This window comes from Neltuma alba, unplaced genomic scaffold (genome assembly GCF_004799145.2).
Source record: "Neltuma alba isolate B1F8T4 unplaced genomic scaffold, ASM479914v2 tig00012145_pilon, whole genome shotgun sequence".
Taxonomy (NCBI): domain Eukaryota; kingdom Viridiplantae; phylum Streptophyta; class Magnoliopsida; order Fabales; family Fabaceae; genus Neltuma; species Neltuma alba.
The window spans coordinates 39,797-155,166 of NW_021636694.1; the positions used below are offsets into that span (position 1 = coordinate 39,797).

General features: G+C 37.1%; 11 protein-coding genes and 1 pseudogene across 24 annotated transcripts; 10 read left to right on the forward strand and 2 right to left on the reverse strand.

The window, feature by feature from the left end:
* The first annotated feature begins 10,766 nt into the window (after positions 1–10,766).
* Positions 10,767–15,085, forward strand: LOC114723560 (tetratricopeptide repeat protein 4 homolog). 2 transcript variants are annotated; one of them, XM_028909758.1, is made up of 8 exons: positions 10,767–10,993; positions 11,786–11,998; positions 12,106–12,297; positions 12,378–12,578; positions 12,665–12,742; positions 13,251–13,383; positions 14,491–14,577; positions 14,672–15,085. In XM_028909758.1, exons 1-8 carry the CDS (start codon positions 10,889–10,891, stop codon positions 14,746–14,748), a joined length of 1,086 nt encoding a protein of 361 aa, XP_028765591.1. In that variant the 5' UTR covers positions 10,767–10,888; the 3' UTR covers positions 14,749–15,085. The 2 variants fall into 2 exon arrangements, with proteins under 2 accessions (XP_028765591.1, XP_028765593.1); XM_028909760.1 differs by having other exon boundaries at positions 10,947–11,015.
* A 2,850-nt stretch (positions 15,086–17,935) lies between these two features.
* LOC114723571 (ammonium transporter 1 member 4-like) lies at positions 17,936–19,854 on the forward strand. The gene has a single exon (XM_028909770.1). It carries the CDS (start codon positions 18,046–18,048, stop codon positions 19,537–19,539), a length of 1,494 nt encoding a protein of 497 aa, XP_028765603.1. The 5' UTR covers positions 17,936–18,045; the 3' UTR covers positions 19,540–19,854.
* Positions 19,855–20,509: 655 nt separating this feature from the next.
* Positions 20,510–23,864, reverse strand: LOC114723570 (alcohol dehydrogenase class-3). Its single transcript, XM_028909768.1, has 9 exons — positions 23,738–23,864; positions 23,481–23,617; positions 22,939–22,985; positions 22,528–22,853; positions 21,981–22,063; positions 21,821–21,896; positions 21,272–21,429; positions 21,016–21,177; positions 20,510–20,911 (listed from the first exon to the last, which is right to left on the reverse strand). The coding sequence occupies exons 1-9, from the start codon at positions 23,769–23,771 to the stop codon at positions 20,795–20,797; spliced, it is 1,140 nt and encodes a 379-aa protein (XP_028765601.1). The 5' UTR covers positions 23,772–23,864; the 3' UTR covers positions 20,510–20,794.
* A 1,308-nt stretch (positions 23,865–25,172) lies between these two features.
* LOC114723573 (uncharacterized) lies at positions 25,173–25,891 on the forward strand. Its single transcript, XM_028909772.1, has 2 exons — positions 25,173–25,474; positions 25,587–25,891. The coding sequence occupies exons 1-2, from the start codon at positions 25,377–25,379 to the stop codon at positions 25,807–25,809; spliced, it is 321 nt and encodes a 106-aa protein (XP_028765605.1). The 5' UTR covers positions 25,173–25,376; the 3' UTR covers positions 25,810–25,891.
* Positions 25,892–26,710: 819 nt separating this feature from the next.
* Positions 26,711–33,566, reverse strand: LOC114723534 (uncharacterized; annotated as a pseudogene).
* LOC114723535 (receptor-like serine/threonine-protein kinase ALE2) lies at positions 30,710–41,193 on the forward strand. 5 transcript variants are annotated; one of them, XM_028909715.1, is made up of 9 exons: positions 34,269–35,075; positions 36,555–36,635; positions 36,761–36,862; positions 36,936–37,033; positions 37,693–38,028; positions 38,127–38,408; positions 39,034–39,423; positions 39,528–39,765; positions 40,245–41,193. In XM_028909715.1, the coding sequence occupies exons 5-9, from the start codon at positions 37,764–37,766 to the stop codon at positions 40,954–40,956; spliced, it is 1,887 nt and encodes a 628-aa protein (XP_028765548.1). In that variant the 5' UTR covers positions 34,269–35,075; positions 36,555–36,635; positions 36,761–36,862; positions 36,936–37,033; positions 37,693–37,763; the 3' UTR covers positions 40,957–41,193. The 5 variants fall into 5 exon arrangements, with proteins under 5 accessions (XP_028765549.1, XP_028765548.1, XP_028765546.1 ...); XM_028909713.1 differs by having other exon boundaries at positions 34,270–35,075; positions 37,693–38,064; positions 38,148–38,408; XM_028909714.1 differs by having other exon boundaries at positions 34,271–35,075; positions 37,693–38,061; positions 38,148–38,408.
* A 1,010-nt stretch (positions 41,194–42,203) lies between these two features.
* Positions 42,204–47,421, forward strand: LOC114723536 (ribokinase). Of its 4 annotated transcripts, none has more exons than XM_028909721.1 (13): positions 42,204–42,387; positions 42,527–42,587; positions 42,734–42,823; positions 43,977–44,054; positions 44,203–44,277; positions 44,421–44,473; positions 44,876–45,026; positions 45,397–45,507; positions 45,975–46,101; positions 46,184–46,281; positions 46,425–46,563; positions 46,836–46,888; positions 47,029–47,421. In XM_028909721.1, the coding sequence occupies exons 2-13, from the start codon at positions 42,543–42,545 to the stop codon at positions 47,104–47,106; spliced, it is 1,098 nt and encodes a 365-aa protein (XP_028765554.1). In that variant the 5' UTR covers positions 42,204–42,387; positions 42,527–42,542; the 3' UTR covers positions 47,107–47,421. The 4 variants fall into 4 exon arrangements, with proteins under 4 accessions (XP_028765554.1, XP_028765555.1, XP_028765552.1 ...); XM_028909720.1 differs by having other exon boundaries at positions 42,206–42,286; XM_028909722.1 differs by having other exon boundaries at positions 42,204–42,587; positions 42,696–42,823.
* A 490-nt stretch (positions 47,422–47,911) lies between these two features.
* Positions 47,912–53,303, forward strand: LOC114723548 (ribokinase). Of its 2 annotated transcripts, XM_028909738.1 has the most exons (13): positions 47,916–48,114; positions 48,228–48,299; positions 48,397–48,486; positions 48,770–48,847; positions 49,005–49,079; positions 49,177–49,229; positions 49,822–49,972; positions 50,354–50,464; positions 50,965–51,091; positions 51,292–51,389; positions 52,241–52,379; positions 52,778–52,830; positions 52,910–53,303. In XM_028909738.1, exons 1-13 carry the CDS (start codon positions 47,956–47,958, stop codon positions 52,991–52,993), a joined length of 1,290 nt encoding a protein of 429 aa, XP_028765571.1. In that variant the 5' UTR covers positions 47,916–47,955; the 3' UTR covers positions 52,994–53,303. The 2 variants fall into 2 exon arrangements, with proteins under 2 accessions (XP_028765572.1, XP_028765571.1); XM_028909739.1 differs by lacking the exons at positions 52,778–52,830; positions 52,910–53,303 and having other exon boundaries at positions 47,912–48,114; positions 52,191–52,327.
* Positions 53,304–54,124: 821 nt separating this feature from the next.
* LOC114723550 (ribokinase) lies at positions 54,125–64,684 on the forward strand. The gene is made up of 13 exons (XM_028909744.1): positions 54,125–54,324; positions 54,472–54,549; positions 54,629–54,718; positions 55,002–55,079; positions 55,185–55,259; positions 55,433–55,485; positions 62,099–62,249; positions 62,556–62,666; positions 63,106–63,232; positions 63,353–63,450; positions 63,569–63,707; positions 64,242–64,294; positions 64,440–64,684. Exons 1-13 carry the CDS (start codon positions 54,286–54,288, stop codon positions 64,521–64,523), a joined length of 1,176 nt encoding a protein of 391 aa, XP_028765577.1. The 5' UTR covers positions 54,125–54,285; the 3' UTR covers positions 64,524–64,684.
* A 592-nt stretch (positions 64,685–65,276) lies between these two features.
* LOC114723549 (probable mitochondrial import inner membrane translocase subunit TIM21) lies at positions 65,277–69,592 on the forward strand. 5 transcript variants are annotated; one of them, XR_003738255.1, is made up of 9 exons: positions 65,277–65,411; positions 65,579–65,742; positions 66,618–66,636; positions 66,962–67,125; positions 67,246–67,424; positions 67,539–67,587; positions 68,086–68,205; positions 68,397–68,618; positions 69,162–69,592. XR_003738255.1 is itself a non-coding variant. In XM_028909742.1 (9 exons), the coding sequence occupies exons 1-8, from the start codon at positions 65,408–65,410 to the stop codon at positions 68,553–68,555; spliced, it is 858 nt and encodes a 285-aa protein (XP_028765575.1). In that variant the 5' UTR covers positions 65,277–65,407; the 3' UTR covers positions 68,556–68,585; positions 69,162–69,592. The 5 variants fall into 5 exon arrangements, 3 of the variants coding, with proteins under 3 accessions (XP_028765575.1, XP_028765574.1, XP_028765573.1); XR_003738254.1 differs by having other exon boundaries at positions 69,175–69,592; XM_028909742.1 differs by having other exon boundaries at positions 68,397–68,585.
* Positions 69,593–73,596: 4,004 nt separating this feature from the next.
* On the forward strand, positions 73,597–89,040 carry LOC114723551 (myosin-6). The gene is made up of 39 exons (XM_028909745.1): positions 73,597–73,940; positions 75,320–75,448; positions 75,530–75,673; positions 75,819–75,964; positions 76,039–76,195; positions 76,361–76,419; positions 76,521–76,680; positions 77,375–77,524; positions 77,621–77,757; positions 77,863–78,009; positions 78,170–78,271; positions 78,934–78,991; positions 79,134–79,235; positions 79,668–79,705; positions 79,848–79,974; positions 80,217–80,387; positions 80,477–80,608; positions 80,713–80,822; positions 80,907–80,967; positions 81,223–81,400; positions 81,481–81,686; positions 81,896–82,015; positions 82,765–82,863; positions 83,161–83,373; positions 83,532–83,671; positions 83,803–83,920; positions 84,006–84,050; positions 84,163–84,249; positions 84,340–84,510; positions 85,242–85,397; positions 85,472–85,660; positions 85,867–85,992; positions 86,110–86,180; positions 86,285–86,384; positions 87,038–87,094; positions 87,965–88,021; positions 88,187–88,267; positions 88,365–88,447; positions 88,655–89,040. Exons 1-39 carry the CDS (start codon positions 73,938–73,940, stop codon positions 88,767–88,769), a joined length of 4,545 nt encoding a protein of 1,514 aa, XP_028765578.1. The 5' UTR covers positions 73,597–73,937; the 3' UTR covers positions 88,770–89,040.
* Positions 89,041–105,557: 16,517 nt separating this feature from the next.
* Positions 105,558–107,308, forward strand: LOC114723574 (probable indole-3-pyruvate monooxygenase YUCCA5). The gene is made up of 3 exons (XM_028909773.1): positions 105,558–106,217; positions 106,342–106,713; positions 106,836–107,308. The coding sequence occupies exons 1-3, from the start codon at positions 105,558–105,560 to the stop codon at positions 107,070–107,072; spliced, it is 1,269 nt and encodes a 422-aa protein (XP_028765606.1). The 3' UTR covers positions 107,073–107,308.
* The last annotated feature ends 8,062 nt before the right edge of the window (positions 107,309–115,370 follow it).

Sequence of the window (115,370 nt, forward strand, 5' to 3'; positions counted from 1 at the left end):
TACGAGAGCAATAAAACTGACGCCGATTAATACAATTATAATTATAAATGAATTAAAACTTGAAGAATTAAACTTCGGGGGGAAAGAAAAAAATGGGTTTGATGTTTATATTCAAATTTTACAACGTATTTAGAACGCACAGAGCCACAGACGGATTAACACTTTTCTTTAATTTAAAGTCACATTTTTCAGTTTTATTTATGTTTAATGTATTCGTATCTCCACTTTATATAATTATTGCCGAAATTAATAAATGAAAAAACTGATCAAACCTACACCGGCAGATTTTCACGGTAAAAAAAAAAAAAAAAACACTGCGCCAACCCTAGATTTGATAAGAGAAGAGGTAAGTTTGAAGAAAACTATAAAGAACTTGAACATGGAAGTTATCAATTAAATAGAGATTTTGAGGTTCCATCTAAACATCGGTGGATAAATGTATTTTTATTCTGCCATGGAGTTTTTATCTGCCGAATCCTGAGCACAAAAGCGACAGACGCTTACCTACTGAACTGGAAGGGGGAATAAAGAGGGCAATATTAGCCTATCTTGCGTAGTCGGTGCAGTGGAAGACGGAGCCATGAAATGAGGAGAAGAACGAATCGCGTAGAAGGGGAAGGATGACTTGGAGAACACGCAGAGGAGAAATCCACCAGTCTGCTGGCAATGGACGGCAAAACCGACGGCCGACTTTGGTTTGGTCTCGACTTCTTTTCTCTCTCGACGTCTGATTCGTGTAGAAAATGAACACCGACGTTGGTTTGAGCTCGACTTCTCTTCTCTCTCGACGTCTGGTTCGCGTAGAAAATGAACAAAGGATGAAGGCATGAGAACCCAAGAGGAGCTCCGGTCTGCAAATGAGGAGGAGAACATGAAGGGACGCCTGGGCTAAAGAAAACCGGGAGAGTTTACTTAAATGCTGCTAGCAGAATAAGGGTTAATGCCAACTAAAATTAAAGTGATATGAGCTGTATTATTAAAATTTTACCGAGATAATAAAATAAATTCAGTAAATGCCAGTTAAAATTACAATGATGTGAGCTGTATAATTGAAGCTTTATTGAGGTAATGGGATAAATTAAGTAAATGCCAGCTAAGATTAAAATGAGATGAACTGTGTTATTGAAATTTTACTGAGGTAATAGACTCTATTAAGGAAATGCCAGCTAATATTTTCCTGAGATAATACCACTGCTAACTAACATTAATGGGGCGTCCTGAGATAATACTACTGCTAATTGACATTAATAGCATGTGTGCTTCTGGGTTGCTTGTATGACCAGCAATAGCTCGAAGAAGGAAACTGAATCATATAGTGGGTCCCACTGCGAAATCTTGTCGTGATCTCTGAAAAGCAGGGGGAGGGGAAAAAAAAAAACAAAAGGGTACTGGGATAATGGGATTATTCACTACAAGAAATTATAGAAGTAGCAGCGGAACCTTTCTAGCGGTTAAACAAAACCGCTAGAAATTTCAGATATTTCTAGCGGTTCCTACAAAAACCGCTGCAAAATACAGACGGTTTGACCATTAAACGCACATTTCTAGCGGTTACCCCCTAACCGCTAGAAAATTAGAGCTAGAACACTCCCCGGGCTTTGGCGGGAACTTGGCGCCAAATTTGTAGCGTTTACTTTCTAGCGGTTCAGGCTAATAAACCGCTAGACACCGAAAAATTCTAGCGGTTGATGCATGAAGTGCTAGAAATTTTTTTCATTCCCCGAGGAGTTTAGAAATTTCTAGCGGTTCGGTCCTTAACCGCTAGAGATTTCTAGCGGTTCGGCCGTGAACCGCTAGAAAGTCTGGCGGTTCGGGCCTGAACCGCCAGAGATTTCTAGCGGTTCTAGGCCTGAACCGCTAGAGATTTCTAGCGGTTCGGCCGTGAACCGCTAGAAATTCCCAACGGTCATATGACCGTTGGGAATTTCTAGCGGTTAGGCACAAAACCGCTAGAAATTTCTAGCGGTTTTGTGCCTAACCGCTAGAAAGTGTCGGTCTATATATACCCCCCCCACACTCTCACTTCTTCAATCGTTCTGGAAGCGAAGCTCTGCTGAATTTTCTTCACAAACATATTTGAGTTCTGATTCAGTTGCAGATCCTTATTTTCAGGTAAAAATAGTAATTTATTGATAAATAATTTTATTTTATGTTTTATTTTATTAATTTTATTATGTTATAGCTTATAAATTAATTTTTTTTATTTCATTTATAAATAATTACTATTTGTTGTTATTAGGATGCCTCGTCGACATGGGAAAGACCCAGTTGATCCTGAGAGAGCTGGACCCAGTGAGGTTCATCATGATGCTGATGAGCCATTTCCCAGCATTCATGACTACGATCTAAGCGAGGAGGATATCCTCAGTTTTATGGAGCAGGATGGTATTGAGCGGACTGAGGAGGCTCATTTTACTGGGGATGAGCAACCCCATGCTGATGCTGCTGACGAGGAGGAGGAGGAGGAGGAGGAGCAGGATCAGGGGAATGAGTATCCCCAGGCTGCACAGCGTCCTGCTCCGAGACGTCAGGCTAGTTATGAGGTGGAATTTGTCGGTAAGTATTTATTTTAACTTTTTAAAGTTTTGATCAGTATTTAATTTATATAGAAATTATATTAATTTATTGATATATAATTTATTTCTTAATTAAATTTTGTAGACACTGAGGGGAACAGGTCCTATCGGAGGCTGACAGCCAGAGAGCTGTCTATGATGACGGGCGGACGAGTGGTTGTGCCGCTCAATGAGTTGGGCCAACCGACGAAGAAAGGTGGCCAGTTGTACAACAAGTACGTGCGCCTCCTTGGTCAGCAGTGGACGCTGTTCCCCATCTACGTGCAGGACTGGAAGAAGATCACCTCAGACAAGAAGCAGCAAGGCTGGGAAATAATGAAGGTAATATAAAATTGTTATTTATAATTTTTTTTAATTTAAATAAATGATTATATATTTTGTTTTCAAATAATTTAATTGTTTGATTATAATTTTTTATTTATTTAATTTGTTTGTTATTTATAATATTTTTAAAAGTAGTTAAATGAATATATATTTTTAATTTAAATTATTTAAAAGTAGTTAAATGAAAATAATTTGTTATTGATTTCATTAATTTATTACTTATAATAATTTTAAATTTAGTTGAGTAAAAATATTTTTTTATTTAAATTACTTAATTGTTTAATTATTATTAAACTTTGATTAATTTATATTTTATTTATAATATTGTTAAATTAGTTAAAAACTAATTATTTGTTTTTAATTATTGAAATTGCTTAATTATTTGTTTATAATTTGTTATTTAGTTAATTTATTATTTTAATCATAGAGTAAATTTATTCTGGGGGAGGAGTTGAGGGCTGACACGATCAAGAGGCTGGGGATGGCATGGAAGAACAGGAGGGCCGACCTGTGGAGGGAGAAGAAAGGTGACGGGACGAGGCCCCTCCAGGAGATACTGGCAGATGTACCTGGTGGAGTCCCGGACCAAGACTGGTCCACTTACGTCTATTTTAGGATGACGGCTGACCAGATGGTATGATAATATTGTATTAATTATAATTTCTTTATTTTTTATCCGACTTGACTCATTTAATTTAATTTTTTTACATTTTGCTTCAGGCTCTTTCTAGGAGAAATGCTAGGAGCGTCAGGCATCAGACGATACGTCATAGGGCTGGATCCAGGAGCTTTGCGATCACTTATGACGAGATTGTGAGTACTTGAAATAAATTTATTAAATATGTAGATGTATTTAATTTGTAACTAATTATTTCTTTGATTTCATTTACAGATAGAAAAGACGCAGCAGGAGCGGGGATACACGCCCACTTATGGCGAGATGTGGCCGATGGTGTATAGACCCCGAGACGGGCGTGCGTCGGATGAGGTTGAGGAGATAGCGGTAAGTAATAAATTAAATATTAATATAATATCACAGTGTAGATATCATTATATTATAATTAACTTCTTTATATTAATTTTGGTAGGCACGGATGACTCAGGTCGATTCCGAGTTGCGTGAGTCTCAGGGGTCTGCCTTGGATCCCACCGCCTCACTTTTAGCGGGTCTTGGCCGGCCGCAGCACCCTGGTCGAGTTAGCGGGCTTGGACTTGGACCTACACCGACTAGGCTGCCCCGCTCAAGTGGCGCTGGCCCTTCATATACTGCTGGGAGCTCTCATGCGAGTGCGAAGCGGCCGGGTTCCTCATCTTCAGAGGAATTGCGAGAGGAGCTCAGACAAGAGTTCGAGGCCAGGATCGTGGAGCGTGATCGTCAGTTCCAGGAGCGTGATCGTCAGCTCCAGACGCAGCTTGACCAGCTCTTGGCAGCTGCTACGGCTCTGCGTCATGTGGTGGTCAGTATAGCTCCAAACATCTCGGTTCCTGACATCCCCGACCTACACATGCCACCAGTCCCGCCCCTACCCCGCCATCCGCCAGTCCAGTCCCAGCAGGTTGAGCGGCCTGCCCACCGTCAGCCGGAGGATTCAGCAGAGGATGATCCCGATGATGCTGCTTCTGCCCCCCACCCATGATTTGCTTTCATTGTATCGGATTTTATTAGAATCTTCATTTTACGGTTTTATATATTATTTAGATATTTATCTAAATTTTATATTTATTTGTTTCCTTATTGATTTATTTCTATAATTTTATTTATGTCAAGTACTAATTAATATTGAAATATTTATTTATTTATTACAACATCAACATTACAATTTATTAAACACGTTAAACATATTAATTACTCGAAATAATTCTATAATCATTTATTAATTTAATAAATATTTTTAAAACTGTAGAATTTTCTAGCGGTTCTCAAGAACCGCTAGAAAAGTGTAGAATTTTCTAGCGGTTCACGTGAACCGCTAGAAAATTCTACACTTTTCTAGCGGTTCTTGAGAACCGCTAGAAAATTGTGAACTTTGACCGAATTTTCTAGTGGTTATAAAACCGCTAGAAAATTTAAAACAGATGGAGAGAAAATTCCCGTTAAACCGCTAGAAATTTCTATCGGTTTGTAACCGATATTTAGAATTTCTAGCGGTTAATAACCGCTGGAAATTGAAATTTTCCGTTAAAAACCGCTACAAATTTGTAGCGGTTTTGTAACCGCTACAAAAAAATGACCGTTCCTCCACCCTCCTTTATAAGCTGAAGCACTTCAACTGAATTTCATTTTAACTTCTCTTTGAGCTCTGTGGCATATTTTCACGAATTTTGAGCATTATTAGTCATGGATAGGTCGTGGATCAACTTGCACCGGTCGACTCCGCAATACTTGGCTGGTCTAAACTATTTCTTGGATTTTGCTTTCGCCAATGCTGCCGTAAATGGTAAGATTCAGTGTCCCTGTCCTAAATGTAATTTCAAAAAGTGGCATCCCAAAGATATTGTTAGGGAACATTTAATCTTTAAGCCTTTTCCGCGAGAGTACGTATTTTGGCAACTACACTTCCATTGGCCTTGAAAAACACACTTCCTTCTGATGTATCGGTGGTTTTGGTAGAATTATGTTCATTTTTCAAGAAGTTGTGTGCGAAGGTCTTGGTAGCGGAAGAGCTTGATCAGCTGCAAAATAAAATTATTCTTACACTTTGTCACTTGGAGATGATATTTCCTCCATCATTCTTTACTGTTATGGTTCACTTGACTGTCCACCTTGTTCGAGAAGCAAAGGTTGCTGGCCCAGTTCACTATCGATGGATGTACCCTATAGAGAGGTACTAGATTATCTTTTATTCCCGCCTCTTTAAATTTCACATTGTTCTTTCATTTACTCGTAATTATTAATGCAATTTTAACTTACAGGTACTTGGGAAAATTAAAATCATATGTTAGGAATAAGGCATGGCCTGAGGGGTCAATAGCAGAAGGTTATTCCGGAGATGAGGTCCTAACTTTCTGTTCGAGGTACTTTGATGACATGGAGACATCTTTTAACCGCCCGCGTCGCGTAGATGATTCTCCTCCCGGTCCTTCCACGTCAACTTTATTTCCTCCTGTTGGGAAACCAGTTGGAGGATATGAATTCTTCAGACTCACTCCTACAGAGAAACTCCAGGCACACAGACACGTTTTGATAAATTGCAGCCAAGTTGAACCCTTCATGCAGTAAGTATATATATCATATAAGCTCACTAGCTTTTACACTTTATATTTGTTTCTTACTGACTCTTCTAACAAATTACACTTTACTATAGTGAGTTTAGGAGTTATCTCAGGCGTCAGCTACGGGGCCGTGCGCGTTCTGCTGACATTGATAAAAGAGTCCACAAAGAGTTTCCCAGTTGGTTTACACGTCGAATACGTAATGACAACAGCCCATACACAGATGAATTCAGAGCTCTTTCTCTCGGTCCGTTAGACCATGCACGGAGGTTTACCGCGTACAATGTCAACGGCTTCAAGTTCTGTACGGTTGCACGTGATCAGGGATTGCTCACACAAAACTCTGGAGTTTGCGAGACATTCGGAACGAGATGTTATGCTAGCAGTAGTGATGGCGATATGCGCTTTGGAGGCGTCACTTACTATGGAAAGCTAATTGACATTATTGAGTTGACTTACCAGCTTTTCACCGTGACACTGTTCAAATGCTCCTGGGCAAATACGACAACTTCACGGGGACTCGCTACTGACCATTTGGGCATCACCTCAGTCAATTTCTCAAGACTTATTCATACGGGGGCATCTGAAGATGATGAGCCATATATCCTTGCTTCTGAGGCACACCAAATTTACTATGTCGAGGACGAGAAATATAAAGACTGGAATATGGTCGTTCACCTCAAGCCACGGGATCTTTACGATATGGGTGATGGTGACATTATTTACGACAGTGAACCCTTCCAACCCTCGAATTTTGAAGACTTCTTTCCTCAAGGAGATGATAATTTGCCACTTATCAGGTACACGTCTTTTCTTAAATTATTTAAATAATTAACTACTAATTACTAATTTTTTCCAAATACAACATAAATTTAACAAATTTTTTTAAAATATGTCCTTTCAGGCCGGATGATGATGGAGAGTAGCAACATCCAAAATAAATTATTTAACAAATTTTTCGTCCATAAATACATATGTATAAATTAAAATTCGTAAAATTTTTTTAAAAATAAAAAAATTTTCATTTGTAGCGGTTCATAACCGCTACAAATTTTTTCACGAAATTGTAATTTGTAGCGGTTCATAACCGCTACAAATTACAATTTCGTGAAAAAATTTGTAGCGGTTATGAACCGCTACAAAATACATACCTGTAAATTATAATTCGTTCAGATTTTAAAAATAAAAAATACTAAATTTCTAGCGGTTAATAACCGCTACATATGTAACCGCTACTAATTACTAGCGCTTTTATATACGCTACAAAATGAATAACAGCTACAAAAAGTTATAAAACGCTACAAAAACACCGCTACAAATGTGTCGCTGATCTCTATAAATACCATATCTTCTCTACATTCATTTACTCCATCTCTTTTCCTTCCTCTCCTATTCTTCTTCATAATTCTCTCTTTTTTTCTTACTATCTCATATTGTGGTTTTTCTCTCTTTACTCTATGGTAAGTGAATTTTATTTTATAATTCGTTGTATCTTTTATTTGTTTTTATTTAAAATTTACTAACATATTTATTTCTCCTTTCCTTTCAGATTTTTCTTCTCCACATTTGTCATGCCCTCCTCAACTGATTCAAATACTCATCAACTTAATACTATAGGTTCAATATTCCAAAATATATCATCTTTAATTCAACTATCTTATTAAATATTCAATTAAATTATCTTATTAGATTAAATTCACTTCTTTTAACACATTCATAATGTAATTACATATTTTTTATTACAAAATTTGAATATATAAAATGTAACATATAACTAATTATACAAATTAACAAAAATTCTTCAAAATAATTTATTTAATGGTTTTTAAAATTATAATATGAAAAACCATAAATTTTTTTTTCTGGCACGGTAAACATTTCTAGCGGTTCAGAACCGCTAGAAATATTTCGTCAAATTTAAATTTCGCGCCAAACTTTCTAGCGGTTAAGAACCGCTAGAAAAGTTTCCCGCCATTCTAAAAATTCAATTGGTGTGAAAATTTAATTTCCCAAACATTTCTAGCGGTTCTATAACCGCTAGTAATTTTCGCGCGCTACTGAAATTATTTAATTCCCGTTTAGCAGGTTTCTAGCGGTTACAAAACCGCTAGGAATGTGTCTCCTTCAGATAATTTCTAGCGGTTCCTAACCGCTAGAAATGTTCTATCGTTTTGACCATGATGTGTAGCGGTTGAGATAACCGCTAGAAATTTTTTCTAACACCTGTTTTTCTAGCGGTTTCGTTAACCGCTACAAATGTTATTTGTTGCGGTTAAAACCGCTAGAAATGTAACACCATAACCGCTAGAATTAACATATTTTTTTGTAGTGATTATGGAAATTAATACTCCTAATATAGTGTCCTTTCAAATATACTTGACCGTTGAACAATAGAGGAAATGATTAACAAATATTTCCTTTTACGTCGATCTTTTTTCTTTTTTAAACTTTTGATGATATGTCCATCAATTTCACTAGTGAGCACAAACATCTGTTTTTCACATATTTGCATATCTATGTAAGATTTACGTAAATAAACTGGGCACTCGGTTTTTGTAAGATTTTGTTTGTGAGGGGAAAAAAATAAATACTGTATATAAATGAGGCCAATTTCTCTGGAGACCCGTGAGAAAATTCCAAATCACTGTGCAATAATTCGTGGATCTGTCAAAGAGGAAGCAAAAATTAATCTTGAAAGCGATTGCCGAATAATACAATTTCAAATGAATTACAGCTTTAAGTCTTAAAAATCCTGGGGAAGAAAAAATGGATTTAATTTTTTTATTCAAATTTTGCAACGTATTTAGACCGCATAAACGGATTAATAACTCTTCCTTTCTTTGATCTAATCTAAACTCACATTTCCCCCTTTATTTCTCTATAATTAAATATATTCCTCGGCTGGCAAAAAATTATATCAGATATATTCCTTTAATTAAGCAGTCGTATGTCCGCTTTATATAATTATTATTGAAATTATTAACTGAAAAAGCTGATGAAAAATTAATTAAAAACTATAAAAGATGTATCGAGTTCAGAAATTAATCTTCACCTTAATCAACAAAATTTACAGAATTTTACGTACAAAACACACTGCACCGGCAAACTCCTTAACAGAACTTGAACCAACCCTTGATTTGGATTAAGAGGAGGTAAGTTCGAAGAAATTTGGAAAGAGCTTGGATACAGACTTTATCAATTGAATAGAGAATTAGAGGTTTTACCTAGACATTGGTGGATAAATTTGATTTTAAACTCAAACGAGACAAACACTTACCTACTGAACTGAAAGGAAGCATATAGAGGATATTTCTAGCCTATATTGCGTAGCCGGAAGACGGAGATATGGTGGAGACGAACGAATCGCGTCGAAGGAGAAGGACGACTTGGAGAACACTTACGAGAAAATCAACCAGTCATCTACGTGAACGACGGCGAAAGCGACGGCCGACGTTGGTTTCATCTCGACTTCTCTTCTCTCGACGTTTGGTCCGTGAAGATATTGAACAAGTGATGAAGGCATAAGAGCCCTAGGGAGCTGCATTCGCAGACGAGGGAGCTATGAAGAGACGCTCAGGCATGGAGAATTTACTTAAATAGTAGAGTGACAGTGAGTGCCAGCTAAGACGTGAGTTATTATAATTTACTAAGATACTATATCCGGTCCTAGTTACAAAAACTAGTTAACTAATTTGAGAAAATTAAAAAAATAAATTAAATTATTTATTTATAATAAATATGTATTACTTTTCTTATAATGTTTTTATTAATCAAGTGTGTTGATTAAAACTGTAATTATTAGAAGGACTATCTTGAAAAAAATTGTATAAATATGAGAAACAAAGTGAATTGGGATCTTATATTTAAGACTAAAATAAAAATTAAACAAGATTTTATATTAAAGATCAGAGGTAGATGCTACAGTAAATACTAGTTAAAATTAAAATGATATGAGCTGTTATTAAAATTTTACTGAAATAAAGAGTTAATCAAGCAAATGCCACCTAGAATTTAAAAGATGTGAGTTGTATTATTGATGTTTCACTGAGATAATAAAATAAATTAAGTGAAGGCCAGTTAAAACTAAAAGGATATGAGCTGTGTTATTGACATAATAGAGTGAACTGGATGAATATCATATAAGATTAAAAGACTGTTTGACAACTCTTAAAAGTATTTCTAAAAAATATTTTTTTGTAAAATAAGATAAACTTTTATATATATATATTTTGTAAAAATATTTTTACAATCATAATTTGATTTCTATTTAAATACTTTTCAAAATGACGTGAGCCGTTATTGGAATTTTACTGAGACAATTTTACAGAGACACAATAGAGTAAGGGGGTGTTTGGATAGAAACCAAACCATGGTTTCAGAAGTGCTTTTACGATTTACGAAGTAAATATGTGAAGGAATTTGCCTCGTTTTACGAAAAAGTGCTTCTGAAACCATGGTTTTCATATTGCCAAATACTCCCTGAAGCTTGCATGCAAACAATAACCTCCAAAAAGGAAAATGATGGCCATAGCGGGTCCCTCTGTATCGAGGTCTGTTTTTTTTGCCATATATGTGTGTGTGTATAGAAGGGCCGTAAATTACAAAAAATTCGGTCAATTCGTAAAAACAACCTCGGGTGGTGGCGCGGGTTTTTTCTGCGAGCGCCTTTCTGAAGTGCCAACGAAGTCTCGTTTCGAAGCTGAGTTTCTAGTAGTTTCTCAAGCTCCCAGTCGCAGTGAGGGACAGTGTAACTTGGCGAACCCTGCAAAGCAAGGATGGCGCTATGGATGGAAAAGGGTTCTGAGCCCTTGACCGAAAGAGAGAAAGCAGACCTTGATGCTATTGCTGCTCTGAAAGAGTCCGCTGCTATCGAACTCAAGGTTTCTCTTTCGCACTTCAACTGTATTGTCTCTCATCCTGTGTCTATAGATTTTTTTTTTTGGTTGGTTCTCCATTATTGCCAGTGGCCCCTTACATTCCTTTAGAGATTAATTCGAGAAGATTATAATTTTTTCTTCATTTGATGATTGATGACGAGTGGCGCCATAGATACTCGAGTTAGCTGTGTAAGGCTGCTTACTTTGTTGAGACGCATAAAAGTTTGAATCTTGTTTTGCAGTTTCCATGTATGTTAGGACTGGGTGTGTCAAACTGTCAAATCTTCTTTAATTTCATTAGAGTTGTGCTTGTTGAAGATTTTCCTTGCATCAACTGTCCAATTAAATTTCGAGATATTGAATTATGGATTTATTTATGCACAGGAAACGATGTCGTGACCTTGGATGCATAATATTCTTATATTTTATTGTCATTTTTTTTTTTTGGTTTCCTGATGAGATTGGTTTAAACTTTAGAAGGGAGCATGATTTTATCACAGACGACATGTTGTCAATAGATGAAAAATTTATTGTTTCTTTGGAGATTAGTTTTCATGCAATGTCAATAAAGATGACAATAATTTGAGGTTTTGTAAAGTTCCAGATAGACATTAGACTAGATGGGATGGTCTTGCTTAGCCTGTTGCCTTGTTCATAAAGAAAATGGTACAATCTTGCTTCAAGTTGTTCTGAGTAACCTTCGGAATGCTGACAGCGTTGTTTTGCCTTTTCTGTTTTCAATCTTCACTCTAGCTTTCTAGTTTTCACAATGTTACCCTTCTATTCACTTTTCAGGAAAAGGGCAATCAATATGTCAAAATGGGTAAAAAACATTATTCTGATGCTATTGATTGTTACACAAGGGCAATAAATCAGCAAGTCTTGAGCGACTCAGAGAACTCAGTTCTTTTGGCAAATAGAGCACATGTAAATTTGCTGCTAGGAAATTATAGACGTGCTCTAACGGATGCGGAGGAGGCAATTAAGTCGTGCCCCTCAAATATAAAGGTATTGTGCTTTTATTTGCAACACTGCCTTCTGAAAAGCTTTGTAAGGTTATATTGGGTCCCTGTACTTCTGAACCAAAGTCTTAAAGCAATACCAACCGTTTACAGGCAATTTATAGAGCTGCCAAAGCATCTCTTTCATTAAATTTGTTGGCTGAAGCTCAATCTCACTGTCGAAACGGCCTTCAGTTGGACCCAAATAATGAAGAATTGAAGAAGCTTGGCGAACAGGTTGATCTAAAGAAAGCAGAAGAGGACAAGCGTGAAGCTGAAGTCTCCAAAGCTGTTGCAGGGGCAAAGGTTATATAATCTTGTCTGCAGTGCTTGACCTTTGGTTTATTTATTGAAGTTTTATATTTTTTGTTTACAAAACTTTGCAGGAACTTGTGTCGGCAATAGAAAGTAGAAGCTTGAAGATTGGGAAGGCAATGTTTCAAGAGCTTACCGGACTTAAAAAACCGGTATTAGACAAAAATAATATTCTTCATTGGCCTGTTCTTCTCCTGTATGCAGAGGTTATGTCTAGTGACTTCATTGAAGATTTCTGTGAGACTGACATGTTTTCAGCTCATCTTGATATGATATCCTTTTCTTTAAATTGCTTTGTATGATTTATATCTTAATGAGTTTTATGTATGTAAGCTTGTTGCACCCTTAACCATCAAACATGTTTGCAGAAGATCAGCCTTTGCCATGGGATGATCAAAACAATTACAAACGTGAATTCATTGAATTATACTATGAGGTAGGCTCTCATTTTAAACTTTCTACATGATGAGTTTGATTTCTTTCTGGACTTGTACCTTTGTTTGAAAGACTTATTGATTCATGACTCATGAGTATGTAGCGTTCTTTGGTATGTTGAACTCCACATGTAGAAAGACCATATCAGGAATGCCTTCTCAATTGTAAAAGTTTAAAATTTGGTTCATTAAAACTAAGGATATATGGCTTCAAATTAAATGTTACTTTAGTGTGCATATGTTAGTACTCAAATATACCAGCTGTTTTGATTGCTGAGATAGGTAAGTTGGTACTTAATCTAGCAAGGATAATTGCAGTTTTGTGAGCAATATGTAGTTAATACTTATGACTGTAAACTGCTACTCACCTTGGCTGCAAACTAAATTCACTTAATGCCAAAGGCAACGTTCACCGTGTTTGACCCTTTTTTCGAGGAAGAACATATGTGTGACATTTTTAATCAAAAGTTATTCACCTTTTTCCCCATCTTTTGGACCTGGTAACATCAGGCTGGTTCTGGAGTTTGTCTCTCAAAGGCAAAACTTCTTCATTGTTTATTAGAGGGAACTGCAGCATCTCAGCATGAAAGTTTCGGCGATGAAGAGAAAGATGCAGCTCATGGTACTAACCATGTCAACACAGGTATGTTGCTTTTGGAGTTGCTGCCCTCTTTCGAAACTGATGTCATGGTTTTGCTGTGTATCCCATTGCCCTGCCCTGCAGTAGTGGTTTATGCTGCCCTAGGGTTGTATTGCTTGGTTTCTAAGGATGTGAAAAGAGAGGGAAAGCATATATTGCTCTAGATTTATGTTGAACCAGTTTTTTTTAACCTACAATCAAATGATTTTCCTTGTCTTCGTCCTTATGCTTCATATTAACCTTAATGTCCTCAAAGAACTCCTTATTTGGCCTAAATTCTGCTCTTACGCGATGATGAGAAGTCATAAGTTGCTTAGAGATGTTGAGTTAATTTTGATTACAAATTTTATTCAGTTCTTGTGGCTATATGTATTTAAGGACTTGTTTGTGTGGACTCAGTTCCTGTTAGATCAACCATATTGGTTCCTTCTTGCTAGAAATGGGATCAAAAAAATAATTCTTGTAATTATAATTGTGATTGGAAAGCAATGATGGGTATAAGTTGCTTAGAGATGCTGAGTTAGATTGAGTTAATTTTGATTACAAATTTTATTCAGTTCTTGTGGCTATATGTATTTAAGGACTTGTTTGCGTGGACTCAGTTCCTGTTAGATCAACCATATTGGTTCCTCCTTGCTAGAAATGGGATCAAAAAAATAATTCTTGTAATTATAATTGTGATTGGAAAGCAATGATGGGTAATTACTTTGGATGCAATTCCTGAAACTGAAATTAGAATCACTTTTGACATGCCACTTTGGTCCTTTTTAATTGTCACTTGTAGTAGTTTCTCACATGCCAAGGAGATCATTAAACAAATAAAATCTTTTACTTTTACCCATATTAAATAGCTAGTATATATTTTTCCACTTATTCCCTCTCTCTTCATCTTTACATTTGTCTCCCTTAATTAATAGGGATATAATTGGAAACGAAGCATTAAAAAGGTACAAGTGACAAATTAAAAAGGCCCAAAATCCCTTCCTATAAGTGATAATTAAAAAGGATCAGAGTGGTATAGCACTGCTCTTTCAAGAAGTTGCCTAATGAATGGCCTTGTTTTCTCTGTGACAAGAAACTAAAGTTTATGTGATCTCTGATTTTGATCAGGCGCTCCTAAATGGGTCAAAGTAAATGAAATGACGACGCTCCATGATGTTCTGAAGGACCCCAATTTTATTATCCCTGGCATCCCAGGTGTCATATAATTCACTTAAAAGGCTTTTTCTTTTTGGTCCGTCTCCCAATTATTCTGTTTAGAATTTCGTCTAATTACACCGTGCATTTGCAGTATTCTATGTTGTTTCAAAGCGATCCAGCTTTTATGGCAAGTTCAAAGCTGGAAAATGGGCTCCCCCAAGCGTATGAAGAGACGGCAACAAGCGTTTATTGGAGAAAGCGAATGTCTCTAGAGACTCTAGTTGAGTCTAACTAAGCTCCCATATTTGTCGATGTTGTTATTGTCCTCTCACATCTGACACAATTGGTTGCATCCCACCTTTGAAGGCACACAAGGTAGTTGCTCATGAAGTCACCAGCTAATATTACACAGTGCTTTGGAAAAAAGGACTGAAATTTGCGCCTGTTTTGTGAGTGAGGATTTTAGGCCATCTTAGTAACATAAAATCTGGGACAGACCACCAGTTTCAGTGTATCATATTCTTTACTCTTTCTATGACAATTTATCAGTCGATTTACTAGCTAATAGCTACGGACACCCCCAATCCCCCAATTAAGAAAAAAAAAAAAAGGGGGAACAACCTCCACTTGAGTCAGTTTTAATATCGCACTAGGTCGGCGTCCCTCCCCCGGAGGCCCAAGGGGGTGCCACTTGTTAAAAAAAGGGTATGAAGTTGAGCTCTGCCCGCGTGCTTCCCCCCCCCCCCCCCCCAAAAAAAAACTTTTTAACTGGAAATGAGTTTGTGCTCGACGGCTGGACGCTGTGTTTTCTTTAAAAAATAATAATAATAATAATAATGTAACCGCGGCTTACGTTGATCGTCTTTGTTCTCAAATACTATATAAAAAAAAAAGGCAACATTACTTTTGCATGTGTAGTGCTTTTTTATTTTTGGGGCGAAACACGTATTTTCTTGTTAGGGATGATCTTGTTCTGCTAAGCACATTAGAAAGACTCGGATTTTGACTAACTTCTTCTACGATATTTGTGGTATTGTTGATAACTTGGACCAGAGCTGGATCGCAGACATGTCTATACTGAGATCAATTTGAATAAAACTTAAACGGAATGAGGCTGGGAGTTGGATTGGACGTTACTATATTTTGTGATTTGATTAAAATAAAGAAGGTTAAAGCATATATTTTGTTCTTTAACTTTGAATAAGGTTTTAATTTCGTCTATTAATTTAAAAAAGTATATTTTTAGTCTTTTAATCTTAAATTTTTTTAAAAAAATAATGACATTAAGATTTTAAGTGTTGATAAAATATTTTTAAATGCTAACATATTAAGTTTAATTTTCAAAATATTCATGATTGTTATAAAAAATCATCAGTAAAGCCTAATGAATTTACGGTTAAAGGACTAAATATATGTCATAAAAAAAACTAAATATATACTTTTTAAAGTCAGAAGGCTAAATATATATTTTAGCTAATAAAAAATGAGAGAAAACGGAGATAATGCGTACAGTAAAGGGACAGAGTGAGGGGGAGAACAAATGAATAATGGTTTGGGGTGGGGGACAAATGGGGGGGCGTGAGGCCTAGAAATCGAGTAGTGAATCCCATGAGTTGGCCACTTCCGTATGGGTGGAAGCAACCACGAGGACCACGGAATGGTGATGGATTTTCTGCTTTGAATCTTGCAATGTCCATGCGTTTCTCTCACTACGAGACAAGTCTTCACAAAATATAAACAAATGAACGAATGAACCACCTTGGCCTGGGTTTTGGACCTCATATTGAACCCTAGATTCTAGATTCATTCCCCTAGACATGTTCATTGATCTTGAGTTGTCCTTGCAATTGCTGAAGAGAGATGGGATTCTTCTTATTTTCCCAAAACTTCGTTAATTATGGAATTAAAAACTGCTAAATATTAAAAAGGAAAATGAAAATCCACTTTGCTTGTTTGGCTCCTCCTAAAAGAACACATTTCTATTTTACTAAACAAAAACTTTTTTTTGACATATTTACTTCATACTATTTCCGGTCTTAATTATAAGATCTCATTTGTAAACTAAAAATGAAATCTTATAATTAGAATCGGAGATAGTACAATAAAAAATAACTTAAAATAAACTAAACCAAACACTCTTCTGTTTCAACCATGAAATGTCCATGCAATTGTAGAGAGATTAAATTATACTTCTTTTTTCCCCAGGAAATATGTTAATTATTATATTTCATGTAATGGAATAAAAGTGCTAAATATTGAAAAAAAAATCAACTTATTTGATCTGCCTCCTTATTAGCCAAAATATTAAATATTGTTTAATTTTCACCCCTAAGAATTTTTTTTTTTTTTGGGGAGTAATTTGAGGAAGGCATTTCGAGATATTCGTTTAGATAATACGAGTATAATTCAAATGTTGGGATGTTTTTGAATAAACAAAACAATCTAACAACTTTTCCTAATTTATGCAAACAAATATCTAAAACACCTTATATAAAGCAGAGTATATAATAATACAATTTTTTATTCTTAGTATAAGAGCTAGTTGATTAATTTAAGTAAATTGAAATAATTAGTTAAGTCAGTTATTTATAATAAATAGGTATTGTTTTTCCTAAAACATCTTTACTAATCAAATATCATTTGATGAAATATTTAGCATGTACAACTACTATAAGAATTATCTTGAAAAAATAGACAAATATAATAGATAAAATAAATTAAAATCTTATATTTAGAATCAAATTAAAAACTAAACAAACACTTATATTAACTATCGAACTTTAACCGTGCATAAAATGATTCAAATTTAACATGTTGACAGCTCAATCTCTACCTGCCAAATACAAAATGACGCTGTGTAATTAATGTTACTCCTCCGGTCCTTATTATAAGACCCAATTTGACTTTTTATTTGGTCCTAATTATAAGACCCAATCCATTTTGTCTCTTATATTTATGTATTTTTTTCCAAGATAATCCTTCTAATAATGATAGTTTTAGCCAATATACTTAATTAGCAAGGATATTTTAGGAATGACAACACTTATTTATTACAAATAACCAACTTAACTTACTTCCTTAATCTCCTCAAATAAGTCAATTGGGTCTTATAATTAGGATCGGAGGAGTAAATCAAAATAAATAAGGAAAGTATTTATGGGTTTGGATTTCAAAGGGCGATCCTTCCCCATTTTCTGATATTGACGTGGACCAGGTTTCATGGCAGTTATGATACAGTCCCCCCCAATCTCGCTCCTATTAATAGATCCCATCGATCTCAAAGATTCCATACCGCGTCCTTGTTAGCCATTGAAATTCATTTATACTCTTGCTGCTTCTTCCTCTTCTTCTTCTTCGGTGAATCATTTCAAAGAAATATTCTCTCTCTCTCTCTCTCTAGAATCTTTGCTTAGGACTCGCTCTCTTCACTAACAACAAAAATACTAAAATAGTCGTCTTCCCCACGAACATTCTCGGCCCTTTCTTCTACACGCACCCACAAGCTTTTTCCATACTCTCTCAGCCATGACTGCTCTCACATGTTCCGCCGCTGATCTCCACTCTCTTCTTGCTGAAACAGCCAATTCTTCTGCCGCCGCCGATTACATTTGTAAACGTTTCGAAGATATTTCCAACGAGTTTGTTGCTACCGCCTATGCCGTCGATAACACCTACCTTCTCTTTTCCGCCTACCTTGTATTTGCGATGCAGCTTGGCTTCGCTATGCTCTGTGCTGGCTCTGTGCGAGCCAAGAACACCATGAATATTATGCTCACGAATGTGCTTGACGCTTCGACTGGTGGCATTTTCTATTACCTTTTCGGATTCGCCTTGTCTTATGGTTCACCATCAAATGGGTTCATTGGGCAACACTTTTTCGGCCTCGAAAAGTTCCCTTCGCCATCTTTTGATTACGGGTATTTTCTCTACCAATGGGCGTTTGCCATCGCCGCCGCTGGAATCACCAGCGGTTCCATTGCGGAGAGAACCCAGTTCGTCGCCTATTTGATTTATTCATCATTCTTAACAGGATTGGTCTATCCCATAGTCTCTCACTGGTTCTGGTCTGCGGATGGTTGGGGCAGCCCTTCTCGCTCTCACAATCTCTTATTTGGATCCGGGGTCATCGATTTCGCAGGCTCCGGCGTCGTCCACTTGGTGGGCGCCGTCGCCGGCTTCTGGGGTGCCTTTATCGAAGGCCCACGTATAGGCAGATTCGATCACGAAGGAAAACCTGTGGCCATGCGAGGGCACAGCGGAACCTTGGTTGTCCTTGGCACATTCTTGTTATGGTTTGGATGGTACGGATTCAACCCAGGATCCTTCCTCACAATCACGAAGACCTATAACGCTTCAGGTTCATACTACGGGCAATGGAGTGCGATCGGTAGAACAGCCGTGACCACAACACTGGCCGGTTGCGCGGCGGCGCTGACCACCCTGTTCGGCAAACGCCTTCTGAGTGGACACTGGAATGTGACAGACGTGTGCAATGGACTCCTGGGAGGATTCGCAGCCATAACCTCAGGTTGCTCCGTGGTTGACCCATGGGCAGCAATCTTGTGCGGGTTTGTGGCGGCTTGGGTGCTCATTGGCTTCAACGTTGTAGCAGAAAAGTTGAAGTACGATGATCCATTGGAGGCTGCACAGCTTCATGGAGGTTGTGGGGCATGGGGCATAATCTTCACAGCACTATTTGCAAGAAAAGAGTATGTGAACGAGGTATATCCAGGGGTTCCTGGTAGGCCATATGGTTTGTTGATGGGAGGAGGAGGGAAGCTATTGGGAGCACACGTTGTTCAGATTTTGGTGATCCTGGCTTGGGTTAGTGTTACTATGGGAACGCTCTTCTTCTTGCTTCATAAATTGAAGCTTTTGAGGATCTCACCCGATGAGGAAATGGCTGGATTGGATGTTACTAGCCATGGTGGATTGGCTTATGTGTATAATAACGAGGAGATGGAGCTTGCTCAAAAAAGCGCATTTGGGGCCATGAGGATGGGATCTTCCGCCGTTTAATCTTTTTATTTGGAAAACGTCTTTTACTTCGTTTCTCAAAATTGGCATAGTTTGTGACCATAAGATACTAGGCTACCACTTTCCGTCTTTCTCTTTTTTAGGTCATGCGACTTTCTTTGATGTTACATTGTACAAGCTTGATGATGGCTCTTGGTGTCATGATTCTGTTTTGAGCCTAAGATCTGACGGTTCTTCTTTACGCCACCATATGTTTGGCTAGAACAAATCCGCTAATGCCATGTCTGGCTGGTGTGAATTTTTCCCGGACACTTGGGAATCCAACGAGGATTTCTATCCAAATATATGGGGTTGGACGGACTTTTGCGTTTTGGATTCCATTTCCATGGCAATCCTTATTCCCATGGCTGACGCACTGTTGATTCCCTCCAAAATGTGATGGGGTCAGGGCTCATCGTCTTTTACTATTAAATCTAGTTCCAATGATAAGGAACCCCCGCTGCCACTTGTCCGGTCATGAAGTTGCTTGATATTGCATTATTCAGAGGATGTTTGAATAACCCAAAAAAAATACTTTATAAAAATACTTTATTCTTAAATCAAGATAAACTTCCCTACATATTTACTTTATACACTGTAAAAATACTTTCAAAGTCATACATATTTTTATTTCTACCCGAACAGCTCAATAAATGCACGGGTTTGAAGGTTGCTTGTGTCATGATTACCATTTGTTTAGGCCCAAGACCTGATGGTCCACTTTAGACGATCATATGCTTGGTTGGAACTAGAATGAGATGTAGGCCCCCCGTCCCCCTTCTTAATTTTACATGAGAATAAGGGTCGACCCTGCCAGCTTCATTCACCCCATCATGTGAATCCGCTTTTCACATTCACGTTCATAATAAAATAGCGTTTTGTTGTATTGCATTGAAAACGTGCCAAACATGCATTAACACGAATTCGCTTCAAAAATATATGCTTCATCGCTTAGCGCCAACTCCTCCACTGCTAAGTAAACTTGGGCACGTAAAAATTATGGAGGAAACGAAATCACAGGAACCAGGTCAGGATGCCAGTCAACTCAAAATGATCCTCACACATAGCATGATTCAGTAGAAGCTCAATACCCGCTAGTTTATCACGCAACATAGGACAATGCCGATACAAGACACAATACTTTTCTGGGCCACATATAAGACACAACACAAAAGGTTATTTATTTTCCTTCAACCATCACGCGAGAAAGAAAAGGCAGCTTAACATTTGAAACTTGGAAAGGCTCGTCAAGATCACCTCATACATGCACCGCAAGCACACATCGGAGGCACCCACCTTCATGCATGAGATCAAAAGCTTTGTTGATCTCCGGAAGAGTTAAACTGTGGGTAATGTACTCATCGATCTTGATTTCCTGTGAAAACAAATGAAGCAGACAACACAGCACTCATGAGTCATGAATACTATGGTCTATGGCTAACGTGTCCATGCATAGGAACAAGAATGGAGATCCATTACCTTCTTCATGTACTTGTCTACAAGCATAGGAACTTGTGACCGGCTTTTGAAGCCACCGAAAGCAGTTCCCTTCCAGACACGACCAGTCACCAACTGGAAAGGGCGAGTTGATATTTCTTGTCCTGATCCTGCAACACCCACAATAACTGATGTCCCCCAGCCCTGATTTGACACGTAAACACACATCAATATTTGCAAGAACCATATCATAACATTTGAGCTGTAAAGCTGACCATGAGACAGCAGCGGCCCTCACCTTATGACAGCATTCCAAAGCAGACCTCATCACTGCGACATTTCCAATGCACTCAAAACTGTAATCAACTCCACCATCTGTGTGATCAACTATGACCTGCTGTATTGGTTTCTCGTGATCTTTTGGATTTAAAAATTCAGTTACGCCAAAGTTCTTTGCTGCAAGGAATTGTAGCGAAGAAGACGCATTTAAACACTTTTTAAATTTTTAAAGGCCACATATAACATGAAGTACCTCTTCTTTAGTATCACCTAGTTCCATAGTCAATTGAACAAATGAACAGGAAATATCACATACGACAAGATTAATAAAAGTACTGTGACAGAAGAAAACCAACAAACCACTAGATATATGGAATAGAATTACAGAGTGATATTATTCTGCTCGCGAGGGCAAATATCTTTAAAAGAAAATAGCATTTATCTTCTTCCTTTATCAAATGGCTCAGTCAAAAAATTGATTTTCAGTTATCAGACTCCTGGTGATGAGTCTCTATGTTGACAAATGCACAGAATCAGACGCATAAAATCAAGCAAGCTCATGATGTACCTATATCAAACTTTTTGCTGTCAATGTCTATGCCAATAATCCGTGATGCACCAGCAGTTTTTGCACCCTCTGCAACCTGTTAAGTGTAACCATGTATTACAACAGCAGTTCAGAACCAGGCAAAAATACAAATATGTGCTTTGCTTTTGTAGAAGCTTACAGCAAGCCCAACAGTGCCAAGGCCAAAAATAGCTACAATTGAACCTGGCTCAACCTTTGCAGTGTTCCAGACAGCTCCAAGACCTAAACAAATCTAAATTAGTTTCTGCCCATACTTTCTGAAATGTGTTAACATTAAGATAAATAATTAGACAAAACAATAACAAAAAACTGGCAATGGACTAAGGGTTCTAGCAATCAAATCAAGAAGACACTCATAACATCATTCCCTGTTTGAAACGTCAATTAAGAGAGCTCAACACAATAACACCAATCGTAGTTATGACAAAAAACGTGACTCCCACGTCATTAAAATCCAATAACAATTATCTTTTATCGCTGCATAGTCTAATACTTAATCAAGAGCAAATCAGCAACAGACTTTATGGCACATGAGGACTATACCTTTCCATCATGTTGTTCCACACATCTTTGAACATATCTGAAACATCCTGAACTACACTGCTGACTTATTTCAAACCATAAACTATTTCTAGATATTTGGTCAGCCTCAAATTTTTTTCTACTAGCAAAGCTAAAATACTTACCAGTTGGGACACCACATCCAAGAAGACAAACCTTCTCTAGAGGGGCTTTTGGATCGATCTTGGCCACACTAACATCATGAACAACAGTGTATTGACTAAAAGTTGAGGTTCCCATAAAATGATAGATGGGCTTTCCATTAATAGAGAAACGACTCTTGCGGTCGCTCAGCATGACCCCAGCTCCAGTGGCAGAACGGACTTTGCCACAAAGGTTTGTTTTGCCAGATTTGCAAAACTTGCATTCTTTACATTCAGCCTGGTAACAGGGTATGACATGATCTCCAGGTTGAACTTCAGTAACACCTTCTCCAACACTTTCCACAATCCTGCGCCAAAATGTAAATTCCAACGCCGTCAGGTCTGCTGATGCATATGTCTATAGGTTGTAGCTTAAACTTATCTGTCATTTACCCGGCAGCTTCATGACCAAGAATACACGGGAAGAGACCTTCTGGATCCTGTATATCAATTTAAACAAATTTCATACAAGAGACAATTTCATATGCTAATAACATGCGTTATAATATTCTTGCAGTACAAATGGAAGGGAGATATCTAGAAGTTGTTCTAAACTTATCACATGTTAAAGTATCTCAGACTATCTGCATGAATTGAATGGCCAGATATTCCAAACCGAAGTATAGAGAAGAATATGCAATAGTCTAGCCACACAGAAAAAAAAAAAAGTGATGAATAAAGTTGGGTAACTAAACCTACCGGGCATCGCTCCTTCGGTAAGGCCACCGGATATCCCAAGGCTAAAGCTAAATCCGACCAAAAATTATTTCATTTCGAATATCTAATTTTAATATCAGGCCTCTACCCAAAATCCGGCATTGATCATGCATTGGGTATTCATTTGTTAGAAAACACCCTTCCAAATTGCCGTCCATTTTACTGATTGGACGGCGCGGAAAATCAAAATCAGGAAGTGGGAATCAAAATGCATATACCTGGCCGCTCCAAGTGTAAGCATCAGTGTGACAGAGAGCAGTGTAAAGAATCTTGATTCGAACCTCGCCAGCCTGCGGTGGGGCCACCTGAACATCTTCAATAGTCAATGGCTTCTTGGGTTCCCAGGCCACCGCAGCTTTAGCAAGAGATTAACCCCAACACCATAAACAGTGCAACCCGGTTAGGGACCCCCTAGTTCAGGGGAAACAAAATGCATCTGCAAGCCGAATAGAATGAGGGAAGAATGAGAAAATACCTTTGCAGGTAATGACTTGACCTTGAGTAGCCATGAAGGCGATCGGAACCACACAGAATGGGCACAAGATCAGACAGGGACAGTGAGCTTGCTAGGTAATATCAATAATTCAATATCAGATAAAAGATAGACGCGAAAAGAAGTCCATTATATATGGCCTGTACTGGGCCCGCCCCGAGTTCATGGCGATAATAGCTTGGACGTGACCCGAACGGGTTTGTATTCCGGGCTTAGAGTTGGACAGGAAGTTAGGGCCGGATCTCTAAGCGGTCCACGGACTCAACAGTTAAATTAAAATGGTTAAATGGGTTGCTCATTTTCACAGTAGGAACTTTTCTAAAATTAATTTTTTATATGCAAAAAAAAAACTCATTTTTTGGTAAAAATGAGTTTTTTTTAGATATAAGGATAGTGAGATCATTCTAAGTAGAAACTTAATACCAAAAAAATTCCTAAGAATTGCATTGAAAATACAGCATTTTGTGATCTCAATATGATATTCACATATTTCACGAGAATTCTCGTCTTGGTTTTTTAATCTGGCCTCAGATGATGTCAAAATATTACTTCTCTTATCCCTTGTTTGCATGAGGTATTATGTATATAAAATAAAAATAAAATTTAAAAATTGTTAAATTTTAAACGAGAATTAATAAAATTTAAGATTTTTTATTGTTTACGTGAAATAGGTTAGAAGTAACATTTAAATAGGATGAGAGGTGTATTACGCATGTATCTGCTTTGATCGAAATAACCAAAAAAGAGAGTCAAACTCCCTCGAGTCGCTTTTCCCACTTTTTTTTCTTTAATTTATCATGGAGGCATTGGTTTCCAGCAACCGTAGGACTGCCGTCGTGAGGTTGTGAGATGTGATGTACGAGTCTTTTAATTAAAATATCTTTGGTTGTTAAGAAAAAAAATAAAATTAAGAGACTTTTTTGAACGAATGCCACCGACAAGATATCATAATCTGTGAGAGCCCTCATATAGTCACATGGCTTTCACAAAACAGCAATGGCATCGGTATTCGGTGCCATTTATATTTTTAAATGCAAACAAAAGTTCAGGAAATTATAGGAAATGACGAGGTCAAGCTGAGAACCCTCGTATATAAATTTTGTGCCATTGAGAATAAATATGTCGTTTATTAAAATTCTTCAAAAGCAAATAACAAGTCAATATGTAAAAAATGCTATACTAGTATTTGCGTATAATGTGTGGCAGTTGGAGTCTTGTGCGATGCTAAGAAATTAATCTCAAGAGGAATCAGCGTACTCGGAGAGGGCAACCTTGTAACCTACACACGATGAAAAAGAAAACGAAAAAAAAAACTAAACTGAACTAAAATTTGGCTTCCACGATGGGGTTGGACATGGGACAGTTGGGTCTCATATCCACAAGAGGTCAAAGGGTCATTAAATGAATTTGTTGAAAAAATGCAGAGCGGACATGAAGTGGATAGGTGAATAAGGAGTATTTATTTTAACATATTTTCAATGTCTCTTATCCTCTTCTTCTAACACTGCCAAAAGATTCCTTCCTTTTCCTTTCCAGAAGTCCCACACTGCATGAACCCAAAGATCTTTCCTCATACTCGTTTTCTGTCTCTGCCTTTTTTACCCCATCATTCTCTCCCTTCATGGCCGCAGCAGAATCCAATTCAAACCTCAGAATCATCATTGAGAGAAACCCTCCAGAGTCTCGCCTGGCTGAGCTGAACATCAACTGCTGGCCCAAGTATGTCCTTCTTCTCCCTTGCTCCGTGTGGGTTCTGACTTGTGAATCGAAATATGACTTGTTTCTTTTTGGTGGTGGGGATGGGTGTGTTTATCTGGGGACAAAATAAAAGATGGGGTTGCTCTCCAGGAAAGTACCAGTTGAAGTTTGATGCAGAGGAGACATGTTATCTGTTGAAAGGGAAGGTGAAAGCATACCCGAAAGGGTCGTCGGACTTTGTGGAGTTTGGTGCCGGCGATCTTGTTATCATCCCTAAAGGTCTCAGTTGCACTTGGGATGTCTCTCTAGCCGTCGATAAATACTATAAATTTGAGTCACCTTCTTCTTCTTCTTAGCGGACTGTATCAATTTCTCAGTTGTAGATTTTCATTCATCAATCTATTCTTTTTCATATTCGTTCGTTCACAATTTTGGTAACTTGCGGTGGCTCGGTTTTTTCCTCGATTCCGTTTGGTCGAGAATCGCCCCGGTGCGAGGGTAGTTTTAGTCAAAGGAGAAATCAATCAGTCAATGCAAATGTCCTGTTCAAATCAATCTTATTTCCGTGTTAACGATGCAGCTTTTAATTCTCCTTTGACCGGGTCAGCCCCATTAGATTTTTTTTTTAGTAAAGAATGTGAATTAAAAATTTAAAATCATGGGGCCATTTATCAATCTTTTTTTAAAAAAAAATTATAAAATCATGGGTTCACCTCTCATCATCCGCCGATCTAAAAGGATAGAAGTTTATTCAATGAGACTATCTTTTACGTTGTAGATTGGGTTAGAAAAAAGGACCTCACATGATTCAGGACGGTGACTGTGGTCATCTTCATTAGATCATCTCTCTACCTCTCGCCGAAGACTTCCATTCACCACTAGGCATCCCGGGTCCCCGCTACTCAACTGGAAAATTGCCAAGGTTTGCGGCGCCCTTGCATATCATTCGGAAGCTACAAATTGGTTTGAAGCCCTGGTTTAAGTTATCTTCCATGTCTTTATAGCGAGCAGTCTAAAACCTCGTCCCAGAATATACGAACCATACAAACTAGATTTATGAAAGAATAGATCACAGGAGCCACTAAAACGCTCTGTTGGCCCAAAAAAAAAAGGAGCCGGCAAAACGATCAGTTGGAGGCATCATGCTACTGACTGTTATTGTAAGAATTACAAGTTGTCATTTATTACCTTGTAACTGATCATTGCAAACTACTCATATTATCACTTAAACGTTTTAGCAATTATATTTCTCACGTGGAATTTCAATGCAATTGTCCCATTGTTATTTTAGTTCAAGGGTAGTATAGCTCGTTTGTTAATTGCAACGCCATATGCAGCCACGTAAAGCCGCTGGGCTTGCGCTTCACGAGCTTGGGAACTTTACTAACTTCAACTTGAGAGAAAACACATGCTTTCTAACTTACTTCCCCCTTTTTTCCAATTACTGAATTTGTTACATTAGATCCAAAAGTGACTTTTTGGTTGGAGAAAAGAGGGGATACTAACAAGTTAGCAAGGGGCCATATTAATGCATAAACATACAAAACTATGTCATATACATTTGCTTGTGCTGGAGGGAAGCTCTAGCGTTCTATTCCCAGTGCTCAGCAACGGGTAAGGAGTTAGGTTAGTGTAGATGATCATCAGCAGAGACAGCCGTCAGCTGCAAGGAAATGAGAAACAAATGAAAAAACTCTTACCCAGGAAATGCAATTTTTGAAACAAATCTTGAAAGATCGAGCGAAGTATGGTCTACATCTTACACCACAAATGCAACCAAACCGAGAGCTAGGGGGTTCGGAGTCTTCTACCTACCATCTTGGCAGAGGAAAAGGTGGTGCCAGGTGATGCTGAACTACTGAACGATAAACCCCCATCATCTGTCCCAACCTACAATCGGACAATTACTTGGTAAGGATAAATATGTAACATGTCAATTGTTGGGACCTCAGTACAAATCAATCAAAAGGAGTTGCCACTAGTCACAAAATAGTAATAAGATGATGATACACGTGATCCACTCTGATTCATGAAAATGAGAATCAAGACCTAATGAACGTCAGTTTAGCATCTTATGATAGAAAATCAAGCATTTTGCTCCCACCAAATGCACCATATCATTGCAAAAATATCATACTTAATGGACGAAACCCACATTACACTAGAAATGCCAGCAGTATACCATTTATCGACCCCAGAAGGAAGAAAAAACCACACCAAATACACATATCATTTGCTGCTCTCCAATAAAATTAGGAAATCCAAAATAAATAACATAGAACCTTGCTCATTGATTGGGTTCAACTTTGCTCTCTACCGAGGATGGTAACTTAGTCAAGTGCCATTCACAGAATGAGCACCATCACACTGTAGCACCCTAAGCTTTCCTTCCTACAACCAAAAACTATAGATTATTAATTGAAGAATGCTTAAAAAATAGTAATCTTTTGATCACAAACAAAGTAATACCTTTGTTCCATAAACAATCCCTCCCCCAGCAAAAGGATGAAAGCAAGCAACATTGACCTCGTCCTCTGCACTAGGAAGAACATTGACAAGTTCCATATCTGATACTCTATACACCTGGAACATAAAAGCATACTCAGGGACCTGAAGTTCAGCTTTAAACGCTTCTAAGTACTAAAAGGCATATATGCAATACCAACTGAAAATAATCAACAAACGGCCATGCAGGACTACAAAGAAAAGCTTGTGACCACCCAAAATGACAATATAAGTTTTAAGTCATGGAAAATGTGTTAATTTCATAAATATTATAGATATAGACTACAATAGGAGGGGCAAGACTGTTATTTCACAATGATGAGCAAGTAAGATCTAAGATGAGAAAACGATTTTAAGATCAAAAGGCATTTACCTCTAACACTGTATAAAAAGGCAGGGTTGTTTCCCCATCAATGGCAATGCATTTTAGAAGAGAGGCATGACGTCGACCATATGCAAGCAGTATGTGCTCAGATGTGGGCGAGAACTACACATAAAACAACAGTTGCCCAATTTTTAACATTTATCAAAACAAACAGAAGTACGCTAGCTACTAGTAAAACTTTGAACTGGTAATGCAAACGACTTTATTTTGTAAAGTCCAAATTGGAATGGCATGGAAGGGAAAAAAGACAGTTATGTCTCTGTGTGTGTGAGAGAGAGACAGAGAGTTCTGCTCCAGCGATAAAACTAAGCAGTCTCAAGTTATACAATCCAGATAATTATTAAAACCATATTTTAATACGATGTTAATAAAGAAAAAGCATAATGTAAGCAGAGCAGCAGACAACAGAAATCCAGAAGGCAAAATTTGAGTGGAATGAGAAATAAGTGCGCAGTGCAGCAAGAATACGAGATTGCCAAAAATATATTTATGAAAAATCGAAATTTACTCCAGCAACACGATGAAGCAAGAAAATTAACAGTAGAAGTATTGAACTACCTGGATAGAAGTTAAACAATGTGCTGCCCTGATTGCCCGAGACGCAAGCACTGATCCAAACCTGTTCAGAAAACATGAACTATGCAATTATCTAAAACCAGATGACTTCACTTATACAAAAAGTGGGTGGAAGTGAGAAAATTGAAGAATGCTTAGAAACAATGGTTGAAGGAATTCTTCAGGGTGGATAAAAGGTAAAGGAAGTAAGCCCTACGTTGCCTTCTCCAGGGAGTATATCCGAAGCTCATACATGACTTGGTGTGCTGAGATTGGATGTCGAGTTGGTGAAGTTGCACCTGCATCGTCCTGGTGTACCAGTGCTTGTAACCCTGAATCAGCTTCAGTATGAGGAACCATACATGCGACACAAGCAGCTAAAAACCTACCACATGGTGAGAAATGTGTCCCCATTTCACTGCAAAGACAATTGCAAATTGCAAATGAAATTACAAAAAACAACAATTGCATTGGAATAACTTGATCAAATCACTCAATATTTATGAAAATTTTTTAGGGAAAAATTTCCCGCAAAGCAATCTGATTCACAACTTTCAGGGGAAAAAACTCATTGAAAAAAATAAGCAAATTTTTTCGGAGGTACATTATTGAGCAATAATACAAATTACAATTACAATTATACCTGCAGAGGACAGCATGCGGTATGCTAAGACGGCGACTGTCACCACTAAGGGGGGCACAAGGATTTTGTATATCATACGACCAAACTCTTAGCTTCACAGTGCAAGGCAACTCTGCAGAAGCAGCAGCTGCCATTGATGTAGCAAGTTCTGACTGTATCCGACTTGCAACGGTTTGGATATCAGTCCCATCATGCAGCTTATTAACTGAAGCAACATAGTTCCCATATTCAGATTCTGGTACATGGGAATGTGGGAAATGATTCTGTAAACCTGATCTTTCAGAAGCTCTGGCTATCGTGATGCCCCCTGGCATTGCTTCCTCTACTTTACTAAGGGACAAATTAAATGGCAGAATGGTAGAACTAATCTGTTGAGCTAGACCGTCACCACTACCACCCATGCGAGAAAGCGTAGAGGGAGCACCAACTAGGCTTTGACCCATTAACCATCCTTGAAGAAAAGGTAGCTCCCACCCATCTGAGTCTCTTGAAGGGACAAACTGGAGAAATTGACTTAATTCCGAAAGAGCATCTTGATTTTCAGCATGTCTAGTTAGTCCATGCAGTCCACCACTAAAGAATGGACGTTAGTAGAGTTTTCATGTTGTCTTCCTTCAGATGGTTCTGTTTCATCAATAGCCATACCATCCATTTTGACGTTAGTGATGCCAAATCCCATTCTATTAGGGAAAGTGTTATGTGCAGTATACCCTGTATTAGTTTGAGAACCAGATGGAATTTCAGAGGATGTATCCATGGGAGACACTGCAGCATCATTTTGTTTTGTTGCATTTGTGTCTGCTTGAAGCTGCACTGAAGCAGAAGACTCAACTCCAGAGACACGATTATCCCGCTGTAGTTCTCTTCTTGAGTCATCCATAGTATATGAAGGCATAAAGAAGAATGATGACATGAGGGGTAGTTCACTAGAGAAATTAACATGTTCCCTAGAATGAACACCTGTCACAAAAACGGCAGGCGGAGGATATTGTAAATAACCAAGGGACGTCGCCTTTGTCATGATGGAATCTGAAGTGTCAATATCATTGACCTGCACATCAATTAAAACAATATTAATCTAAAATATTCCAACTTCATCATATTTTAAATATCATGAGTAGATAATCAATATAGTTCATTTACCTCGGCAGTTAAAAGAAATGGTGCAGCATGTGGGTGGAAATGAACAGCCCGAAGTGAGCGCCTTGTCTTCAGCACCAGCGTTGGGGAGGATTCTTCACCTCTCTTGTTGTAGGGCCACATGTACAACTGATAAAATATTTTTAAAAAAAATGTCAGAGGATCCGCAAAAAATGCCACCAGAAATGAATTAGGTTAAATATTTAAAGAAGACAGGTTCTTAGCAAAATTAGTACCTTATGGCCTGATGCAACAGCAAGTATTTCCCCATTGGCATGGAAAGCAATGGATGCAATGGGGCGATCTGCAACAACATACCCAATAGATTCAATTAAGAGTAATAATACAGGAGGCAAAGAACCATAAATAAATTCAGTGGCGGGGGGAAAAGTAATTCAGTATAAAAGGATGGGAAATAAAATTACAGAAACGGTAAAAGAACAGGCACTTCGATGTCTCAACATCCCATAAGCAAACTTCCTGATCCAAGCTCCCACTAGCAAGTATTTGTGGATGTAGTGGATGGAACCTAACCTGCAGCCCATTGTCACAATTAGAATAGCAAAATATGAAGAGGCAACCTGTTCTGACCAGAGTGTCCAGTTTGATAGTACAAAATAAGTTCCTCCAATATAAACATACCAGCAGAGTGAGATAGTAAAGAATACAAAAGTCAGACCGAACAACCAGCATATTAAAACAATATATAAGCACCTCACAAAGAATTAATATGCACAACTAGCATCAACTCATATCCATAATATCAAAATTGAAGAGAAGGCCTCACTTATTGGATTAAAGTTTTGTCTGCCACATATGATCATACAAAAACTATCTAAATAACCAAGAAATCCTGATTAAGTCATAAGTCACAAATACAGTGGTAAGCAACATTAAGCATTACCCATGTGTCAAAGTTCTACGGGTAAAAGCATTTCATCTTTGAGTAGATGTTTATTAATGCTTCATTATACTTTCAATAACAACAACAAGCCTTATTTCATTAAATAGGATCAGCTAATACTTCATTATACTTTGTTGCACGAAAATTCAGTCATCTCAGGCCCTTGGCATGTTACAGATTTAATATAAACATAAACACCAAGAAGCAAGCGTATAAATACAATCAACTTCTTAAACCAAAGATCGGGTGGAACACAGAAACCCAAGCCTGAGGTAACACTAGTACCAGGAGAATTAAGGGTAGAAGGCAGAGTACCAACCAATTAAATAATCCCTAATTCACGAATAATTAACCTTTCCTATCCTATTCCCAAACTCCATAACATGGTGTGGGCATTGTGGGATAAAAAGATAATTTTATTTACTCGATTTCTTGGAAATTGTCACCTTCTCAGAGAGCCGGAGTTTGTCTGATCGAACTGAAGGACCATATCATCAACATTACAAGTAAAACGATCAGAAATCAGTGAAAAACTGAAGAATTCAAGCTTACCACCCAAGGTGTCCTCCTATGGCCCATCAACACCTTTAAGCACCTTCCAGTTTCACAATCAATTATCTTTACAGTGTGGTCACCGCTGCATAAGACAGCAAGAACCAAAACTCAGGCCCACAAGGTGGTCCTTAGGTCACATGAAGAAAAGGCAGGAGGAGAATCAAGTCACAACTTACTGTGTTGATGCAAGAACTTTTCCATCTGAACTAAATGCTGCAGCTATAGTAGAGCGTGGGGGAGGCACTAAAGAGCAGTACTTAGCAGAAAAGCACCGTAATGACTCTGCCTCAACCCTGAAAATCACATGTAGAAGTGTTTCTCAGCAATATTTTCCTCTGAACAAAGAGAATATCTGCATTCTCAAGAAGCTATCTCTTTCTAAACATAAATTTGTCACTTGCGTAGTACCATGAGACGAGACCAAGTCTTGCATCTCTCACTACTTCATCTTTAGGACGAGAGAAAGAGCTAGACTTTGGCCTAGACATTTCTCCCCAGTGACGTTTTGGCACATGTTTTGTCCTGGGTGAAATCTCTCTCCGTGCTAACAAACTAACTACATTTCTACCCCTGAAAAAAAAATTCAACGAACTGATTGAGTGAAAGCACCGCGAGAACTATAGATATACAAGTTCAGCATACAGGTGAAAAAGTACAAAAATTTTGTAGGTGTTAAAAACATGTGAATTATCAGCTTCCACTTCCAAGGCCAATCACTGTGGCAAGCATAGTTGTGCGCAGGAGAAATATTCAAGCGGCATGCATGGGATCAATCCCCACCATGTCTCCTATTCCTAATCCCTACTCCGCATGTAATGTAACTCTTATGTAAGACACATATGCACACCTTAAAACAAACAAGCAGGCAAAAAACAGAACTAGCATAATGCGTCGGAGTTTACAAACGGCCGTTAAGTATGTTCCCTGAATTGAAGTTTCCTGCATGTATTCTTCGTTTCTTCCATAATGAAACAAATGGGAACTTAAAGTCCAGATTGCACAAAATGCTCAAATACCACCAATAATTAAAAAAGAAAAAAAAATCAAAACAATGAAAATATAATGGATTATCGGGTCCGATCATTCTGACCTGCCGTTGGAGTTGCGGGAAGATGAGGATGCGAGCAAGTTCTGATCATGAGACCGATGAAAATCCATCATTTCTGTCGATTTCATTGAGCTTAACAATACAAATGGAATCCGAGAAAGTTACTGGAGGGGAGGGGGATGTTAATTCTTAGATCCTAATCTCTGAAAGCGCGGTTCATCTAGAAGAGACTAGCCTCTCCTCTCCCTCTATCTCTCTCTCCCCCCTCCTCCAGAGGGTGCTTAGATCGCACAATTCACTCTGTGTTTGATTCCGGAGCGGTCACCGTGGCAGCGCTTGTCCCAGGGGTGTCAAGGCTTGATCTGCTTTGGGAAGAAATGTAATAATGCGGAGTTCTGGGGAAAATAAGGGATAACACCTGTTCTTAAGGGTTGGCCAAGAAAAATTTCTAAAGGCCCAGCATTCCGGCCCGGTTTTGACCAGAGAGAATCTCGGCTGACGCCTTATCCAGATTAATTTACGAGTCGGGTTTAATATTCTGGACCTTTTTTTTGGGGTCAAAAGGATGGGTGTTTTAATTAGTTAAAACAGACCTTTACATTCTGGTCAAAGAGAAAAAGACAGACCTTTACCTTGTAAACCAATAAATTTTTCCAGTCAAGAGAAACGATTTTTCTGTAAGTTACCATCTACTCCTTGCTTATAAAGAAGGGGACTAGGGAAGGTTGCATGGAGTTACCTAAAAGTTTTTAATTAATTTGTTTACTTTCTTCTATATTTTTTATATTGCAAATTTATTTCTTAATCTAGCTCAAACAGTGAACGCCATGAAAACAAGATTTAAAAATTAAACCAGATTACATATCTTAAAATAAAAATCTATAAAATTTACTAAACAAATTAAAAACAATATTACTAAAATTCCATGCAAAATATAAAAAACGCACGCTCACACACATATGCAGTTCATGGAATCGACACCAATATAAAAGATGAATTTATATTGCAAGGTTTACCTTTAGGAAAAAAGAACAGCACTTTCCAGACATTTCATGTCAAAAGGAAATAACTCCAAATTTATTTAGCAAACAAACAAGTCCCACCACTTGCCATTGTTTCCAGGAAACCCTCGTTTCATTGGATCGCGCACTTTCTTGCTTGCGTTCCAAAACGGCCGTAGAGGAAAAAGAACGTTCCCCAATATCGACATTAAACGGCCCCAAATTTGTCGTTTCATGGATCCGTTTCTCTCACGCTCGCCCACCTTGCGTGTACTAGACATCACTCATCATCAATACCCCAAAACTGTATGCATAATACTGACTGTATCAACTCTCCCGCATTAAAGTCCCTCACCACCCTCTCTCTACTTTTCCTTTCTTCCTCATTCACACTCTCTACCCCTCCGTTTCCGCACTTCGTTATCTTTCCTTTTGGCCTTCATTTTCGTTCTTACCTTAAACCTCACTTTCTGTGTTTCTCCTACTACAGACGTACTTGTTCGTTGGTGTATATGTGCATCTCTTTGCTTGCCTAGATCTTCTCCCGCGTTCCATGGATCTAGAATCCGAGCCGCCCACATTGTTGCATCTATCTTCTTCTCTGCATTCTCTCTCCTAGGGTTTATGCATCGTTTTTACTTCCAACTAAACTTTACAGCTATGACATATCCTCCTCCTGGCTCGCAATGGTACCACGAAGAGGCTGATTGCTGGAGACTGCTTTGCTGGGATTTTAGAAGTTGCCGGGTGTACACGGCATGCTTAGCTAGCTCGAAGTTGCTTGTTTCTGAAAATGGTTCTCTTTGAATCCTGGTTCGGCGATAGAAAATGCCAACTTCGATCGTCTTCCTGCTTGTTCTTCTTAACCTGCTTATCTCTTGCTCAGGTATGCGTTTTTCGTTTTCCTTTATACTGCTGCAGTATATACTAGGATACTGTGAATGCCGCATGTTGTTTGGCTTTCTTACAGTCCGGAAACGAGGCTTTGGATCAAGTTATATGTAGTATATGCTGGCTACTATGACACAATTTCGGTCCGAGTTTTTTGGATTCAAGTTTCTTCAGATAAAGAGCGTTTTCGTTTTCAAAATATATGTGACAAACATCGATTTGATTACTACCAGTGCTTCAAAAATTTATACTTCATTGCAATGTATATTTCTCTTTTTGCTTCCTCTACTGTTTCGTTAGGAGCTTGATCTTCAGTGAGTTGTAATTAAAAGACGCGGCGCTTCTACATATGCATTGAATGAAAATATTTTTTGACGTCAGTTCTGTAGCTTGGTAGTACGTAAATTATAGAAAGAGATAATTTGGGTGGATTGGTCCATTGCCTTTTTTAAGAAGGCAAGGTATCAAGTGTTAGCATTAAAATGGACTTAGTATAATTGGTTGCATACTCAAATTCATTTTTTGTTAACTTGTTAATGATTTTGTTAAACAGATGTTTTATTGTTTGTCAATAATAGTTCACCTTGGTCAATGCTGTCAGTATGCATGGTGCATCATTTAGCCTTTTCGTTGATCTCTTACATGAGTTCGAAATGCGCCAAAACCCAATTATTTTGGGCAGTATGTATAAATTTTTCACCTACAGATTACCTTAGATGCGAGAATACTGAGCAATTTAGTATTAGCCCCTTATCTTCACTATTTTTTTTTTTATATAGTAATTTCATCATATTTGAATTGAATCTGGCAATTAGATCCTACTACTCTCATGCCATCTCTCATCCCTATGTTTTCTGCATTATCTACTCAACTGAGCACAGAGCCATTAAATAACATATTTTGCCTGCCTGTTGAAGAGTAACTTACAATGAAATCACTGTCAGAGTAACTTACAATGAAATCACTGTTTACAGCTTGTAAGACGCTCAATTCTACTAATATATATGCTTGAAACTTGATCAAAGTTCACTTCCTGTTTCAGAATAGATCGAATAGATAATTAGAACTCATGTCTCCTCTTTCTATCGGTCAATGCACTGCTGTTTTCTAAAAACTGAATTGGTATATCTATTTCTCTGAGAAACTTAATTGTTTTAAGGAAAAATCCCTGTCATCAAGTGTGAGAGTTTTTTATTTTAAGTAGTTCTTGCATCATGATGCCAGTTGACATCAAATCTTAAAGATCTAGGCATCTTGTGTAAATGCTCTTGTAATTATTCTAGAAATATGAATTTGCTTTTCCGACACTTGATTTGCTTTCCCTTACTTTTTGAGCAAAAAGGTCCAGTTTCATGTATATTATGTTTGTGTTTGCGGTAAGATCTTGATTAATGTGCTTAATGTAAGTTGATTGGGAGGATGTTTGCCATTGTCAATACTAATTTTGAGATGCTCAACACCCATTGTATTTCAGGTTATTTCTCTTTGACAATACTCATGCCTCCTCCAAAATCATACCAGCGATTTTCTGTCAGGGAAATGTTATTTAAGCAGGGTATGGTGGCTGATTTCATCATTGGTTCTGCATCATCTGATATGTGCTGTTTGATAATTCATTTGAAAAGGGTGATAAATAACTGCGCCATGGCACCATGCATGACACTGTTTCATTTCATGCAGTAAAGTCAGTTTCTACTAGCCTATCATTTGCTTCACCGGAACCTGCTAAACCTTGGTTGGTTAAGCCTTCGTTGGCACCTGTACCGTCTCCATTTGGCCAAGGTATATTATTGGAAGTTTCAATAACATGCTATTACATCCTATGTCTCCATTTAACTTAGCCAAGTTCTCTTAGGTCCCAGCGTGAATCCTAGACCAAGACATCATCACCATCTTCATCATCACCGTGGTGTGAGACCTCATGTAGTAGCTCCATCCCCTTTAAAGATCAAGGTAATATCCTCTTTCCCATCCTGTGCTTCCTTGCGGAAGAGGGGGTTTAAATATAATGTCTCAATAACTCATGGTTTTACAATTGGTATTGTATTCCCTATATATATGCATGTGCATGACGGTGCATGTTTTTCTTTACTTTCTTCGTGTCTATTTAGTCATGTAAATGGGTCTCAGAGATGATGGTTTTTATTCTTTGTAACCAAATGAAATGAACTTTATGATTTTACTACCTTCTCAACAGACTCTGTTTTTAAGCTTATAATGTTCGCTAGTTATGGTGATAAGGAGACAAATTGACATCAAGTAAAAACCAGACTCATGTTGAAGAAAGTTTTATATTTAAATTTTGATTCTTCATATAAAAAAAGTGTGGAAATACAAATGAATTCATTTTAAATCATATTTCTTTCCTAATGTTAAGTTGCCATTGCCAGCTTAAAAGTGTTTCTTGCTTCTCTAACTTTTGGTAGGGTGTAAGTGTAATGGTTTGAACTAATGCAATGGTCCTAAATTTTCATGTTTGTGGCAAAATTGAAGCTTTGATTGCTGTCGGATAATGACTTTACCTGCTTGGATTGCATGATTTTTTGCAGTCTATTTTCATTTTCCTCTTAATATAATGTATATATACTCATTTAACATGAAGTCTCTCGCAGGTTGTGACCAAATATGTATTGATCCGCTCACTGCTACCCCATTTGGTTCACCTTGTGGCTGTGTCTTTCCCATGAAAGTCAAACTTGTTTTGGATGTCGCACCTTATGCAATTTTCCCCTTAATGAATCAGTTAGAGATTGAGGTTGCATCAGGCACATATTTGGAACAGAGCCAGGTGAAGATTATGGGTGCAAGTGCTGACAGTCAAAATCAGGGAAGAACTGTAGTTGATATGAACTTGGTTCCATTGGGAGAGAAGTTTGACAACACCACTGCGGTTCTGATATTTGAGAGGTTTTGGCATAAGAAAGTTCCTCTAGATAAGAACCTTTTTGGTGATTATGCAGTCCTGTCCATTAGTTATCCAGGTAGTTGTATTGTTTCTCCTATCTACATCTTACTTTACTTCACTTTTGTCATGGTGTCAGTTAAGAATTGAAGCAGTTGATATCAGGGATCCCATCATCACCACCATATGGAAGCTATGTTGGAAGTGGTCCTAGCGGGAGTGCTGGTGGTCTTCCAATCACTGCCAACTTTGTCAACAAGAGCCAGAAAATGAATCTTAGAACCATATTCATCATTGCTCTATCTGCCTTTGTGCTCATGTTGGTTTTGATTGGAGCATTTTCCATCGTGTTGAAATGGAGGAAGATAAGGAACCCATCAAGTGCCGTTGGTCCTGCATTTACTTCATCTATAAACAAGCGATTTGGTAAAATTTGCAAATTTTTTGGGCGTTTTGACTTATATGCTGAAACAGGAAATGAAGTAAATGTTGAAAAGCATTTTATTGTCAACAGTGCTCAACTTGGCATCATCTAAAATATTAGTTAATTCTGAACTTGTTGGTGGCTCTTTTCACAGTTTATTTCCAATATTGAAGCATGCTGTCCTCGTTATAGTAGATGATTGTTTGTTTATTGTTCTTTTCTTGGGCAAGTAAATTAATAAGAGCTTTGTGCTTTTATAACCTTGTAATTCATTGAAGTTTGGACTTTGCAGGTTTGCATTCTTTAATTGGCATTAGTTTTGTGATGCATTTTAATTAGGTTCCCTAATTTACACCTGTGTGCCTCAAGATTCATGCTCTTGACTGTTGTGACAACTACTAAGCATGCTTAAAAAGAATCTATTAGAGAATCGTGACTTCTTCTATCTTTGGTGATCATTGATATGAAGACATTTGAACTAATCTGTTTTGATGAGTGAGATGCGTGTACTGGTGGTATTTATCCTTGTTAATTGTTATAGAAACTTCATCGTATTGTGGTTTTTTTATTAAATTTTCAACTGCGTCATAGTTGAGCGAAGTGTAAAGAGTAATGTTTGTAATTCAGGCATGGGGTCTATGTTGTCAAGCAGCATTACAAGCTCAACATCAGTGTCCCTTATGTCTACCATGGCTACTTCTGTTCTCTCTGTTAGAACATTTTCACTTTCTGAGCTTGAGAAAGCAACAGATAAGTTCAGTTCAAAGAGAGTACTAGGAGAAGGGGGATTTGGCCGTGTTTATAGTGGGATTTTGGACGATGGAACTGAAGTTGCAGTTAAGTTGCTAACGAAAGATAATCAGAATGGAGACCGTGAGTTTATTGCAGAAGTTGAGATGCTAAGCCGTTTGCATCACCGGAATCTTGTGAAGCTCATTGGTATCTGCATTGAAGGGCGTAGACGGTGCTTGGTGTATGAGCTAGTTCACAATGGCAGTGTTGAGTCACATTTGCACTGTAACATGTCTAACTCAGTAATAGATATACACTACCTGATTAGTTTACATTTTAGTGTCATCTTTTCAATTAAATCTCTTTGGTCTTCCCATTGTATTCACCAGGCGTTGACAAGAAGGGACCTCTTGATTGGGAAGCAAGGATGAAAATTGCTCTTGGAGCAGCAAGAGGGCTGGCCTATCTTCATGAGGACTCTAATCCTCGTGTAATTCATCGAGATTTCAAAGCCAGTAATGTGTTACTAGAAGATGATTTCACCCCCAAGGTTTCTGATTTTGGCTTGGCAAGAGAAGCAACTGAAGGTAGTCATCATATTTCTACTCGTGTCATGGGAACTTTTGGGTATGTTAAATATCCTTCACTCTTTTAAAGTTCTTCAGTATATTTTTTCTATTTTGGTTTTATAAAGCTTGTTTGGTGCCATTACTATATAGTTTCACTGCAAATGAGCACTTCTGTGCTTTATGAGATAAAACTACTCTTATATGTGTACCTCATCCAGCGCAAAATGACTTAAAATAAGTGAAATCAAACACTCACCAGGTCCTGGATCATGTTTAACTTTCTAAATCTGCAGGTTCACTCTCAATATTGCTTAGTAGTTTCAATATTTTGCTCGACTTGCTGCTCATAGCACATACTACCCATCATTTATTTTCTTTCTTAAGCTCTTTCTCTCATTTATGGTAGCAAATACAAACTGTTCTGCTGCATGATTTATGACTCAGACCGACATGTCCAACAAAATCATGTCTGGGTGCAGCCTGCATTCCTCATGCCATAATTCCACGCCTTTAGTTTGATTCTGTTTCATTTTGCAGGTATGTTGCCCCAGAATATGCAATGACAGGCCATTTACTCGTTAAGAGTGATGTTTATAGTTATGGGGTAGTCCTGCTTGAACTTCTTACTGGGAGAAAACCGGTGGACATGTCTCAACCTCCTGGACAGGAGAATCTAGTGACATGGGCAAGGCCACTCTTGACGAGTAGGGAAGGTTTGGAACAGCTAGTGGATCCATCTTTAGCTGGAAGTTATGATTTTGATGACATAGCAAAGGTGGCCGCCATTGCCTCCATGTGTGTCCACCCTGAGGTCACTCAGAGACCTTTTATGGGTGAAGTTGTGCAGGCTCTGAAATTGATATACAATGACACAGACGAGACTTGCGGGGATTGCTGTAGTCACAAGGAGTCTTCTGCTCAGGAGTCTGACATTAGAGCCGATCTTGCTCATTCAGAAGGCAGTTGGTGGAATGCGGGAGGGGTGACCCCAAGGTTAACTTACGGCCAAGCATCTTCTTTCATCACGATGGAATACAGTTCTGGTCCACTTGAAGAAATGGAAAACAGACCGTTTTCAACTTCAAGCTTATTGGGAGACGAGATATCTTCACCGATTAGGCATGGGAACAGATCGGGGCCCTTGAGATCAGTCCGAAGCAAGCTATCTTTGTATAGATTTACCGGAAGTCGGAGTGAACATGGGGGACTTCCTTCCAAGCGTGGTTCAAACGATGGTTACTGGGTTTAAGAATTGAGGTTTCTCGGTTGTTTCTGTAAATGTACAGTTCTACAAGGATATGAGCCATTGATTGGGTGACTGATATAGTTTAGGCGTCTCAAATTCCTGCGTTTTTCATGTTAACATTGGGGAGAGACAAAATATTGACTTCTAATTTTGAAACACTGATTCATTACTCAATGATGAATTGAAATGTAACTTAAGCGATGTAATGTAAATGCCCTCAAATTATATTTGGTTCCAGCATGCGTTTATGTATGTCAAAAAATTAAATGAACCTCTTTGAAGATCAATCCTAATCTTCTGCCACGGCGCATCTTTAATCCTTTTTTCGGCACTCAAGTAAAAAAACACAGGGAAAATAATTACAAGATCCTGAGGAATAAAGAGGACCAGTTGTCATCTCTTATATAAAAGAAAATGCCATTTGTTATGCAATTCTTTTTAGTGATTATATCTCTTTCTGAGACATTTTTCCAAGAATATAACTCACGATATCATCATTATTTTCGCTCACGAGATTTTTAAAAATAACCATTTTAGAATGAGCCTTCAGACCGTGTATTCTACCCTCAGACCGTTCAGTATATATTGATGATATACGCCTACATACCATTGCTTTCGCGAAACGTGTGTACACGGTTCTGAAAGATTCTTGTGACGGTATTGCCAAAATTCAACAGGTTGGTATGGGGTCACACGTCTTATTCTGTGTCCACTTTGTCAGGGTAATTTATATGACTGGGTCAAGACCCATCCTTCACGTCGAACTTCTCATTCGGTATGTCTTCGGATTGCTGTCCTCCAAATCCGTGAAAATGGCGGAATTCCCTTCACCTTCAATTTCTTCCTATTTCACTTTTTAATAGCTTAGTCGATCCTTTCCCAAGACTTTCTAATTTTGAATTTTATGTTGTATTCTAATTGTGATGTAATGCCATGATTTTGCATTGAATTTAATTAATTTAAACTTTAAATTGAATTCAGTCCTTAGCAATAAATTTAATTTTCATATGATTTAAATTAAATAAAATATAGTTTAAAATGATTCCATAGTTAAATGAAGATAAGCATGAGGAAAAAAAATCTGACGTCCCTGGAGGGCAAAATTGAACTTGACGAGTCAACTACCACAGCACAATGATTAACAGAATAATTACGGGCGAGACCAAGCACTGTACGCGGAGCTCTTCTATCCCTGCCCGCCCATGCAAGAGATTTTTGGATAGCTATTTCTCTCGTTCTCGTTGCTGTTGCCTATCCTTGCCGACGAAAAAAACTACTTGCTCGATTCAGTCCATTACCTTGGTTCAGGACCGTTCTTCTTTGTCATAAAAAGGTTTGGTACTTTTGGATGTGATGTGCGGTAATTTTAGAGATTTAACTCCGATTCCATGTTGATCTGAAAATCGGACTGGCGCTGCTACTCAGATAATCATTGTTCGCTCCTCCATTTCCGTTTTCATTTGCCTTCCTGTCAATTCGAATATTTGTTTCTTTCTCTAGCTTTTTTTTTTTTTGCCCAACTTCCTGCGATCAACGGCTTGTATGAAATTCAGATGATTGATTATTTTGGCAGAAACTTTAGAGTCAAAATGTCTTCCGATTCCGCTGTTCCTTTCCCTAAAGGTCCTCTCATAGTGAGTTCTCTCTCTCGTTATCCCTACCGCCTCCGGCCTACCTATTCTTCCTTTCTCATTGTCATTTTCGCCTTCCTGTTGGTAAAACACGCTTTCGTTGGCGTGTAGCTAGACTAAGACTCACGGAAACGGAGGCCTATTTTCAGGTGGGATTTGGCGGTGCTGCCGTGGATTTCTTGGCAGTAGTGGCGGGTTTTCCTAAGCCTGACGACAATATCAGAAGCACGAACATGAAGGTTTGCACTAGTTTTCTTTTTAACCAATCAAACTGCTTAGAAATAATTGTATCTTTTGGTCAACGAAATAATTGAAGTTTGCACTGGGCGCATAAGACATGTTCTGTTGAAATTCTATTATATTTTAACTTTTCAATTGCGTATTTTATTTTTAATTGATATGTTAATTAAAATATCTTTTTATAAACCTGAATGTTACATTAGATACTTTTCTTAAACTGATTTTTATTTATCAATCACTCAATTTAAATATATTCATATATAAAAAGATGATAATTTGAAAGTCATATTTCTCTACTATGTATTTTGATTTACTCATGATCAGTTTTTCCTAATTAGAATTTTTTAACCTTTTTATCTGCTTAGTTAGACCTATTTATCAATAAAATCATTTTTTTAGTGAGTATAATTTTGATTTCAATTATTGAATGTTTTATAAAAATATTTATTTGAGTTATCGTAAGATACTTATACTTAATTAAAAAAAGAATTGAACTAAAAATAATACAATATAATTTCTGGTCAAGAGAAGAGAGTTCCAACACCTCTAAGTATTTTCTTAATTACATCTAACGTTCTGAAATATTTTATAGTATATCTGGCATTTTGAAACATTTTTTTAGATGCGTCTAATATTTTCAAGTATTTTTTTACTTTAGTGTTAGATATACAAAAAAAATATTTTTGGATACTGAACCTATTTAAAAAAAATACTTGGAGGTGTTCAATGGAGCTAAAAATACTTTATGATATTAGACGTATTAAAAAAATATTTTAAAATATTAGATATAGTACAAGATATTTTAGAATGATGTGCCAGCAAAATACTACGGGTTGCACCTTAACCTTTTTATTTTTTTAAAATCCACTTTGGTTTACTCATTCATTCAAAGAGAAAATCCGCTTCGGTTGTTTTGTGAGAAAGGAAGAAACAATGGTCTACTTTTCTTAATTAATGTAAAAAAAAAAAAATGACGTAGTGACTCAATCACGCGATTCATATTTGGGCTTTGGTTCCCTTGGTTTTGTTTGCCGCAGCTCTCTAAATTGAAATCATTTCTGTGGTAAATGTTTCTAGAGTCGAGCCCGTTAGTCTGCTCGCTACCATGATCGTTCGGAAATGTGATCAATGTTAAATTCTCTGGTTTGATAGGTTCAAGGCGGCGGAAACGCGGGAAATGCTTTAACTTGTGCCGCACGTTTGGGCTTAAAGCCAAGAATCATTTCAAAGGTTTTTTGGCATTGAATTTTTAAGGTTTATTTTTCGAATTTTACAGTATTGTTAAACATGCTGCTTCTGTATTTTGTATGGTATCGGATTACTGTATCCCTCCTGACGGTTAATTGCGCTTGGTTCTGATGCAATTTAAAATCACTAGATCGCAAATGATCTTCAGGGCAGAGCTGTTTTAGAAGAGCTAGAAGCTGATGGAGTGGATACATCATTTTTCGTGGTATGCCCATGTCAAAGCCAGATTTTACTTCTTAACTCCGTAGTTGCTACTTCGCTATTTTGCCGAGGCAACCACAGCTGTAATCCAGGCACCATTTTCGTGGTATGTCCATTGTGCTCTGTTGACTTTTTTCGTGTTTTCAGGTATCCAAGGGGGGATGTTCACCATTTACCTATGTCATCATCGACAGCCATACGTATGTTTTTTTTCCCCTAAAAAAAAAAGATTTTTTCGCGCAATCTGTGTTGATTTTGTCATGATTGCTCTTGATGAATGTTGGATATGAAAAGTCGAAAATGTGAGTTACTGAAGTTGATTTAGATGCAAGACTAAGATCTAATAACATTCGCAAGGTTTTGCGTTATAGTCCTCATGAATAAAGACATGATTCACGGATGAAAGTTGATCTAAATCTGTTAAAATGAATAACATTGAAGGATAGTTATTAATGTGATATGTTTTCCTCGTACGAATTCCTCCCATGTAAGCTGCCATGCCTAAATTAGATAATTGTAATGAATGACTGCTTGAAACATGAAATGCAGCTGTTAGAAATGTATAATGCAAGTCAATTGATCATAGGAATTTGAACCTTCAGGAGAACACGCACGTGCATATTCACCGCAGGATACCCTCCTATGATACCGGACGATCTTTCAAGAGACAGTTTATTATCTGCACTGGATGGAGCAAAATTGGTTTATTTTGATGGGAGGATGCATGAAACTGCTCTGTTCATTGCTCGAGAGGTAATTGCATAGGTAGTTTGCTGATGGAAAGTCATTCCATAGTAATTGAACTGCAAGATTTAATGATTCCCACGGTCGAGTCATGTTAAATATCCTAAAAGAAGAGTACCATCTCACCATTGCAATGATTGAATGAAAGGAAGCACAAGCCTCATATTTTAAGAAGAAAATTTTGAACCTGTTCAATCTTCGAAGTAATGTTACTTCATTGTGGCGTATGGATGAGTTAAATCCTACATATCAAATTTTAGTTCTTTGTTACTCGTGCTTTTCTAGTCAGGATTTGTTGGCTTTTCATTGTGACAAGACATAATATTAATATTACTGTGAGAACCATCTGATGAGATGTAGTGTGTGTACACGGCTGCAGGCATTTTGCAAGAATATATCTATCTTAGTTGATGCCGAAAGACCAAGGGAAGGATTAGATGAGCTCCTGACTATGACTGATTATCTTGTATGCTCGGAAAGATTCCCACAGGCAAGTAACTCGTATGAGCATGAATTGCAATGTCATGAGAAACTTGGATCTGTAACTCCTGGCATGTAGATACTGCTATTTTCGTACTTATCATCAGGGGATCCTTGGATTTGCCCCTTAAACTCAAAACACTGGCCTAGCCTTGTAGCCAGAAGAATGGACTCTAAACTTATTGCAGCCTCGTCCTGCGCCATGAACATGTGCAATTATCAATCTTTAAGTTCGAGTGAATGTATTATGCATCCATTAAGGTGGAAAATTTGGGGGTGGGGAGTTATGCTTTCCGTTTTCTCACTTTCCCTGTGGGTTGCTGTCAACTGTTGGTATTTATATTCTATAATGTTTCTATAAAGTTGGGCAGTCCCCTTTCATCTGTGACCGAACTGCATTCTTTTGGGATAATTTGTTGGCGTGCCTGATAAACATTCATACTGCTCCTTGAGAACTGTAGTTTTGTAATTTGACAGGCCTGGACTAAGGCGGCTTCCATTCCAAGAGCACTGATTTCAATTCTGTTGAAACTGCCAAATCTCAAATTTGTGATTGCAACTTTGGGGGGAAATGGCTCCATAATGCTGGAGCAATGCGTGGATGGTGAACATACTTCTTGTGGACATCCTGCTTTCCTGTATTTCATTGTCTTTTAAAGGGTAAGTTACAATGTACTCTCTGGCAGACGGTCGGCAGATAGAAGAAAAGGATGTAGACAGCTCCCTCGAATCCTTAGCAAGGCAAAAGGAGGACGGCATCGCCAGGCCAACCTGCATAGCATCGGTAATAACTATTGAAACATGAAGATATCTTCTTTCCTGTTGTGATAATGCTGAAGTGAACCCTGATGTGTGTGAAATGATGATTGAAAGGGTAGAATTATTAACTATTTCACTTAAATTCATTTCCCCCCTTAATCATCGCAGTCTGTGACAAAATTTAGAGCAGAAGGGATCGGAAGTGTGTGTGGGAGGTTATATGTTGGCACAGCCGAGAAAATTCCTCCGTCAAAGCTCATTGATACAACTGGTGCTGGGGATGCATTCGTTGGAGCTGTTATGTACGGTATGTGCGACCTATCTTCTCATGTCATTATCATCATGCCTTTTACTTTTACAGGGGAACTTAAATTATATTTTAATATCATTTGAATTGACTTTGGCATCAACTGTATACGCAAACAACCTCTTAAGGCAAACTTATCGATCTGGCAGGGTTTAGTCATCAGTAACTACAATTCCATTTCTGATCTTTATGACTTGGAAACTTGCGGACCACCTTTTTCTCAATGATTTGTTTGATCAATTTATTGATTAACCACCTTGTTGGTTTTGCAGCAATCTGTAACAACTTTTCACCGGAGAAAATGTTGCCATTTGCTTCTTGCGTGGTAAGATAATCCAACTAATCATGAACAAAGACCCCCCACCCCAAAAAACAAAGAAAAAGTGACGAGTTTCTTGAGAAAAGAATAAACATGCAAATTATTGGGTAATTGGAACTTGTTCTCTTGTTTTGCTCCAAGCACAGGCAGCTGCAAAATGTAAGGCCTTGGGAGCTCGAAGTGGTCTTCCTTATCGCGGCGACCCATGCCTTGCGTCCTTTTGACTATAGAGATCCTATCGGCGACGACGTCAGAATTGTATGCAAGCAACAAGGCTTCAGCATCCAACCGATGTAATCCATAGTTAAAATTTGATTTCTGAGGTGTGGTAATGTCAAGAAAGATGTAGATGCAATAGGGTCTCCCATTCAGTGGGTAAAAAATAAATTTCTCCGTACATAAGAAAGAATATTAACTCTTAAAATTGGAATCTTCATTTGAAAACTAGATGCAACTGAAGTTTTGGCTCCCAATATTGTTGCCAACCTGATGCATCATTTGCTATACTAGATGAATGGATAATTATTTTATCGCGGCAAGAAGATCCGCGCCTAACTAAAATTATTGAACAAAATGAGCCAATAAGTCATCAGGCATGTTCATATGCTTGGAATTTATTTTACTATTAATGTTGCCTTAAACTTTTAAAATTAGTGAAGATAAAAGCATAATTGAAAGACCAATAATCAACGTTATCTCGAAATTTTAAAATAACAACAAAAATTAAAAAGAAAGGGAAGGAAGACTGCAAAATTTATTAAATTAAATTGAGTGTAAATTTTATTGCACTAAAATAATAGCTCTTCGCCTCACTGCCAATAAATCCCAATGCTTGTGGCATATATCAAGATATATAAAATTAAAATCCCAAGCTACAGTTTTCTTAATAAAAAGTATACGTGAATTATCAAATCTATAATGAAATGTGCAATAGTTTTCCGCTCTAAAGCATCTTTTTTTTTTTTTGGCCAAAAAAATTCCGCTCTAAAGTATCACTTTTATGGTTTTATCCACTTTAAAAAACAAAAAGCAGTTCAATCTGGCGCCAGCCACACACCCAGACGCCAGCGAACATGTCGAACCTCTCCACTCTATGCAATGCTGCTCTTTTGAACTACTCGCTTAGCCCTTCTCTCTCTTCTTCTCTTTCTTGTTCTAGCCTCACATTCGCGCCCAACCTAAACCTTCAAGCACAAGGTTGCCTAGGTCTCCTACGTCACAGTTTCCATAATGTGAGCCCCCTCCCTCCCTTTGTAAATCTTCAATAATTTACAGCTTTAAAGTTGGAGTTTTTGTATTAAATTTATTCAGTCTGTTTCGTTTTTCATAATTATTATTCCCACAGTCAACGAGGTCTCTCGGCAAAAAATTCAGGATCAAGATGTCCTCCGATCCCCTTCCTCAAACCTCCATTGTTGTACGTCCCGCTCTTTCTGTCTCTCTATCTTTACGCTTTCTGCTTAGTTTGTTTACTTCTATTCCGTTTGCCGCGAGATGGAGCTTTATGTGTGCAGGTGGGATGCGGGTCGGTTTCAGTGGATTTCTTGGCAACTGTTGCCGCTTATCCTAAGCCAGACGACAAAATTAGAAGCAGCAGCTTGAAGGTACTTCTTCTTTTCCGGACTTTCTTAGCTGACTAATTGTTATTCGACGTAGATTTACCGTTTTAGGGTGGATTTTAGATGAGAAACTGTTAATCCCCTCTATCATAGTGGGAGACGATCTTTCTTTTGTTAAATAAAGTATTGATGGATTCGAGCAATTGTTATTGTTTCCTATAGAAATGCCTCTGAAGGCTAGGTGTAGTGGGTGCCGCTAAATGCCCAGAAAGCTACAAGCAAGAGTTTCTTTTTCCCTTAACCACTTCGCTGTGTATTGATTTATCAGGTTCAAGGAGGTGGCAATGCTGGTAATGCTTTAACTTGCGTTGCTCGCTTGGGCTTAAAACCTAGGCTGATATCCAAGGTTTTTGTCACTCTCTGCCTTCTCTAGGGGAAAAAAAGGGACTATGCTTTCTATTTTCCAAAAGTCTGTTTTTTGACGCATGGAACTTAGCATACATAACCATTTAAACCTGATTCAATAATGTGTATGTGTTATAAACATGTTTGACGCCTGTTAGGTTGCAGATGACACTCAAGGCAGGGGCATTTTAGATGAGCTGAAGGTTGATGGTGTAGATACCTCTTTTATGGTGGTAATCCTCGGGCATTCGTTCACTCTTCATATGACTCTCGTTTATATTTTTGTATGTTTTCTTAATCTTCTCTGGTTGCATGCCCTATTATCTGCAGGTTTCTGAGGAGGGCACTTCACCATTCACCTATATAATTGTGGACAACCAAACGTAATTGTCATTGGCTTATTGCTTTTTTAATTTGTATATTCTCTTCCCGGCACTCCTGACCTCGAAGGAGGGAGGGAGGGGGGGGGGAATAAACATGGTGACCATGCATTCAATTATAAATCATAATACAATATCCCTTAAGATGACATCTCTTCTTTGCCAGTTTCATGGGAGCTCTTTTTGTTGTTACTTTAACTTCTATTTACTTTTCATGCTATTTGATTAATAATGCGAGTTCTTTACATTTTCACTCAGTTTAGGCAACTGTAACTGTTTAACTTACACCATCTTGACTTCTATCAATTAGTACTGTAATGACCAAATATAGAGAGTTACATGAATTAGGTGCATCATCTAAGATTATGATCGCTCTCAACTGCATGATTTTGAATTTAAAATAGCATATAGGGTAGTATCTATACCATCCAAACAGAAAGTCTCACCTCTCTCTGTCCCTCAGTTTTTCCATTTTCTTGTGTTCTGACCGGAGAAAAATTATGCATTGTCTATAAGAATAGAATGACAACTAGTTGCTATGATTTTATGATAAATCTTAAGATCCTCAAACACTTAACACAGTGTCATTTTACAGGAAGACCCGTACTTGTATACATACCCCAGGACATCCTCCAATGATCCCTGAAGAACTTTCTGAGTCGAGTTTGTTAGCTGCACTGGATGGAGCAAGAATTGTTTATTTTGATGGGAGATTGCATGAAACTGCCCTAGTTGTTGCGCATGAGGTTATCACTTATTTTATTTGCTCATTGTTCTGATGCCCAACTTTAGATACCCTAATCATTTTAGAAGTCGAAGCAAGCAAAGCTTTAGTGAAGAAGTAAAAATATTTTGTACTCTATTTAATGGAAAGTCAATTATTGTCACCACTAATAACCTCATTATATATTGTAACAACTCATTATGACAATGGTTCGAGGTGAGAATCTCAAGGGGAAATGTGTAAAGGTGACAATGCAAGAAATATAAGATGCAAGAAACTTATACGGAATTTAGTTCTTTTTATGCCTGCCTTTGTTTTCTTTGGATGGTAGAGGAGATCAAGGATGAAAAGAGGGGGCCTCATCTGATGGAAAGTAAACAAAATCTTATATTTTCCAGTACAGGCAGTTCGGAAGGATGTACCCATCTTAATCGATGCAGAAAGACTGAGGGAAGGGCTAGATGATCTCCTGAAATTAACTGATTATATAGTATGCTCAGCAAACTTTCCACAGGTAACTGCATTATTTTTTTTCAGAAGTGCTAGTGTTTTTAGAAGTGAATGATAGTGATCCTCATCATTGTTGTTTTTTCACGGATAAATGTGGGACTTAGTTTAATGACTCGCTTTTTTATTCTATTCTATCAGTCACTTAGTGATTTTTGTTTTTCAGCTGAAGAAACTAGCTCAATGATAGCTACAGAAGAAAAAGGCTACAAATTTTTTTTTTTTATTGGAATTATGTCCTCTTTTAGTTGTATACTTGTTCTTTCAATTATGCATAAGCAGAGTAGTTTAGTCACATTTCGTTTATGACAAAAAAATTATTTTCCTTTTCTAATATTGATGATACATATTAGTTTCCTTTCTTTTTCGTATTTTTCGTAGTTACATCTACATATTGCTTTTCTGAAGCTTTGTTTCTAGTTTCTCTTTGTACTCTGTTTAGTGGGGTTTATATTTTTGTCATAGGAATCATTAAGCATGAATGACATACCTTTCTCTGAATGATAGGCATGGACAGAGGCATCAACTCTTCCAAGGGCACTTGTTTCTATGCTTTTACGGTTGCCCAACATCAAATTTGTGATTGTAACTTTGGGAAAAGATGGTTGCATAATGCTTGAGAGAAGTAATGATGGTAGGGATGCTCTCCTATTCCTTCTAATGTATTTTCTTTGTTGGGTTTGGGGAAAGGTGGCTTGTGGTATTGTTGTTGTGATGAAGAGTTTGATACTGTGCATGCAAATTGTAAGACTTGTGTTTGTGTTGCGTAATCCTTGTATGTTTCATTTCCTTCTAAAGCAAACACGTTTTCATGTAATATTTTTCTCCTTGCAGAGGGACAATCCTCTGAAGAAGTAGATGTAGACAGCTTACTGGAATCACTGGAGAACAGAAAGAATGATAGCATACCCGTCCCAAACTGTATAGCATCGGTAATAATAATGAAACTTTGAAATCTAGACCCTCTTTGCTCTGTCCTCGCATTACAGTATTCCTGAAGAGTTCCCCAGTTTTGTGAAATTAACACAGCAAATGCTTTAGATCATGCTTGAAGTGAAGTTTGGTGTCAATTATTTGAACTTTGGACATGCATGAATCATGAGGTTCATATTGGTGTCTTTCCCTACTGAACTGGCGTTGATCATGTGGATTATATTGCCCATCACAGTATTTATTTTAAATTTCAACACTGGAGTAAGGCAGTTTTCTCAATGGTGTTCCTAACTAAAAAAATGGAAGAAACATTTGAGAATTATTGTTTAAGAAGTATGAGATAGATGATGTAGGCATCTAGCAATATTACGATGACATTATGTGGAAATGAGTTCATCTCTGCCGGAAACATGACCACATGTAGAAGCCCTGCAAACCTTTGCCAATGTGTGACTTGGAAGATACTAGGTCTGAAAGGTTCATCAATATCAACTTAAAGCATCCAATATCCTTAAGCTATCTTTGAAGTTGGGACAACTTTTATTTGTTATTACCTGCTGTCTTACATTGTAGTTTATTAGTTTGTCTGAACCTCAACCGTTTGATTTAGCCGAACTTATTAATTATTTTTCAGCCAAATAGTCAAGTCTAAAATTTAAATCTGCCTTAACTGATGGCATGTGTTATAGATCAGAAACTTTTTCTAGTTATACAAAGGACATAAGAATGTGCCTGATTCTTTGTGTTTTAAAAGCTAAAGAAGTGAGATTGTAACTAAAAATTACTGCATGTTTATTCAGGCTTTTGTAAATGGTTGCTTAGATCTATCTTTTCCCTTTGATCCACTCAGCCAGTGACAAAATTGAAGGCGGAAGGGATAGGAACAATTTGTGGAAGGATTTATGTTGGTACAGCTGAGAAAATACCATCACCAGAGCTTGTTGATACGACTGGTGCTGGAGATGCATTCATTGGAGCTGTTCTCTTTGGTAATTTAATTCTTTTTCCCCGTAGGCCATGTTAGATCTTTATGGGTTGCCTACTATTTTTACTTTAATCGGCCTTGCATGATTAAGGTTGTCTGACGCTTGTTGATATAGCTGTAGATGGGTTGGTATTGAAAAACCATGCATTCCTCTTTGGCATGGTGACGTGTTTATTTCTCCAAAGTTACCGCATTGTGGAGACATCTCACTATGAATTCCTTATAACTCCTGCCAGGAGTAGGGTTTCGGCCTTACCACCTCTATTTTACGTCAAAATCCTGTGGTTCAAAGAGGAGAAAAATGACGTTGACAATGCCCATTTTCAGACAACAAGTATAACAAAACAAATGCTTGGCATTTTTAACATTTACTTACTATATTATTACTTTCCCGGCTTTCAGCTATCTGTGCCAACTTTTCCCCGGAGAAAATGCTATCCTTCGCTGCTACAGTGGTAAGTGGTTTTGTACTCCTGTACTCAATTTACAAATGGTAATGGAAAAGGTTTATATGCGTTTTGGCGTCCATTGCAGGCAGCTGCCAAGTGCAGAGCCATAGGAGCAAGAAGTGGTCTTCCATACCGTGCAGACCCACGTCTGGCATCATTTTTGCAGTAAATATAAGCTTTGATCTTGCCTTCAGCTGATGCATGAGATGTGATCAGTAGGCTATTCGATTTTCTATTTGTATGGGTTAATAATAACCTAGCATGACTAGCATATTTAGTCTTCATGTTGAGGTGAAGAAAGTATTTGCCTTGTTCCGAGTTCAAATGTTAGTAAAAAGCCGAAGGAGAAGAATAATAGCCTTGTATGGCTAGTTCTTGGATGACGTGAATGACGTGCTTTCATTTCTTAAGTTGAACGCGTGTATGCGGAGCTAGCTTCCTGGCAAAATGAAAAAGACGCTAAGTTTGTTCATTAAGGATATTGTTCTGCGTCGTGGACGATAACATTTAGACAAAAAAATTAGATTTTTTTTTTTGCCAACAATTAGATATTGTTTATTAAGGATCATTTTTTTATTTGCTGCTCGTTAATGCCATCATCTTAATTGCTGAACAGTAATAATCCATATGTGTGTGTGTATATATATTGTATGCTGTTCGGAGTCATACAAAGTAAGTTGCATTCAAACTTTATGCAATTGCATGGGAAGCATGTTCGGTATTTTATTAATACTTTTTTAGCAATTTAAAAAATAGGTATTTTAAAAATTGTGAATGGTGGTGTTAAACGACTATTTTTCTCAACTAATTTTTTCAAAATTTTTTTTTATTGAAACTCAAACATAAATGAGGTAAATGATTGAAATAAATTGACAGCTAATAATTTTTTTAATCTTGCATAAATGCCAGTATTTTTAAAGTAACAGGATAAACGATCCCTAATGACAGTCAGCACTTGATCAGTTGATGTCACTAGAAAGCCCAAAAAGGTATAACAATAAAAATATAGAGATTCTTCTAAACCATCTACCAAGATTCCCATGGTGATGGGAAAAGTTCGAGGCATGAATTATTATTGATTTAAGTGAGTTTCATGAACCATACATCAATATGATTAATGTAATTAAAAATTACGTTGACATTTTTAAGCTGATAAGAACGTCCGGGCGTAATCTTTAATTCTTTATCATCCGGAGGGAAAAGGATGACAAGGGACCCGCCGTGCGATCTGTTCACCTTACCCAAAAGCCCGAAAAAGACATAATTAAAAATGACATGATTATGATCTCCCGAATTGTGTCTGCGGTTGGTGGGTTGGTCCACAAGATAGGCACCGTCGTGCATAGTGCTCAAGCGTAAAATGCCAGAGGAAGCGTTTCACGTCCTCTCTGTTTCTCAGAAGCAGGGGTCTCTCACCACTCCACTCTCGTGCTGAATTCTGAGCTGCGGTCAACGACAACTATGTTGAAGCCGCTGTATCTTGCTCCATCCAATGCCGTGGTATTCAATTCACCTCTCCTTTTATCCTTCATTCCTTCCGATTCACTTCTTGTTTGATCACTCGTGGCTACACCTCTTTAATTCATTTTATTAATCGAATATCCTTTTCTGTTAACTTCTACTTTTCTTTTTGTTTTTTTCCCCCAGACAACGACGTTTCGTTGCAGAAATTTGAGGGTTAAAATGTCCTCTGATGCCACTCCCCCTCCCGAAAGCCGCGTCGTTGTATGTCTCACTCTTATTTCATAGCTTTTAGTGAAACTGAAATGGCTTGCATACGTTATACGTGTGACTCTAAGAGCAGGTGGGGTTTGGAATGACCACAGTAGATTTCCTGGCCACTGTGGATGCATATCCCAAGCCGGACGACAAGGTCAGAACCACCAGCTTCAAGGTACACAATGTAGTGGTAGAGACTCAATTCATTTGTTCCACTTAGTTGATTCTTCCTGTTAGAAAATGCCATTAATAGACTGTTTCATTTCTTCCACATTGCCTTTCTCTTTGCCTGTTGACCTTTTTGCTGTTCTCTCCAATGCCTCGTTTTCGTGTTAATTAATAATTGCCTCATATGAGTTATTAAACTGATGCACGCCCTCTGCCATTAACCTCAGAGAATTAGTTTGAAGATGCATGATAAAAAATTTGATCATTTCGGTATACTTTGGGTTTTCTAGATTCAAGGAGGTGGCAATGCGGGCAATGCTTTAACTTGTGCTGCTCGCCTCGGATTGAAACCCAAGTTGATCTCCAAGGTTTTCAACTATCTTTTGCATCTTATGTCGTAGTGTATGGTCGGAGGTATGGAGCAGGACTGATTTATTCATAATCTGTGACAAACCTTTCTGGGCATTCCTTAGGTTTCCGGTGATGCCCAAGGCAGGGGGATATTGAAGGAGCTAGAAGCCGATGGGGTGGATACTTCCTTTTTCGTTGTAAGATTCATACGTGTGCAATTCGTAATTTTTGGGAAAAAAAGGACTCTCTGTTCTAATGATCTTCCTATTATCTCTCTAGTTTCATCTTCTTTACTTTTTGATCAATTGTGTTTGGTTGTCTTTCTTCTTTCCCCCTTATCTCTTCCTGAGTTGTAAATCTGCTTGTTTAGGTCTCCAAGGATGGCAGTTCAACATTTTCGTATGTGCTTGTGGACAACCAAACGTAAGGCAGTTGCTAGTATGTTTTACCTCCACATCCCGCTAATATTTTTGAGCAACCCTGATGCAGATTTAATTTAACTAATTAATTATTTTATTATTGTTTATTTTGTTAATTATTTCTGTATTTTAGAGAGTGGGTAGTTACTCCACTCACCCCACTTCCCCACTCCCTTCATTTTATTTCTTTTATTTATTTTATTTCTTTCTTTTATTTATAGTTTAGGGTTTCATTTGTATAATCAGACTTGGCATTTGGACTTTATCGATCAGTTTTCCTTCTGTTCTCCCTGCTCCTTTACTCCTCCTCTCTTCTTCTTCCTCTTCTCTAACTTCTCATCCCTTCCAATCCTTTCTTGTTCTACATCAATTTCGGTATCAGAGCTAGGTTGATTACTTCATTCTACTTTTTCAAACTCATTTTTCAATCCCCAAACACGCCCTTGTCGCAAAACCACCCATAGCCGCCACTCCTTCACCATTGTTCGCTCATTTTCCGATGACCGTTCACCACGCCGCCACTTCCATTCTCACCGTAGACAACAATCCGTCCAAATCTCAAGGTTTCACAACCAGAAACCAACGGAAACAGCCTCCACGATCCAGCCGAACTCCCTCTGCGCAGCGTCACTTTGAAGGCCCAATCAACCCTCTAATTAATTACTGTGACTTTTAGTATACTGGAGGTTACTTGTTATTGCTTTGGGTCCTTGTTATTGCTGGATTACTTTATCTTATTATTGTGTTGTTTTTTACTGCTTCTGTATATATTTTTGTTATTATTTTTGAATATTATTTTGTAGCTCAAAAAAAAAGAGAGAGAGAAAAAAGAGAAAAAAAAAGAGGAAAAAAAGAAGAATTTATTTTCATTTTAGTAGCTTCTTACTTGCTTCATTATTTGCTGTTAATTTTTGCTTAGCTATTGCATGACTATTCGTGATATTAAAAATAGACAAGACACCTTAGACCTAGCACTGCAATCCCTAGAACCTTCTGTCAGCTCCCTTTAATCCCAAATGGACCAGAGACTTCAGGCTTTTGAATTGAAACTGAATGAAATCACTAAATGCCTTAAGGAATCATTGGCCGAGATTAAGCAAGAATATAACTCCCAATTTCAGGAGCTTAGCGCCACTACCCAAGAGCTTAAGGTATCTAATAAATAGCTTAGGACCTACCAGCAAGAAATTAGAGATTCTCTCCTAAGAATAAGCAGGTCTTTAGTAAGGGTGCAGAAGGGATTCTTGGAAGTGTCCCTGAGATCAATCAAGCGTACCTTAAGCCCGACACCGTTGGACCATCTCACACTAGAGGCTCCCAATTGTCTATAGGTCCGCGTAACTCGCAGACTAAACTGCTACACGTTGAGACCCTTCCCCCACAGTTCGAGGAAGAGGACAACCCATGGGATGAGCAAGGGACAGAGGCTCACTACGAATCCCATGTTGCGAACCGACGAACTTATGGAGGATACGCCGCGCGCCCTAGGTATGGACGAGACCCGTCGCCTCCCAGACGATACCGAGACACCCCTCAGCAAGACAACAATGATGATGCGATGAAGAGGGTTAAAGTCGAGGCACCTGACTTTGATGGTTGTTTAGACGCGAATGCCTTCCTCGATTGGTTAGCCACCATGGACGACTACTTCGAGTGATACAATATGAGTGACATACAGCGCGTTCGTTTTACCAAGATGAAGCTCGTAGGATCTGCAAGGAAGTATTGGCAGTACATCCAAGCGAACCTTGAATGCTTAAGGCAACCTCCTGTCACTACTTGGGAGGAGATGAAGTTGAAGCTTAAGGAAAAGTACGTGCCGGTCAGTCACTTAAGCACGCTTTTCAACCAATTGAATAGCCTCAAGCAGGGAACCCCATCGGCAGCCGACTATGTCTCTCGATACAATGACCTTCTGATTTGCAATGACTTAAATGAGCCTAGTTTTGTGATTATTGAGAGGTTCATCAGCGGCCTTAGGGATGACATACAGAGGGAGCTCAGAGTAAACCGTCCTTACGCTTTAGAGGAAGCATATCATAAGGCTATTGACATTGACTCCCTGCCTAAGTATCCCTCTAGATTAGAGTCTCGTCCAACACGCAGCTCCGCTGTTTCGACCAATCAACGGGTAAGTCAACAACTTTCAGGGCCAAGCGCTTCTAGACTAAGAGAGTCATCAGCCTCGAACGCTCACATAGGTAGCTCATCAATAGAGTGTTTCAAGTATCACTCTAAGGGACACATCGCTTCAAAGTGCCCGCAACGTGCGTTGCTTATCGAATCTCAAGATGATGCACTACTCGAGAGCGAGCCAGATGTCGTCATCGACCTTGTCGATATTCCTTCTGATGTGGACGAAGAAATTAATTGTGATGACATGCCATCAGGTCATCTTGGAGTGATGCGATGCCTCCTGACTGTCCCAACGCCAGATGACTCATGGAAACAGAACAACATCTTCCACACCTTCGTGAAGTGTAGTGATAAGTCATGCAAGTTGGTTATTGATAGTAGAAGTGAAAGGAATGTGATCTCTAGTCGAGGTGTTGCTCGTCTTGGACTTAAGACAGAGCGAATTGCTAAGCCTTTCAGAGTTGTGTGGGTCGACAACACTTCATTGCTTATCACTCAGCAGTGTCGTGTCCCACTCCATTTGAGCGACTACAAGGAAGATGTTTTGTGTGTCGTGATCCCTATGGATGTGTCTCACATTCTTTTAGGACGCCTGTGGCTATATGACCATGATGTCACTATCCAAGGCCGAGCAAACGACTACATCTTCAAGCATGAGGGCAAGACCATCTTACTTCGTCCTGCAAAGCCTGAGCCTAAAGCAAAGGGTCTAGCCCCCACGAAAGGATCCGCCTCTAAGCCTATCAACCTTCACCTCCTTACAGAGAAGCAGTTCATCGAAGAAAGTAGAGAGGCTGATGTCATCCTTACCGTTGTTTCCAAAGTCTTCTCTCCTGCTGCACCAACACCTGACAGCCTTCCAAAAGAAATGACCCAACTCTTGGACGAGTTTAAAGATGTTGCACTTGAGGAGTTACCTCCTGACTTGCCACCCATGAGGAACATCCAGCATGCGATCGATTTGGTTCCAGGATCACAACTCCCCAACCTTCCACACTACAGGATGAACCCTAAAGATCGGGAAGAGCTCAATCGTCAGGTTAACGGCTTACTTGAGAAGGGCTATATCCAGCATAGCCTCAGTCCTTGTGCTGTCCCTGCCCTTCTGACTTCGAAGAAAGACGGCTCGTGGAGAATGTGTGTTGATAGTCAAGCCATCAACAAGATAACTGTCAAGTACAGATTCCCGATCCCTAGGGTGGAGGACATGCTTGATTTAGTGTCTGGATCTAAATGGTTCTCCAAGCTCGATCTTCGCAGTGGTTACCATCAGATTCGAATCAGACCAGGAGATGAGTGGAAAACTGCGTTTAAACCGCAAGATGGACTATACGAGTGGCTCGTTATGCCATTTGGCTTAACAAACGCCCTGAGCACATTCATGCGAGTGATGATACATATGCTACAGTCCTATCTAGGAAAGTTCGTGGTTATCTACTTTGATGACATTCTGGTCTTTAGTAAGTCCAGAGACGACCACTTGCACCACCTTAGACAGGTGTTTCTGACCCTTCGGAAGGAGAAGTTTTATCTCAACCTACCAAAGTGCTCCTTCCTACAGAACCAAGTTATGTTTCTCGGATTCATCGTCTCGGAACAAGGCTTATCTGCAGACCCTACAAAAGTCCGAGCTATCCAAGATTGGCCAGAACCACAGACACTGCATGAAGCACGTAGCTTCCATGGGCTTGCATCCTTCTATCGGCGTTTCATTAGAGACTTCAGCACACTTATGTCTCCACTTACTAACTGCCTGAAGAAGGATAAGTTCAATTGGACTCCCTCGGCCTCCACAGCTTTCAGCACTATTAAGAAGAAACTCTCGAGTGCTCCCGTCCTGGCTTTACCTGATTTTAACAAGTGCTTTGAAGTTGCTTGCGACGCATACGGGGTTGGGATTGGAGGCGTTCTAAGCCAAGAAGGCCACCCTGTCGCCTACTTCAGTGAGAAGCTTAATGAGGTCAAGCAAAAGTACTCCACGTACGACAAGGAGTTCTACGCCATTGTTTGCTCTTTGGAGCATTGGAAGTACTATCTCCTTCTCCAACAGTTTGTCATCTACTCAGACAACCAGTCTCTCAAGTTCCTTAGCTCCCAACGGCACTTGAATGCCAAACATGCCAAGTGGAGCGAATTCATTCAGGAATTTACCTTCGTGGTCAAGCATCGCCCAGGGGTAGAGAACAAAGTAGCTGACACTCTTAGCCAAAGAATCCACGTTCTCAACACTCTGACGTTTAGTGTCATGGGCTTTGACAGGCTCAAGGATGAGTACACCTCATGTCCTGACTTTGGCATCATTTATAACGAGGTTAAAGATGGCAACCTCCACGATCATGTGGATTTCCTTATCGATGATGGCTACCTGTTCCATGGGTTGAGATTGTGCATTCCCCGCACGTCACTACGCGATTTTCTCATTTGGGAATTGCATGCGGGAGGGTTAGCCGAACACTTCGGCGTTCAGAAAACTACAGCCCTGGTTGAAGATAGGTTCTATTAGCCTTCCCTTAAGCGTGATGTTGCTCGAATCCTTTCCCAGTGTCGTACATGCCATACGGCCAAGGCAAAGAAGAGGAATACTGGATTATACATGCCTCTTCCTATTCCTGAGTCACCTTGGAAGGACATTAGCATGGATTTCGTGCTTGGGTTGCCTAAGACAGTGAGAGGGCACGACTCTGTCTTAGTTGTGGTTGATAGATTCTCGAACATGGCATATTTTATTCCGTGCAGTAGGACTACTGCTGCCTCACATCTGACAAGGCTTTTCTTTCAAGAGGTTGTGCGTCTTCACGGTTTGCCTACTACTATTGTCTCTGATAGGGATGTCAAGTTTGTCAGCTATTTCTGGAAGACCCTTTGGAAGCTCTTCGGGACACAACTGAAGTTCTCGTTGCTTTCCACCCTCAGACTGACGAACAGACTGAAGTAACTAACCGTAGCTTAGGTGACCTGCTCCGTAGTTTAGTTGGCAATAAGCCTGGTAACTGGGATTTAGTCTTGCCTATAGCTGAATTTGCTTACAATAACTCAATCAATAGATCCACTGGCAAAAGCCCATTCCAAATTGTTCAGGGTTCCAACCCAAAGCAGCCTATTGACCTTGTTCCCCTTCCCCTGTTTGCTCGCCCTTCTAAGTCCGCCGAGACCTTTGCACATTGCCTTCACGATATTCATGCTGAGGTTAGGCATAAGTTAACTTTAAATAATAACAGGTATAAGATAGCTGCCGGTGTCCATCGACGTCACCAGGAGTTCGATGTTGGCGACCTTGTTATGGCTCGCATACGGCCTGAGCGTTTCCCAAAGAGGCCTTACAAGAAGCTGCATGCCCGTGCCTCTGGCCCGTTTTGCATTTCCAAGAAGTTAGGGTCTAATGCATATTTATTAGAGTTACCTCTAGATATGGCTATCAGTCTAGTATTTAATGTTGAGGATCTTGTTCTTTATCGGGGCATTTTCGAGCCACCCCTTTTGTTTTCTGATGATACTACAGGTACCCCGACCCACCAAGCCCCAACTCCACCGTTGCCTAAGGTTGCGCCACCCGCCTAAGCCATTGACGCCGTGATGGATGAGCAACGATATCCACTCCAGCAGATCCCATCAGTCGTTACCTCGTTTGTTGGACAGGCTGCAATGATGCAGACACCACGTGGCTCATCGAGGACGAATTCTGTCGTATAAACCTCGCCTTCCTTGATGACTTCCAGCTGTCCAACTCTCCAGTGGCGAGTTCTTCCAACCCGGGGAGAAATGATGCAGATTTAATTTAACTAATTAATTATTTTATTATTGTTTATTTTGTTAGTTATTTCTGTATTTTAGAGAGTGGGTAGTTACTCCACTCACCCCACTTCCCCACTCCCCTCATTTTATTTCTTTTATTTATAGTTTAGGGTTTCATTTGTGTAATCAGACTTGGCATTTGGAATTTATCGATCAGTTTTCCTTCCGTTCTCCCTGCTCCTTTACTCCTCCTCTCTTCTTCTTCCTCTTCTCTAACTTCTCATCCCTTCCAATCCTTTCTTGTTCTACATCAAACCCTTATTAAAATAATTTGTATAATCTTATGGAACTCAAAGCCTTTTCTACTCAGCCGATGTCCTATCTAATTTCCATATTTTCAGTCATGAATAGAGGTGTATTGATTCGTTCATATTCAAGATGAAAAGTCACCATTTTTTGGGTCAAAAATCATTTTGTTTACTTTAAAATACTCATAGGAATGCTCTTCTAGGAAGTTTCCTAGCTTGTCCATGGGCAATGCATTTTAATCTTCTGGCACAAACCCAACCTTACTGATAACAATTACTGGTTTAAACGCAGCGTTCTGGCAGAATATTAAATTGGACAATGATTCTCCATATTTTTTTATTTTGGATGAGTTCATGCATTAGAGCATAAATATATTCTTGCTCATAATCGAGGCTTTTGACCAAGGGCTTCTGTAACCTAATTCTAAGCTAGCCTTTCAGGAAAACTCGTACATGCATTTATACCCCTGGAGAACCTCCCCTGATGCCAACTGACCTGTCCCAATCAATCCTATTATCTGCATTTAATGAAGCAAGATTAGTTTATTTTGATGGAACATCAACTGAAACTGCACTATTTGTCGCACATGAGGTAATTTGTGTTTTGCTTTTGCTTTTCATCTCTTCAACAATTTAAAATTTGGGTATGAAATGTAGCCCAAGAGTTTCCTAGAAAAGTTATCTGCATTTACAGCTTTTTCGTTTTGATAAATTTAGCACCAAAGCCTAAGTGACTCCTATGCAGTGGCTTGCCCTGCTAGCCATTCTATATTTAAATTTTGCAGTGATGGATGTAATTTTTATTCTTTTACAATGAAACTAAGACTTGAGCGGGGGAATCAATACCATAATTCTGGATCTGAACAGTAAACAGTTGTCATCAAATTTTTAAATACAGGCAGCTCGGAATAACATACCTATATTAGTTGGGGCGGAATCAGTGAGGGGAGGATTGGATGAGCTCCTGGGTCTTGCTGATTATGCTGTATGCTCTGCAAGGTTTCCACAGGTACTTCGATTGCTCTATCATTATGAGGTGCTTTTGGTTGACTCTTATCTCTGCATGGTGTTATATCTTGTATGCATCTGTTTTGACTTTGTTATATCTTATATTAATCTATTTTGACTTTGTTTTGACAATTTATGAATCCATAAACGTGTCAACATATTGGACTTGCTACAATTGTATGACTTTGCTTTTCATCAACAGTAACAAACTGATCAAAATTCGATAGTTGAATATGCATTGAGTTATGTTGCCCTTAAGAGTTCAGATGCCTTCTATATGTACTTCCAGTTCATCTTTTTCTAGAATAATATGATGAGGTTGAATTGTTAGGCGGTATTGCTGCTTTATTTCACATGTATGATACACATGCTTCCGCTTATGTTCAGTTCTTTAAAGTCTAGTGTACTTGGCTGCATTATTTGTGCTCCTTTTGTATCAGGCATGGACCCAAGCACCATCCATTCCAAGTGCACTGGTTTCTATGCTTTTAAGATTGCCAAATATCAAATTTGTGATTGTGACTCTGGGTGAAGATGGATGTATAATGCTGGAAAGAAGCATTACGGGTGAATTTACACTTGACCCTTTCAATTTAACATTCATAAAACTGTTGCTTTGCATTTGATATTTGTGTTCCAAGAAGATATGTAGGCTACTAAGCTCTGACTCTATATCCTTTATGGCAGAGGGCACTGACATAGAAGAAAGGGATGTGGACAATGTAATAGAATCCCTATATAAAGAGAGAGATGATGATCTGATTATCCCAACTTGTATATCATCGGTAAAATATCAGTATACACTTTAATTTCGAGAAATTCTAATTTAATATGATGTCTCCTTCCATAACATCCCCGTTGAGTTGGAGGATCATGTTCACTGCGCTTTTTCCCCTCTCTCAGACCGTGACAAAATTAAAAGCAGATGGAATAGGGACCGTGTGTGGACGTTTATTTGTTGGAACAGCAGAGAAGATACCGGCTTGTGAATTGACTGATACAACTGGTGCTGGGGATGCGTTTAGTGGAGCTGTACTTTATGGTATGTGTAATCTTATATATGATATATGCTCTCTTGATGATATTATTCGAATCGGCCAGATTTAGAACACAACATAGTGAAATTACTAGCAACTTTGCTCTATTTTCATTTGCTTTATTTCTTCCTGAAGTTGCCTGCGGATTCAGTTCTCCAGTGGGTTAGCTCTTTGTTTAGCCATGCAGCTGGTCCCCCCCCCCCCCCCAAAAAAAAAAAAACACAAAAGAAACACTCTCATAACTTGGATAATAATGCATCCCCAGATCAATGAGTTCATACAGTTTACCCACTGAAAGGAAAGTAGACATAGCTGTGAGTGGTCTAGCGATGAGACTTCAGGCAGATTGTAAGGATGAGTTTTCGCGTCATCATGGTACCTGAAAAAAGTTTGCGATAATGGATATCATTGACTTCCCGTATCACTTGCCAACATCCCAATATCCGGTCCACGTTTTTCACTTCATGGTTAACAAGTTTTATGTTGGTTTCGATTGTTATTTGAGGATTTGATATACTTATCTCTCACTCATTTTGTAGCTATCTGCGCAAACATGTTACCTGAGAAAATGTTGCCATTCGCCTCTCAAGTGGTAAGTTTCTTGTAATCCATTGAGAAATCGCTATCCATATTTTTCTGAGTGGCCAATCAAACTAGGAAGGAAAATAGGAAAATATGAATGGTGGAATTTTATTTGCAGTGCAATTTTACTAATTTCGCAGTGATGATGACTGCAGGCAGCTGCCAATTGTAGAGCTTTGGGTGCTCGATCCGGTCTTCCTCACCGCACGGATCCTCGTTTGGCATCATTTTTAGGCTAGAGATTTCTGGGCACTCTTCTTGTTCGTGTGCTGAAGGAATGGCTTTTGTATTTCTTCGAGGGATGTGTTATATTTAATAAAATTATGGTATCAATGAAGCACTTGTGTAGGTCAGTGTTGAATTATGATTTCAATAAAGCACTACTGGACATTAAGTTTTCCTCCGTGATGGATCTTATTTATTCCTTTTTTAATTATCTAACTACTGATCACATTAAGCATCAGATAAGACGTGGAATTTATCAAAACAAAAATAAAAAATACAATCACGTTTGTTTTCTAGAGAGTTGAAAACAACGTGTTCTGGCTGCTTTTCTTGTTGACGAATATCTTCAAGTTAATCAACCAGACTTTACTCCAGAAAAGAAGGCCCACAAGGAATGAAATTATACTAATTATACTACTATTTTCTTTTTATCCGTAATTCACTGTTGTAGCAAAAAAGGTATTTCATCTCTCTCTCTGTTTTTTTTTTTAGTCAAAAAACTTTGCGAGGGGTCAAAAAAAAAGACCGAGCCCCCTCTTTGCCAACCTACAAGCGTAATAGGTTTTTGTTGCCAAAAAAGGTAACAGTTTGTATTCAGGGCCCAAAAAGGCTACCGTGGATATAGAAGAAATCTTGCAAGACAGCCCACAGTATTTGGGCCACATTCAGAGGGATTGGATCCACCCAAAAAACCGGCAATAAAATTGACAAATCGTGCTCCCAAAAAAAATCAACAAAAAAAATCGTAGATCGACCCGCCCACACTGTGAGTGTCTTCCAAGACTACGATCAGGCCATCAGGGGTTTAGGGTTCTTCGCTTCATCCGCTCACTGAATAACTTGAGCATTGAGCATTGAGTTTTGAAGACGCTGATTCCATTTAACATATCCAATTACAATGGGTAAACTTATTCTGTATTCCCTAATAACCTAACTTGTTTATTTTTCTTCTTGGAATGTACTTGTGCAAATTGTATTTGGTCGACGGAAGTTTGGGAATTCAGAGGTTTCTCTGTCCTGCTCTGTCAACAAATTTCTTCATGACCAAACATGATTTATTTCCCTTCAGGCGCGTCAAAATATTTTTCGGATTTGTGGCGGAGCAGACAGCTGTACGATGTGGAGTTGTTATCGAATCTTAGGCACTGGCGGTACGCAACAACGCGATCATTAGTACAGCACACTCGACCTTTGCAGCCTGCTGATATTCCTCGGTTGGGGCAGGTGAAGAAGGTAAAAATTGTAGACTTGCTGGCAACTCTTCTGTTATTGGTTCATTGCCTGGAAGTCACTGGTGAAGATGTCATTTCTTTTTTCGAATTTTCGTAGGCATTTGGTTTCAGTGTCTGCTTTATTTTCTGAAAGGCTTATCTATTCTTCAACAATTGCATCGCGTCTACATTTTGAAATACGCAAAGCATGCACTAAAGTTCCGTGTGTATTGAAATGTCGGAATTTTCTAATCCCGAAATTACTGCATTGTATGATGTTTGTCTGTACGTCTTGGCCCTGACTATTCATTGGAACCCTTGTCGAGATCATCTTTGTTCTCCAAAACCCATCGAGATTCACAATAGTGGTTAATTTTATCGGATGCTCCCGAAGGGACGATAACGGTTAATTTTATAACTAATGAATATATTGCATCCCCCCCCCCCCCAAAAAAAAAAAATCAGAATGTACTGCGTGTAATCACATCCTTCCATCCAGCTGAGGCGTTTGTGATCAACAGTTGCTTCTACAGTTTATTAAATATCTGACAATGACTTCTTATGTTATAGCTGATGAACTTTTTGTTATAATTTAGTTTGAGTTGGATAGTATTCACTTTGGCAAACAGATTTTTCTATAAGTTATAATTATAATTGTAGTATGATTTCGTCTAAAACATGCTGGAAAAGTTACGGTGGGAGCTTGGCATCTCGTACAGTAGTGTCATTAGTATTTTGATATTTTGTTGATTAAATGCATGAAATTTTAAGGAACAGAGTGATATATCGGAGAAAATGTTTCTTTGTGACGTTGAAGCTGTTTTTCTCTAATTTCATTTATTTGTTGTTGAAGGCTCAATTCCACACTATTTATTATGGTTCCCTATTTGTGTGCAGGATATACGAGGAGCGAATGGTTGGTCACCATTGTATATTTACATATGACTGAATCTTAATCCAGGAATTTAAAATGTCTTTCACTAGCTCTTGGAAGAATATGGTTTTTCTTTTTCTTTTGGGTGAGGGCTCTGGGTTTAAGAGCATGCATACCTTGCTGTTGATTGGAATCTGGGATTTATGCCCTTACCTCAAAAACCATTGATTGTGTATTTCACTGATGAATTTATGACTTAACAATGCTTGCTGATTTACACTAGTTAGGTTCATGATGCCTGATTTGGCCAGTGAGTCCCATATATTTTATCTTTTTTACCCTGGGATGTGAATATAAAAATTTGCAGGAATGGCTGTTCAATTCAGTGGATGGTTTGCTGGAACATGTACAGCCAGTTTTCAGCCTCCATATCTGCCTAGGGTGAACCATGAAATGGACTCTATCAGTTTTCCTTGTGTCAGATCCATTTCTTCGAGGGCATCAAACAAACAAGGAGAAAATACAAATGAGGTTAAGCTGCGAAAATTTTGTGCTGTTTTTATCGTTCCCTCATTTTCAGTGACTGTAATGGTACCCTTGTTTGTCACAATGGGTCAAGCACCTTGATACCTCCATTTCCCTCTTTGGCAGACTAAAAAAGACATATCAACTGTTGAAGATCCTTTTGATGCTCCTACATATAATATTCCAGAGAAGCCAGTAACGTTTGTGGAGGGGGCGTCCTACAGTGTCGTCATCCTTGTTGGTCTTGGAATTGCGGCTGCTGCTGGATATGCTGTTTTCAAGGAGCTTATATTTGAACCCAAAGAGTAAATAGCTTAATTTTATTTTGAATTATGTTCTCTGAAGATTATTATGACTTTGTTGCTTGATGTTTTTTATCTTCATTTGATCCCCCTCTGATTTTTAAAAGTTGGTGTCAGGTACAAAATCTTTAACACGGCTCTAGAGAGAATTCAAAATGACAGTCAGGTGAATAGCCCTGATTTTCTTATTTATTTTCCTGAACTAAGAAGGAAACCCAAAAGGGGAACTTGTTTGTTGAGGAGGTTAAATCTTATAAGGACAGACCATTGTCCGAGTTTATTTGTATTCCGGCATCAAAAGAACCTGATCATGTTGGACCATAGTACATAAGGTCAACGCAAGGATAGTTTTAGAGGAGGAACAAATAGTTTCGGTGAGATACAGGTTAAATCGGTGATGAGAAGCTTTAACAAATCTTGATGGCTCTGAATTTCTGATGTTTAAGTATGGATTTTCTTATTAAGCTGTTGCTCCATCTTTTAGACAAAATAACAGATGCTTTGAGGGCATGCGCTGAAAAAAAGAAAAAATCATTAGTGCTGCTAGTCATACTAGAGAGTCGGTGAATGCAAAGTTGTCTAATATTTTGCTAGTATGTGTGCTAACGAATGGCAGTTATTTCTCCTAGTAAAACTCAACCTCTCTCTCAATGCATTATATCAGGTTAGAGTCAGAATTGGATCCCCAATTACTGGCTATGGTCAGGAGAGTAGAAATCGAGCTGCTCGGCAACGAATTCCCAACAAAGTTTGGACTGATGAAGGTGGGGTCGAGCATGTTGAGGTATTTATTAATTTAAAGTACTAACTATTTCTTTTTTGGACTATCTGGTACACCTCCCTTCCTCAAGCCCTACACCCTCCCAAAAAAAAAGGGAAAAAGACAAAGAATGGTCAGGAAATTTTCATTGGTGTCTTTGCTGAATTGTTTTCATCTATATTTGCAATTCTCAACCATGGCTCTTTGGGTTACAGGTTAATTTCTATATCCGGGGGCCCCATGGAAGTGGGAAAGTTTTCTGTGAGATGTTCAAAGACCAAGTGGACAAACGATGGAAGTTTACATACTTGATTGTCGAGATCAGATCACCCTCTCCAGCACAATTGATTCTGGAGTCATATATTCCTGCTTAAAATGCAACCCAGAAGCATTGTTGAGAAAAGGTTTCTTCCTTCTTACTGATAACCCAGATTCTTGTAAGTTTGTTGCCCTATTTATTGATCTTCAATATTGAGGTCAAATTTTGTGCCGCATAAATTTTAATGATAACTTGAATGCATGGTGTCATCCAATCTCCCCCATTCCATGATAAAAATGATAGAGCATGAAGAATATACAATAACAATTTTGGGAGTAGTGGAGTTTGACATCGGTGTTTAGATATATTGCAGCAAGAAAGTTCTTCAGTCCTTGGTGAGTAAATTTGCTTGTCTATGGGTTCCGCGTCTTCTGGTGCTTGCCGTTCTTTTCTTCCCACTTTTATTCCTTGCTACATAAGATTGGAATTTTTAATAGAATATAGTATTATGACATTAATTTATTAGATTGATAGAGCATTGATGACAAAGACTAAATGGCGAATATTTCATTTATAGGGGTCAAGCTTTCATTTAAAAAAGTCTGAGGAAAGGTTAAGAAGAGTGTGCGTGTGTGCGTGTATTTGGTAATCATATGAAGTAATATATTTTTTGGCAAAAAAAAAAAAAGCATATTTTTTAATTGAATGTTATTCACTTCAGGCGTTCCGTGCAGGTGTTTGATCTCTGGCCCCATACTGGTGACTGCGTTTTGTGGCGGTCATCGATGTTTGTTGGCCATTTCAGTCGGCCCATGTTTCACGAGGGATAAAAATGAAAGAAGAGAAGGAAAAGGAATTAAAGAAGTAATAAATGACATGAGAATCTGAATCCACAAATCTCAGGATTGGTGGTTTTGTCTTTCGTTAAGGACTTCCAGGCTTTAATATTAGGAATTTTTTCCTGGCAAGGGACCCGCAAGCAATTATTAAGGATTAAATCTGCTAGGCTTCATCCCTGTAGTGACTGTGATTTCTGCGGTGTGTTGGTGCTTTCAATTTATTGTAATCTATGGTAAATTTGATCTGGTAAAAGAATGTGGCTTCCTCCATTTTGTGTCGGAAGCATTAATCCGATGTCAGAGTTGATTGCCATGGTTCTTTTCACGCACGATCAGGTTTAATGATTAAATTAATGTTTGAAAAGGAAGAAAATGTCATTTAGGACTGACCCAGACAGACATACCACCGGGGCAAACAATAGGTGTCATACGCCAGCAATAAATGATGTTAGCTTCACTTAGTTTGACTTTGAATTCTAATAAAAGAGTTTTAATTTATTTTGTTTCTTATGTTTATTTATTTTTTTCTTTGTAATAGTGTATATGTTAAAGGTTTTATTAGTTCTAATTAATATACATGATTAGTAAGGTTTTAAACGAAGGCAATATTTATTTATTTTAAATAATTAATTTAATTAAGTTTTTTAATCTATTCAAATTAGTTTTAGTTCTGATATTAAAAATATCATAAAGATAATAAGTTTATATAACTCAAGATGTCTGACGGGTTGCTAACCTAATTGGCGTTATTTAAAAGAAAGTGCTGGTTTATTTGTTCAGGGTTCGTAGTTGACCTGGAGAGTTTAACATTGGAATGTGAGATCGTGTCCGTATTGGGCAGCGGAGGTTGATAAGGCAGATAGAAATCTTCAGTTATCTTTGTTTTTTTTTGGGGCCAACCCGAAGTCTTGAATCATTAAACCCTTCTCTTTTTGATACAATTATTAAACCTTTGTTTTTTCACATCAACGTGCGCAATGTCCTTTTGCCTTTTTAAAAAGATGGAGAGGGGTGTGGGCCGTTCCGGGCCCAAATATCCTAATGGGCTCCGTATATCAAGGCGTTGACAGACAACGACACAATCCCTGATGATGAGTTGTTTTTCAAAAGCAAACAATCATCCCACGAGTACGGCGAAATCAAATGAAAACAAAACAAAGAGGCGGGGAAGTTTGGTGTCGATCCGACGGCTGTGGTTGCACCGCTTCAAATTACAAAAATATAAAGATTGAAAAAGAATTAAAGGGCGCAAGGCCTGTTTGAACGCAACCCGTAAGAATTGTGTGATCGAGCTGTCACTCGGTTCCCAAACGCGCTTCTCTTCTTCTTTTTTTTTTTTTTTAAATTGATGCAAATTGTAAAGTTTTTAAGCGAGCTCCTTGTGTTGTCATGGGCCCCCCATGCAGCCACCTGAGCACAAAGAGCATGGAGCCAGTACAAGTGATGGAAGATGTTTCCTTGACGCGTGGCTTCATCTTATTGGGTCCTCAATCAGGTTTTTTTCTTCCTTTTCCTCGATATATCAATCTGGCAAATATTAAAATATCAACTTTCATTCATTTATTTACATATCGTTTCTGTTTTATTCCTCCCTGCCCTTTACTATTCCCGCGGATCTACAATTCTGCCATATGCTCCCAGCGAGACCCCCTTTTTCCCCACTTTTTACCCTTTTTCTTATAACCACGAGAATGAGATTTCACTTTAGTATTCTGTAAGAAATAATATCATAATTAGATTAGATGATTGCCGCTGATGCCTAACCATTAAGTAATTTATAGTGCGAATTTAACATAATTACACATGATTTCAACTCAACTAAGCTTTGAGGTTTAAAAAAAAAAAACACAAGATAATTCACGCAATAATATTACTCCGCAAACTTCATACGCATCTTCCCAGCATTATTGTGTCACTCGTTGCTATTTAACTGGGGCTGATTTTTTTTTTTTTTTTTGGCTTCCTGTTTCCATAGTTGTTCAATTTATGGCATCAGAACGCATTATTATCTGTTCGTGGCAATATCAAATACGTTAGAATTAATGGTTCGTCACCTCGATAAATAATTTATTTTGACATCACTTGTCAAATTTTATTATTGAGGACAATTTTTTTCAAAAAAAAAAACTGCCATGGTGTGTCTGATCCATGCATGATATTATTAAAAAATGAATACAAATTTTTGGCTGCCACTAAAACAATTTCTAGTAGATCTATAGATCTAAAAAAGTATTCATATTAGCATGTGGATTAAAAAAAACAAAACCACGTGGGTTAACACTAACAGTCAAGTATTTTAATAAGAAAACTATAAATTGGTTTAATCTAGTATCATAAGTGATATTACATCCGGTCCTAATTATAAGAGCTAGTTGACTAATTTGAAGATACTGAGAAAATAAAATAAGCTAGTTATCTATAATAAATAGGTATTGTTTTTCTTAAAATATCCTCACTAATTAAGTGTATTAGCTATAACTATTATTATTAGAATGATTATTTTGAAAAAAAGTATAAGTATGAGAGACATAGTGAGTTAGGTTTTTATATCTAAGACCAAAATAAAAATCAAATGAAACCTTATATTAAAAACGAGAGGTAGTAGATAGTCAAACTGTTCAATTGAAAGAAAATTCACTGACAATGAAGAACCAAAGCCTTAGAAGACAAAGGGCTTGTTTGGATTACCGTTTGGAATGCCAAAAGCACACAGGAAAGCGTGAAATTGAGGTTCGTGGCTTATTGCAGCTTAGAAGATTGTTTGGATTGATCTTCGTTTCTAACTGACTTATGAAAAAAAGTAACTTTTCTAACTAACTTATCCATCGCAATCTGGATCAACTTTTCTAACTGACTTATGGAAAAATTGTGCAAAGTTTACGATCTAATTAGTTATGTGATTCTATTTATTTTAATTAGAGACCAAATAAATTTTAATTTATATTCATGTTTGTTTATTATGTATATTTAATTAATTATCTACAATATATTTTCAAATTTTTCTCCGTAACAAATATTTTTATTTTATAATTTTACAAATAAACTATTTATATTTTATCACAATAATTTTACGTGTTTCTTTAAATTATTATCACATTAAAAATATAAAATTTCAAACACTACTCCATATCCTTTTCAGTCATTTTACAACTAAACTAACTTTTCTATTAATCATCCAAACAACTTTTAACTTTTTCAACTGGCTTTTTAAAAACATCTATCCAAACATAAATTACACTACACTAACTGACTTTTACTCTAACTTCAGTTACAAAAGTCAGTTGAGTTAGAAGTCAGTTTTGCCCAACGCCAATCCAAACATACCCAAAAGCGATGAAAAAGGCACAACTTCAAATTCAAACAGAATCAAAGCCAGTGCTTCCCTCAGATATAAAGGATGTCCGGTCAAATTCAATCAAAAGCCACTGGATTTTCCATACATCCCTAAAATTAACTAAATTATCTGCTCAAGTCACGACGAGGTAACCAAAAAAGTATATAAAAAAAAAAAAAAAAGAGAGGCAAGCAAATGAATTTTCCTTCATCAGCGACGAAATCCGAAGGGGAAAAAAACGAAGGAAATCAAAATATTAATTACCCTACTTTGTTCGCCTCAATTCACACTCCTCCAGGATGATTGTAGCCGTTGGATCGAGCCATGAGCTGTCGGTTGATATCCAAATACGTGTGTTTGTAATTTCGTAAACTCTTCAATCAACTTTTAAAACGCACTTCCAGATTCCCAATTGATCTCAATCAAATCTTCAAATCATCACTTGTCAAAAACAGAATTGATAACCCAAAAACCTGCATTTAATTCCCGAGCCGTTGGTGGGAGCGAGAAGCTACATTTGTCTAATAAAGAAATCGATCCAGTTAAGGAAAGTAATTACTTGATTGGCAATTTAATTTATGTGGTTTGGTCACAAGTAATGAGTGTGAAGCGTACAGTCAACGAAGTTTGGACACCCTGGGTACCAATTACCAGGCAATAAGCGCCAACTATGACATGAGCGTGTTCGCTTTTTTTATTTATTTTTTTTATTGGCATTTTCTTGGTGGGATATTTACATCTTTACCGTTGCGTCTCTCACTCTCTCTTTGACCTCGTCCGAGGTGGCACAATTCCCTCCCGTAATTCAAGCCCCCGTTGAAGGGCAGATTGGGGATTTCATGCTCAAAAGGCTTCGTTTTGTTTACCTTAATTTTGCAGCTAATTTCAACGTCCTATTATTTTCATTAACCAAATAAACTTCGTCACGAAGACACATGATGGGGAGAAGCAAAGAAGAAATCTGCAGAAAATAGCAGAGCAGACACAGGACAAGAACACGATAAAAAAAAAAAAGGGGAAACATATACGAGCGAGGTCTGCTGCTATAGCAGACGAGGGCTTATTCTCTTCTTCAAAAGTTTTGGTCTTGTTGAAGGGGTTAAGCTTCTCATTTTTTTTCGTCAGTGTACATCCAGTTCATATATAGTTTTTTTTTTTTTGTTCCGCCATTGTTTCGAAGCACATATCGAGGTTGCTGTTCTGCTATTGAACGAGGAGGGAAGTGCAGACATCTTTATTTCGAGCTGAGTAGCGCATCTGTTGGAGGGATTGGAAGTAGATCCGGCAGCTGCCTTAGTTTTTGATCCGATCAATCTCCCACAAAATGGTATTCTTTAGTCATTTATCTGGGTTTTTTACGGTCACTATCGAGTCAATTCGAAGTCTTGCGTTTTCTTAGTGGCCGGAGAAGCCACTTTTGTTCAAATGGATTTGTGGATAAGGGCCTCCGAAGCTTCTGTATCACTTAATTGGGCTGCTATTGCCTTGAGCGGGAGTTGGATCTCTAACTTTCTTCGAACTGGTTTATCTAATGAATTTTGGTCTTGTTCTAAATGGCTTTTTATTGATTTGACTATTTTTATTTGGCAAAAAATACTTTGCGAGACCTATTCTTGGGACAATGTTTTTCTTCTCCCCATTGCTCTCTGGAGAACCAGGAAGCACCGAATTCTGGCTGCTTGATCTTAGTCTGGGAACAATCCCCTATTAATTTTGCTGGTTTTACCTGAATTTTAATTCATTTAAAGCTGAATTTGTCTTGAGTAGTGTCCATTCTTATGTGGATTCTACCGAAGGTTGCCTCATAGGAGTAAAGATTTAATTTGTTGCAGTCTTCTTGGTGCGTCACTTGCTATTTCTGATAGATTTTCAATGACTCAAGAGTTGAGAGCATACTTCGGTTTCTGAACGGGTTTCAATATTATAGTGAATTCTTGCACGCTTTTTTTACCAGTTGGACCTGTTAGTTAAGAGGACAGACCTTATTCCTCGAGGCTTAACATACACACTTGAGGGTTAAAATGTGCTTGTATTAGGAAACCATGTATACATCGTTTTTATTTATCCTTGATGTTTGTGTTCCTTTCAATACCATTTCTTTCTAATCTGACTTGTTTCATATGAATTATAACCTTCTGACGCAGTCTAGCAATTAGCAATTTTCCTTCGCACCTGGTTCACTTATTTTCTCCTTTAAATTTAGTTATATATCAGGACTGATTCCTGTACTAGACACTGTTACATGTTCTCCAATTGTTCTTGTTGCAACCAGCTTTCAAAATGAGTTGCTTGAGTGGCTTGAAAATAATATTTTAAAATGGCGCAGTTTAGGAAACATATTATAACCAGACAAGTAAAGATGGACTAACTGGAACTCCCAACACATATTCTGATATAGAGTTGCACTTTTTTATGGTTGTGGGATGTCTATTGATGCTTTCAATGATATGAGTATAATGACTCTTGTTTGCACCCTTAATTTGAGGTAAGTTACAGGAATTGCTGCTTGCAACTGATTTAATTTTGGTTGTGTTTATCTATGACAAATGCCACATTTTGTTGGGTCAAAAGCAATGAAGTTTTATCGAATATCATCCTTTTCTGATGTGCATATATGCATTGTTGCTGCTTAGGGATTTAATATGCATTATACAATAACAGAGGGAACATGGATGTATGATTCTGTTGCCACATTTTGCTTTGTAGGTTGCTGCTGTCAATCCTGTTGTCGGGTCCCATGTTTGGGTAGAGGATCCTGAAGTGTCTTGGATTGATGGTGAGGTTTTGGAGGCTAATGGAGAAGAAATCAAAGTCCTCTGCACTTCAGGGAAGACAGTGAGTATCCTTTTCTTGTGTAGAACTATTCGATGCTTTAATGATGTAATTTTACCCCTCTTTTTGTCTTGAAATATGCAGGTGGTTGTTAAAGCTTCCAGTATTTATCCTAAAGATACTGAGGTGCCGCCATGTGGTGTGGATGATATGACAAAGCTTGCTTACCTACATGAACCTGGAGTCCTGGACAACCTGAGAATGAGATATGATATCAATGAAATTTATGTATGCATCTCAGACGCCGACTTTCCATTTATTGTCCTCCTTAAGTGGGGAAATGTGGCTTAATATTTTTTTTTTTTGCTTTTTGTAGGAATTTTATGTATTTGTATTTTCTTGACCTGTGCTAATACCTCAATTGTGCTTACAGACTTACACTGGAAATATATTGATTGCTGTGAACCCTTTTACAAAGCTTCCTCATCTATATGATAGCCATATGATGGCACAATATAAAGGGGCAGCTTTTGGTGAGTTGAGTCCACATCCATTTGCTGTTGCTGATGCTGCATATAGGTAAACTTTGTCCTTTGAATAGCACATGTAACTAAATTTCAAGCATGGCTGCTTAATAATAATTCTGGATACAGGCTTATGGTTAATGAGGGAATCAGCCAATCAATATTGGTCAGTGGTGAAAGTGGGGCTGGTAAAACAGAGAGTACCAAATTACTAATGCGTTATCTTGCTTACATGGGAGGACGAGCAGCTGCTGAAGGTAGGACTGTTGAGCAGAAAGTCTTGGAGGTAAGAAAAGTGAACTTATTCAGTATTATTTTCAGCATGCTAACTTGACCAGCATACATTTATTTGTTTGCTTTTGTAACCTTTTCCAGGATCCAGTTTTGTGCAGCCTTAAATTTATATTCACTTAATTTTGCTCTCTCTCTCTTTATGCCATGTTCATTGCAGTCTAATCCAGTTTTAGAAGCCTTCGGCAATGCAAAGACTGTTAGGAACAATAATTCAAGGTGGGAAAATATAACAAATTTTTCTGCTTTTGTAAAGTATAGCAAGTTTTATGGCATATTATGTTTTTATTTGTGTTATATTTTTACCCTTTTTTTGGCAGTCGCTTTGGTAAATTTGTGGAGATTCAGTTTGATCAGATGGGGAGAATTTCAGGAGCTGCAATAAGAACTTATCTTCTGGAAAGATCACGTGTTTGCCAGGTGTCAAATCCAGAGAGGAATTATCACTGTTTCTACATGCTATGTGCGGCACCTCCCGAGGTAATTATGATTATATTGACAGGGAAAAAAAAATGAAGGAATCAAATCATCAATTACACATGCGGAGATTTTTTTTTTTTATTTGCTGTAATTTTTTTCTTGATTGGTTCGTTAAATTTGAGGAACCCTACCATAGGGAATATTAATATGAACTCAGACTTAGTTTTGGTGAAAAAGATAAATGATTCTTTTCTTTTGACTATTGTTGTAGATTGTAGGTTTTTAAGTATAAACAGCTTGTTATAAGGTGTGTTTGCTCTATGATGATAGTACATGATGTGATTATTTACGTTATTCATGCCACTGATAGAAGATCAAGATTGAGTAATGAAACTTTAGCTTGCTGGGATATCATTGATCCTGTTTTCTCCTAAGGGGGAGTTTGGCAACCCCCTGCGATCACTTAAAAAAATACTTTCACTTAAGCCGAGACAAAACTTTTCTCGCATGGTAAAATCACTTCTAAAAAGCTAATCCAAACACTGCTTAAATCACATATTCAAAGGCTCATCTGTAGAATCCTCATAGTTTAATTTTCATTAACCTTTATTGAATTGTACCATAATGATAGTCTGATTCTTTGTGTGTCACTTGAGAATGATGGGTCTTACGGTGGGTTGTTATACCAACTTTGCTCAAGAATGTCATTTACTCCTTTTCATTGTCTTTTCTGTTTATTTTCTTTTTCTCACAGGATGTTAAGAAGTACAAGTTGGGAAAGCCAGCAACATTTCATTATCTAAATCAATCAAATTGCTTTGAGATAGAAGGGCTTGATGAAGCTAAAGAATATGTTTCCACCAGGAGAGCAATGGATGTTGTTGGAATAAGTTCTGAGGAGCAGGTATTGGTGGATTGTTTCGCATATTCATGATGAATTTCACTAAGATTGATGTGTGCTCCTTAACATGCTCTTCCATTTTTGCCTGTAATTCTTCAGGATGCAATATTTCGTGTGGTGGCTGCAATTTTGCATCTTGGAAACATTGAATTTGCCAAAGGGAAGGAAATAGACTCATCTATGCCCAAGGATGAAAAATCTAGGTTCCATCTGCAGACTGCTGCTGAGCTTTTCATGTAAGCAACCTGGCTTGTTTGTGATGTTTGAATGATTCATTCTTTACACGTTTTGCATTTCATTTTCTCTCCATGTTTAATCCCTAGTCCGTAATTATTCTTCAGGTGTGATGCAAAGGCACTTGAAGATTCTCTTTGCAAGCGTGTGATTGTTACTCGTGATGAGACAATCATAAAATGTTTGGATCCGGAAGCTGCTGCACTCAGCCGAGATGCTTTGGCTAAAATTGTGTACTCTAGGCTGTTTGATTGGTAAGCATGTGAGCAAATTACCCAAAAATATATTGGTTTGAATCTATATAACCAGTTTTTGACCAAAAAGAAACTATATAACGGTTTAGGTTATTTTGGCCCATTTTCATCAAGCGTAAACTGCTGTTTCTGTAATTATTTTTCTGTTGGGGTTTTTCAGGCTGGTGGAAAAAATTAATAGTTCAATTGGTCAAGATCCTGATTCAAAGTCCCTGATTGGCGTGCTGGATATTTATGGTTTTGAGAGTTTCACAAATAACAGGTGCTTTGTGGTATGCCTTTTTATGTTAGTCATAGGTCAGCCAGTGAAACCAAAGTATGTTACAGATTTGTTGAGCACAAGTAGCTGTCAGCTTTATGGAATTCTCCTGTTTCCGTAATTTTGGGACTAGGAGCATCTGCATCCAAATATAACTGGGGATTCGTCCTTGGACAATGTTGGGCCTCATTAATTTACAATTACATCAAAGCTTATGCAGTCAAGAAATTATGATTTGGTTGAGTAGTTTATAGATCGCCACTCAAGAATTTGTTTTATTATGTAAATTGCATGTGATTTTGGTATGAGTTAAAACTTTATTGTCTCGCATGTTCCTGGGAGTATAATAATATCAAATGGTTCTGTCTCGCAAGTAAAATCCCACAAAGACATGATATTAATGTTATTTTTCTTGGTGTGACGTTAATCATAAAATGAGGTCAAGAAGATACCAAACCATCACCATTCTGTGATTGCAAGAATCTGGGAGGGTTCTGGATAATTGCCTATTAATTTTAGACTCTTCCTTTCTTGGTGGTCTAGGCAAGTATACTGAATTTAAGCAGTAGTCGGGAATGATGGGGCTGTTTTCTCCATATTATTTCCTGTGCCCCTGAATAGTTCTGGCTTTTATGTAATATCTGGTTATTTTGTGTGCTTTGCAGTTTCGAGCAATTTTGTATTAATTTGACAAATGAAAAGCTTCAGCAACATTTTAATCAGGTTGGACAATGATAGAAAGACTTGTTTTCTTTAGAATTGCTTGCATCTTATCAGTCTTTTTTTACATTTAACACGTAGAAACACACAATTAAATTTTGAGTTAACATGTGCTCTTTTAACACTCAAACATCTTGCTTTGCAGCATGTTTTCAAAATGGAGCAAGAAGAATACAAAAAAGAGGAGATTGATTGGAGTTACATTGAATTTGTTGACAATCAAGATATTCTGGATCTCATTGAAAAGGTGTTCCTTCTGACCCAACAACTTTCTGTTGGTCGGTGTTGTCTCTTGGGTCATATTTTGTGTAATATGCTCATTTCGGGTCAAATATTAGGCATTAAATGTGCTTGTGAGGGCTTATAAATTTGTCATGGTCTAGTTTGAGGCATGGTGAACTTTGATAACATGGCGTTAGTTCCATTTGTGGTAATTGCTTCTTGGGAATGATAATGATATAACAAAATGAAGATGAGGAAAATGTTTTCACAAAGTAACTTAGAAATGTGTTTCATTTGGGCTTTTGACTATTGATGATCTAGGTTCTGATAACAGCTTGAAAAAGAAAAATCAATGAAAAGAAATTGAGGCATGACTAGCTTTTGCAATTTATGTGCATATGGATGTATTGCTTGTCCCTCTCTACCTTAAAAATAACATTTTGTGATTTTTTTCCAGAAACCTGGAGGTATTATTGCTCTTCTCGATGAAGCTTGGTAACTACTAGTACCTTTGAATTGGAATGACCCGTCTGTGTCTTAATATCTCAGGACCTGTAGCTTAGCTCTTATAATTTTACTTCATTTGCGTTTTTTAACTACTTTTGTCTGTGCTCAAACAGTTGTGTGTGTTTTGCAGTATGTTTCCTAGATCAACACATGAAACTTTTGCTCAAAAACTGTACCAGACATTCAAAAACCATAAAAGGTTCAGCAAGCCCAAATTATCACGCAGTGACTTCACAATATTGCATTATGCTGGTGATGTAAGTTGGGATTGTCATTACTTTTTCAGACTTACTAGACATATTGCTTTTGCATTGCCCAAAGTAGGAATTAGGAAGCGAGTCACATTCATGGCTTATGAATAGTACATTTTACTGTAGATTTTTTAAAATTGATTGATTGATGATTTAAAGGATGTTCCATTTGTAGAATATAGGTCCAGAAAGTTAGGTGTGACTTTTTTCTGCTTTGGAAAATCACATCTAATCATTGGCAATTTCAGGTTACTTATCAAACTGACTTGTTCCTGGACAAGAACAAAGATTATGTTGTTGCGGAACATCAGGCACTTCTTAATGCTTCCAAATGCCCGTTTGTATCGGGCTTGTTTCCCCCTGCCCCTGAAGAATCATCCAAACAATCGAAGTTCTCTTCTATAGGTTCTCGATTTAAGGTTAGTGTTTTTCTTTTACTTTGAATGCAAAATAATCTGGGTATCTTGCTTTTTTTGGTCATGGAAAATCCTCTGTCATGTGTGTGCAGCAACAATTGCAATCGCTACTTGAAACTCTCAGTGCCACGGAGCCACACTACATTCGGTGTGTAAAACCCAATAATTTGCTTAAGCCATCAATTTTTGAGCATAAAAATGTTTTGCAGCAACTGCGCTGTGGGGTAAGACAGCTACGATTCATGTGCTGGTTCAAATATGTGTAATTGGTCCTGTGAATTAAGTTTGCTGTTTGGTTGTGTTAGTTTATGCTTATGTTTGATTGTAGGGAGTTATGGAGGCAATAAGGATCAGCTGTGCTGGATATCCTACTAGAAAAACCTTTGATGAATTTGCAGACAGATTTGGCCTTCTTGCACCTGAAGCTCTGGATGGAAGGTATGAAGATGGTCATCTTTCTTTTCGAGAAAGCTAGTGTTTTTCCCATCATCCCTCACTTATTTCATGTTTTAATTATATTAGTCCTGATGAGATCACTGTTTGCAAGAGGATTCTAGAGAAGGCTGGACTTCAAGGCTACCAGGTAACTATTAGTGCCATATTGTGGAGTATACCTCCCATAAGTGCTTTTCTACCATTTCTGCATATATTTGGGATGGAAACTTGAAAATATAAGTTAAATTTAAGAATAAGCTCTTTCCTGTGCGTTCATCTAGTGTGCAGTGAATTCTAATGGTTGAGCATGTCCATTTACACTTGGTTACTGTCGCTGTTTTGTTATTTAACAGAAATAACTACTTTTGGTGCATTATTTCAATGATTCTCTATATTGCTACAGATTGGTAAAACAAAGGTGTTTCTTCGAGCTGGGCAAATGGCAGAACTTGATACCCGTAGGAGTGAGATTTTGGGAAAGTCAGCAAGCATTATTCAGAGGAAAGTTCGTTCCTTTTTGGCACGCCGAAGTTTTGTCTTGCTTCGCTTGTCTGCTATACAGATTCAAGCTTCATGCAGAGGTTGCTGCTTAAGTTTTTTAAAATATTATTTGACAGCTTAGGGCTTGTGAAGTCTCACAAGTTTTCAATACTGATTGTAGGACAACTTGCTCGGCATGTTTATGAGGGAATGCGGCAGGAGGCTTCTAGTGTGAAAATTCAGAAGAATTTCCGCATGCATATTGCTAGGAACGCATACAAAGAATTGTATGCATCTGCCATTTCTATTCAGACTGGTATGCGGGGGATGGTTGCACGTTCTGAACTACGCTTTAGGAGGGAGACCAGAGCAGCAATTGTTATACAGGTAGGGGATATGCTTAAAAAAGCCATCTCTACGAGATGTTTATGCGCATACATCATTTCAATCTGTCATATACATATCTACATGTATAATAGTTTGTGCGGAAAGTGATTAATACATATTGTATAAGAATTAGTTTTGCTTAGGATGGCATAAACGTTTATGGGTATTATGTGGAATCCTTGCAACACCAATCTCATTGTGTATTGCAGAGCCATTGCCGGAAATACTTGGCACAGCATCATTTTATGGACTTAAAGAAAGCGGCAATTAGAACACAGTGTGCATGGAGAGGAAGAGTTGCTCGGCGTGAATTGCGAAAGCTCAAGATGGTAACCACTCTTTGTTGTCCTTGTCCTTTTAATTTCAATTTAATGAATGAGGTACTTTGGTGAATTTATAAATAAAATTGATAGGTCCAAAATAGTAGTTTAAAGTGGGGATGGAATTTAATGAGTGACAAAGTGCATGACATTGGGGTTATGGTTATAAGCCATTTTTATCTTGCAATATTCGAGTCGCATATGATTACTTCAGGCAACTTTTGTCCCCCCTCTGGGCACTGTCAAAGAAGGTATGCACATTTAAGAGCATTAAACTCGGCTTTAGTAGGTGGCATTTGAAACCATTAGCTACCACTAGCATCAGCATTATGAACAACTCTGGCTCTCATACTCTTCGAGCCAGAGATCTTTCTGGCCCCTTCCTAAATGTGTTTTCTCTCTTTAATCCTCAATCAGAGCCATCTATACTTACACCATTGTGCTTTTGGGTCCTCAGATAACATATTCCATCTCTGCGATTATCTTCATCCACCGTGATACTCAGATAACATATTCCATCTCTGCGATTATCTTCATCCACCGTGATATATTTTTCTCCTCTGCTCCAACTTTTAAAAATGATGCCTCTAGAAGGTGATGCTACCTAATTATAATATTGTCAAGCATGCTTCTTGGTCGGGGTATCACTATATTATATGTTTATGATTATGATTGCTAGCTATTCACTTCTATGTTCAATCCCACTTATCTTGCAGTACTTCGGACTTAGTATTTTTGTATTTTGGTTTTTATTGCAGGCTGCGAGGGAAACTGGAGCTCTACAAGCTGCTAAAAATAAGCTCGAAAAGCAAGTTGAAGATCTTTCATTGAGGTTGCAGTTGGAGAAACGATTGAGGGTAAATGATTGTGAATTTGCTCATGAGATTGTTTTTAGTGTAGCAGTCTTACAGCATCATGCGTGACAAATATTATTTAGTTATTTGGTTTCTATAGAGTAGTGTGGTAGTATGATTCGTTTGCTTTATAAATTGACAGTGGATCAGAAAATTTTGTTGGCGGAATAAGCTTCATTTTTGTGATTGTTGGGAGAGAGATTTGTCAGTGTTCTGTTAAAAAAATGTCAGAAAGTGACGACGTGTGTTGCTTGCAAGACTTCCTAATACTGTTTTGTTCATTGTTTTAAACAACTGTAGGTTGACATGGAAGAAGCTAAAACACAAGAAAATGAACGATTACAATCTGCTTTGCAAGAGATGCAACTTCAGTTTAAAGAGACTAAAGTACTGCTTGAAAAGGAGCGTGAGGCTACAAAAATGGAAGCAGAGAGAGCTCCTGTGATACAGGAGGTTCCAGTTGTTGATAATGCATTGCTAGAGAGGCTCACTAGTGAGAATGAGAAACTCAAGGTGAGGTGCTTTTGGGCACATATATATCTGCACTATGTTAAAAGAAACAGTTTTTTGGGGTACTGATACATCTCAAAGAATAATCCCATAACTCAGGGAAAGGTAGCTGGCCGTTGCTTTTTACTAATTAATATGATGCCTTCTGGAGTCTGTTGCAGACCTTGGTGAGTTCACTTGAAAAGAAAATTGATGAAACGGAAAAAAGGTTTGAAGAGGCAAACAAGATTAGTGAAGAACGAACGAAGCAAGCCTTGGAGGCGGAGTCAAAGATAATTCAGTTGAAGACCGCTATGCAAAGGTTTCTTTGTGATTAAGCTGTTTTGATCTCGTATAATATATATATTCAATTTATATGTTCCATACTCTTTTTTTAGTTCTGGAATCTCCGTCATTGAGATTGCTTTTCATTTTTTCTTTTCACATTGATAGGCTTGAAGAAAAATTTTTCGATGTTGAGTCTGAAAATCAGATTCTTCGGCAACAATCTTTGCTGAACTCGAATGTAAAGAAAATGTCAGAGCACCTCTCAACAACCCCTTCAGATGAGGTAACTTCTGCTTCCTGCCTTGTATCTTCTTGATTACACCTGGCTTTGCGTGTGCATCTGATGATGTTGGTTTCTCCATCTATAGAAGTTGGAAAATGGTCACCATGTGATGGAAGAGCAAAAGGCTGTTGTGAGTACTTTGTTTGATACTATTTCTATCCTTTTTCTTTTCAAAAAAATTAGAATTTCTTTTTATATTCTGTTTTCTGCTGGGAGCTATCTAAAATTAGTTGTCTCTGCAGGAAGCACAGACTCTTGCAACACCAGTTAAAAAGTTTGGTACAGAATCTGATATCAAATTAAGGAGATCATACATTGAACGTCAGCATGTGAGCGTTTTAAGGAAGTCTTCTCATTGTTTACATTATTTTTCAGAAAAGAAAACTATTTTATAACTTACTGCTCCTTTTCTTTTGTAGGAGAATGTTGAAGCACTAATCAACTGTGTTAAAAAAAATATTGGATTTATTCATGGGAAGCCTGTTGCTGCATTTACCATTTACAAATGCCTTCTTCACTGGAAATCATTTGAAGCTGAGAGGACAAGTGTATTTGATCGCCTCATCCAGATGATTGGTTCTGCAATTGAGGTGACTGAATTACTTTATTCTGAATTATATTTTATGAGAAACAACAATAAAATGGAAGTGCTTGGTTGAATATCAGATATTGAAATGTGCAAATCAGAATGTTGAGGTGATATGAAAAATTCTACGATGTTTTGCAACTTAAGCCAAACTGTACGTTGTGCTTTATATACATCTATGAGCCTAGTTGTAATGCTTTGTAGGTAATGTGATGTTAGCTGCAGATAACAGTGACAGTGGATAGAATGATCATGGTGAAGGATTGTTACCCGATGGAATAATGAATTGTTTTTGTTTGTTGTAATTAGTGAATCAGTTCATTGCTTTCAGTTAAAGGTGTAATTGAATCTCCCCTCTCTCTATCCGGTGTGCATAAATCTCCCCATGTGTACATGCATATTTACATCTGGGATTTGGGCCGAGTATCTGGATCAAACCCCTAAAAAATAACATGCGTGCATGCCAGAATGCTTGCTTATTGCTGTTGCTGGCATAGTGCTTTAATTATTCTTATTGTTCCTCCAGCCACTTTTCTTTAAAGGTTTTTTTACTCATTTGTATGCTCATGTACAGAACAATGAATCTCTCATTTGGTTCCTTTGCTTGTTGAATTACTTTGTCCTGATTCTCTTGTGATATTCTACATTTTTATCATGGTCCTGTTTCTGGTATCGAAGCACTTATCTAAATCTAGTTTGTGTCTTTCTTCGCTTCTACTCTCTATTACACTCCAGAATCAAGATGACAATGATCTCATGGCTTACTGGCTGACAAATACGTCCACATTATTGTTTTTGCTCCAAGAAAGTTTGAAATCTGGTGGTACAAGTGATGCAACTCCAGTTAAAAAACCACCAAATCCAACATCCCTTTTTGGAAGAATGGCTATGGTAACAAATCTTCCTTACATTTTGTTTAATCTAATTTCTATATAAAATTTGGCTTATATATGGGTAAACTGCAGGGTTTTCGCTCATCCCCTTCATCTGCCAGCCTTGCTGTCCCTCCATTGGACATCGTCCGCAAAGTAGAGGCTAAGTACCCTGCTTTACTTTTTAAGCAGCAGCTCACAGCATATGTGGAGAAAATATATGGTATCATTCGAGACAACTTGAAGAAGGAGTTAAATCCATTCCTTTCATTATGTATCCAGGTGTGTTGAAATCCAGTTAACAATTGTTTAACTTAGTTGGCTTTAAACCAATCATTAAATGATAGACAAAGTTGTTTACATTGTATTTTTATCCATATAAGCTCATTTTTATTCCAATACAGCTATATTCCCTGCCTTTTGGTGATATTTCTAGAAACTTCTGAATATCCAATGGCTAACATACTGAAATTTATCATGATATACAGGCACCTAGAGCATCAAAGGGAGTGTTACGGTCTGGGCGATCATTTGGTAAAGACTCGCCTATGGGTCACTGGCAGAGTATTATTGAATCCCTCAACACCCTCCTCTGTACACTGAAGGAGAATTTCGTAAGAAAACTAATTTTAACTTGTTAAATTATGAATTTAAGTAGTTATCACCCCTGTTCTGTTTATGCTATTTGCTGCTTTTAATTTAATAACATGATGTACACTTTTGAGTTTCAGGTACCTCCTGTTCTCATCCAAAAGGTCTTTACTCAAACATTCTCATATATTAATGTACAACTCTTCAATAGGTAACTGTTTCTTACATGCATCTTTTAACATAAATGTTTGCATCATTATGCTTTTATTTTAAGAGGCTTAGAAATTAACTATATGTAAATGTTCTCATTACCAGTCTTCTACTACGCCGTGACTGTTGCACATTCAGCAATGGGGAATATGTAAAAGCTGGATTGGCAGAATTGGAACTATGGTGCTGCCAAGCAAAGGAGGAGGTAATTGATTTTTTCACATCTACCATGATCAAATTAGTTCCTCAGATTTGTTCACTCGTTATGCCCCAAGCCCTGATGAGGAACTCTGTAAAAGTTTTCAATATATGAAAATAAATAATTTTTGTTCTCATTTTTTAATATATCAATATACTCTCTTGCCAGAATCACCACCTTTCATTGTTGCATGCCTTCTTTGCTTTCATCATCATTTTTTCCTCCTCCGCTGCTGTTGCAGCTGCAAACACCATTCTCACAAGCAAACCACTGTCACAATTGCCGCCAGCACTACTACCACCTCTCCCTTGCATTTTCACTAATTTTGCCCCAAACCACTGGTGGCATCGTGGGTATTTTTGCCCTATAGTTGAATTTTGTGCTTACTAGACTTGTGCTATTCATCTACACTTGTTTTGCAATTCGATGTGTTATATGTTGATGCAATAAACACATGATAGTATGAAGACCTGTACAATGAATAGCTTGCGCAATACTATTCTTTGCTACTTGCTTATACTATAGGGCCTTGCTTAATACTGTTTAGCTGGGCCCTTAGCTATTACAAAGTGATGTGATGCCCTATAGTGGTTGTGTTGCTTTTGGACTGGTTTACGGATCTTCATGATGGTTCTTATTTACAAGTAATTGCCTCGCAGTATGCTGGATTATCTTGGGATGAGCTGAAGCACATAAGACAGGCAGTCGGGTTCTTGGTAAGTGTGTCTTGTTTTATGATATGACAGTTTCTCATCAACGTTTACTTTGTTCTAGTTATCATTTCTTTGTATTGATAGTCAAAAGGTTGATCTGCTCTGAATCTTGTTCATAATAAGAATTTTGGAAGTGATTTTTGTGATAGGATAACAATATAGTCAAAGTAAAAGATGAAAGGCATATACTTATACTCTGCATCATGAAGTATATTAATTAAGGGAGATTTCTTACTCATGGAGAATTAGCTTTACTGTTTGTCCTTTACAATGAGAGTATGCATCTTTTCTTTGATTCTAGAAGAATATCATGCTTGAACAAATTTATGAGACTTGCTGATCAGTTTTAAATTTTAAGATGCCCAAATTATTATAAGCAAGGACAGCTATGAGACAGGTGTTAGGAAGGCAAAGGTCAAGCATATTTACTGGGCAGCAGTGATCTAACCTAATTAATTTATGAACTACAGCGGTATGAATGCTAATTTGAAGAGGCAAAAATAAGATAATCCTTTGTGGTAAAATTGTTGAGCCTCCAACTTAGGTGATAATGAGGTGGTTTCACATAGAATGAATACGATGACAAGTGTCTTAATTGATCTAACCTAATTAATTTATGAACCACTGCGGTATGAATGCTAATTGAAGAGGCAAAAATAAGATAATCCTTTGTGGTGAAATTGTTGAGCCTCCAACTTAGGTGATAATGAGGTGGTTTCACCTAGAATGAATACGATGGCAAGTGTCTTGATTGAACGAGAAAACATAGATGTTTTCCTTCTCGAGAAATATTTCCTTGACATGAAGTGATCGCTTTCCTTATATGTCTTTGTTACTTCTATTTGGTTTAACTGATGTCATTTTTATATACAGGTCATTCATCAAAAGTACAGGATTTCCTATGATGAAATTACCAATGATTTGTGCCCTGTAAGTCTTTCCATCCCAGACTCTAATAATGCGCATGTCCTTTGCATGTTCATGAAGCATATCTCTACGCTCTTGTTCTTGCTCCTTTCGGATGGGTCTTCCTGACTTCGATTCTGACTTCCCCATCCCTTTCCTCTCTCTCTCTCTTTTTTTTCCTGACACCAGATCCTGAGCGTCCAGCAGCTGTATAGAATATGTACTCTTTACTGGGATGCTAATTATAATACTCGAAGTGTATCCCCAGACGTAAGAACTTTTTTATTATAGGCTAATATGCGGCAAAAGACGTCCTTTAATTTGTGAATGCATGACTAAATTTAACACGCTTTCAATGTCCCACCAGGTCCTTTCAAGCATGAGAGTGCTTATGGCCGAGGACTCCAATAATGCTCAAACTGATTCTTTCTTGCTGGATGATAATTCCAGGTGAGAGTGCTTTTAGATGCAAATTAACTTGAAGAGATGCAATAACATCACATGCGTTTTGAGCTTGAGAACTACAGATTAGTGAAAACTTTCTCTCCATTCTATAGGGTGGAGAAATTTTGATACGCAATTTATTGTGTCATGTATGCCAAAACTAGTTAACCTGCAAATTGGTTATAAGTTTATTAACTCTGGCCTCTTCTACAGTATTCCCTTCTCCGTGGATGACCTTGCTACATCGCTGCAATCCAAGGAATTCTCAGACATGAAAGCAGCAGATGAACTTCTTGAGAATCCAGCCTTCCAATTTTTAAATGAGTAGGCCTAATAGGAAGTTTAGTAAGCTTTTATGTTGGTTTATCTTGGGGGCAATGAAATCACATCCCTTGAGAATCCATAGGCCTTGCTATGGTGGTTGTAAATCCTTTTATATTTTATTCTTTTTCTATCTATTGGATTGAATCTCAGCATCTTGCCCCTTCTGTAAAGTTATTTTTTCATTCTTTTGTTGGCATTCAATTGTAAAATCTTTTGTTGTTAAAGAGGGGCAGGGATAATTTTAGGACGAGTGAAAAGCTGGCCTTCTTTATTTCTCCTTTTTCTTTTTTGGGTTTTGTACTGTTGTGGTCAGAAAAATAGTTATAATTTTGTTTGGGTGGGTGGGGAAGTTCAAGCTCACTTTCCACTCAAATTTTTGCTGTGTAAAGAGGCAAAGAACAGAGATTGATACATCGTAATTGATAGTTTGTTTACATGCTGGACTCTGACTGTACTTTTGCTAATCCATTTGTTTTCAGTCAGTTTCATCTGATTCTGATCATTGGCTTTCTTTTACTTCGCTTACGCATGCCCAAGATATCAAAAACGTGGGATCACTTACGAAAGCATTTTCAGTGCCGGTTTGGGATACTGAGTATATAAAAAGAGTTTTGTCCCGACTTATATGGAACGTGTTTATAAGTCATTTTAAATGCTATGCCAAAAAGGTCTTTAGTAGAATGAATGTTGCAAAAATGAAGTTTTTCCTAGGTGCTATATTCCATATCCTTTTTCTTTTGGGTCAAAGTCAGGCATTGAGCTCTGTGCGTATTTTCCGTTATCAATCATCATTATTTCGGTGTATTATTATTGTTGTTTGCTTATTTTTACAATTTGGAATGTGACATCGACTTTGGGTTCTCACTGTACTGCAGGTTGTTCGGCCGCGTTTTATATGCAAGAAAGTCCGAATTTCTTGCGACGGTTACATTATTTGTGTCATATATTAAGGTGGTCCAAGCAAAATAAAACCAACTGATCTTGCTAAAATTGAACCAAAACATGAACAAAGCTAATTAAAAACAAATTTTGGTTCGATTTTCATAATCTCAAAATAAATTGATCTTTCCCAATCAATGGGATTCGTTTTGCATGTTCTATTTTTTTAAAAAAAAAAAAATCTCTTTAACCACACTTATTCTGGTGTGAGGCATGTGAGGCATAGGCCCAGGTACACTAACTCTCTTTTAGTCTTTCTAACGTAAGTATACATAGAGAGCTGGGTTTGAAGCAGAATGGATCTTGGAGTATTATATGGGCTATTTCGGTTTGGCACCTATGGATATGGAGGAATAATCACTGCTTCAAAGAAGACTATGATAAACCTCTTAACCCTGCGGCCTTTGTCCTTAGAAACTGGAAGTCCTTTTCAACATTTAATGATAGTGCTGTTCAAGGTGTAGTCACCAAGATTCTGACGCGATTTGGAACCCACCTACTCAGAGTTGGGTTAAAATGAATGTAGATGGAGCTGTTTCTAAATCAAGGATCAAGGCTGGATGTGGGGGGGTTCTTAGAGATTGCAGGGGTGCCTGGATTGCAGGATTTACTAAGTCTCTTGGTTATTGTGATGTGCTGGAAGCAGAGGAATGGGCCATGTTTAAGGGACTTGAAATGGCTAAAGAATTCGGCTTTGACAAAGTCATCCTTGAATCTGACTCCAAGGTTCTAGTGGATAGGTTGCTCAGCAGAGAAGGCACAATTAATGGGAGTCTGATTTTCTTGCAGATTATAGATCTAATAGAGTCAGATTGGGAACTACGAATTAATTATGTTCCCAGACAACAAAATACTCTTGCTGATGCCTTGGCTAAGGAGGGGCTTACTTCGTCTACTGTTTTTAGTGTTTGCCCGAATCATTTACGAGATTTGTGGCTTGCTGATTGTATGGGATTGAATCCCCAACTGCCTTTAGTTTAATGAAATTGGGCTGAGCCCATCCTTTTTATTATAAAAAAAAAACGTAAGTATAAATATCTAAAAAGTAACTAATGGGGTTTGGGTTTAGTAGAAGGAGTTAGTCACTCATAACGTAGCGAATCAAAGTTCAAATTCTCATTGGGATAGGTGCTTATATTTTGCGCTCAACAATATCTTGAATAAGATTGCTTTCAATAGAATAATACCTATATTTTAACAAAAATATATATCTAAAGGGTAGAACCAAATATCAAATAATATATTAAAACTTCAGTATAATTTCGTATACCAATATGAATCAATGCGTTTTTTATAAGAAAATCAATACTTTTTAATTTCTTTTATTTAATTAACTTGAAAGAAGAAATTGGAGACCGTATGATTATCATCGATTTTTATTTTAAAAAATAAGGATGAATTTTAAATAAGATATTTTAGTATAACCGAAATAAATCAAAACCAATTGATTTACTAGTTTAGAAATCGAATCAAACCTGACATTACGAAACTAATTCTTTAAAACAACTATGAAGTAAATTTATAGTACTCTAAAGGTTTTTTTTTATTTTGACAAAATTCAAGATATATTTTATTCTAGTAATATTATACTCTCTCGGTCTTAAATATAAGACCTATTTTGTAATCCAAATTATACTGCAAAATATAGGATCGGAGGAGTACATAGAGAGAGAGGAGGGGGGAGCGGGAAAGCAGGACATTGGAACGAAAAATTATGGACAAAAAAGTAAAGTCTATTATAAGTTAAGGAATTAAAATAATAATGAGAAGCAGAAGAATGATTTCAACAAGAAAAAGAAGTGAGTAGTAATTAATTTGTAACACTAATCTTGGTTGCCACCATAGAAAAAAGACCAAACTGTACTGTCACCAAAAGTGCCGCCCAAAGAAACTGCGTTATACTGTACAGACGCAGCCTGTGACGCCATACATAGATAATCATGGGGATATTTGAATTTGCTTGATTAGGGTTATAGGGTCTGTGTGTGTGAGTGTGGGTGTGGTGTGTGTGTGTGTAAGAAGCAGAGTGCAGAGATTCGATAACTCAACGTCTGCCTTTTTGTCCTCCGCCTTGTCAACTTAAAACAGCAACGTAAGAAACTGATGTTTTGATGAAACGCACATTATTGTAGGTCATGTGTTGGAATTAGGGTTTGTTCTGAGTGGATAAACCAAATGAAATGAAAACAAAAGATCAAAATCAACTCAAAAAGATTGGAGCTTAATTGGTTTGGCTAACCCATGAGGAATTCACATGGCTCTGGCCCCAAGCACACACACAAGCGTGTGCAACCCTAAGAAACTAGGGTTTGGGACCAGAAGGACCCCTTAATGGACCACCCTAGAAGTTCTAGCTAGCCACCTCCATTACAATCTCCCTCGTTTGCACAGAAGCGCAAATTTCCGCGAGTATGGACAGACACTCAAATTAAAACCCTTGAAAAATCAACACTCACACGCGAGTTTGGATAATATCAAAAGGATAAGTTATGTATGGGTCGTCGATTCATTCTGGGGTCATCATTCCATTGCGAGTGGTTTTAAGTTAAGGTCCTTTGCCTATGAAATCTCTTTCTCTCACTTTCTCTCTATCCTAATCCTACTTCTGCAGCTGGCGAGTTGTCATTAGCGTTCGAGCTCGTCATGTTTGAATGCATTAAATCAAACGCATATAACGTGGCAACGTTGTTGGGTCCATTTTGACCACAACAACGTAACATTATTTTTTGTGGCTCCATATAATACTATGTCTCTCCGCGTCGGCTCCATCCACTTTATAACATAAACAACCTTGAGAGTTGTTTTTTTTTTTTTTCAAAACCTTTTTCTGGTTGTCTGTTAGGGACAATAAGTAAAGGGGAAAAAAATAGTTCTGTCTAAAAATAATTCAAGCCCAATAATTATAGTTCTACCATACGAAAGATTTGGTGCTGATGATGCCTGATCCAATCAGGAAAAGACAAATCAAGTGAAGAATAATAATATATCTGTGTGTGTGTGTGCATAATGACAAGCTTTTAACAACTTGCGCGTGAAATATTTCTATTTGGACCATGAAACGAGTGGAAACTTCCACCATAAAGACCGCCAGACTAACAACACATATTTCAGACACTGTTTTAAGGATAAACAGAATCCCAAATATATATATGCAGATGACTGTGATTGTAATCGATCCAGAACAACATTATATTCAATCATTTATTTGACTAATTAAGGAGTTATGTTTGTGTTTGATGAGTACTCTCTTTCCTAAAAAAATCAATCTATATACTGATTGTGACATCGTGTGACCCTAGTAAATGAACCTCAGATAATATATAGTTAACTATATATCCGACAAATGGGCGTATTAATTAGAATCCGAGTGAAAGGAGGTGTAGTAAATAGTGATTAAGCTCGAATCTAATTAAGACATGCTGGGAGACAGGGCAGTCACTTTCATAGTATTCCTTGTCAAAGTGAAAAGCGATGGCAACTTTGTCTTGCTCGCGATATTAATATATGATGATGAAGAGAAGGTTCAAGTACGTCATTTTCAGTACCATGTGGTTCCAAAAAAAAGCATTCTGAGGACTTCCCCAAAATAGATTATACCATGTCCACTTATATCTATCATTTCACATTTACGGACATAGGATTTGTGGTTTTGGGTTGAGCAAATAATTGAGCAAGCTAGTGAATAAGCACAGAAATATAATAAATCACTCTAGTGGGCCCTAACTAACTTTTCTCTCTAGTTTTAATTATCATATTCATTCATCCGTTATTTGTATTATTGTAGTTTATTTTCTTATCTTTAATTAATTATTGGATTCATAGGGATCGGGGGGATACCATTATATCATTTTAGCAATCGCGAATAATGATTGTGAAGGGGTCCATCACAGTTTTTTATATATGTGTGATAGATGATTATTATTGTTCTAAAAGTTAATATAATTTAATATGGTCTTTTGGGATATTATTATAATGCAACGGCCATATTTTTATGTGTTTTTATTTCTCAATAATATATATATAGAGCATCATAACTGAATACAATGCATCTGAAGATAAGTATAAAACTGAATACAAGCATAATATGTTAAATTTAAATATTGTTGGACTTAATTGAAAGTAACTTTTTCGATGTATTTTGCTTTCATTTGCAAGGTTTGAAATCCCATCGTTATTTAATTTATAAGGAATAGGATTTTTCCACTCGACTCAATCATACACTACTGCATTATATATATAAATACATATTATCTCTAGTTCTCAATATAAAATTAAAGCTCATTTGACTTTTAATTTGGCCCTAAATATAATACATCAATTCACTTTATCTCTTGTGTTTATCTATTTTTCTAAAATAATCCTTGTAATAGTTATATATGTTAAAAATTTTATCAAATGATAGTTCTAACTAATGCATATGATTAGCAATGGTATTTTAAAGAATACAGTACTTATTTATTACAAATAACTAACTTAACAAATATACTTAATCCATCCAAATTAATCAACTAGCTCTTATATTAAAAACTAAAGATAGTGTGTGTATTCCTCACCTACTTCAATACATAGAAATTGCGACCTTAAAAGCAAACTCGTAATTATGATTCGGCATTTTTATTTTTAAATTTCATGGTGGAATAGGTTGTTTGATCATACTCCTTCAGTCCTAAATATAAGACCATTATATACACCATATAAGGGTCTTATATTTAGGACCGGAAGAGGAGTAATAATTACTAGTACATTGTTAATTACACACATATGCAAGTTGGTCAATAGGGAGATTAGAAGTCGTTGGTAGTTAGAACTATCTGCCGCATGCACATGTAAGTTCGGTATATGAAATTTAATTTTATAACTGCCGCGAGCGAATTTCATTTGTCTCCTTTATAATAATAGAAAGTTAATGTTCAAGATTACGTATGATTTAATCTAAAGGTTCCATGTGGTCTCATGTGTTTCTTCACAGTCCACATCTCAGTAGTGTGCCTATCTTCTTTTGGTCAAAACGTTTTCACATGATGTAATTATAATCAATTAAAATTCATGTTTGATAATCTCTTTCCATTCTTTGCTTATCATATTCTTGATGTTTCTCTCCCAATTAATGTCCATGTTCTGCACATATGTTATACATACAATATAATTAAAGTTTTTTTTTTTCGGTTCTTTTGTTGATTTTCCTATATAATACTCCTCCGGTCCTAATTATAAGACCCAATTGACTTATTTGAGGAGATTAAGGAAGTAAGTTAAGTTGGTTATTTATAATAAATAAGTGTTGTCATTCCTAAAATATCCTTGCTAATTAAGTATATTGGCTAAAACTATCATTATTAGAAGGATTATCTTGGAAAAAAATGCATAAATATAAGAGACAAAATGGATTGGGGTCTTATAATTAGGACCAAATAAAAAGTCAAATGGAGTCTTATAATAAGGACCGGAGGAGTATGTCGGTTAATGCTTTGTGACCCTAACAAGACAGAATTTAATACTCCTCTGGTCCTTAATATAAGATCCATTTAACTAATTTGATTAGATTAAGGAAGTTAGTTAATTATAAGAAAAATGATACATTTTTCCTAAAACACCATAATCATCTTTTTTAATACTCCATCTCCCTCTTCCACTTGATTATGGTTGATGGAATATCCATAGAGGTAATTTAGGAAAAATTAATAAATATGAGAAATTGGTCTTATATTTAGGACCAAAACCAACTCAAGAATTGGGTCCTATATTAAGAATCGGAGGAGTAGTATATACGGTTGATTCTAGAAATGAAATTTTGGTCAAATCACCCAACAAGTTCAAGTATATTGATGATCCCGGAAATTAATTACTTATTTTAGTGGGTGTATCTTTGTTGCGAATTAAATCGGGTATTATAAAACTTGATTAATTATATTGTCGGTTTTAAATTATTCCATGAACCCTGGCGAGGATGCATGCTTTGACTATTTGGACCTTCATACTGAACATTGACGACGAAAGATTTAATTTGAGCTTATCTCAATATGTAGCATCATTAGAAGACATGGTTGGTACGTACATAATAACTCCTTTACTTTGTAAACAGAATTATTATGGAATTAATTAAAATCACTGAAATTCTATGCATAATTGTTAATGTTACGTAAACAGTATGTAATAATTATCTCGGCGGTAATAATCAATAGAATATGTCAAAATACAATCACTTGTCACAATTTAGATTATAGTAATTTATTTATGTGAGTACCCTTGTTAATGGGTTTTTATTTGCTAATATGTCGTTGGAATGTCGCTTTCAAAGTTGAGTCAAACGTCTGTGATGGAATGCTAGTTTTAAATATAAAAATATCATTTTACATATCATTGAAAGGTTATGGTAATTCTTTTCTAAGTTCCGATAAATCAAAATTGAGGAAGAAAAATAGGGTATCGGTTTTTTTTTTTGGGGGGGGGGGAGGGTTAAGTAATACTTCAGGATATTATGAACCCCTGCTGCAGGGGATTTTTTTCCCTACGGAGTTGACTTTCTCCCGCAGGTTTGACTTATGATCCAAATTAAGATGGATCACATGGATTAGTTGAAAATCACATGTAATCAATTAATATCACGAGGTGTCAAAAACATATGCACCTCTTCGGTAGATGCTGGTACATGTTGCTGAAGTAAACACTTCATTAGCAATAAATTCTAAGTTATGTATTAATCAAAGTGCTCGCAACATGTATAATAAACAAAATGAAGGATGGTAAAAAAATTTATTAAGAAATTTATATTCGTAAGATTTTTTTTTTTCATGATTCACCTAAAAAAACTACACAAAGCTATACGGAGAGTTAACATGCAATTTTGCACTTAAAAGACACTTAAAAAGAAGTTAATTGATTAATTTGAGGAGATTAAAAAAAGAAGTTAAGTTAGTTATTTGTCATAAATAGGTGTTATCTTTCCTAAAATATCGAACTACTATCTTTAGAAGGACTATCTTGAAAAAAAATACATAAATATTAGAGACAAAGTGGATTGGGATCTTATATTTAGGATCAAAATAAAAATTAAACGAGATCCTATATTAAAAACCGGAGGTAGTACGTTTGATGTTATATGACTATAAAACTCTCTGGAAAAAAAAGGACCATAACATAAAATCTACTGCAGACCATTTTCTATTTACTTGGAATTTTCTGGGAATAAAAAAAATTAAAAATATTCTACTTAATAAGGGCCCTAAGCCCGAAGGATGATCAATTCTAATGCAACGGATGAACAGTGAACTTGAACATGTTGATTGGCGATTCATATTAATCTCACGAAATTCCAGCTACTCTTATTAATCTAATCAGAATAATTAATGTACTGAATGTGGAATAATGTTTGACTAGATTAATTGAACTAATTGAATAATGATCGGCTAGATTAAACTAATTACTGCTCCCAATATATGGGAACAAGATTAATGTACTAGCCTCTTCTCAAATTATCTTCACCATTCCTATCCTATTTAATTTAATTAATTAATTAATATCAATTAGGTTCCGCCCTCCATGTGACGTCGATATCTACGAAATCTTGAAGATATAATCAGTGGGTGAGCTTTGAGACCGTAACACGATGTCTTAAATCCCAAATTTGAGACCCACATAAATAAATAAATAAATAAAAATTTATACGAAATGTGCCGTGGAACGTGAAGCTTTCATGCTATAACCACGAAAGGGGGCGATGGGCGGCACCTAGGAAGAAGAGAACAAAATCCAATTATTATTATTTTTTATTTAGGAAAATAACACATAAGAGCAATGGACTGCCACGTGCATGCCCGTGGTCACGCCACGTGCCACATACTCTTAACATGGCATGGAAATGAACAATTAGCTTCAAATTGCGATGACTTTCGGCTTCGCATTTGGTTCGAACCGTTCTAATGAAGCAACCCGCCCAACATACTGATCCAAATTAAGAAAATACCCAACACATAACCTTTGGGAATTGTGCCTTGTCTGATGAAATCGTCACAAGGGAATCAGGCTCATTATTATTTTAATTCGCAAAATGTTCTCTTTTTAGCTCTAATCACTTCATCATAATTCAATACTTAATTAAGAATAATTTTTCTCTCCTAATTAAATTATACTGTAAGTAATACTACAGTTTAATTAGAGTATGTGCTTACGTAGTTTCTAACAGAAGCTCCTACCCGACCCATTCACAACGCCACATGTGGATCCTTATCATCAAAGTATGATTCACCGTATATGAAAATTACTATGAGAAATGGTACAGTACTATAGCGCATGGATTGGAATTCAAGTTTTGAAGTAATTTTTTATTTTGTTTTTCTGCCAATCAAATTATTTTTTATTTTGTCATTCTTAATTAAAACGCATGATCACTCTACCGTCTACATCACTCTTAATTGCTCATATGTATGCGTGTCTGTGAGAATGGGAACATTTGACTGCAAACGGCTCTGGTAAAACTTAATGCAAAGAACAAGTTTATTGCACTCCTTTAATTTGTTCAAATTAATTAAACAGACAGTAGGGGATGTAATTGGTTACGGCTGGACCGAGTAGAAGAAATTTCATAGTCTTTAAATAGTTAGGATTAAATATTCACGCTTCACGAGTGAAAAAAAAAAAAAAGCACAATAGAAGAGTTATATATCAATTAATTAGTTTCACAATGTTATATACGATATGGAAATACAGAATATTATATCACTGAACATAAAATCAGAATGACCCAATCATACAAAGGAAACGTATGAAATAAAACCAAAAAAAATTAAAGGAGACAAAATAACAAAAATAATAAGGATAATAGAGGCTTGCTAATGACTAATTAAGCAAGTGAAGATATTATAGTTTGACCAAGAGATATTGCCAAGAACAAGAAGACAAAAATCTCAACACAAAAATAAATCAACTAACGTTTAGATTCCAATCATATTTACTAAGATTATATTTCATCATAATATCTAACCACATGCCAGAAAATATTCCATCCGATGAAAGAACATCAATTTTTGGCTCCGTAGTGAGAGTTTACGTGGTTCGTCACATGACAAGAAAAAAACGAGAGAATTTGAGGAACAGAAGATCTTCAGAATCTTCACAAGGTCCTTATAAATTACTACCTTCATGTTTTTTTATCAAGATATTTGTTTGTTTCTTGATCCTCATATGTCATGTGAGTTTCGGTTATGTGCTAATTTTATAAGGAATAAATATAATTAATATCAATCTCTTTTGCTTCAAAGTTTCATTCTCAATGCCTTTTTTTTTTTTATAAAAATAAAAACAAGAAGAAGACTTTATCTTCTTCTTCTTCTTCTTCTTTTTTGCCATAAACATAAAGCCAAAGCTATCCATTGAGATGAACGGAAAGGTCCCCCACAATATAATGAATATATATTCAGGGAATTAGAAGAAAACATACATTAATCTGAGACGAGTCGCGATCGGCGTTAATTTAATTCAATGATTAATGATTTTTTAAAAAAAAATTTGGCCAAGAATGATTAATGATTAATATAATGGGATGTGCGGCCAGTCAGTTGAATTTTATAAAATAAAATCTAAGTAATAATGAAGGAATATATATAAAGCACTCGATAATTGCGAGGGTCAGTGAGAGTCGTTTATGTACTAGTATTATTTTTATTAGGAGTTGGGACGTCAAAGACTCTTTTGGCCTTTTGTCCACCATGAGTTGCACCTAACCCCCCCCCCCAAAAAAAAAAACGCGTTCTACGATTTTAGTGATAACGTTTTTCTATGCAACTATGCTGGAAAATATATTTTCTAAGTATTTACTATTACACTTTTTGATAAAAACACTACGTTTTTTTTAAAAAAAAAATAACATTGCGATATCTAAAGGCTACAAAATATTTCAGCTGACCAAGAACAAAATGTGGTTAAAAAAATCTGAAATTTTTTTTAATTAAGATTAAAAAGAAGAATACTCGCTAAGGACGTTGAATCGAGTTAAAATTCGGTGGATCTATATATGAACAGGTGGTTGCGATTAGTAGTAGAGGAATTCTCTATACAGTTTTTCGATAGATAGATATTTTGGGTGTTAATTTAGGCCTTCAAACTTTAATTAATACCGTTATATAATATTCTTCCGATCTTAAATATAAGACCATTATACACACTATTATAAGGGTCTTATATTTAGGACCAGAGGAGTACTCGATTATCCCTGATTAATTATAAGTTTTAATTTTTAACTTTGCCGTGTCTCTAATATAATTACAGGCCTTATATTCCTATTACGTAGTTCTAGATGTAGTTAAGATATTTTCCCTAAAAATGTCCCTCATAAATGATGGCGTTTAGCTGAAAGTTGTAAAAATAATGGCATTTAATTGACAGCAAAACTGAAAAAAAAAACAGTTTTTTTTACCCATAAACTAAATATATCAATGTTTTCTTGATATATATGTGTTTATATAAATTATGACTCACAATTAGGGATGGAGAGAGTATATTTTTTAAGTTCATTAGTTTCACTGTTTCAGACATATAAAGAAATTAAAGACTATTAGCCCAGCAGTTCTTTTTTTTTTTTTAATTTTTTGGAAGCAAGCCTTTATATCAATATTAAGAGTGTGTTTTTTTTTTGGAGCGTGACATTAAAACCATATGTCCTACTCCAAGCAAGTGTATGTCGGCTGGCGCGTACGTAAACCGCAAATAAAATACCATTTTTAGTAACTGAATCGATTTTGCTATCAATCATATACATAGTATTATTAAGTACAATCTATCCACAGGATATGCATTAAGATCTATCTAAATATGGACATAATATTTCGTATGAAATATTATTAAATAAAAAAGGAGTCATTTTTTAAAATGAAAGGACGTGTCCTTGGTCATAATGGCCGCAAGATTATGTTAACAATATACTCTTTCAGTCTTAAATATAAGATTATTTATACATATTAGTATAAGGGTTTTATATTTAGAATTGGATGAGTATATTTATATATTATTGAGATCAAATAAATTTTATTGAAATTATGATTGACGCGTACTGAACTGGGAGGGGACTTGAATTTGTTGTTAGCTGCAATGTTGGCATCGTTTAATCCAAAAAAGTCTTTGATTCGTTTATACCACGTTGTCATTATTGTCACTATCGTATTTAATCATCGGCAGAGCTAATTGATGCATCCCCTCCTCTTCTTCTTGCTAATATTCTTTAAATTACAATAAAATACCAACATTTATTTTTTTTTAAAAAGCTACAAAACCTAATTAAATATAACTGGTCACAAAACTACAAATAGAAGTTCATGTCACTGTATTCTGTTTCCATAATTGGCTTTTAGTACGTGTTTGGTTTGGTGGGAGCTGCGCTTAAGTGCTTCACAAATTAAAGCATCTTCCCTAACAAACGTGTATAATGATAACCCAAAAATCAGCCATTTCTTGTCCTCGCGCTCTTCAACTTTCACATCCAAACTCCTTCTCAGAAACTTCTCAGCAGCCAAACAAATTTCGATATATGTGTATTTGTACAAGTACATATACATATGGATATATATATATATAGAGAGAGAGAGAGCAAAAAGTGAGGAATAACAATTAATTAAAAAAATGTGTGTGTGGGTAGTGCACCGCCATGAACCATATTCCAAAGCAAGTTGGGTTATTAAGTGAAGGAGTGTGATTCACTAGGAGTACATATCTCAATTGTGATGCTGCCTTTCTCTCGAACTTTTCCTTTACGCGTGATTCAGAAACTCATTATAGTCCTGCTTTACATGTAAACGTATACTTGTTTATTTACTTAATTAAGCAAATGCGCAATAAAGCTACATATGTATATTCATTAATTTCTTCCAAACAAACGCGTTTTATTTTATTTATTTATTTCATCACCTTTTTCTTAAATACTAGCTAGGGTACATACGTATAAAGAACAAGCTATAGGGAGATGATGACCACCGACGCGACTGAAAAGAGAAAGCTTAGCTAGCGCTAATATACACACATAATTAAATAAGCTGGACGATTTGAATTGACTAAATGTAAAGTTTATATGATAGCTACATAGAAGCTAGAAAAGGGATACTGATCGAGAAGGAGTAGGAACAAGAAAAAAATAGTAATATGTTGAATCATGCCCATCCTAAAAAAAGCAGGAAAAGGCTTATTTGGCGAGCTGGATGTGGATCAGAGCAAGGCTGTTTAATTATGTGTGAAAATCATAAACTCCCTGGGGATGACAAATAAAACACTTATCCCTATATAGCCACCCGTTCATGGGATTTGCCTCCATTAATATTATTCCATAGGAGATATTATTAATGTGTACACACACATACACACACAGAAGCCAAAGCTCGAAGCTTAATTGTAGTCTTGATATTTTTTTTGTTTCATATTTTTCATGAAAAGCATGCATGCACGTGCTTGCCTCTATCCTCCTTCCCATGAAATAATTCTCGAAGTGAGGGAATATAATGTGCGTGGGGACGCACCGTCATGATGGTGATGATTTTCGAGCTAAAAGCTTCTTCATTATATATCTATGGACGATACATATGCACTGTGTGTGAACTGTACTGGAGCTAACTCTTGGGAAAAACAAGGCCAAGAAAGTTATATAAAGCCTTAGTTAATTAACTAGGTACCCAAGTATACTTCACATAAATTAATCGCGCCTAGCTAGTGGCTTCTTTTTTTTACTGAAAATCCGTCAATAACTAGCTAGCATGAAAGTATGAACCAAACCAAGGGGTTAGTAATAATATTTAATCATTTCAGTATTGTTCAGAAGACACCGAAAGTTACATGCCTCGGTTCTCTGCGTGCCAAACGAAGTGTACTTCAACTCGGTGCAAATTCATGCACTCTCGCATTGAAAGGTGGAAACTATACGTGTAATTGTAATATTGGATAATAACGGGATATATGAAAAGTTAATTGCTGAGCCCTTGGCAATGCAGATTATAATTAATCATATTACGTACTATGTATACGTGTCTTTGATTCTCATGCTAGTTACTTCAATCTACTAATTAATTTACGGGCTTGGGAACTGATGAATGTGTATATACTCTATATAGGACTGTGTTGATATATTTGATTTGGTTTTAAATCCTATGACAGTCATCTATTTGTCTTCCTTATTTAGTACTGTTTTCTCCCTATATTACATAATTTTCTCGCTCTCTTGTCTGCACACTTGATTTAATACCTTCATTAGAAGGGGAGTGTTTTAAAGAAAATAACACATGATTTTACACAATAATAATTAATTAACTCTTTTTAACCTTGGTGAGTGAATTAATTTTATTGACAAGAGGGGGGTGGTTTTTATAGGCGTCAAAATTCGAAAGAATGTATCGTGTTTCGCGAGGGGGTAGGAGAATGTAGCTAGCCAGGTGGGTGCTAATTATTTATTAATGTGATTCATTGTGGAATGTGGAGAATTATATTTCAGGATAAAAAAGCAGGATTGGGGGGAGGGGGGATTTTTATGTGTGTTTGGGCGAGAGGGAGTAGAGAAGGAAAAATATATGGATAAATGGGGGACCGACACGTGGCAGGGAGCATATGGTGGGGAAGTTCGTCGGGGGACGACTTGAGTGGGCGCAAAGAAGTCGCCATCCTCAAAGGGAGAGGCACTGGGAGGGATCATCCCCTCCTCGTGGGCTCTCATTGGAGTTATCCGAGTCAGCATTAGGCTGCCACGTGAGCACATCCCTTTCCGCTCATTTCTTGGTCCCGGTACAATCACTACAGGATTACACATCCATTTCACTGCTGATTCCTCTTCTTTGTAGAGCCGGTAATATGGGTTGAGCCCGCGGGCTCAACTCACCAAGTGATAAAAATTAGAACCGTTTTAAAATGGAAGTTTTGAATCTATAACGGCCAAGCCCAAACCCGCGGCGGGCTAACCCGCAGGGTTGGCGAGCCAACCCGTTTAACCATATATTTTTTTTTGGCAAATTTTTCCCTTTGCCTCTCAGTCTCTACACTCTTGGCCTAGTCCATAGTGTGACAGTGAGCAGTCCATGTCCAATAGTCTAACACGGCAACACTAACACGGTCCCGTTTTTACATTTTGCTTGCATGTCGCACTCCTCCCAGACTCCCAACTCTCCCAGACCTAGTCTCCTAGTCGCCCTCGGCCAGTCCTAACTCCCAAGTCCCAAGCCCCAAGCCCCAAGCTCTCTGCTCTCTGTCTTTGCTTTGCGCCTTTACCCTAGCTCATGAGTGATGATTGAGCACTTGATAGTTGATAGTTGATAGTGATTTGTGTAGTAACATTGTGTTTGTGACTTTGTGGTAATGTTAATTTGGATTTATGTTTTAATTTGAGATGTTTGTTAAATTATTAAGGACATATCATGTTCATTTAATCATATGTTTAATATTTTGATATATTTGAAACTTGAAACTTGGAACTTTGGATGGGTTCCATGTTTTATTTATAATAATTTATATTTGCATGTTTTATTTTAGGTATTTAGGAATTTGGAGTAGGTTTTATTAAAAAAAAGTAAAAAAAAAACAAAATTTGGCGGATTGGCGAGCCTAACCCGCCAACCCACCCTAGCAGGCCGGGTTGAAATTTTTTCAACCCGTTAGAAAGCGGTCCTAAAAAGCCCAGTCCGCCAAGCTTCAGGCTCATCACGGGCCAACCCATAATCAGCGCGTTGGCCCATATTACCGGTTCTACTTCTTTGGCCTCATTCCTCACTCCTCATAAACCCCAGGACAATCTCATCCCATCATATCTTACATGGCCAAAGAATCTCTCTACTTCCCTTTCTCTCTACCCATCTATTTTTCATCTCAACCATTAAAATTAAAAGATTAACAGTCAAAATTTCATGTTTTTAAAAATAATTTTATAAAATATTTTTTTTATTTTTTGAATTATCCTGACTAAAATTTAGTAATTTTATTTCATTTTATTTATTTATTTTTGAAAATTTGATATTTTAATTATAATTTATAAACATGAAATTTAAACCGTTAAAATTTTAATATTATAGTTGAAATGATAAATGAATAGAAATCAAGAAAAAGAGAAATAGAGACATCCCTTGCCCTATCTTAAACCCCCACCCCAACCCCACCGTAAATATAAATCTCACAATTTAAAACTATATAATATCTGCTGCCAACTGCGTGAAAAGCTATATGATTTATGAGTGTTTTTTTTTATTTATATTTTATAGTATAATATGAGGTTTTTTTTTTTGTAATATTGATGAGTATCATGTGATGTGAATATTTTATTGTAAATAAAGCTGATAAAAATCTTAAATGAGAGTCTTGTACGTTCAATTATTTGTAGCGGCCGCGAAAGGAACCTAGCAAAATATTTCAACGAGAATATATTCCCACATTTTTGTTTATTATTGTTTATAAAAACCCCCCACGAAAATTAAATACTCATGGTTGAGTAATTTCTCAAGAAGCTCATCAAGGTGGTAGTCTTTTTCTTTTAATAATAAATATATAATGAAGGAGAATGAGTATGTCCTAATAAAAATTAGCAGTGGCAACATAATAAGATGGGATCATATGAACTCATAAACGTATATTTCATAATTCATAAATTTAAAATAATTTTTGGAGGGCTTGGAAAGAGAAAGAGTGGGGGAGGAGAGAGAGCATTAAATGCGTGCCACATCACATGCAAATATGCAGTTGCGATGCTTAAGCTTCCCTATTTAAAGCCCCCGAGCCTCTCCTTCCTCTTCGTTCAATATCCAGAGTCAAAACACAGTTCTTTACCCACCAAAAAATCCCAAACTCACTCTCTTCAAAACACTTCCGGCTAAGTCCTTCTCATATCTTCACAGAAATCACCAGAATGGATAATTTGTTTCGCTTCCTTGATCCCCAAGACTTGTCTTCCCGCCGATGTGTTTGGGTCAATGGTCCTGTGATTGTCGGAGCCGGACCATCTGGTCTCGCCACAGCCGCGTGTCTCAGAGAACAAGGCGTTCCCTCCATGGTTCTCGAAAAAGCTGATTGCATCGCCTCTCTCTGGCAACACAGAACCTACGACAGATTGAAGCTTCATCTTCCTAAGCAATTCTGTCAACTTCCTAAACTTCCATTTCCTGAGCACTACCCTGAGTACCCCACTAAGAGGCAGTTCATCGACTACCTCGAATCTTATGCCAAGCACTTCGATATCAACCCTCGATTCAATGAGTGTGTTCAGTCCGCTAGGTACGATGAGACCAGCGGCTTGTGGAGGGTCAAGACTGTTTCCTCCAACGGCGAGATGGAATATATTTGCCGTTGGCTGGTGGTGGCCACCGGTGAGAATGCCGAGCGTGTCGTGCCTGACATTGAAGGGTTGGGGGAATTCAAAGGCGAAATCGTTCACGCTTCTGAGTACAAGTCGGGGGAGAGTTTCAGGGGAAAGAAAGTGCTCGTTGTCGGGTGTGGCAATTCTGGCATGGAGCTCTCACTTGACCTCTGCAACCACAGTGCTTCTCCATCAATGGTTGTTCGTAGCTCGGTGAGTGTCAAATTGGTTCTTAGTTTTTTTTTTTTTTTTAATTGATTTGTAATAAGAATATTTATCTATCTATTTCACTGGGATAAAAAATAATAACCGGCTTCGCTCTGTTTTCGGTATACAGGTTCATGTACTGCCCAGAGAAATCTTTGGCAAATCTACGTTCGAATTGGCTGTTTTCATGATGCAATGGCTACCCCTTTGGCTCGTGGACAAGATCCTAGTGATCTTGGCATGGTTGGTGCTGGGTAACATGGAGAAATACGGGCTTAAAAGGCCATCCATGGGTCCATTGGAGCTAAAGAACACCCAGGGCAAAACCCCTGTTTTGGACATCGGCGCTCTGGAGAAAATAAGATCCGGAGACATTAAGGTTGTGCCAGGAATCAAGAGGTTCAACAATAACGAGGTTGAACTCTACAATGGGGAAAAGCTTGACATTGATGCAGTGGTGCTTGCCACAGGATATCGCAGCAGTGTTCCTTATTGGCTGCAGGTGAGAGAAAGTTCCAATTCCTCTGTTTTCCATTAAAAAAAAAAAAAGTTAATTTTTCTGGAGCTTCTTTTATTATAACGTGGATCAGTAAACTGAAGTGAATTTGGTTATGTTATGAACAGGAAGGTGAATTTTTCTCAAAGAATGGATACCCAAAGAGACCATTTCCTCATGGGTGGAAAGGAAATGCTGGGCTTTATGCAGTTGGGTTTACAAGGAGAGGGCTATCCGGAGCTTCATCTGATGCTGTGAAAATTGCTCAAGATATTGGCAATGTCTGGAAACAAGAGATAAAGCAAGTGAAGCAGCGTACAACTGCCCGCCATAGACGATGCATTTCATGCATCTCCCAGTTCTAAGTCAACAAAACGTGAAGCCAATTCAATTTACTCCTCACAGTGTTGTGTTTCGTAGTCAGGAATTTGTTACTGTATAAACAAATAACAGCATCTCACAAAACAAAGAAATAAAAAATATACTCATATAAAAGCGGACAGCAGAGCCCTCTCCCAAGGCCCAGGTTTTTGTTTGGGCGTTTTTTAACACCAGGATGATGAGGCTTCTTTTTTTAGGCTTTTTAAAGTTGTTTTCCTCCTCATGATTAATACAGCTTATATGTACCAATACTTTACTCATCAAGTTATATTACATGCACACTTTCAACTTTACTTCAATCTCTCTCTCTCTATATTCAAGCTTCCAAGTCACTATTCATTACCTTCTCTATAAACTTTCCCTCAAAAAGGAAAATTATGACAAGGAATATGAACAGATCCCAAAAGTTTAGGGGAAGCCGATGAAGCTTCCTATTACGCTGTCCAGTCCTTATCTGACATTCCTCTAGAACCCAACGATAAACTTGCCAATTCCGAGTGGAGAATTTTCAAAACGATAGACTTTTCTCGACATATGGCTGGTGATGAGAGGGTCCAAGAGACTTTATGAGAGTGTTCCTGGTGCAACGAGTTTCGCTGTTATGCGTTGCGTTTCACACATGGTTTACAATCACGGAAGGAAACGTCATGATTTGCATGGTCTTTTTCTTTACATATGTATTTCAGAGAACTGATCATAGTCCCCAGGTGGGCCAAATAATTAATTTGGGGATCGATCTGCTCATAAACTGAGATGGGTAGGGTCCATAGAAGAGAAAAAGATTGAAGCTCCAACAAGTTCATCACACCCACCCTCCAGAAGCCAATCCTAAAATGTCTGTTTAGATTTCATATCTAGGATTTGACCCAGCCACAGAAAATATAGCAGTTTCACACTTACATATGTAAACTCTAATCAAGTCCATTTCTTACGATGAATTTGATTTACTTCTCCTGTAAATATAATCTACCAAGAAAACTGTTACTGTTGAAAAAGACTAGGGCTTTGACAAAAAGCATAGAAGTTCTTGAACGCGTAGTGTAGGTATTTGTAAGCTAAGCTACTGCATCTTACCAGTTGTTGAAGAAGACCCCAAAGTGAAGTCTAAATGAACACTTTTTGGAAGTAGATGTGGAAGAAAATAGGCCAAATTCACTGCATCATCGATCAACCCGCAAAACTATTGCAAAAGACATTGATCTCACTGGATAAATCTGGGGATCAGGTTTCATGAAAGCTTCATATTCTGAACATAGTCCACTTTCTTTAACCCAACCAATTATATATGAAAACGAATGCCCGTCGGAATTCGTTCGCTACGGTTTTGAATTATTATGATCACAGTAGGTAACAATATTATTGAGAATAAAAATTTTGAACCTTTTTGTTGGATTATTTTGTTACTTAAAACTTTTAAGGGGTAAGCCGACTAACAAATTGTTCATGAATTCGCAGCTGAGAAATTTAGCGACAAGTATAAAATATTGTCCCCACAAACGCGTCCTTTCTCATTGCCAAAACTAGTTACTGCTATGCGTTATATATGCATTGTTCGGCATCTTCCCAACCTTCAAAATATCTTTAACAGTTTCTCTTTTTAGTTTTTAGAAAGAAGAGATGTTATCAGGAGAATAAAATTTTATCAGAGAAAAAGAAAATTACACTTGTCTGTGTAAAACATGAAAAAATATTTTTTTTCTCATTTTGTCTAGTATTGTTTGAAAATGACTCTATTCAGTGTCAATTTTTTTAACGGGAAAAAAACCTATAAATTAAAAATACTTATTATAAAATTATTTTTAATTTTAAAATATTACTAAATCATTAGACGTTTTCATTCTAAACTTTTGAAATATAATTTTGATATATTTTAAAATTCTGATAATGTGCACTAACAGCAACTGAAGTGAATAGAAGAGAGACTCAATTCTCTCTAAGTGTTGGCCAAAAAAAAAAAAATTCTCTCTAAGTGAGAAGGTTAAAAAAATTTTAAAAAAAAATTATCATGTTGAGAAGGTTACTATAACTGTGGCCAGCAATAATATTGAAATATAATGTGGCTATGATGTACAAAATAATTATTATTAAAAAAAAAAATCTTCTACAGTAAAAGTATACATGCTGTAACAGGAACACAGATGTGAAATATATGCTTACATGTACGGGTGAGTTGGAAAAGCGGGAGACAAGCCATATGAGAGCCCATAATGCTGAGCGATTCATAATTATTTATAAAAAAGAAATGAAATGAATAATAATTCACCACAAGAACCTCTCAAGCAGCCAAATCAGACCCTGGACATCGATAGAGTTCCCTTCTTCTTCAGTTTGTCGTGTTTCTTTCTTCCTCTCTTTACTTCGATGCTTCCGACCCCTTCTACTCAAACACGCTCACTATTGAATGCATTATTCAAATTTAACACATGCCTTGCCTTTCATTATTCTTCCCCATTACAACCCCATATCATTCTTCTTCTCCTGCCTTTTATTGCTCAAATTATATATATGCGAATCACGACGTGTTTTAATTTCTTCACATGCTTCTGTCAAATAACATGTACACTATCATCAGAAATGCAAGCATTATATATGTCTGAGATATATAAGATTGGTTCTATAAACATATGCTGCTTTACTTATAGCTTTTTTGTTTTCTTTGGCCAAAGCTTGATGAACCCACTTATTTGCAGCTTCATTTAATCAGTAGGTTTAAATCTTATTATGTCTACGTTCATGTTTTGTACTTTGTACTCTTTAAGTACTCATGTACTGCTGCTAAATCAGCCTGGCTTTGGTTCTCTTACGTACAAGCACTGGAAGGATTATGCATGTTAATTATTGAGGCTCTTAACTCTCAATTATATATATTTTTGCACATCAAATATATGTTTAGCTTTGGTCTCGTCATTTGAAGTTGAACTTAATTTAAAACTCGAAATGATAATACTACATCCTTCGAACTCAGCTTCTAGCTTTTTCCAAAAGTTCGGGATCGATCAAGATATACGTGTATAAAACATGTTGGGTGGACAAGAGCAGTGATTCTCTCTGTAGGCTGTCCTAGTTGTCCGACCATTGTGGCGTGTTTGGTCATGTGTAACAATAAAACAATGGTGCTATTACTATCACACAAGAGGTGGGATAATGTCCAAACAAGTTGTACTAGAATGTGGGCCATGCACTGAGCTGAGACTTTAGCTTCCAGGTTAACACTGCAAGCTCAGTCCAAAACCAGACAGCTATGACTGTGATACATGCTTTGGCTCACTGCAACAACACCCCCTCTAGCGCGCTAGTGTACAAGTCCATTGATTCTAGATCATATTAACATCTTGGAGATTGAACCTATATATATAGTCAAAAAGGCAGAAACAGGAAGAAAATAAAGGCATTCATTAGAAACAAACCTGTTACTGGAGAGCCAATGATGAAGTTGAACTGTATTCTGCAGAGGCTAATATATCAGTTACATTATTTATCAGCAAGCTGGGGAAGTGATTCTAGATCAACTTGATTTCTTATACATAGTGACATGTTTCTCGGGGCAACATCAACGGAGTGAAACTTTTTCAAGTGATGAGCAGACAAAACAACTGAATAGGACCAGTAAACGGGCATGAGGGTTTTGTGCTTTTTCTCCAGCTCCATCGTCTGAAAGTGGCCATCTCGCTTTCGACCAGTTCCCACCATAGTTGGTCATCCTCAATGTCTTATCCTCTTAGGTTTATCGTGACAGAAAAATTTAAGTTGGTTCTTATGGCGAGCCAACTCCTGCGAGCTCAATGATTGCCTGTCAATGAAAGATCCATAAATAGACTAGGTTTAATACATACAATTCTATGTGTCAATGTCATTAAAGTAATTTCCTAAATAAAACACCACAAGTGCCTGGTTTTGTTCAGTGATAACATCACCACTTTATGCTTTAATTTGATTATATATACACATAGTTATAAGAATCATACATTTACATGCGATTTGCTTAATATTTTTCAAAATCAAACCCAACACGTAAAAGGGACTTTTTTCCTTTGTGTGTGTCAGAAGGGTTTGAACTCTTGATTTCTAACCATATTACGTTTCACTTTTATCACTTGGTTTAATCTTGATTGATTGTAAAAAGGAGAAAAGGAAATTTTAGGATTTAAAAAAAGTATAGGAACTAGCTAGTCTTCTTTTTTGCCCTAGTTGTCATTATATAGTTTATTATTGCGTTTTCTGGTGGGTCAATTTTTGGTGCCAGTTTGTCTGGACTCGTCTTTGTCTTCTTCTTCAGATCTTTTTCCCAACCGCATGAATGGTCATCGATGACCCAGTGATTACGTAAACCTTGACGCAGAGAAGCCCATGTAACTCAATTGTCCAAAGGCCTAAAAATTGGTTCACAGTACCCTTTTTTTTTTTTTTTCACCTGAAAAATCGGTTCACAGTTCAGATTCTTCAATTCTTTAGTTCTCGCACCTTGTGACATGCAAACGATTGGGAAGTACTACCTTCGGTCCTTAACTGTGATTCCAAACGAGGCTTAAAATCTAAATGGAGTGCAAACTCGACTCGACGGCTCGCCTTTTGGGCCAGACAACCAACAAAGAAAAATGGACAACAAAAAACAAACCTAGTGACTTGCCTCATGGATTTATCACACTAAAATTTGTGATTACCCTGAAGATAATGCTCAGACAGACAGATTGATAGCTATGACTGAATGTTATTCTGTTACCCATATCCCAATCCATCTAACCAAGCAACTATTCAATTCATTTACATTTTACAACCCTTGCGTTTGAGGGGGAAAAAGAACTTAAGCTTTCGCCTGCATAAATCTGAAGCTTTTTAAGTCGCATAATCTTTAGTAAAAAAATACACAAGTAAAAATGCAAAAATACCTCCTGAACTTCCTTAAAACTGAAAACTACTTTCGTCTCTCAGTTTTCATCCCATCAATATTTTTTTCCGATCAAACCTTTTTCTCGCGCGCGGACATAATAAACTACATGAAGAATAAACATTAATAAGAGGGAAAAAAATAACAATATGCTACTTCCGGTCTTAAATATAAAACTCATTTTGTAGTATAATTTATATTAAGAAATACATTTTATATTCAAGACTGGAGGAGTAAAATTTCTTTATTATGAAATTAAAATACTTGCTCATTATCTTTTTTATATTTTTCTATTGGAGACAATCCTTAACTCATCAGGTTATGAAAGACTAGTCTTTCCAATTAGACCCAACCATAAAAAAGCGAGCAGTATGTGTTTTCCTGTGAGCTGGAGTACCGGACTGATTTTTCTTGATCAAAAATTCAAAATAGTTAATTTCCAGGGCAACAGGCCCATTAACTTTTTGTCCAAAAAAGGCTACGTAGCTTAGATGAAGAGAAATGGACTAATAACATAAAGGGCCTGTTATCTTCTGCAGATTAACTATTTTTTGTCAAGAAAAATCAATCCAGTTCTGGGAAATACAAGATAGGCCCAAGTAAATGATTGGGCCCACAGTTTTGTTCTGCTCTTTGCTGTGCCCAGCAGTACATTGGGCCAAAAATATTTTTGTTCACTTCATTTTTTACTTGACTTCAACAAGATGAAGTGAGTTTGATTATAACATTTGCACGAACTTTCTTTTTCTCCCCGCGTTGAATAAGCAATAGTAAGAGGACAAAAGTTAACAATATAAAAATTATTTAACAATTTAATGAATGAAAAAATTGAGCAGGAGCATGGAACCCATTTTCCTATTGGGCCGAAAATTTTTGTCAAATTTTTGCTGTTTCCATCAGGAATTGGGCCCATAACCCATTGGGCCACGTGACTTTTTGTTTCGTCTCCGTGTTTTTCTTGTCTTCAGGGAGATGCCGGAGAATTCAGCAAGACAAGAAACACCCATATAAGGAAATGATGTGACGGTGAAGAAGATGAGACAACAGAAGTAAGGAAGCGATGGTTGTTAATTCAAGTCACTGTTAATAATAAGCAAAGTTGGAGAGATTAGATCTTAATTGTACTACACGTATCTTTTGTTGCTTTAAGCAACAAGCAAGAGAGTTTTTTTTTTTCCCCTTTTGGTTGTTCTGTTACCATAATATAATCATAATTGTCACTAATCACGCATTAGGTGCGACAATTAGTTTTCTGGCCACCCTAAGTGTCGTTTTCATTTGCATGTGCCCCTTCTGCGTCACTCCTTGACATGCAACGAAAGAAACCGACACGTGTGGGCCCATTAATCATTAACTAACTGGATTAATTAATAATTAGTTGCCCTATGACACAGCTTCCTTTTGTTTTCGCTTGCCTACACAACCTCCAAAAGTTTTCCAGAGGTTATGGCGTATAATAAGGGTAGGATCTTACCAACTACTATCATTAAAAAGACAAGCTACGAATTCTCCATGCAGACTTTTTGTTCCTTTTTTCATTTTTTCCCCCATTCACTCTTTTATCGTCTTCTCGTGTTTTCCCCTTTATAATTTACGCATTTAATTTTGTTTCTGGTGGTCCAGGCGATTAACTGTAAACATTTTACGTGAAAACATGTCAATCCGTAAATATGGTAAATCCAACACTGGGAACTGGGATTTAGATGCCCACCAAATTGAAGTGTGAGTAGCTACTAGCAGCTTGAATTAAATGTTTGTGCGAAATTAAAGCTATTTAATTAATAATGCACTGGTACGCATTTCCTTCTTACACTTGAAGCTGTGGGCAATAATGGACGACGGAGTAAATGGGGTTAAAATGTTGGGCAGGGATTGATTACTGCTCACCAATGGCTGCTTGTATTTAATATGGAAATAACGGGTGGTGTGGTGAATGAAACTTGGAATGTGAGGCAGTAATTAGGAGGGTCTACTTTTGGAATAAAGATGTTTGCGAATTAAAGGCAATATTAAATGCTATGAAACCTCACATTTAATACTCTCCCAGGCCAGTAAGTTATTTCATCGTTGATATAAGTTACTTATAATACATTCTCATATACTAACAAATATCTTAAATTGGTTTTTTTTTTAATTTTATTCTTATTAAAGTTTTCCTATATCTTCACATTTATAGATCATTCTGATTGTTTCCCTCTTTCCCCTTTTTAATTAATAAAAATTAAATAAGAATAAAATTAAAAATAAATATTACATTTACTACAAGTGAATTAAAATTAGGAACTGAATTCTCTCTACAAGCGATTTATATTTAGAATTGTAATAGTATAATATAGACAGTGCTTAGATTAAATTCTTTATATTCATTTTGTCAAGTTTTTTAATTATATATGACCAGGTGTCCTAATTTTTTTTATACATGTTTATAATTCAATGATAATTTTTTTAAGAATATAATGCATGCTCATATGTGATCAAAAAACTTGACATAATATATATGTATATGTATATATAACTTGATACAAGAATTTTCATATAATAAATTACCCCTGGTCCTAATTATAAGGTCTCATTTATAAACTATAAATGAGGTCTTATAATTACGATCGAAGCTAGTATTATATAATCTATGCTCTACTTTTTAAAAGCCAGTCAGTCCTAATTATAAAGCATTATTTATAATCTATAAACAATATCTTATAACTATGATTGAATGAAATATTATGTAAACTATGCCCTGCTTTTAAAAGTCGGTAGGTCTCACCCATCCATTTTCATTTACTTGTTCCTCCATATGCTATCTGACTACGCCATCAAAATTGATTTCAATGGGCAAAATCAAACTCCCACAAATCTCAACAACCACTACAGTATATAGTTCTTTAAATTATAAATATAAATATATACTCCATCTGTCTCTGTTTATAAATAATTTTGGACTCAATTACATGAATAAAAAATTAGTTAAAGATAATAAATATGTAGAAATTAAAAGTTTATTCTCAAAAATATGTTTATTCATGAGGGAGAGAATATGAAAAAATAGAATACAAAAACTACTATAAATAAAAGAATTATAAAAGAGAAAGAATGCGTGATAAAAATAGACAATAGTACGGGACATAAGATAATAAATATAATGAGTATTAAAATAATTAATTAATAAGAAAAAATAAAAAAATTTATTACAAAAATTTAAGATAACTCAAAATTAATTTGTATCTAGAGATAAAAAAAAACGATAGTTGTTGATTATAAAAAAAAAAAACAAATATAAGGAGTAATAAAAAACGCACGGCGCGTGACAATATGATTGTCTGGCTTCTGCGCCACATGTGAAGGGGAAGGCACGCAAGACCGAGGTTTGTTTTATTTTTTTTGTTTTTGTTTGATGAAA

Coding starts and splice junctions, on each gene's coding strand:
- LOC114723560 (XM_028909758.1), top strand. CDS start 10,889: ATGGCGCTATGGATGGAAAAGGGTTCTGAGCCCTTGACCGAAAGAGAG. Junction 12,298..12,377: donor AAGCTGTTGCAGGGGCAAAG/GTTATATAATCT, acceptor AAAACTTTGCAG/GAACTTGTGTCGGCAATAGA. Junction 13,384..14,490: donor TACTAACCATGTCAACACAG/GTATGTTGCTTT, acceptor GATTTTGATCAG/GCGCTCCTAAATGGGTCAAA.
- LOC114723571 (XM_028909770.1), top strand. CDS start 18,046: ATGACTGCTCTCACATGTTCCGCCGCTGATCTCCACTCTCTTCTTGCT.
- LOC114723570 (XM_028909768.1), bottom strand. CDS start 23,771: ATGGCTACTCAAGGTCAAGTCATTACCTGCAAAG. Junction 21,897..21,980: donor TTGGCACTGTTGGGCTTGCT/GTAAGCTTCTAC, acceptor TACACTTAACAG/GTTGCAGAGGGTGCAAAAAC. Junction 21,178..21,271: donor CTTTGGAATGCTGTCATAAG/GTGAGGGCCGCT, acceptor GTGTCAAATCAG/GGCTGGGGGACATCAGTTAT.
- LOC114723573 (XM_028909772.1), top strand. CDS start 25,377: ATGGCCGCAGCAGAATCCAATTCAAACCTCAGAATCATCATTGAGAGA. Junction 25,475..25,586: donor AACATCAACTGCTGGCCCAA/GTATGTCCTTCT, acceptor ACAAAATAAAAG/ATGGGGTTGCTCTCCAGGAA.
- LOC114723535 (XM_028909713.1), top strand. CDS start 37,764: ATGAAAGTCAAACTTGTTTTGGATGTCGCACCTTATGCAATTTTCCCC. Junction 38,065..38,147: donor GTCCATTAGTTATCCAGGTA/GTTGTATTGTTT, acceptor AGTTGATATCAG/GGATCCCATCATCACCACCA. Junction 38,409..39,033: donor ATCTATAAACAAGCGATTTG/GTAAAATTTGCA, acceptor TTTGTAATTCAG/GCATGGGGTCTATGTTGTCA.
- LOC114723536 (XM_028909719.1), top strand. CDS start 42,507: ATGATTGATTATTTTGGCAGAAACTTTAGAGTCAAAATGTCTTCCGAT. Junction 42,588..42,733: donor TCCCTAAAGGTCCTCTCATA/GTGAGTTCTCTC, acceptor GCCTATTTTCAG/GTGGGATTTGGCGGTGCTGC. Junction 45,508..45,974: donor GCTCGGAAAGATTCCCACAG/GCAAGTAACTCG, acceptor GTAATTTGACAG/GCCTGGACTAAGGCGGCTTC.
- LOC114723548 (XM_028909738.1), top strand. CDS start 47,956: ATGTCGAACCTCTCCACTCTATGCAATGCTGCTCTTTTGAACTACTCG. Junction 48,300..48,396: donor TTCCTCAAACCTCCATTGTT/GTACGTCCCGCT, acceptor TTATGTGTGCAG/GTGGGATGCGGGTCGGTTTC. Junction 52,831..52,909: donor TATCCTTCGCTGCTACAGTG/GTAAGTGGTTTT, acceptor CGTCCATTGCAG/GCAGCTGCCAAGTGCAGAGC.
- LOC114723550 (XM_028909744.1), top strand. CDS start 54,286: ATGTTGAAGCCGCTGTATCTTGCTCCATCCAATGCCGTG. Junction 55,486..62,098: donor GTGCTTGTGGACAACCAAAC/GTAAGGCAGTTG, acceptor CTAGCCTTTCAG/GAAAACTCGTACATGCATTT. Junction 63,708..64,241: donor TAGTGGAGCTGTACTTTATG/GTATGTGTAATC, acceptor CTCATTTTGTAG/CTATCTGCGCAAACATGTTA.
- LOC114723549 (XM_028909742.1), top strand. Junction 67,126..67,245: donor AAGGAGAAAATACAAATGAG/GTTAAGCTGCGA, acceptor CCTCTTTGGCAG/ACTAAAAAAGACATATCAAC. Junction 68,206..68,396: donor GTGGGGTCGAGCATGTTGAG/GTATTTATTAAT, acceptor TTTGGGTTACAG/GTTAATTTCTATATCCGGGG.
- LOC114723551 (XM_028909745.1), top strand. Junction 75,965..76,038: donor GTTGCTGATGCTGCATATAG/GTAAACTTTGTC, acceptor TTCTGGATACAG/GCTTATGGTTAATGAGGGAA. Junction 82,864..83,160: donor AGTTGGAGAAACGATTGAGG/GTAAATGATTGT, acceptor AAACAACTGTAG/GTTGACATGGAAGAAGCTAA.
- LOC114723574 (XM_028909773.1), top strand. CDS start 105,558: ATGGATAATTTGTTTCGCTTCCTTGATCCCCAAGACTTGTCTTCCCGC. Junction 106,218..106,341: donor CAATGGTTGTTCGTAGCTCG/GTGAGTGTCAAA, acceptor TTCGGTATACAG/GTTCATGTACTGCCCAGAGA. Junction 106,714..106,835: donor GTGTTCCTTATTGGCTGCAG/GTGAGAGAAAGT, acceptor TGTTATGAACAG/GAAGGTGAATTTTTCTCAAA.